The following is a 144179-nucleotide window of genomic DNA, read 5'->3' as shown; positions in this document are numbered from 1 at the left end:
GATATTGTTTGATGGTGAGGGGTTAAATATTGAATGAAAGTGAGGGCCCAAGTATTATTTGTGCGTGAGAGTGTAAATACTGTTTGAGGGTAAGTGTATTACTTGAAGGGGAGAGCGTAAATATTATCCCAATGTGAGGAAATTTTGTAAGGGTAAGGACGTCAATATTATTTGGGAGCAAGTGAATATGAGAGAATAATTGTTATGTGAAGGTGAGTAAATGTTTGGGAAAATGTCCGTCATGAGAATAAACTCCCAAAACTATATTTGTTTGAATATTTGCTGTTTAAGTTCCCAACAGAACCTTATAAAGCGTAGTAATCTAGGTTGAACATTTAGTCAAGGAATATTTCGATCGTAAGGTTCTCAGATGTCCAGTTTTCTTTTAAATGCAATTTCATTCCCATCTGGAGATGGGCTGGCTGCAGAAAGTAACGCCTTCTCATGTGTATTTATTTATTTGTACTTTGCGTTGGGAAAGGGGTAACAGAATGCATTCATTATTCGATTTTGGCTGTTTACAACCCAAAATTACAAAATACAAGGTAAAACCTAGGTAAATAATCAAAGAATTAAACGACAGTTATATTTGCATTGCCAATTTCGTTGATAATTCCTTAACATAGGTTTTACTTATATAATTTACTACATAGGAGGACAATAACTTTTGATTCTTCAAAATGTTAATTTCAGCATACCTTCTTACACTTAATAAAATTAACTTTTGGAAAAGTAAATAGAAAATGTGACTAAACCTGTTGTTTGATAATAATCTCTGCCACTTCTTACTAGCATCTGCTATGTTCTCTCTAAACAATTAGTGTCATCATCTCGGGGAGAAAAATGGAAAGTTAATTTAATCCCCTTCTTTTATGCTTGACACGCCCTCTATTAAATTGCATGAAAACTTCCTCGTATGGAAGAATTCTCTGAGTAACAAAAAAGGGGGAGAAACATTTCAAATGTCCCTCTAGAGTAAACTAAGGGAGAGGGCGCGGGTGAAACTGGCGCATAATTAATTTTCCTTTCTGTTACAAATTCTGTTTAAAAAAACTTGTAATCAGCAAAGTCACCAGAAACTTCTTAAACTTTGTATTCTCATTGTTATCCTGAAATATATGTAATCCAGTGTAACTTACGTGTTACGCTTGGTTACATATAAATAAGGGGTTTTATGTGCCTCAGTTTTTTCCACTTAATTATGCATTAGGTTAACAAAAGTTCGTAACATTAAGGAGTAGTTGGCGTTGTGACGAGCGCAATATACGTATAGTGTAGGTATGAGACATACGTGTGACAGTCTGAACGAGTAAATTCTGTCTTAGTTTAGAAGATACTAAAACGGAACCATAGTACATAAAATACGTCATGGTAGCGTTGCCAGTAGCAAATGGTGCACATTTCTATCAGAAAAAAAATTAAGAGCCATTAACCACAGTTTCGCATGTGCATATAATACAAAATTTCTTTATAAGGTGTATTTTACATTTGTATATAAGCAGAGCAAGTGGAAGATGAATGGCACAATTCACCCTGTGTCAGTTGAAAAAAAAATAAGAGTTTTTAAAATCATTATTGTTGTTCCTTTTTTATTTAATCACTTGTACTTAATTTTTTTAAAAATATAATTTAAATTATATTCTTTTTAAAGGTGGATCACCACCCGGAAGTCAGTACATATTTTAGCTCATTATCTTAACTACTGAGCAATCAAACATTACATATTATAAATATTGTACTATAAGATATAGTTATGTTTCAGTTACAACACAAGACACTTATTCATTTGATTGTGTCTTCTGATATCGAAAACGGTAACAAATAAAAGAAAATATTTCATTCGTTTTACAATGAGCACACAAGATGGCACTTATTGTTAGATCTCACTAGAACTGATCAGTTTTATGAAATGTTCATTTGTATGTGTAAAGTATTTTAAAGTAACTATCTTACTACGAAATAGATATATTGTTTGACCATTTTTCGTGTTATGTTTCACATTTTATTTAAATATTGATTTACGTTTAAGGAAATAGATTTTGATAAGAAACTTGCGCAGAACGCCATAATGCGTTGTTGCCAAATTTGTACGTTTACTGTAGTAATCACAATAAGAAAATTCCTGGATTCTAGCGTTGCAGTTCGAGAAGAGGAATCGCGGTAAGGGTCGAAAACTAATTTCTCTAGTAAATATCCAAGCAGAATTCCATGATTACTCCCTTTATTATTTGGCACCAGTAATCACTCGACACTACCAGGCAACGCCGCACTATTCAAGCAGCGTTTAGCATAGCACCGAGAACACCTAGTGATCCACCTTAACTGGTAAATACTGAGATCACAGGTTTCTTTTATTACATCATGCTTGAATAAAATAGAAATCGAGGATTTCCTGATATGTTAATTTTTTTCCAAGGTGTTTCTCATGCGTGATAGTATAGTCAATTATAGTACATTACTGTTCTCCCAACGTATAAGAGTGATCCTCAGGAATGAAATGAAATGAAATCTTTCAGTTCCATGACTATGTCTCTTCTTTTCAGGCTAAGGGATGTAGATAATTAAGGCAAGTGAATGATAATGGAAGAATTGGTGGAATGAGAATGTGGGAGGATAAGGAGTGCCCAACAAACCTTACCACCACGGTGTTGTCCATCACAAACTTACCTGGGCAGGGATCGAACCAGGAACCCACCACAACAGAGGTGCTCTACCACTAAGCCATCATACCCTTTTATAGTGATCCTGAGAATTCACTTTATAATAATTGAATGAAAGAAAGATAATTATGATAAACTTAGTACGTATATTTTTTAAGCGTCTTAGTAAATAAAGAATTAAAATAAAATAGGCACTTGTACAATATGCTACCATTTTGAAAACTGTAAAAATCCTTTCTTGCGTTGCAAAGCTACAGTATATATGTATGTCCTTTTGAAAAAGATTTATATATATATGAGGGGTGTATTATAATGATTTACACTTTCTTTTCTCGTTCCAGGTATAATGGACCACTGTAGTTGGAAAAGGAGTCACAGAGACCTAACAAGATTGTAAGATTTTCATCTACCAATTGGAAGCGACACTGGGAACGGGGACGACAGCATTGCCCTGTGCAGCCCACATCTTGAACCCCTGTGAATGTTACTAACTGACAACATGGAAATTGATTGTAGAGAACAACGCTGGAATTCGTAGTTACTGTGGAAAGGAGTGGTCGCTGCTGAAATCCATAGGCGATTTGTGGTAATGTGAGGAAGAACATGTATCGTCGTGGAAAACAGTGCACAACTGGGTAGAAGGTTGGAAAATGAGTAGCACCTCGGCGAAAAAGAGGAACAGTTCTGATAGGATAGTGACAGTGACCAGCCATCATTGCCGTTGTAGGAGGATTATTCAAGAGAACAAATGAAGGGTAAGGGGAAAAAAGAAAGAATGTCACAAAACTGCATTTTTGAGAAAACGGCGTTTTAATATTGAAAACCGCGTATAAAATGAGTAAGGTTAGTCAAATCTTTTGACTTTTTCCTTGTACATTTCTACATCTACGCATGTATGGTATATACAGTCAAATAGTACCAAGAGCCACCAACAGATAGGACAAAGAACCCGATAAAGTACACACATGGACATTCCTTGTTTTTTCCCCTTACCCTTCAAATGCATTACATTCTCTGAAATGGAGGCTGCCACAGGACTAAGCAGAAACTCTCTTCAGCGCATCGTACATCAGTTGGGGAAGATCAGCGCAAGATTATCTGCAGAGCGAAAACGAGGTAGTTGGATGTGGTTTGAAATATCCACTCAGATTCGTAGTAGAAACTTTAAAGATAATGAAAATATCCACTTAGATTCGTGGTAGAAACTTTAAAGATAATGGAAGTATCCACTCAGATTCGTGGTAGAAACTTCTAGAATAATGGAAATATCCATTCAGATTCGAAGTATAAACTTTAAGGACAATGGAAATATTCACTCAGATTCGTGGTAAAAACTTTAAGGATAATGGAAATATCCACTCAAACTCGTAGTGAAACTTTAAGGATAATGGAAATATCCACTCATATTCATGGTAGAAACTCTAAGGATAATTAAAATATCCACTCAGATTCGTAGTAGAATTTATAAAGATAATGGAAATAACTACCGGATTTCTCTTGGATTTCAATAGAATATGCGTGTCACAGATTAATATAGTACTTGAATGTACAAAAGTAACTCTGTGACTATACTGCAAAGAGTTCACAAATGTCTCACAGGATCCTACAGGGTGTCGCGTTCCCGGAGCATAAGCAAACATATAGATTTCTGCAGAACGTCCACTGGCTAAAATGAGACGTTCCGTAAACATTCCGATATCGCGAAACTGATATTCCTTGGACGTCCAAGTGACGCCTTGCTATTACATATATGAATAGATCCCGCCTCATATAGCCTCACAAGGGAACATCTTATATTGATAGTAGCGTTTATAGCCTCACAAGGGAACATCTTATATTGATAGTAGCGTTGCCCAATCAAATAATGTGCAATCGATAGAGGAGTGAAGAAAAGTGAGAAATAGAAAGTTTTACGGGCCGACACACAGAAACACAGGAGATACAGAGGAAAGAAGGATCTAGAACCATGTGAAGATAGCAACGCAAAAGATACATTGACACAGAAAGAACTTCAAAATGATTAAAGTAATCAAAATGACATTTACACAACAGCATAGTAAGCAAACATTGTACCTACAGACATGCTCAATAACATCATATGTAATGCAGTGTTGCCAACTGAGCACAAAATGAGTTGTTAAATGGCGCGGAACACAAATTATAACATGTAGGAAACCTAATTATGAGTAGAACCACACCTGTGAAGTCATGATGTACAGTGTTGCTAACATTTGAAGATAGGCATATATGAATGCCTACGTGAATCTCGGATGTAGAAGAGTACATATAGTATCAACACACTACGGAGCGCTTTATCAATAGCAACTCTGAAAAATTGACTACCAATAATGTGTGAAGTGATACAAAATTACGTGCATCAGAAAACTAAGCCTGCTAATCAATTGTCGATCCAAGAGCATGCATCATTTCAATTTTGTGTGTTGTGTTTGATACTATTCCGATTTTCCACTTGAGCAAACCTGCTTCAACACTGTGCTTCGTCCCTTATTTTTGTACTTCAGTGATTATATTCTTGTTTGTGGTCTCATATTTTGGTTTTAACTAGTCTGAATCGTGCACTGTATGTTCTCTTTTACATCCGAGATTCATATAGGCCTGTTTTCAAACGTTGGCTACACTGTGAATTATGACTTCACAGGTATGGTTCTAGTATCTAACAAAACTTCATTTTGTGCTCAGTTGGCAACACTGCATTACATATGATGTTATTGAGCATGTTTGTGGGTACAATGTTTGCTTACTATACTGTTGTGTAAATACCATTTTGATTACTTTAATCATTTTGAAGTTCTTTTTTTGTTAATGTATCTTTTGCATTGCTATCTTCACATGATTCTAGATTCTTCTTTCCTCTGTATCTTCTATGTTTTTGGGTATCGACCCGTAACACTCTGGATTTCTCGCTTTTCTTCACTCCTCTATCGATTGCACATTGTTTGATTGGACAATATAAGATGTTTCCTTGTCAGTGCTGACTCTCTAATCAACGAATGAAAACGGAAGTAGTAGATCAATGTTTTGATATGTACAAAGGTATTCTCACGTGTTCATCTAAATTTTGACAACCTTTCCTTACGTTTCTTTCTTTCTTTATTTCAGAAAGAAACTTGTTTAGATAATCCCCATTGATAATATATCATTCATTTGGAATGCCTCTTACTGTTAGTAATATTCGAAAGATTTATAACACAGAATTTTGCGTTTGATTGCTGTGTAAGCAAATCAATCTATATATATAAAAGAGAACGCACAAATCCTTTGTTCCCTCATCACGCTAATACGGCTGAACCAATTTCTTTCATTTTTGGGGGGTTATTAGGATTTGGACCCTAGATGGTTTTTATCATATCACTTTAATTTTTAATTACCAGTGTCTTGAGATAATTGACCATTCAAGTGTCCATAACGTACAAATCCTTTGTTAGTTCGCATGACCGTGTCACTCGGCGGGTTAACATAAATGACAGGCGATATAATGTTAACATTTACTGCAATCTTCTATGGTTTTTATCATATCACTTGAAAGCGAAAAAGTAAAAATTATCTAAGTAACAACGTTTATTGCGTTCCGGGGTGACCGCAGCGAAGCGGGGTGAACGCTGCTAGTTTTAAGATAATTATATTTTTTTAAAAAATGACTTGTAACGAAATGTATTACAAGATTTATATTCTTTTTTCCTTCGATGATAGTACAAGATATGAACCAACTAAACTAATGATATATACTGTATATATATATATATATATATATATATATATATATATATATATATATATATATATATATATAGTGTGTGTGTGTGTGTGTGTGAATTTGTTGAATGAATGATGCAACTTAAGTAGTTCGCTGTCCTCCTTAGTGAGATGTTATTGTTAGGATAATGGATTTGGGAGGAAACGGAGTGGAACGGAGAATGGGTGAGTAACTGGGCAGTTGGCTGGCGGGTTCATATCAATATTTCGTGAAGTAAAACCTGATATAACACTTAAAAAAAGAAATAAAAAACTTAAAACATGACACATACGAGAGAAAAGTTTATTGAGAAGATGTAATATCAAAAATGTTTCTTCAGGGTAGAAGGTGTCCTTAATTAATGATAAAAGTTGAATAAAGGATGGTCCATTTAGATACAATCGGTTTGAAAATACACTCACAGACACATACTACAGTAATAAGTATATCTTCTACTCTTTCTAGACTTCGAAACCATGCTATGCATAAGAGTCGGAAGTATTATAGAACGGCTTTGTCCGTCCGTCCGTCTGTCGACAGGTATCAGAGCGCAAAAGGGAAGAGATATCGAGATTTGTTTTTTTCCAATTGATTCAGCGTCTCAAGGATAGGTTCCATCTCCTTATTTAACTCGCTTTTCAAACCGGAAGTGGTTCAAATTAGTCACTTCTGGTTTCAACGTTTATTAACATAAAACGAAAACGTTAACCTATAGTGAGAATTTTTTTTTTTTTTTTTTTTTTTTTTTTGCAAACGATTCAGAGTCCAAAGGCAATATAACGTTACCATGACTATTCTGAACACTCTATCAAAACCGAAAGTGGTTCAAATTTAATATTATTTCTGGTTTCAATACTGATTTCCACATAGGAAAAACAAGAAACGATATCGATATGCGGTTTTCAATATGTAATGGATTCAGCGTCCAAAGAATAGGTTCTATCTTCTACATTAACCCCCTTTTCCAACCGGAAGTGGTACAAATGAACCATTTCGGGTTTCAAAATTTGTAGTGCATCGAGCCTTGAACGACGTTCTTCTTAACTCATCCCCTCGCAATTACGATACTTGTAAACACTGGCGTCTCTGGCATGTATAATTTGGGAGGGGGGACATCAAACAAAGTAATTTAAATGGTACTACCCAGCCCAACCTGTTTATTATCTTCTATTCCATTTACCTTTCTGCTTACCTTCACGGACCCCCTGAGGTATATCAAGAACTCTGTTATAATCATTTCACAGCCTGAATATTATATTCCAAATAAATACAATTTAATAATTATTATTTATTTGTTATTCTGTCGTTACTAAATAAATTAGAATAACATATTGAATATTTTGTACTTCAAAATATTGAGAGGACGAGTCCCCCCGCCAGAGACGCCCGTGCTTGAAAATACAATGATTTCTCTTATTGCGATGCTCGTATGTTTCACTTACGACAAGAAGAAAACGGGAAAGAAGGAAAGAAAAACGAAAAACTAGCTGCAGTAGTTTCATTTACGCGTTTATCATCATAGAACGAAAACAATAACATATATATATATATATATATATATATATATATATATATATATATATATATATATATATATATATATATATATATATGTTTTTTTTTTTTACAAACTATTCAGTGTGTCAACGCATTTTCCAGGGTGTTTTGAAAACAACACTGACAACGTTTGAGAGGTGATTCCTGACACCAAGATAAGACAAAAAGTATAGACTAACCTGGGCGCACAAATGCTTCCTTTCGGAGTTAGAGGCTGCCGAAAACACACACACACACACACACACACACACACACACACACACATATATATATATATATATATATATATATATATATATATATATATATATATATATATATATATATATATATATATATATATATATATAAAGAACTTTAAAGGTCCATAGTTCCAAAACTATGGAATCTACGGTAGTCGGATCAAGACTTCACTTAGGAACTAGTATGTGCCCTACCCAAATATCCAAGTTTCAGAATCCTGTGGTACTCCCGCAACAAGTTTTGTAGAGATAGTAGGAGAGTACTTCAAATTATATGCCCCCGTAGCAAAACTCCCTTTATAAAAGCTGTTGCTGAAGTGCCGCATGGATATTTGGGCAGGGCACATACTAGTTCCTAAGTAAAGTCTTGACCTGACTACGGTAAGTCCCGTAGTTTTGGAGCTATGGACCTTTAAAGTTCAGTTATTCATGTTTTCGGCAGCCTATAACTCCAAAAGGAAGCATTTGTGCGCCCCGGTTGGTCTATACTTTTTGTCTTATCTTGGTGTCAGGGAATACCTCCCAAACGTTGTCGATGTTGTTTTCAAACACCCTGTATAATCCTCCACACTCCTTAAATGTCCTCGCACAATAATGGACGAAATGGTTCTTAGGTTGATCCTTTACAATTTGGTCATAAATTTGCAACTCATAATACCGAGGCCTACTGCTGAATACGCATACGCCAGAGGGGGTTTGGAGTTTTACTCCTCCCTCTTCAGCAAGATATTATGGAAAAATAAACAGTTGCAATAATATTATATACAAAAATCACGCGTGGCATGAAAGGAGATCAGATTGAGTGCTTGAAACCCCCCACCTCAACGAAATTCTGCGTAAGATAGTAGATGAATAGTAGTAAGATTAATAATAAAGATGTTTAAGTGTGAACGAAAGGAACAGAAATCATGATAGACTGTAAACTAACAGCATCCGTTTATTCAAGCTCTACACCCTGAAATTTTTGATAAATTATTATACGTGTTATATCACTACGAGCAGCCCAAATTTTTAGCCTTGCGAAGTACCAAGATTTTTTTTTTTTTTTTTTACCGCGTATGGAAATTTCCAGTGTTAGTAACGCATTCCGTTACATTTCACGACCTCCTTTTAGCCGTTCACGGTATGCTTTTAAGAAAAAAAATGTGGTAAGAAAAAAAAGCTTGATGCTTATGGTGATAAGAAAACTTCTTTTTAACGTTCTTATCCGCTCTAGATGACCGATTTTAGTACTCTTAGCCGCTCTAGATGACCAATTTTAGTCTTCTTAGCAGCTTTAGATAACTTATCTTACTCTTCTTAGCCGCTCTAGATGGCAGATTTTAGTACTCTTAGCTGTTCTAGATTACCAATTTTAGTCTTCTTAGCATCTCTAAATGACTTTTATCTTAATCTTCTTAGCCGCTCTAGATGACCGATTTTAGTACTCTTAGCTGCTCTAGATTACCAATTTTAGTCTTCTTAGCAGCTCTAGATGACCGATTTTAGGCTTCTTAGTTGCTCTAGATTACCAATTTTAGTCTTCTTAGCATCTCTAAATGACTTTTATCTTAATCTTCTTAGCCACTCTAGATGATCGATTTTAGTACACTTAGCTGCTCTAGATTACCAATTTTAGTCTTCTTAGCAGCTCTATATGACCGATTTTAGGCTTCTTAGCTACTCTAGAGGACTATTTTTAGTCTTCTTAGCAGCTCTAGGTGACTTATCTTAATCTTCTTAGTCGCTCTAGATGACAGATTTTAGTACTCTTAGCTGCTCTAGATTACCAATTTTAGTCTTCTTAGTAGCTCTAGATGACCGATTTTAGGCTTCTTAGCTGCTCTAGAGGACTATTTTTAGTCTTCTTAGCAGCTCTAGGTGACTTATCTTAATCTTCTTAGCCGCTCTAGATGACAGATTTTAGTACTCTTAGCAGCTCTAGATGACCGATTTTAGTCTTCTTAGCAGCTCTAGATAACTTATCTTACTCTTCTTAGCCGCTCTAGATGACAGATTTTAGTACTCTTAGCTGTTCTAGATTACCAATTTTAGTCTTCTTAGCATCTCTAAATGACTTTTATCTTAATCTTCTTAGCCGCTCTAGATGACCGATTTTAGTACTCTTAGCTGCTCTAGATTACCAATTTTAGTCTTCTTAGCAGCTTTAGATAACTTATCTTACTCTTCTTAGCCGCTCTAGATGGCAGATTTTAGTACTCTTAGCTGTTCTAGATTACCAATTTTAGTCTTCTTAGCATCTCTAAATGACTTTTATCTTAATCTTCTTAGCCGCTCTAGATGACCGATTTTAGTACTCTTAGCTGCTCTAGATTACCAATTTTAGTCTTCTTAGCAGCTCTAGATGACCGATTTTAGGCTTCTTAGTTGCTCTAGATTACCAATTTTAGTCTTCTTAGCATCTCTAAATGACTTTTATCTTAATCTTCTTAGCCACTCTAGATGATCGATTTTAGTACACTTAGCTGCTCTAGATTACCAATTTTAGTCTTCTTAGCAGCTCTATATGACCGATTTTAGGCTTCTTAGCTACTCTAGAGGACTATTTTTAGTCTTCTTAGCAGCTCTAGGTGACTTATCTTAATCTTCTTAGTCGCTCTAGATGACCGATTTTAGTACTCTTATCCGCTCTAGATGACCGATTTTAGTACTCTTAGCCGCTCTAGATGACCAATTTTAGTCTTCTTAGCAGCTTTAGATAACTTATCTTACTCTTCTTAGCCGCTCTAGATGGCAGATTTTAGTACTCTTAGCTGTTCTAGATTACCAATTTTAGTCTTCTTAGCATCTCTAAATGACTTTTATCTTAATCTTCTTAGCCGCTCTAGATGACCGATTTTAGTACTCTTAGCTGCTCTAGATTACCAATTTTAGTCTTCTTAGCAGCTCTAGATGACCGATTTTAGGCTTCTTAGTTGCTCTAGATTACCAATTTTAGTCTTCTTAGCATCTCTAAATGACTTTTATCTTAATCTTCTTAGCCACTCTAGATGATCGATTTTAGTACACTTAGCTGCTCTAGATTACCAATTTTAGTCTTCTTAGCAGCTCTATATGACCGATTTTAGGCTTCTTAGCTACTCTAGAGGACTATTTTTAGTCTTCTTAGCAGCTCTAGGTGACTTATCTTAATCTTCTTAGTCGCTCTAGATGACAGATTTTAGTACTCTTAGCTGCTCTAGATTACCAATTTTAGTCTTCTTAGTAGCTCTAGATGACCGATTTTAGGCTTCTTAGCTGCTCTAGAGGACTATTTTTAGTCTTCTTAGCAGCTCTAGGTGACTTATCTTAATCTTCTTAGCCGCTCTAGATGACAGATTTTAGTACTCTTAGCAGCTCTAGATGACCGATTTTAGTCTTCTTAGCAGCTCTAGATAACTTATCTTACTCTTCTTAGCCGCTCTAGATGACAGATTTTAGTACTCTTAGCTGCTCTAGATTACCAATTTTAGTTTTCTTAGCATCTCTAAATGACTTTTATCTTAATCTTCTTAGCCGCTCTAGATGGCCGATTTTAATACTCTTAGCTGCTCTAGATTACCAATTTTAGTCTTCTTAGCAGTTCTAGATGACCGATTTTAGGCTTCTTAGCTGCTCTAGAGGACTATTTTTAGTCTTCTTAGCAGCTCTAGGTGACTTATCTTAATCTTCTTAGCCGCTCTAGATGACAGATTTTAGTACTCTTAACTGCTATAGATTGCCTATTTTAGTCTTCTCAGCTATTGTAGATGACCAATTTTAGACTTATTAACCGCTCTAGACGACTTATTTTAGGTTTCTTAACTGCTCTAGATGGCCGATTTTAGGCTTCTTAACTGCTCTAGATGACACCAATTTTGGGCTTCTCAACTGCACTAGATGACCGATTTTATTTTAGGTTTATTAACCACTATAGACGACCGACTTTAGTCTTCTCACAAAAGCTCCAGATAACCGATTTTAATGGACAATTTAGGCGCTCACCTTAAAGAGGTTTCACTGTAGCTAAAGCTTGGGAAATCTTAGTATTAGCGAAAGTGAAACACAGGCGAAAATCCAAGGAGAAAATAATTATATCATTCTTATCTCCGTGGAAACTGTATGTTAATAAATTTGAACTACGAATTTACGAACTTATCCTTTCCTGTTTTGTTTTTTTACTTTCCAGAACATTACGATCTGTTACATCACATTAACGCTAATCAACCATATAACATTTTTATAGATTAAACAGATAGTCGCTGTAAGACAGTTTCACAGTTGGTTATAACTTAAAATCAGAATAATCCTTTAACATTTAAAGTACACGATAATAAATAATATCCGTGCATACATAATAGTCCGTCCATTGAAAGTTATGAAAGTGAAATTTCATGCGTAAACGATGTTTACCAGTGGAAAATTGAACAATGAACGAAATGTAACGTAACATATGATGAATGCTTGGATCATTTCGTATGTGATAGTACGGTACAACACTTATATTCTGATCACATATGCGTTACACACACACACACACACACACACACACACACACGAAAGATTGTAGGTAATTATCGATGATACGGGTCAAGAATATTTCGTAGGCGTCTTCAATCCGCAGACACAACATAACCTTCCCTTCTGAGCGACTACATGTTTTATTTTTGTTAAATATCTCTCTATGGTATTATTTATCATGAAGAAAGTGGGTCATCAACATATCGCCTACATAGAGGTAAAAATTGTCTGGGGACGGTTTTTAGATTCAATGTTGCTCTGTATACATATACGCTTGTTTGTGTATTATACAATGCAATGCGTTGGAAGATTTCTTGATTTTTAATGAAGCAGGAAAAAACATTTGCTATTTTATTTCAAGGTACTTTACTTACCAATTAATAGGGACGTTGAATGATTTCTAATTATAATTGAACTTTGTACATGAAGTAATGGTCGAAAACTGAATGGCCCATGAAACGAAATATCTAGTTTAACGTTCTACGTTTATGCTCTTCGGACTAACGGAGACGAATGAATAACGAAAGTGATTGATTATGAAAGGAATTGGTGGAATGAGAAAGTAGAAGGAAATGGGTGAACCTCTAGAAAATACACGGACACAATGTTGTCCACTACAAACTCACATTGCCTGGAATCGAACTAGCGGCTCCTCCACCGGAGGTGACCTTTTTACCGCTGAGCAGGAGAGGAGAAAAAAAGAGATCAAAATAAACTGTGTCGATTTCTCTATTTTTGTTTTTAAGTGAATGATGTTACGCCAGGTCAACCACGTTGACCTCTTCACACAGGTTTCTTCAAATTCTGTTACACAAGGCCAAATATTTCTTTTAAAAAAGTTCCAAATAACCACGCTACTTAGCAATAACGAAGTGAAATTCGTCTAAAATATGACCAAAAATATGCTTTTTCTATAACTTCGAGACCAAATATGATCGAAAACATGCTTTTACCTAGGTATATCACTTTGAGATCAAATATGACCAAAAACATGCTTTTATATCACTTCGAGGCCAAATATGACCAAAAATATGCTTTTTTATCACTTCGAGACTAAATATGACTGAAAAGATGCTTTCATATCACTTTGAGACCAAATATAACCTAAAACATGCTTTTATATCACTTCAAGACAAAATATGACCAAAAATATGCTTATATATCACTTCGGAGTCAAAATATGACTTAACGCCAAAATAAGGTTCAAATATACTTTTATATGACCAAAAAAAAAAAAAATCAGTATTTTTGTGTTTATTAAAGTCAGACATGCATACATTTAATTAGATGCTCGGGGCGTAAAAAAGATGCTTGGATAAAAATAAGTTATGACACGACACAGAAATATGACCAAAAACATGCTTTTATATCACTTCGAGGCCAAATATGACCAAAAATATGCTTTTTTATCACTTCGAGACTAAATATGACTGAAAAGACGCTTTCATATCACTTTGAGACCAAATATAACCTAAAACATGCTTTTATATCACTTCAAGACAAAATATGACCAAAAATATGCTTATATATCACTTCGGACTCAAAATATGACTTAACGCCAAAATAAGGTTCAAATATACTTTTATATGACCAAAAAAAAAAATCAGTATTTTTGTGTTTATTAAAGTCAGACATATGCATACATTTAATTAGATGCTCGGGGCGTAAAAAAGATGCTTGGATAAAAATAAGTTATGACACGACACAGAAATCTAATCTTTAGTGACCAGTGTTGAGATCGAATTTCCATCGCTTCTGGTTTGAATAAAGGGATAAAAAGATCCAAACGAAATTTATTCCTGAGACACTGAATCCATATCAGGAAGCTATTTGCCGCTACCTTTCATCGTTTTTGCTGTATGGCGATCAATATTTAAATCGGAAGAGGTAATGGATTTCTACAACTTCTAGCTTTAGTACAGAGATGAGGATGAAGATGTAATCTATTGTAATATTCGGTAGAGTACATGAGTAATATTCAGTACATGGACTTTACCCCTCACCTTCTTTTTATTATGAAAGTTTCTATACAGTTTGTACACTAGTTTAGAAATAAGTAATTTTGTAATAGTTACCTTTTCCTCTACAAGTTGGGCCTCCTGCCCTTAGCAGCTCGGAGGTTTAGAGTTTGTTCGTTAGAAACACCCCTTCCCGTTGGAGCTGGGTCTAAAGGAATTTCTTGCCCGATGCACCTCAGAGGTAGGATAATATCTCTAGCCCGATGCAGCTCGGAGATAGGTGAGGATACCTCTTGTCTGATGAAGCTCAGAGGTAAGGTTAGAGGAGTCTCTCCCGCCTAGTGAAGCTTGGAGAGATAGGTAGGATGTGACCAGTTGATAACTGATGTCTTCTGCTTCGATGTATCCTCTTTTATAGTCAGTTTTGGAGGCGGAGTCTGGGGAGGGATTGAAGGGGTCCTCTTCGTGTCTCTTCGTGTTCCTTCGGAGAAGACGTCCATCGGCTGCTTGTTGGTGCTTCTGCCGAAGCATGTGGTGTCGTTTACTTACATGAGGGGATATTGCACTGTTCCTGCGACGTTGAAACCATTCCAATTAAATCTGATACCTGTTGACAGACGGAGAACAAAGTATAAAACTTCCTATACTTACACATAGCACACTATGGAAGTCTAATAATATATTCGTTGGTCAATATATACCGAGTATATCAAAAGTATGGGGCCATAGGCCAACTCTGTTATGAGTAAAGATACGAAAAAAAAAAAAAAAAACGGAAAATTGTTTGAAATAAGTTATTTTCAATCTAAAATTATGTAACTTTTATCAGCTATTTGGGCTCCACACTGGTAAGGCTCCCTATGTTAAATTTTAAAAAAAAATGATGATAATGTTGCCAGTTCAGTAGGCTGTTCCCTTGGGCGGTCACCATATGAGCAATACAGCATTCTTGGAAAATGGACGTGAGATTCTCCTAAGACATAATAGTGTGCATGTTCTCCGTGTCATTTTTGCGTGTGCCGTTTTCGAACAGCCTACTGAACTGGCAGCGTTGCTTTTTCATTTAACATAAATCGCCTTACCAATGTGGAGCCTAAACGACTGGCGCAAATGGAAAAGTTACATAATTTTAGATTGAAAACCATTTATTTCCAGCAATTTCCCTTTTTTCGTATCTGTACTCATAACAGAATTGGCCTATGGCCCCATTTGTACACTAACCTTATCTCTGAGCTGCAACAGGCAAAAGGTATCCTCAACCTATTCCACGATGCATCGGGCAGGAGATATTATCCTATCTCTGAGCTGCATCGGGCAAGAGGTTCCTTTAGACCCAGCTGCAACGGGCAGGATCGTTCCTAACCAACAAACTTTAAATCTCCGAGCTGCTATGGGCAGGAGGTCCAATTTATAGAGGAAGATTACTATTAGGGAATTACTTATTTGCAATCTAGTGTACAAACTCTATTATTTTGAAATGAAAATGAACTCTTTGAGTTTTACGTCCCACAGTTGTGTCGTGTAGGCTAAAGATGGTGATGATGAGAAACGAATGAAATGATGCAATGAAGAACGTGGTAGAAAACTGGAGAACCCTCGAAAAAATCCATGGACATGGTGTTTGTCCACCACAAAGCCCACTTGGCGCGAATTGGGATCGAACCAGGGACCTCGCAGCCGTACTTTTGATTCACATAGGCCTTATATATTCCTAAGAAAACTAAACTCAACGAAACACTCCAATATTCAAAAATCAGAATTTTTCTGAATCTCATTGATGAAAGTATTTTCAACGGAAAAAACAGGTAGAGACATGTTAGATGTAAGGACATATTTAGGGTTTTGTGCATAAGGAGAAACTAAATACCTCCCAAAAACTTGCAAAATAAACTCAATTTAAAACAAATAAAAATTCATTCTCATTACTAAAAAGTTACTGAAAACTCTTCCAGACAGCATATTTTTCTGTATGATTGCCATGGTTGACATCTTTGGACCTGTTTGTAATCGATCTTTTGCAAAAACAAATCTGGCAGAAAAATATAAATAAGAGTGTTTCCAATGTAAAACCAGGTAATTTGTGTATTCGTATGTAAAATCATTATTTGTGTACATAGGTGGATCATTTTACTGTATACGTATGTTTCAATGTTCTTAAGCTTAATAAATGTGAATCTTGAAATTCTTTAACATCCCAGCATAGACGGAATACTAGAGGTGAGCAAGAGCGCCCATGTTGTGGTTTCCAAGGGGGCAAATATAAGCGAGGTTTCAAATATAGTTTCAAATTTTGCTATAACTAATGTAAAAATTCTATTGGGCTTTCGATATTCCCAAGTACAATTTTCTCTTAGGGAGGCGAGGGCCCCACCTTGCTTCTCCCCCCCCTGATGTGCGCCCTTGGAGGTGAGCCCTTTAAAATTTGCTCCCTGGGGGTGACAATAATGTGGTCACTTTATTGTGATTATATTTATGTTTCCGTTATGTGTATTTAATAGTGACCCTACCTCGTTCCCCTTTCTGCCTATTTTGTTTCCTGCATATACCCTATGACTTTGAAACTTGGGTATCGTAAAGTCGCTGATACACTGTAATAGGGGTATGTATTGATTCTCAAATTTGTCCATTTTAAGTCCGGAGATTAAACCTTAAAATAGCAAGGAAGCGACTCCCAGTAAGTTACCAGGCATTGTATATACAAGAAATAAGAATTAGCAATTAGATTTCTGGGCTTTCTGCATCTATGGCCATATTAATCCGCCATTGTTGAGGGAAGACGTCCCTACAATCCCGCAACCGGAGGGGGGCTAGGGGGCCTGGGCCCCCTAAACTTTTCGTGGCCCCTCCAGACCTTAACACAAAATGTTATTATTAATACAAAAAAATACAATTTAGCCATTTGTAAGAGAATTTTTAATGACTTAGCCGCCCCTAACATATTCATGGCCCTCGAAACCTCTGTGGCTGGTTGCGGGCCTGCGTCCCTATGCAACAGAGACGCACGACGGGGGGTCCACCGGCACCGAACCCTCCCCAAAACTTCCTAACTCAACATACATTTGTACATTTTCTTAATAAAACTATACTTGTTGAAGACGGAAATGATTGATGTAGCATGAACATTTATTCCTGCACCATCTGTACCCTTTCTCTTATACAAACAATCTAGTTCTACATTTTTTTTTCTGAAAGTATGGGTGGAAGAATTAATAATAAAAGTAAATGATTATAAGAGAAATGGTGGAAGGAAAATGTAGGAGGAAACCTAGGAACACAATGTTGTTCACCAGGTATCTAGAACTGAACCAAAGACCTCTCACATTAGATATGATCACTCTAGCACGAAGTCACCATATGTTCATTACTTACGACACAATACAACCAGTGGTACTATTCAGATGTGGTTGTTAAAATATTTCGAGTTCGCAGAACCGTTGTTATACCCAGACATAAACACACACACACACCATGACAGAACTAAGAGTGAAAGCACTCCTGCACTTCATCTGTACTGTTGCCCACGAGATGAGAGGAGGCAAACTTTCGTGGCAAGACACGAGATGAAACAGACCTCTTTCAATAGAAATAGTTACATTTTTCGAGAGAAGACAGTTCCTTCCTGACTAGGGCCCACGTATTTCTAGACTTAAGAACTGGGACACTCTATGAACATTTTCAGTATAGTCATAATTATGTACCTATTCCTTCCTGAAACATGAGAATTAACTGAATAATAGTTCAACACTCACCAAAGATGAGTAAGAGACAGCAAATTATTCATACGAGTATCAGTTACTACACTGAGAAAAAAAAACGTATGTGCCATACATAAAAACGTAGCTTACATGCGTAAATTCTGTAGTTTTTGGACCTAACATACAATCATATACGTATAACTGAAAACGTATTTTTATTCGTACTTTCAGCATAAGTGTTCTCTATATTCGTACTTTTCGTACAAAAGAAATAACTGTATGTATGTCAGTTAGGATCTCACACAGATGGACATATAGTCTATAATATATAGCTGACGTATGGTAACATACGTATACGTATGTAATATACGGAAGAACGTTAGATGTCAGACATCTGCAGCGGTATGATGTAACATCTAAGTGGGATAAAGGCAGTACCTGTGTAGTATATCGATAATGTATGGAGCTCATTCGTAGCTAAGTGGTTACCGTACGCGCCTTCGACGTGGGAGACCCGGGTTCGATTTCCGGCGAGAGCTCATGTGGTTCAGATTCCACGTTAATCAGTAGGTGCACGTCTCATATAGCCTCGTTGCTCAAAGGGACGATATACTAAAATCAACTCAACTCGATAACGTATGATCCGTAGTAAAAATATGGATTCCGCACATTGTACAATATACCACTCTTCCGGATAACGGATTTTTCTCAGTGTAATAAAAACGGATTCTTTTTAAAAATACACGAATTCCATTAACTTATGTTTTGGGAGAAATCTGGGATATTTGGAGTCTCGAACAGGTCCTTCGAAACAAGTGAGACATAGATGATTAAATTCGGGTCTCTTTAAGCGACTAAATATCCTTAAATCTTGTCTTGTTGGCAATAGAATTCAAAATTTGCTTAAAAACGAGAACAAACATTATTATTACAATATCTTCTGAAAGGTACTTTCAATTCTGAAGTAAAGGGCCAGTACCCCCACCCATACCCCCATACCGTGGCAAAATCTTCTAATTAAATCAAATGTCTCCCGGTTATGGTCTTCAGGCTAAAGCAGACGAATTAATAATAAAGGTAAATGCTTATAAGAGAATTGTTGGAAGTAGAATGTAGGAGGAAACCTAGGAACACAATGTTGTTCACTAGGTACCTAGGATTGAACCAAAGACCTCTCACATTGGATATGCTCACTCTAGCACGAAGCCACCATATGTTCATTACTTACGACAGAATACAACCAGTGGTACTATTCAGCCGGTTCGCACCGGTTCGCTAGAACCGGTTGTTAAAGTATTTCGAGTTCGCAGAACCGTTTGTTATACCCAGACATAAATGCACACACGTATGAGATAACCGAGAGTGAAAGAAAGAAGCCAAACAAAATTGTGAAAATACATTTCTAGTTTTCCCGCTCGCTTGTATTGTTGTGAAAACTAACAACTTTCAATTGTTTCAATTCAATGGGCAGACAGAAATTTGAATGGGCAGATAGAAACTTAAATATGAATTCCGGGATTTTGCCCGGGATACTGGGATCTGTGAATGTAATGAATGTGATACGCATCTAAGGGGTCGTCTACATATTACTTAACGCGGCAAAGGGGGAGAGGAGGTTCGGCCTTGCGTTACAAAGTATAACACGAGGAAGAAGGGGGTTAACGTCTTCGTTACGTAACATGTTTTTTCTGTAATCTTTATTTTTATTCTCAGGTTTATATGCAATCTTTTAAACAAATAGTTTTATTAAATTCTTTTCATTTTTATAAATAAATATTTATATTGTTTTGGAAAATTGAGAACATACAGGCTGTATAAATTGATTCATGCAGAAGGAATTTGAAGATGCTATTAGCATGACTGGTAACACTGCGTGTATTACAATACATTAAAGCTCTCTGTTGTGGCTATCGCCGCAATGCATTTATGGTACACGCTTTTCTGGAGTTAGTTGTTAGCGATCGTAACTACTGTTTGAAAATGCCCACGCGCTCCCACTCGTAACGCTATTTCTGAGAATAGATTCAAAATTTTTGATTTAAAACACTCTATTCTTCCAAGGGGTGTCGAATGTAAAACAAAAGAAACTCTTTTTCGTGAAATAATATTTTCAGCGACAGAACGATCCAAGCAAAATAAGATATTAAAAACGGAATTCGTCGGATATTCATCCCATACTAAATTTTTTATCTTTAGATTTGAATTTTCCAAGGGAAATCGAGTTTATTTGCATTCTGGCACTGATTTAGGACAAGAAGAATTTGAAAAGGGATAAACTGAAGTCCAAAAGAAGATAGTTGAAAGCTTGTTCACAAAAGAAATGTCCCTGCTCCTTCACATGTGCAGCCACGTCGAATCTGTGATCTGCGGGGAAGAGAACTTCTTTGTATCGTCGAGACTGGGAAACTTCAAATACAGGAAGCATCCTGGATTCCAGAGAAAGGACGTCAATGTCAATTCTCTTGATCCTGTTTCACCTGCGTCTTCCTGCAGCACTTCCTCTTTGCCAATCATCGGTGACCTAAGAGGTTGGGTGCGATCTCCTTGGGAAAGCGACAGTATGGAATTTCGAAGAATTAAGACTGGCTAATTAAACAACCTTATGGGATTAAAATATTATTACGGTACTACAATTTTCTAATACTTTGATTTGTTGCGGAAAAAACACTACAAATATATTTAAAATACAAGCATTTTGTAATGAAAAGTTCTGCCATTAAAATTATTTTTTTTATTGTGATAACCCCCAAAATAAGCAAAATTGGTGAAAAAACAGAAATCAAAAAGCATTACGTAACAAAGGGGGAGGGGATTGAGCCTTGCACTACGAAGTGTGACAAGGGAGAGGAGGGGGTAAAATTGATCAAAAACAGTGTTACGTAATATATGAATGGCCCCTAATGCCCGTTATGTGTACTACCTATCTGCAACCAGTTTTTGAATGACTCCAATGTCTTCATTAGTTCTCGTACCTTCGAAGCAATGTGTACAAAATAAAGTGGTCTTTTCATCGATATCTCGATCGATTGCTTGTCATGACCACTACTATCATTCCTAAAAATATAACACTTTACTGGTGGGACACCCTATATAGAAGAGAAGCACCACTGAATACAACAGAATTTCCTTTCATTACCACCATTACATGTTTGTAATTACCAGACTATTTTACAACTTTACCACAAGATTTTTGATGTTGTTTCAGAGTTACACTTACTCTTTTAAAATGCCTTGGAAACATGGACATTCAGAAGTATGGTAAAGGATGGTAGTGGAGGAAGAGATTGTTAACTGTCTCTTAACTCTTCCACCAAATACTGTAAAAAGTACATATAGTCTATTTAAATAAATGTATTATGGAAGTAAGATTTTATCATATTCTATATTTTTTTTTTAAAAAAAAAGGAAGGTAAGGAAGAAGCAAGCAAAATTACATAAATCATTCGTTGCCTTGTTCTTTTCAACTAAGTAGGTGGCAATATACGATGAATTCACATTTTTTATTTTTTTTTTATTTTGCCATTTCTGTTATACCAAAGAGCCACGGATAAAGCTATAGAGAGAAAGCAAAGAGAATTTATGACCTGGAATATCTGCCACACCCCACTGAAGGACAAACACATCGAGTGGGACAAATGGATTACCACACTTCAGATATACATCATTGAAAGGTTTTTACTCTTAATTTCTTTTTTCTTACAAAAACCTCTTCATTTAGTTTGTAAAGAATAAAAAGGAAGATATTTAAATTTTGAATGTTTAAAGCAGGAATTTTATAAACCTTCTGCAGTTTAAGGCGCACCAAAATTCTAAATTAATAAACTGGAGCACCGATCATACGAGGCGCATCCAGAAAGTAAGTTTCTAAAATGTCCAACTTGGTACGACTGCTCAGAACGGAACGCGTTTGATAAGGAGCAGAAGAAGAACGCATAACCATAACCTGGCGCATGTGTGGAATCGGTGATGAGAGAACTGTGTTGCAGTAAACTTCGCTGCGCGCACACAGTATCGCGACCAGTACGAAATACACGCGGTGATCATCAGATTTCTACATGCTAAGGAGCAGTTGGCATCAGATATCCATCACCAGTTGTGTGAAGTGTGTGGACCGAATGTCATGAGTGAAAGTATGATCAAAAGATGGTGCAACAATTCACAGCAGGTCGCACCAAAGTGCACGAGCACCGCAGTGGACAACCTTCATAGTGGCGGCGGAATTAATGCAACGAATTTTGCAGAACCAGCACGGTTCACAACGTCTGAACCTTAATATAAGTTTCCGTGTTCCCTACTACATGAGGTCGTCATCCAGCGACTGCAATTTGGCAAGTTGTGTTCACGTTAGGTTCTCAAACTAACGACGATTGAGCACGAGAGGAAATGCCTAGTGTCCGCTTTGACCTACCTTTGGCGTTACCACGAGAAAGATAACCAATTCCTCCATCATTCCGCCACCGGGAACGAAATATGAGTGTCCTACGTGACCTCACGCCCAGTGACTTTTCAGATATTTATGCTCTATTGAATGGAGGGCTCAAAATTGAAAAAAAAAAAAATCGTAAATAACAGACATACGGACACACACACACACACACACACACACACATATATATATATATATATATATATATATATATATATATATATATATATATATATATATATATATATATATATATATATTTCCAACGTTTCATTCCATTATCCCGATTTTCCCTATTGTTTCTGGCAAGTTCTCTCATTCAGGGTTGGAGGACATCCTGTATTTATTTACATGTAGCAACTCAGGTCTTTTTCGAATATAATTTCGCTTCCTCTGAAGATAGTGAAAAAAAATTGTAAAAGGTCATGACTAGTGCTGTTTTTTTTTTTTTTTGTGTGACAATTTCGGTTTTCGGTTTTTAAGACCGAAACCGCAAAAACGGTTTTCAAAACCGACATCTGCTGTCCCGAGTTCGATTTCCCCTTCACTCGACCGATTTTTTTTTTTTTAAGCTGAGCGACTGTTTTCTTAGGTTTTCCTCATTCATATCAGATAAACTCCGGGATGGTACCCAGGGTTGTTTTGTTTAAAACAAATGATTAAAACTTGTTTTAAATAATTGATTTTGTTTAACACAAATTTTGTATACGTTTTAAGCATTTTGTTTTAAACACGTGTATTTTTTAAGACTTGTTTTAAACATATGTTTATTTTTATTTTACTTTTGCAAAAAATCTGTCAGAGAAAGAAAATTGTCAAAAAGTGCTCCCCATTCAGAAGACTATTTTCTTCCCATGTGAATGTTTTGATTTCTCGTTGCTACAGCAGGACAAAGTGGTGATCTACAATTTATTTTGTCTCTTTCCCCCCTTGTTTTTAACGTTTATTGTATTGTTTTAATGCTTCTCAGTTAACTTGAGAGAAAGTGTCGTAGTCGAAGGTTGGAGTACTTGTAGAACTTATATTATAAAATACATAAAATAATTATCATGGAAACAAATTTTTGTGTTCTATTCAGAAAACGAACAAAAGGTTATTTGGTAAATTGCGGTTCTGAAATTAAAATATCGCAGGCATTCGTTGATAAAATACATGTTGGTTCTCAGTCTCCGTAAAACTTGGAAACGTTTAACATGAGTTTTACGGGAAGAGAAAAGGACACCATTTGGAGCAAATTTATTAAAGTAACTCAAACTCCATCAGGTAAGAAAATGACCATACGAGTTCGTGGCAAAACATGTAAGAAAGAAATGTTGGTTTAGTTTAAAGAATGAAGAATCATTATGAAAAATGCAACGTTGTGAAAAAATTGGAAACCCAAACAAATGGTAATAGTGTTGAACAGAAAATTGCTTCTGATGATTCTAACGTCAGTGATGTGGTTGACATGCAACTGGGAACTTCAGGTAAGAATGAATTTTGTATCAACAATATCTTTTTCATTATATTATGAAAATTTTATTTCGTCCCTCTTCCCCACCTCAGTTCTAAATTTTCTTTGAAACTTTACACCTTGGCATAGCTTTTATGAAGGGATCAGGCAAGAAAGCGCAAGGTATGGCAGATGCCCGCGTAACTAACTATTAAAGCGTGATACTTATTGTAACATCAGTGCCGAATGTCAGTGTCTGGGACAATTTGATCTCAATTTGATCGTCAGTCTGCATGTATGCACTGTGCTACAGGGCGCAATTTTCGGTCTTTTAACATTAAATTTTGAGGCACGAGACGTCGGAATTTGTTGTATAGATTTTGACTGCGATCCGACGTAAAATTTCAAAATTAGTGGTTCGGATCCCACTTTAAAGAAAAAGCCCTGTCTCATATAGCCTTGCTACTGATACAAGACTATAATCAATCAAACTTTAAAAATCTAATTTTATGCGTTTCGAACAAACTCGGGTTGTAGGATAAATTTGACTCCAACTCAGTTTTCATAAAATATTTTTAGATATGGAGCATTCCAAGCACAGGGGATCCAAGTCCATTTTCAGAAAGGCTACTTTTGTTCAGTATACGTAGTATCTTTGTAGCCAAGGGTACGAAATAAATGAAACAAAAACCACGTGAAAAGGTGTGGACTAGAGTTTCATAGGACAACCGCTAGACAAGGACGTTGATGGTGGTGGAGGAGGGCTAATTTCCCCCCTCCTTGCTCATAAATTTAAGATATTAACATTATATTGTGTACGCTGCAGCGTGGGAATGATTAACAAGTCAAGTTCCGAATGCCACAGTCAACGATGCATAATTACGTTAAATAAATGCAGTGTATGTCTAAAAGAATACATCGACGGAAAATGTCATATTTTCACAACTACGAATCCGAGATTAAAGATAGAAAAAAACTACATGACAAGATGCAACCTAAAATTTTATATGATTACCGCTACAGAAGAGCGTTCGTTTAGAGGTCATCCACCTCTTACTCTGAATTTCAGATTTTGGGGACAGTAATGCAGATTTAGAAATCTGCTGAGAAAGTCCAACATAAAAAAATGAAGTCTTTACACCGAATACATACGTCTTTTGATAAGTTATAATCAATTTCCATTGGCCGTAAGGAGCTATAGGCCTATATTGCTCTCTTGTATATTTTTTTGCGCAAGGATTCCAAAGGTGGCTTTACTTTCGAGTTTCGGGCCTGCTTAAAATTCTGAAAATTGGGCCTAAGCAACTTTCCAGTTTTAATCATCTGTGTGTTCTCCGTATTTGTTCGGTGTAAGGACCTCAAGCTTGTTTTGTTGGATTTTGCTTATCAAAAGATTTCTAAAACTGCCTTACTGCCCCACAATCTGAAATTCAGAGTGGAGATGGGGACAGTTGCTCTTCTGTCCCACTGATGACCCTGTCTAGCGGCTGTCATATTAAACTATCCCACGTCCTTTCGCATGCTTTTAGATACATTTGTTTTGGACTCTTGGCTGCGGAGATATTACGTTTTGAAACAGAATTCATTTGCTGAGCAAAACTTTATTGAAAATGGACTTGAACCCATTAAGCTCTGAACGCCCCAAATATTACTTTTCTTCAACAAATTATTGACTCAAGAAACAACCAATTACATAGGCTTACAGAAAATATTCTAAAGTTAGCACAATATGAAGTATGCTTCAAACTTACTTTTCGAAAATTTGTTATTTTAAAATAATTTTATTAGCATCGGTGTTCTGAAATAGTAATCAAATTTTGCAACAAAAATCTCACCCGCCTCCACGAAACGCGAGCTTAGCCCTTAAAGGCTTAACTTTCAGAAGCGGTAACTCCGAAATGACTGGCTTTAGGGCTAAAATAACCGCACAAGCTTATTTCTGGTAAAATTTTAGCCTTAAAACATGTAACATGACTCCCTTTGCATTTAAAATTTCGAATACCAAGCAAAGATATATATGCCATGATGCTTGATATGATATGAAATGGCATATAACACCATCTCATCCGTCAGACTACTTCCAAGTTCCATCATTCTCCCTCAACCCGTTCTCAACACACAAGGAAGACTTTTGTTTCACCATATATGTTGATAGATTGTGTGAAATCTTCATAGTAGGTAGATTTTAAAATCTACCTAAAAAGCTTATTACAACGAAAAAAGTACTTAAGAGACTCACTGGCAAGAGGGTGTAATAAAAGGGGTCACGATATAAAACAAGTTGAGAATTACTAATCTATACTGAAATATTCTGTACCCAACACACTGTAGTCTTAACCAGGATAAAATAAATGAAAAGATCGGATCGGTTGCAAGAGCAAAAATGTCTGAATAAATATGTTATTACACGATTTCGAAATATGTTTAAAATCATGTTTTAAACTGTTCAAAATGTTTAAAACATGTTTGTGTGTGTGTGTGTGTGTTTTAAAACTGTTTAAAACATTTTGAACACCTTTTTCATGTTTTAAACACACTTTATTTATTTATTTATTTTTTTTTGAAAAAAAAATATTTTTACCAACCCTGATGGTACCTAACATAGAAGTCCTAGGTGGAATCCTTCTTTTCCGCTTCCTCGGATAGTGTGCTTCCAAGGAACGTCATCTCTCATACGTGGCGGGCTTAAGATAATAGATGTAGATAGTCCACAGAAATATGAGTATGTATAAATAAATATATAAACTTTTTTTTAAAAAAAACATAAAGTTTGGCACTCACTTATCAAAACCTATAGGGTACTTACTGTAGATATGGAAACTTGAAGTGTAAGGTTTGTCATACAAGTAAAACAAAGAGAAAAAATCCGAAAACTGAAAATTTCCTCCCTCCGAGAGGGACGTTAGGAGGCAACAGGAAAAAAAAATATTATACAGGGTGATTCAAAACAACAACAAGAACGTTTGGGAGGTGATTCCTGACACCAAGATAAGACAAAAAAGTATTGACCAACCTGGGTACACAAGTGCTTCCTTTTGGAGTTATAGGCTGTCGAAAACATGAAAAAAAAATTAAAGGTCCATAGATCCAATATTATGAGATCTATTATAGTTGGGTCAAAACTTCACTTAGGACCGGAACTGGTATGTGCCCTATCCAAATATCCGTGTTTCAGAATCCTGCAGTACTTCTGCAACAAGTTTTATAGAGGTAGTTGGTGAGTATTTCAAATTATATTACCGTAGCCAAACTCTATCTATAAAAATTTGTTGCGTGAGTACCTGAATTTTTGGAAAGCGCATATATTAGTTCCAAAGTGAAGTGTTGACCCGACTACAATAAGTTCCATAGTATTTGAGCAATGGACCTTCAAAGTTAAGTTTTTTTCATGTATTCGGCAGCCTATAATGCCGAAATGATGGTTTTTTGCACCCAGGTTAGTCTATACTTTTTGTCTTATCTTGGTGTCAGGAATCACCTCCCAAACGTTGTCGGTGTTGTTTTGAAACACTCTGTATTTAGGTACGCAGGTACGTTACTTGATTCAAATGCTATAGAGTACTTCCTGTAGACATGAATTATTGAAATTTTGAGCACATGTAGTATTTGTGATACAAGTAAAAGGAAAAAAAAACGAAAATGTGAATCAAAAATAAATACGAGCTGAAAATTTTAGATGTAAAATCCTACTTTTTACGCAATTTAACACTAGATTGCTCTGTAATAATACAGCAGTATCAAACGGGAATACTTCCATCCGCCAAAAGAAGAAAAAAAAAACGCACTAACGTGATTGGTTTCACGACCAAAAGATTTGTTTTTCTATCTTTTGACCCAACATTTTGTAAAGAAGGAAAAACCGTGCTACGCACTGGCGATTAATAAATTTATTTTATGCAATTTCACCATGAATTTTGCCTTCCTTTCAGATGCAGTCTTTTCTTATCTGCAATATTTTTTTCTTTCCCAAATTCATTACGTATTTTTTGTTTTAAGTGACCCAGAACGATAACCGTAAAGTTGTGCAAGCTTAAATTGTTTTTGGGAAAATTTCTTTCTTTCCTTCCAGATGGTGCAAAAGTAAGTATTATACACAACAATTCACAAAAATTGCAGTGTCATCAATCTCGTCATCATCAGCTGTTCTACAATACATTAAAAAAAAAAAAAAAAAGAATTGTAATGAATGCATCTGTATGTCGGAGACGCGCAGACTCATTTGAACAGCTGTTTATTTATTTTCCTCTCTTAAGCTTGAGAGTATGAAACGAGTGCTATCGCGTGCTGCATATGTGAATGTTTAGGAACAACTTCAAAGTTGTTGCACAAAACCATATCGCCACGTGCAGAGAAGTTCACCCGAGTTGGATGACTCGGAAAACAAAACAACATCCTATAATTCATCATGCTTTTTGTGTGTGTGTGTGTGTGTGTTGCCGATAACGGTTTCTTCAAAGTTTTTACTAATTGCATCATTTAAAAAACATTATTACGAAGTTTTAATGATACTTATTATGATGTCTTTAGTATACAATTAAGTCTTTTTTTTACAGCGCCATGCTCTATAATGCTTGGCCCGTGGGCCGGATGAGGGACAGTGTTCTCTCTTCAAGCGAATGCCAGCGAGTATGCATAAAGAAATCGTAAATTTTGTATCTAAGCTGTATTGAAACCTGTATTGCACAAATGGTACCAGTGATGTAGTGGGGCGTATATAGCGTATACCCACCCCATATTTTTATAGTTCAGCGTATATTTACCCAGTACGCACACAGAATACTGAGACAGGGTGAATTGAGTTGATTTTGAGTTTAACGTCCCTTTCAGTAGCGAGGCTATATGAGACATGACCTTCTGATTAGCATGGAATTCGAACCACATGAGCTCCGGCTGGGAATCGAACCCGGGTCTCTCACGCCAAAGGTGTGTACGCTAACCGCTGAGCCACGAAGGAGCTCGGGTGTGTAACTTGAGTTCATTTTATATTTACACATAGGTATATACACCGTGTTGCAAAAGTCCGGTACCAACCCTTTTCTTAATTTATTACACAAAAACTAGAAGTGATATAGTTGTCTTGTATGTCATATGAAAAAGTATCTCATTTTTTTTTAATGTATAAGTACACAATGTCTCGATATGGGAACCATTTGTAACACGACATATGTTTAGATTGTGATCAAATTCTTGCCATACTTCTTGGAGCATATCCTGAGAGACAGTGGTAGCAACTTCTTCAATCCTGCACTTGAGTTGTTCTACATTTTCCTGCTTGTTGCTTCTTTCTTATACCTTGTCCTAAACTTCCGTTGCACATCTGTAACACTCTTGTTTTTATCGAACACCAACACACAGAAAACACACTCTGCACCAAAAGTCGCCATGTTTACAGCACACCGACGCCAACGCCAATTGTGGTGAATGTGGGAACTACGAGCATTGCCTGAAAAAAAAAAATTAAGATACTCTTTCATATGACATATACCGACAACTATTGTAGTTTTTGTGTAATAAATTAAGAAAAGAGTTACCGGACTTTTGGGACACGGTGTATATACCAACACCAGTGATCTGCGGCAATGTTTTCAATCGAGGAAAGGGTCACGAATAGTAATATACCCTTTGGCATTGTAAAACACAAGGAAATATTAACATGCATTTAACATGGAAAGCATTATGTTCATGAGATTTCTCGGACTTCTCCCGTTTCCTCTTACATTATCATTCCATGAATTATTTCATAACCATCTGTCTTCTTTAGCCTCAATGACGTGGGACACTAGAGATTTAATTTTATTTTTAAACATGCTCGATCGATTTCCAGTAACATAAGAATCATGGAAATCATTTTTCCACCCGTAACAGTGTACGCCAGCTATTTTTTAAAGTAATATTGGGACAAAAGGAAAAACTGAAAATTCCATGCCTTATTTCGTTAAACATTTCCTCTGATACAGAGCTTCTTAGGTCGTTTTGTATTCTATTAGAGTTCTAGCCAGGGCGGATCCAGGAAAGGGGGCGATCGCTCCCCCAGAAGAGGAAACTTTCTTATTTTATATATATAAATAAAACCTATCCCAAAGTTTGGAGCCCTTTAAAGTAGCAGTATGACAACCCACCGCCTCCCTTCCCCAGAAGTCGGTCCTGGATACGCCCCTGGTTCTAGCAAACGTTTAACAAATGGTTTGCAACTTTCTGATCACATCTTACAATCAAATTTAGCAGTTTAATGTTCATAATTGCCCTTGTTCATTGACTTGCCACCCTCTCTATGTCTTCAATAATACAATCCCTGCTTTCACTAACAAAGAAAAAAAGACCTTTGCCACTAACCAGACATTTTCTTATTCTGTTTGCTTTTACACTTTTATTACAAGGTAACCAAAACAGTTCTTGCCTTTTTAGACGTCCCATTAATCATACGCTCACAGACAAGAAACGAAATGACGAACTTGTGTGTCAAGCGATCGGCTGACTATCGAGGCATATTATGCACATACAGCAGTCATATGGCTCATCCAATGTCGAAGACAAATGGAGGTATTAAAACAGCTTGTTCACGTGTGTTTGTTGTATGACTTTAAATTAGCCTGTCATCTGCCGCATCAAGTCGATGCATATGCCAAGTATTTGGAGAGAATGTCGTGAACGAATGCACCGTCAGGCATTGATTCCAGAAATTCCGTTCGTGAGATGTGAACCTTTCGGGTGAACCACGTAGTGGACGACCATATGTGTTGGATGACGAAGGCCTGAAAGCAACCGTCTGAAAGTTGTCTATAAAGTGCGTTAGGAAAGAAAATAGTGGTCTAACGTGTAATAACCTTTCAGAAAGGTTCCATGTTTCTGCTGAAACAGTCAGACTGCACCTGTATAGATTAAGAAAGTCATACAAGTTAAGTAAATGGGAACCTACCCCACACATTATGGGTAACCAACAAGGAACAACGAATGACAGTCTGTCCTTGCTCACTCGGCACACCCATCTTTGATGTTTGCACACTGGTGACGAAAAGTGGGCCCTCTATAACATTTCCAAGTGTACAAGAGATCAAGAGAATGGTTGTGGCCACATGACCTTGTTCCTCACACCTCAAGACCACCTCTGTACCCTCTGCACTCACCAAAGGTTGTGCTATCTGTATGGTGGAATTTTTGGCAACTGGTATATTACGAGCGCCTTCCACTTGGTCAGACAATCACTACTGACCTCCACTCTCAGCAGTTGCAAAGGGTGCACCGTGCATTGCGGCAGGAGGAGCCGGTATTGGTAAATCGCAAGGGTGTACTGTTCCTGCACGACAATGCCAAGTCCCATGTGGCAAAGAGATCTCGAGAGACACTTCAGCAATTTGGCTGAGAGACACTGTGCCATGCACCATATTCCCCGGACTTTGTCAACAGATTACACCTGTTCATTCCCTCAATAATCACCTCCGTGAAGATTTTTTTTTTTTTTGGCAAATGATTGACAAATATTTTTAAATATCTCAGAGATATATTGATAGTCTACGTCCGAACTCAACTTCTGGTTTTAATAGAGAATTAAGTAAGGAGATAACGCCTATTCCTGTAATGCTGGATTGATTCCAGAAAAAAGCTTCTAGATACCTTTTACAATTGTTGCTGTGATACCAGTGACGACGCTAGCTTTAATTTCTTGGGAAGGCAAACGGAGTGGCAGAAATATTTTGGGGATAGGTACTTTTCTTGTATATCGAAATAGATAGTTTCATATTACTTCGCCTATATTACAATTCAATATGTCTGGAAGGGCAGAAGTAGCCATTAGGGCTCCTTTGCCCCCGTCTCTGACATTGTCATTGTCTGATACGCGTCTAAGATCAGGGATGACACCAGTTCTATTTTCCTTGGGAGGGCAAGGGGGAGGGGCAGACAATTTTGGGGGACAGGTATTTTTTGGGACAACTTAAGCAATGGGGACCAGTTGTCGACTCGGATGTGATGGGTATCATTCGATCCGTATTGACAAGTAAATCAATAATTGGTATGCCATTCTCCCGAAAATTCAATTTTTACCTGGGTAGTTAATACAATTCGGAATTTTGTAAAATGGGTACCAGTTGCCGACTGGGACGTCATGGGTATCATTGCATTCGTATTGACAAGTAGGTCAATAATTGGTATCACATTTTCCCCGAAAATTCAATTTTTACCCCGGAAATTAATGAAAATTCGGGATTTTGGGGAATGGGGATCAGTTGCCGACTGAGATATTCCTACTGACAAGTACGCTAGATCAATAATTGGTATGATATGTTGCCGAAAATTCAATTTTTTCCCAGGAAATTAATAAAAATTCCGGATTTTGGGCAGTGCGCACCAGTTGCCGACTAGGCGTCATGAGTATCATTCGTTTCCCGGATAAAAGTTGAATTTTCGGGAAAATATCATACCAGTTATAGATCTAGTTGCCAATACGGATCGAATGATACCCATCACGTCCCAGTCAGCACTTTGTCCCCAGTGCCCAAGTCGTACCTTTTTTTTTTCTATTTTTGTATGTCGAAAATTTTAATTTTGTATTATTTGCAATATAGCATATTTAAGATGCTGCCGGCGCGGCGGGGACCCGCCTCCCTTGCTCCCCTTCTCGCGTCATCACTGCGGCAGATGGGTGGAAGAACCGACGCGGTCTAAAATAAAAAAAGAATAACTTTTGTAACTTCACCACTTTGTTACCAGATGACCTTAGTGTCATCCATGACAACCATACCAAAATGCCTTCCTTTTACAACATGCCCTTGTTACGCTCATGATCTTGTATTTAAAAGAAAGAAAGAAAGAAAGAAAAAGAATTCGGAAAGAAACGAAATAAAAAGATTTCACCTTTCACACCTAACTGTATCTTTATAAAGACTGCTATGAGGAGTTTTAACAGCAAATAAACATTACGTTAGCTTATACAAGCTGACCGAGCGACCTTCGCTCCAGGGATTATTCTGTAGAACTTTTTTTCTGAACTCTAAAAGGGTGGAGAAATTCCATTGGTAACCAAAGTGATCCACATTGACCTATAGTTTTGTAATTTTTTTTTCTCTTTTAAAAATTTTCCCATAATCCTTTTCATCTCGTTCTTTCTTCCTATCCGTTCATTGATTCATTCTTTTTCTTTCTTTTTTTTTCCCGTAGCAAATGATTGAAGAAGAATGAATCGAAAAATAATAAAAAAAATAAATATTTTTATGATGTAAGTTAGGAGGTCAACTAATTTCCGCGGGCCATCTTTTGCCTATAAAACCGATTCAATAGACATAATAACACAAAAGGACCTTGTGTTGTTATGATGAGAAGTTATCAGTTCTCCTTCCATGAGAGAAACACAACAGCATCTTTTGTTTAGGTGAAAACCGGAACAATGCTCCTTTCGATAATATCGTCGTTTTGATTTGACACATCGATTAAAAGCAAGAAAAAGAAAAAAAGTTGGTCTACAATGTGTACAATATATGTATTATACAGTGACGACACAACTACCGGACGGAATGTGGCGACTGGCGGCAATTGTCTACTCATACAATGTGTTAGAAGCCACTATGTCCTTTTTTTTATTATTATTATTTCAACTATGCTATGCTTAAGAATGAAAGTCTGACAGAACAGGTATCTAAGCCAGTGGTGTGTCACGAAATGTTAGAATTTAATGAGCCAATTAGTTAAAATCAATTTTGAGACAGATTGTACGTACCAGTCAATGCCACCAATAGCAACAACAATCCCCACTACTACATAGGATCAAGCACATAACCAGCCCAAAACTGTAACGGAGGGTCCGGTAGAAGTCAGGGGCGGATCCAGGACAGATTTCTGGGGGGAGGGGCAGTGGGTTGTAAGAGCTCCAAATTCTGGGATGGGCTTTATTTATATATAAAATAAGAAAGTTTCCTCTTCTGGGGTGGCGATCGCTCCGATCGTCTTCGCTATATCCGTCCCTGGTAGAAGTTGGAGGGGGGCGAACCAACCACATTATAGTTCATTTCCAAGCCTACTGTGAAAATTTTAGGGGGTCAGTAAAAATCTAGACGGGCCCGGCCCCCCTAGACCCCCGTGGATACGGGCCTGCATAGGATCACTACTTTATAGAGATGTATAGTTTTACAATAGTATCAGTAGTTTACACATGGGACTTCGGGGATTTAATCCCATTAAAACAAGGCGTCATGGAAAAATAAACTATGTATGAAGGTCTATGTTATGTTTTACCATAACTCTGAATTGCCTGGAGTATTTTTAACCAAATTTTGTACATATATTATTTGGAGTCTGGAAAAGTGTACTGTTGGGGTAAGACTTCTAGGGAAGGGAAGTGGAGACATATAAAAATGATCGAAAACGACCGATATTAGTGTCAAATCCATAGTTTTCGGAATGGGGGAAACGTCTGACCCGTCTGAAATGAAAATAATTAGAGTACCCACTTCAATCTGGGTGTTTTAACCATATCAATTTGGTTAAAGACCTATTCCGTAGGAGTATAGTGTCTTAAGAGTCTTCATCCCGGCGAAATTAAAAAGCGCTAATTTTACAGTAATTATGTGATATCTTCAAATAGATAAAAGGTAATCGAAATGTGGAACAAGAGCGCCCAAGACAATATTATTTTACATCAGAAACCGTTATCACGACTCACTTATCTGCTTTCGATTTCGAGACATTTTGAAAATCGGCATTTATTTGCGCGTTTCTAAACAGCTGAAAACGAAAAGCCACTAGGTGACTTGTGATAACGGTACCTCACGCAAAATAATATTGTCTAGGGCGCTTTTGTTCCATATTTCAATTATCTTTTATCTATTTGAAGATATCACATAATTACTGTAAAATTAACGGTATTTTAATTTCGCCGGGATGAAGACTCTTAATATTTATTCCAACCATAAAATATCTTCTGTATTTTTATCATTTCACTTTCATTGAAATAAATATTCTAAAGAAAAAGAAGCTTCAAATATTTACCGTAAACCTATTTTCCTTGTGCTAAGGTTTTTGTATATATATATATATATAAAAAAATCACGCGTGTCCTGAAAGGATATGAGAATGGCCGCTTGGATTCCCCTTGATGAAACACTACGTAGACCAGTGGTTCCCAACCTTTTTCTACTAACGACATATTTTAGTGAATGCCTACAACCTCGCGACACATTCCTTTGACATTATGTTAATTATAACATAAATTAATAGTGTAAAAGTACATGTTTCAGTAAAGTAATGACTCCATGTAGTACTGAGTATTATCGCTGGACCTGAAGGCGTTGGCTGGCGCACTCTTTGAAAATTAATTTGAAGAAAAAAATGCTTCATAATTTTTTTAAATTCTAGAATTTTGCGTCACACCTTATGGGACTAAGGGACACACCCGTTACGATGTCGTACAAAAAAGTGTGTCGTCAATCAAAAAAAGGTTGGGTACCACTTGTTTAAGGTAGAAATGTAAAAGAAAGCCGGTTCTTTTGAGGGGGGGAGGGAGATGGAGATTTTTTGCACAAAAGTTGGATTTTTTTGGGGGGGAAGCAGAAATTTATCCTTTTTTGATATTTTATAATTTTCTTATTCAAGATTATCATCTTTGTTTTCCTGTAGTGGATTCTAGAATTTAAAAAAGTACTTGCGACTCCTTAGTTTCTTTATTATTTGTTTTTAACGCCTTTTTACTTATAACTTAAACCCAGAACAGTCGAAGCAAATTAATCCATAAACTAGAATGTTATACTTGATCAATGCAGAGGTGTATACCTACTTTGGGGCCACCCTGTATTTACTCTGGGTTCGTTATCGTGATTGGGTTTCAAACTGGCACTGCATGATTGCTAGCAAGTAGGTGTGAGTTATGCAATTCAGTATTTCACAAGTTCCGATGTAGTTGCCTAACCACCTTACCAAGTACCTGAAAGTTATGAATCTTCTCATATGTGTTGTACGGAATATACGACAGTTGCTATTATGTGAAAACCAGAGACAATTGCGATCACTTCATTTTAAGGTCATTTGAAAAATATGAGTGGTCACAACTGCTACCACATTCTTAATTATTTTATGTTTTTTTGTTAAATGAAATTTAGGATTAATACATGATACTGAAACTAAAAAAAATAGGCTAGGACCACTGAATAAGAAAATTACTCACATAAAGGTAGTACCAGCAGGTGGTACGGTGTCTTCCTGTTTCGCCTATTCCTGTTCCACCTACTAGCCTAACAGCAATATCTATCAAGATTTCTACGTTATCAAGATTGTAGGCGAAACAGGAATTTCTGCTTTGCATATTCCTGTTTCGCCTATTGTTAAGATGAAGGGATATTTTTAAGTTTGGGATTTCTCTTGGGATTTTTGTTTTTAATGTGAGTTCAGTTATTTCGTAAAATAATTTTATATTAACGAAAAATGCATCAATAGACGCTACGAGGGGGGATCCAAAAGAAACCGGACTGAAAGAGCGCTGCCGTTCCTAGGCGTAGTAGAGAGTTTTCCTGCTAGGTGGGTCTAGTAGAGACCTTCCCAGATCAGTTGGCCAAGTGGCGTCTGCGTAGGAGGTTAACGTTTGATCGTATTATTGCTTTTCTCAACTGTTCTCGTTTGCCGCCTGCGAAATCGTTATGGCAGATTCAAAGGAACAAGGAGTGTGTTTGTTTCCTACTTGGAAAATCGGAAACGAAAACTTACCAAATGCTTCAACAGGCTTTCAAGAAGGATACTATGAACCGCACACAATTTTTTGAGTGGTTTGGGCGCTTTAAGTTATTTAAACAATCTATAACAACTGTAGATTCTTGTAACCTTACGTTATATATTGTTTTTTTTTTTTTTTTTTTTTTTCACAATGAGGCCTGAAGTTGAACTCAGAGGCTGCTAAATCTCCCTGGCTACTCCCTACCTACAGGTTTGTTATTCAGTTTATTATTTTCTTCACTTCTTCGAAAAATAAATAAAGACCAACAATATACTACAAAATTTAATGCATAACCTAAAATCTCTCTTTAAGACCAAGCAATAGTTATTTGTTACTTTACGTTAATAATCTAACTAGGACGTATTTCCTGCCCTCCCCCCTCGTAAAGTACACTATTATGTAGGTTGGGTCATATCGTTTATTACAATTACGACCTGTGAGTATGTTTACAAATTTAAATAAACAAAAAAAGGGCAGGGTTCTTAATCTAAAAAAAAAAAAAAAAAGAAAAGCTATACAGTTATAACTTCTGTTCTTTCCTTCAGAAAATGCTCACTGAATTTACATTTCATGCAAAAAATTAAGCTACTGGAACCTTTGTTTTTACATTTTCCTTATTGCCATGAAGATGCATTTTATACATAGAGCCAACTCGTCTTTTTTTTTTTTAAAGGGTCAAATTGCGATTTTTACTTAAATTGCTTAAATTGCACTTGCCAACACTTTTCTTAAGATAACCGTGTTACTGAAAGGACACAAGGACAATGACAAAACAGATAGTCAAAATGACAAACTTCTTTTATTTTCATTCTACTCTTTCGGTTATTATTATTATTATTATTATTATTATTATTATTATTATTATTATTATTATTATTATTATTATTATTATTGGCTATTTCCACGCGTGACGCACTCTACAAGGGAACATACTCGTATATTTTAAACCTTAACTATGGTAATGAATGTATCGATTTTTAAATACAAACCACTAAATATGATTATAGAAAGGACATATTAAAATTTCCACATATTGGTATTTTTGTATTTAATTATTAAAATACCAGGTTATATTTATACACTAAAACGTGACTCACACTACAGAAAGGGAAGTAAAATTTTACTCATATTTTGAATTTAGGAAATCTTCCTCCGTATGACTTTACAAAATGTATTTTGTACATAAACATTTTCCAGAAGGAATGCAGTGTTCTCACAACCACCGTTTCATTCGCACTTCACTGTAGTAAACATATGCCAATGGAATTTCTCTGTGACGCACACTACAGTTCACTTGTGACGCACACTACACTTCCTTCAATGACAACACTTAAATTTTCCTATTGTTTGGAATCTTATTGATTGTTTGAATTTGTTATTCATCGTACCTCGTATAACTGTGGAATGTATTTCCAAAACATACTACTGAGGTAGCTCTATTGGTACAGCGTTGGTTCGCAGTCGGGAGGTTGTGGGTTCGATACCGCTGCCGACCATTATGACGGGTTTATCTGCTTTTCCCTCAGTCCTACCAGGCAAATGCCGGGATTGTACCCACCAAATCCTTTCCTTAGTGTAAAATGGCCTCTGAGTCGTATCTGGAGTTCGTTAAATAAATAAACGCATTTTGGTGATTCAATAAGCATATTGTTTCTTTTATTTTTTCAAATGCCTATCGATACCTGCAGTAGTTTCGTTTCAATAATGTTTGTTAGAAACCAAAACGCACTTTAAAAAAAAAAAAATAGGGAACTGAGGTATATGTCGAAAGGTACTCGAGAATTGAAAGAGCAAACTCAACTATACTTATTGAGCGACCAGAAAAGCATTTAGCATGTTTCGGAAATGTGTAGTTTTCACTAAAATTTATTTGTATGATTATTGTGTTTTCCGGTACATTTTCTTTCAAGGAACCCCTGCTTGGCCTAGTGGCTAGCACGCTTGATTTCGGATAGCCTGGTCCCGGGTTCGATTCTCGGTGAGGATACAGTTGAAGGACCAAAGTGGTTAGAATTCCACCATAATCAATAGGTCCACGTCGTCTTTAGCCTAGCAGGCATAAGCGTGGGACGTTAAACTAAATCAACCCTTTTTTTCAGGATTTTAAAATAATTTGCCTAGTGACGCAGTATAAATGCATGCTATAAAAAACGGGTAGTTTATTCTATAGTTTTTTCATCACTTCCTTTAATGTTCCTGACATTTTCTCTTTCGGCACTTTGCCAGTCTCATCAGTAGTCTATTGTTGATAGGTGATTTCCATATGCGTGTCCATTGGTTGAGTAGAGTTGAGAAGCGAAACGAACTTTGGTAATTCACCACATTCTTGTGAAGTATGAAACATACATGTGTCAGATTCATAGTCGCACACTACGAGACGAAATCAGATCATTTATGCTGTTTGACAGAAATGAACATGAATTTAACAGTAATATAACATTCTCGTGATTGATACACAGAAAGACTTGGTGGCGTTCGCGTTCAGCAGACGTGTTTCGGGCGAAGTTCACAGAATTTACATCTTCCAATCTCTATATCAGGATTCTGTTTCTTGAACTGTTTCACCGAGTGTTAGGAACGAGTACCGTTTTCGAACTTTTTGTTGGCCGAATGAATCTCTGATGATCAAACAATCTCCAAGTCCTAGTGCCTGGTAAAATATAGCATAAAACTGAATAACTACTTCTTCAGTTGCCGTTTTCGATGAACTTTGATCTAGTATCTTGGCTGTTTTTTTTTATTATTATTATTATTGTCGGATGCAAACTGTTCAAACAATTGTTTAACAACAACCTTACGCTTATTGGAACTATGAGGTACGCTTCTTTTAACTTTATCCATAGCTTTCCCATATGAACACCGAGATGAAAACACCTTGTTAGGTGAAGATGCACTGGTACTTGTTTATTTAACATAGCATCAATAGCTGTGCTTAATTTCTTCTTCTGACGATATCGTCTAATTTCTTCCCTTTTCTTCTTTCGCATATGCTCCTTCTCTTCAATTGTAATATTTTTTTCTTTTTCCTCTCACGTCTAATTCTCTGTTTTTGAGTCTCTTCTTCGAAATTCGGCATTATTTCCGGACGTACGGAACCTTTCCGTGCTCTGCTTTACGCTGTGCAGCAGTTTCCGCCATGCTTGAACGTGACACACACTACCCGTGACGCACACTACATACACTTCAGTAATTGTAAGTCTGTGTTTATTTGAGTTTCCAAATCAATATCACGGCAAATAGTTGCTCTATCTATCAAGAAGGAAAATTTAAAGTATTAAACCGTTACATGCAATAACTAACTTTCAGCAGGAAAAAATGTGTTTTTTTCGTGACGCACACTACAGCACAAGACCAGTTTTCTAATATGAAATACCACTTAAACAGCTGAAAGTAGACAACATTCGCATATGTAGTGATACACAATACGGTCCTCTGCACTCAAAATTGTAAACACCTTTTTCTTCTCTTCTCAATAAAATGAATGATCGACAATTAAATGTCAGTCGATATGCCCTTCAGTTTGTCCCACAGAGCGGCCATATTGGATCAGCACTGTTGTCAGTTCAGCACTTTACAAACTGCAGCAAATTATATAGCATTCATAATTTTAGACCTCAATCGAAGATATGGGTGACAAAAATAAGCGAAACACAAAAGTTTAGAAAATACACTTTTGGTGTACATTCCCGTGGAATTACCCTATTATTATTATTATTATTATTATTATTATTATTATTATTATTATTATTATTATTATTATTATTATTATTATTATTATTAAGATTAAAACTAGAATACGCATTGGTGACTTGAAACAACCTAACAAATACTCTTATGAACAAACTTGAAATGGTCTAAAAGTGTTTTCCCTAAATACTTTGTTTTAAGTTAGGACTGAACTATTACTATAGCACGTATGGATATTGGAAAACAATTTAAATTGGAACCACTGGCTAACAGGAGAAAACTGATTGACTCTGTATTTGTAGAAAAGTTACTCGACGACAAATGTACTTCGAACTATATATATATATATATATATATATTTAAAAAGTGTACATTTTAAAGTTCCAACATATGTTATCATGCTAAAAAAAATATTGCAACCACATTAATAGGGAACACAGTTTAATCTCTATGATTTTAACAAGCTATAATGAAGGAATATCCTAAAATATGACTTTATCTTAGAATTTTTTAATATAATTTAGTACTTTTTATTTTAATTTTTAATTTTTGACGTCTCATTGTTTTTAGGAATTGACATAAGACTACACTGTTATTGTTTTTATTAATAATAATTGTTATTAAAGAAGTAATCTTAATTTATCACTTGTACTATATTATAGTGCTAAAATAATGTAGAATAAGACAAAGTGCTGTATTTTAGCTGTTCTCAGCACATAAAGATAGAGTTTATTATTATCTACTGTTTTTCAGGCATTTTTGTTACAAAAACAAGAGAATATAATCTGGTTTCGTTTAAGAACCATCTTATTGTTGATTTCTTTATCTAACAGCACGTGGGGGACCTGGGTTCGATCTCCGTGAGAGCTTATGTGGTTTGGATCCTACGTTAAGCTATAGGTTGACGTTGTATGTGCCCTCGTTGCTGTAAGAAAACGGAGACTAAATTCCAATCTAACTAACAACCAATCATGATGAATTGTTTTCAATTTAACATTTTTTTTAAAGAATAAAAATATAAATTTATAGGTATGTAATTCAATGTAAGATCCAGGACGAATGTCTCAATCCCCAAGCCATCAGAGAAGTAGTTCCATCAGGAAAAGTAACTCATAAACTTGAACATTACAATATTGTACCACTTTAACGACCATTGGTACCATTTTAATGAGCATTCTAGAACCGGACCTAAGTGATATTCCTAGACTGTCCAGATGAGAAAGAACACAGAAGATGCTACCAAAGGCGCCGATCCTGGGGGGCATGGGGTCCAAAGCTCATGTGGGCCCCCTATTGTATTTATGAATATACAATGTTTCCCATAATTTGAATGCAATTTGTCTTAAAATCCTCATATTTATACCTTCTGCATCTGAATGCCCCCCTTCCCCCAAAATTTACTGAGAAATCGGCACCCTTGGATGCTACAACACATTTGGAGACGCTGACACAAAGATTACTCTAATCAGCTTGAACAACGAAAAAAGTGAACTTCCCAACCGAATTTGAAGCTAGGAATGGTGGTCATTCTGAAAGAAGAAAACATTCCTCCTCAAGTGTGGAAAATCGGTGTTATACAAAATGTTCACCCAGTGATGGAAGTGATAGTTTAGTGAGAGTAATTTCTGTTAAAACAAAGACAGGATTATTGAAACGAACAATTAAGAAAGTTATTCCTCTTCCTCTCAGTCAGAGGACTAAATAACATTTGATTGAAACTGTGCCCAAATTCAACTGGTTTAGAATTTGAGTCTTGTTCTATTTTATAGTTTGCAACATTTATATGTTTCGTATATTGTTATTCTTTTGTTTTTAATTCACTGTGGAGTTTGGTAAGGGAATCATGACAATGATAGACATTTACACATCAATTTTCAAGATTTGTCTGAGTTAGTGACATGAATGGTGTATCTTCAACACATGTACAAGAAACATAAGTCCTTTGTGCTTTGATGGAAACAGTTGCAGTATAGAATTGGTTTATATAGCAGGTAACATTCGTAAAGAATCAGTGTATGGTAAATACATTTCGTACCAGAGAAAGTAAAGACAAGTTGTTATGTTCAGTGTTTGGTTTAGCATTCAAAAGCATAATCAATATCCTATTGAAGAAAATGGCATGATAGAGGGTAAAATATGACACATAGTTTTCAGACCTCAAAATTCCATCTTCTGGAGGAAGTAAGATATCACCGAGTAGTCATATTCTGGAGAAACAAGTCCAAAATTCCAATCACCCGCATATTGCGGCTTCTTGACACAGCAAACCCAAGCAAGACGCCAACTCTATAAAATTCCAAGAATGCAATAGAAGCCAGAAGCACCGATAAGCCATATTAGGGACACGTGACAACTACGATCCTTTTAGACCAACTACAGTCGCACAAAAACAAATACACCCTAACAACACCAATGAAAGGCAAGAGCACAATCCCAGTACTTCAGTACAAAAGAAACTGTCAAACTGAAAGATTATATTTTTACGAGAGACCCGGATTTAATTCCTCCTGGATGCTTATATAATACGGACCTTGTGTTAATTACAAGACGATAAAATATCTTACCTCGTCTCAAAAACACGAGGAGAAGCTTTTTATATTCGAGATGAGAGGAGAAATTTCTCAATCTCATGGGCAAACACCCTCAGACATAAAACACTGTCTCAGTATTAGATGATAGTATAAACAACTATAAAATGATAAAGTGATTGCAACGAACACAATGTTGTACATTCATCTATCGACGCTTAAAGATACTTAAGACATTACCAATATACTCCAATAATAAATATAGATTGAATGTTATTTCATCACAACTTATCGTGGACCTCATGTGACACGGAATGATCCGATAGCTTCTACAGCAATTAAGAAACAAAAAAAGAGCATAAATTGCTCATGTGGTTCGGAATCCACATTGAACTATAGATCTATGTTTCAAATAGCCTCGCTGCTGAACAGGATGCTAAACCCATCTCTACCAACCAATCAGAGCATACATTTTGTACATAAATTTAGAAGACGAGATGAGACGAGAAGAAAAAGGATTACTGAAGACTCGAGACGAGACGAGACAAGACTTGTACACAATTTACGAGACGAGGTTGGCAACACTATTCGGATCCCAGATTTAAGCTTCTACGCAAATTGTAAGTTTAAATATCTCCCCAGCCACTTAGTCCTAACTACAGCATTAGTTAAAATGTGTTGTTCTCATGTTAAGTTATGCCTTTGTATACATTTTCTTACTTTCTCATTAGCATTCGCCGCAAAATTTCATGACTCATTTTGCGTCATAACAACATTTATGTGTACTCCTGAGTATTAAAGCTTGGATCACAACCAACATGATGTAGGCTAGACCAATAAAACGAAGACTGTGACGCGACGTTGTCATGTGGTAAAAAGGTTGCTGCTAAGGAAATGCACCACAGCGCGAGCAGACGACAGAAGACGTGGCAACACCGCAGCTCTCTCATTTGCTAACAGAAGACTCTGAGCCCCGCCTTCAAATGCCATAAACGCTGTCCCTTAGCATAGGTAGATTCACAAAAGAGTAAATTAAGCAAACTGGCAAAATGCTTTTTAAAGGATTCCCTACATACGCGATCGGGGCTACTAAGTAAATAACACTATGAGTTGCTCAGTGAACAAAAATTCAAGCCCACTTTTGGTCACTTTGGACATATTTTACATTTTAGATCTCTAAATGATTCCCCTACCAATGTTTAAAGGGTTAAAAAAAAAAAAAAAGGTTCACTTTTCCATCTATTTAAACGGAGCGCACAAAATTTTTGTATAAGAAAACGCTCCATAGAAATACATAAAACTATACATAAAAATAGCTTTTTGTATCTGAAAATAAATAAATCAAGTGATTGAATCCCAGAATATTGAGTGAAATCTGAAGCAACCAGACTTATAAAATAAATAAAATAGCAAATTTTCGTTATTTTTTAAGTAAGAAAATGTGGTTCATGAAAATAATTATCGTACAATAAACTTATAAAATAATTACAAATGTTAAAAAAAAGTGTATTATAAAAAGAGAATGTGTTTCCTCTTTCAATCAGTCATTCTTTGCTAGAATTACCTGTTTCCTGAATGCACATGCGCTTAGTTCCACATTCCAAAGAACTGGTTACGTTGTATGTAATCTCTTGTCGCTCCTAAGGCTCCCGGTTGTATACACTTGATGAGCAGATACAAGAGCGACCTTGTTGATGCATTTCTGTATACCGCCTGCCTCAGTCCTTACTCCATTGCGGTGCTCATTTTATGTAGGGCTTACGACCAGAGAGAGAGCAGAATGAAATTTAAATGTGTATGGGAGTGATGCGAGGAGCTCACCCTTTCTGATCATGAACTTTTTAATTGTAACTTGTATCTCATTTCATGTATTGACTATTTGATTATTTTTTCTAGGAAAGAGAAGTGGGGGCATTATAGTAGTGATAATGATCTAGGCCTGACACACTTCTCGAAGTTGCGGGGCCGCGGTGGCTCAGTGGTAGAGCATTCACCTCTGGGGCTTGAGGTCCCGGGTTCAAACCCTGCTCCGCCAAATAAACTTTGTGGTGGACAAACACTGTGTGAGTGGGTTTTCTCGGGATTCTCCCGTTTCCTTCCCATTTTCTTTATTCCACCATTCCATTCATATCTCATCATCACAGTCTCCTTTACCCTAGCCGGCATAACCGTGGGACGTAAAACTAAAAAATTTCAATAACATTTCATTTCTCGAAGTTGCCGTGGTGCTTATGTAGTAGAGCGCTCCTCTCTAGCGTAAGTCTATCCCAAGTCATGTAAGAGTGTTGTAAACAACATCGTATCGGTGGGTTTTCTCATTTCTGACATTTCCTCCTACACTCTCATTTCACCAATACTTTCATAATCCTTCACTTTTCATTAACCATGCTTAACCCTTATGTACTATCTGGAGATCCTTTTGGAACCCCAGAGATATTTAATGTAATATACAAGGGTGTTTCAAAACAACACCGACAACATTTGGGAGGTGATTTCTGACACCAAGATAAGGCAAAAAAGTATAGACCAACCTGGGTGCACAAATGTTTTCTTTCGGAGTTATTGGCTGCCGAAAACATGAAAAAAAAAGAACTTTAAAGGTCCAAGCTCCAAAATTATGGGACCTACCTAAGTCGGGTCAAGACTTCACATACGAACTAGTATGTGCCCTACCCAAATATTCAAGTTTCACAATCTTACAGTACTTCCACAACATTTTTATAGTTAGTTGGTGAGTACTTCAAATTAGGCCCGTAGACAAACTCCCTCTATAAAAATTGTTGCGTGAGTACCTTAGGATTCTGAAACATGTATTTTTGTATAGCGCATATATTAGTTCCTAACCGAAGTCTTGACCCGATTACGGTAGGTCCCATAGTGTTGGATCTATGGACCTTTAAAGTTCATTTTTCCATGTTTTGGGCAACCTATAACTCCCAAATGACGAATTTCTACACCCAGATTGGTCCATACTTTTTGCCTTATCTTGGTATTAGGAATCACCTAACAAACGTTGTCGGTGTTGTTGTGAAACACCCTGTATATCTTAAAGGAACATAGGTATCCAAAAGTATGTTCTTGTATTTTCTTCCTAGTGTGTGTGTTGTATATATTGAACGCTTTGAAAAAAAAAAAAAAGATTGTTTACCACTGGGCTCGAAAAAGGACCCCAAGATAATATCTATTTAAATAATCAATTATTTATTTATTTTCTTGTTTCTTACCAAACGAGCAAAATTGGTAGTTTACATAATGCTCAAGAAATTATTATGTTGTTCCCGAAAATTATTCCATTATTGACATAATAAAGTAAGTTCAGTATGAAGAAGTAGTTTTCTTGCATTATACTACGTTGTTTGTACCTTTCTTCCTCAGGTTACAGTTTGAAGCAATATATATATATATATATATATATATATATATATATATATATATATATATATATATATATATATATCTTGAAACCTTATTATATTTTTAACAGTTTATGAATAAAAAAGTGACTGGTTTCAAAGGGCTAAAGCCCGTTACTTCATGCAACACTCCCAAGAAGATGACATGTCTGGACTGTTCTGGGTTTTAGTTGCATCTGTTATCTAATGAAGTACTTCTTTTCTATTCTGGATGACGATGATGCCAGTGATGTCAGAGCTGACAATCTGAGTTGGAGTGCAATTCAATAAAGTATTGTTTTGAAATGCATCTGTATAAAATTTCTACACGGAACACCAGTGATTACTTATTTTTAATTGGTGTCTCTAAAGGACCCCACAGTATATCCTATGCTATATTTCTCACGGTAATTCACAAGGGTTAAAGAACACAATCTTTGGACTTTAAACTGGAATTTTTATTTCTTTTTCTTGTTCACTCTTTCTACATTTTGGTTTATTGGGATCTGGTAAGAGGTAGCCTCACCTAGGATTAAATTCAAATAGAGATAAAGCTACATGGAGAACCACGAATCCTAATAGTCTACGGTTGCTACCACGTCAAAATTGATAAGACCAGATGAGGCAAACAATGTACAGTCGACATTATGCCTAGAACCTTATCTTATCTCTAGTCTAAGATTATGCTTCCTCCCCAATTGTTCTCTTTTATATCATATAGATATAAGAATTACTGTGACGGACCTGGGCACGAATACCGGTACCCAGGATCAGCGAAAAAAGTAAAATGTGGGTATAGAGAATAATGAGGAAGTAGTCCATTTTAAACCATTATTTCTATTGTATCCTCCCATAAACAAAGAGCAAGGTTAGCAACTTACCTTGCTCCCAGCCACCAGAAAAGCGTTGAAAGTATTACGATAGATCGATATTAAAAATATCAGTTTCAACAAACAACTGTACTCATGACATGAGAAAAGTAATTAGATCAGTGACGACTCTTGAAGGAAAATTACGTAAAAATTAAGAAAGCCCACCACATAATGTCCTAATTCTTGTGTAGAGCTCTCTGAAGTTATATGAACCTTTCTTCCCTTAGCTTCTAGCGAGAAAATTTTAATTTTTATCTCTACAAACTAAGGAAAGAAAGCCCATATAATGTCCTAATTCTTGTGTAGAGGTCTCTGAAGTTATATGAACCTTTCTTCCCTTAGCTTCTAGCGAGAAAATGTTAATTTTTATCTCTACAAACTAAGGAAAGAAAGCCCACATAATGTCCTAATTCTTGTGTAGAGGTCTCTGAAGTTATATGAACCTTTCTTCCCTTAGCTTGTAGCGAGAAAATGTTAATTTTTATCTCTACAAACTAAGGAAAGAAAGCCCACATAATGTCCTAATTCCTGTATAGAGCTCTCTGAAGTTATATGAACCTTTCTTCCCTTAGCTTCTAGCGAGAAAATGTTAATTTTTATCTCTACAAACTAAGGAAAGAAAGCCCACATAATGTCCTAATTCCTGTATAGAGCTCTCTGAAGTTATATGAACCTTTCTTCCCTTAGCTTGTAGCGAGAAAATGTTAATTTTTATCTCTACAAACTAAGGAAAGAAAGCCCACATAATGTCCTAATTCCTGTATAGAACTCTCTGAAGTTATATGAACCTTTCTTCTCTTAGCTTGTAGCGAGAAAATGTTAATTTTTATCTCTACAAACTAAGGAAAGAAAGCCCACATAATGTCCTAATTCCTGTATAGAGCTCTCTGAAGTTATATGAACCTTTCTTCCCTTAGCTTCTAGCGAGAAAATGTTAATTTTTATCTCTACAAACTAAGGAAAGAAAGCCCACATAATGTCCTAATTCTTGTGTAGAGGTCTCTGAAGTTATATGAACCTTTCTTCCCTTAGCTTGTAGCGAGAATATGTTAATTTTTATCTCTACAAACTAAGGAAAGAAAGTCCACATAATGTCCTAATTCTTGTGTGGAGCTCTCTGAAGTTATATGAACCTTTCCTTCCCTTAGCTTCTAGCGAGAATATGTTAATTTTTATCTCTACAAACTAAGGAAAGAAAGCCCACATAATGTTCTAATTCCTGTATAGAGCTCTCTGAAGTTATATGAACCTTTCTTCCCTTAGCTTCTAGCGAGAAAATGTTAATTTTTATCGGTATGACTTCTTTCAAAAACAGCCATTGAGCTACATGTTTAAAAATGTCAATATTTGAATTAGGTTTGGATAGGCCAATAAAGTTTATAAATTTTCAATTGTTTTAATACGTCACAGTTTCAATATATGAATCATACTTTCGTATTCTCCCTATTTCGAATATTTAACATTCTAATTCTGACATTGCACAGCTTCAGCCCCGCCCATAACGAAGAGAATGACCTGCTCATTGATAAATGCTCTTAATTATGATCATGCGACCATTTTATCAAGCTATAGTTTTTATACTATGAGTCATGTAACACTTAAAACGTTGCGTGATATCTAGGAGTTGGGTGAAGTAGACTAATAAAATTCCTCGTCTCTTTTCTAAAACGAACGAGAATTGTCACATTTCCCTCACAAGACTAATAAAATTTCTCGTCTCTTTTCTAAAACGAACGAGAATTGTCACATTTCCCTCACAAGACTAATAAAATTTTCTCGTCTCTTTTCTAAAACGAACGAGAATTGCCACATTTTCCTCACAAAACTAATAAAATTCCTTGTCTCTTTTCTAAAACGAACGAGAATTGTCACATTTCCCTCACAAGACTAATAAAATTTTCTCGTCTCTTCTAAAACGAACGAGAATTGTCACATTTCCCTCACAAGACTAATAAAATTCCTTGTCTCTTTTCTAAAACGAACGAGAATTGTCACATTTCCCTCACAAGACTAATAAAATTCCTTGTCTCTTTTCTAAAACGAACGAGAATTGTCACATTTCCCTCACAAGACTAATAAAATTCCTTGTCTCTTTTCTAAAACGAACGAGAATTGTCACATTTCCCTCACAAGACTAATAAAATTTTCTCGTCTCTTCTAAAACGAACGAGAATTGTCACATTTCCCTCACAAGACTAATAAAATTCCTTGTCTCTTTTCTAAAACGAACGAGAATTGTCACATTTCCCTCACAAGACTAATAAAATTCCTTGTCTCTTTTCTAAAACGAACGAGAATTGTCACATTTCCCTCACAAGACTAATAAAATTTTCTCGTCTCTTTTCTAAAACGAACGAGAATTGTCACATTTCCCTCACAAGACTAATAAAATTCGTCGTCTCTTTTCTAAAACGAACGAGAATTGTCACATTTCCCTCACAAGACTAATAAAATTCCTTGTCTCTTTTCTAAAACGAACAAGAATTGTCACATTTCCCTCACAAGACTAATAAAATTCCTTGTCTCTTTTCTAAAACGAACGAGAATTGTCACATTTCCCTCACAAGACTAATAAAATTCCTTGTCTCTTTTCTAAAACGAACGAGAATTGTCACATTTCCCTCACAAGACTAATAAAATTCCTTGTCTCTTTTCTAAAACGAACGAGAATTGTCACATTTCCCTCACAAGACTAATAAAATTCCTTGTCTCTTTTCTAAAACGAACGAGAATTGTCACATTTCCCTCACAAGACTAATAAAATTCCTTGTCTCTTTTCTAAAACGAACGAGAATTGTCACATTTCCCTCACAAGACTAATAAAATTCCTTGTCTCTTTTCTAAAACGAACGAGAATTGTCACATTTCCCTCACAAGACTAATAAAATTTTCTCGTCTCTTTTCTAAAACGAACGAGAATTGTCACATTTCCCTCACAAGACTAATAAAATTTTCTCGTCTCTTTTCTAAAACGAACGAGAATTGTCACATTTCCCTCACAAGACTAATAAAATTCGTCGTCTCTTTTCTAAAACGAACGAGAATTGTCAAATTTCCCTCACAAGACTAATAAAATTCCTTGTCTCTTTTCTAAAACGAACGAGAATTGTCACATTTCCCTCACAAGACTAATAAAATTCGTCGTCTCTTTTCTAAAACGAACGAGAATTGTCACATTTCCCTCACAAGACTAATAAAATTCCTCGTCTCTTTTCTAAAACGAACGAGAATTGTCACATTTCCCTCACAAGAATAATAAAATTCCTTGTCTCTTTTCTAAAACGAACGAGAATTGTCACATTTCCCTCACAAGAATAATAAAATTCCTCGTCTCTTTTCTAAAACGAACGAGAATTGTCACATTTCCCTCACAAGACTAATAAAATTTTCTCGTCTCTTTTCTAAAACGAACGAGAATTGTCACATTTCCCATCTGCTCGTCTGAAATTTTAAACGATATTTTTGGTGTAGACTCTTGTCTGGTTTTCGAGACGAGGCCATCGCCCCGTGGACAACACTAGCGGAGATGCCCATAAATGAGCCAGACACTTGATGAAAAGACTTATGATTCATTTATTATATAGTAATTACTGCATTATCCATTCTTTATTGAAAAAATGTTCTCGCCAACAACTAAACACTGTTATATCTTAATTAGCAAACCTGTGTTCTAATATATATATATATATATTACAGCACATGTTTGCTAACTAAAATTGCATGCAAGTTCCTGTTCTTAGCCTGACAAGATTTACAATACTAGCTTCTGCAGGAGCTACAATGCCAGCAAGATCCATTAATTATACTTAACTTTCAGTACATCCGTAATAAATGAAAACCGCTTATAGGAATTTTCTTGTTGTTGTATTGGCGAGGCACTAGGGCGGCGTCCATGTTCTTGGTGACCTAAATGACCCTCTCTCACCCTCTCAAAACGTAACAACAAAACCCGGAAGTTTTGTGTTATTTATCCCGTAAGCTAAGCAAGAAAACTTAAAATAAAAAAAAGATGGTTAGATAGATTCTTCTTTCTTCATTGGTTCAGGAAAAGGTGATGTTGAGGTCCAAGTTTCTTTGTCGCTTTCCAGGCAAAGCGTCTGACCTGGAGGTCAACTTGCCTCACAGCTACCAATGTTTGGTACGTCGTCGTCGTTTTTTATTGTTGATCTTTTCTTTTCACGTTTTCTCCATATTTATTTCGTTCTCTTTTTATTCAGTAGACAAGGGCACACATCTATCAAAAGTTGCCAATTCAGAGCTTGTACCAAAAACGTGTGTTACCTTAGAAGGTCAGGATATATGTGTATATCTTCCATGTTTTCCCATAATTTTTATTTTGTTATTTTTTGTTTCTTTTAAATTCTACAATTTTATGAGTATTCTGTGTGCCTATACACTGTTAGGAAAAGTCAAAGAATAGATACAACTGGTATTTAACAGTGTAAACTTTTTACACATACAATCTGCTATTTAACAGTATATGCTTTTTACACATACAATCTGCTATTTAACAGCGTACACTTTTTACATATACAGTCTGCTATTTAACAGTGTATACCTTTTACACATACAATCTGCTATTTAACAGTGTATACTTTATACATGTACAATTTGGTATTTAACACTGCATACTTTTTACACATACAATCTGCCATTTAACAGTGTGCTTTTTACACATACAATCTCCTATTTAACAATGTATACTTTTTACACATACAATCTGCTATTTAAGCCTGTTACAATGAGTGAATACAATAAGGGTGACAAAACAGAGCCCTGTGGTACACTAGAGAGGAGAAAAATAGGATGAAGTAAACAGTCATGAATTGAAATGTATGCTAGTAGAATGATGAAATTGTATATGAGTAGAATGTATACTATGGACAATTGAAGTTGCAGTTCATGCATAAACCCAGTATCCCAGATCTTATCGAAGGCTTTTTCTAAGTCAAAGAGGATTAAACGAAAAGGTTTGTTTGAATTACAGTGTTCAGTGATGAGAGTTTTGACTTGGTGAATTGATCATTTATGGAGAAGGATGGTGTAAAACCTGCTCGTGAGAAAGAAACGATATTGTGGTCTTTCATATGAATATGTAAGCATTTGACTAGAATATAATCAGAATATAATCAAAGTTCTTACTAAGTGTAGAGGTTAATTGTGTAAGTCTTTAGGAATCCTGTGGAGACTTCTTAGATGTAGGGACATTAACGTTTTGGAAGGAGCTCCTTCGTGGCTAAGCGGTTAGCGTACGCGCCTTTGACGTTAGAGACCCGGGTTCGATTCCCGGCGGGAGCTCATGTGGTTCGGATTCCACGTTAATCAGTAGGTCCACGTCTCATGTAGCCTCGATGCCGAAAGGGAAGTTAAACTCAAAACTCAACTCATTAACGTTTTGGGGATTTTCCAGGGCAAACAATAGTACAATAAAGCCATAGATTGTAGCTAATAATAGTAGTAATGTTATAGGAGATTCCCTAATATGACAGTAGGTTATAGTACCGAGACTAGGAGCTGTGTTGCGTTTTTATGAGTTACTTGATTGATGCGAATGATGATGGAAGCCAGTATGGGTATATCTTGTGGTAATATATAGTGAAGATTTGATTGAAGGTGCAGCGGTGATAGGTTGAATGTATCTACAGCGTGAGGTGCGTTTCTTAGCTCATTAGGAGTAAACGTCTGTTATCAGTGCTTAGCAAAGGTGTCATTATTGCATGTCTGTGGAGACAGCGCTGTTGGAGACTAAAATTGGATATGGAGTTTTGGAGAATTTGGTGCAAAACGTGTTCAAGTAAGTTCAATATTTACTATGGTGCAATATGTCGGAAAGAATATTGCATGTTTTCACTCAACAGTAATTTATAGACTTCAATATGAGTTTTGACAACACGTTGAAGTTTCTTGCGGTGTATAAGTGCTTCTGGATTTTGAGTTGAGTTGATTTTGAGTTTAATGTCCCGTTCAGCAGCGAGGCTATATAGAGATGTGGACCTACAGATTAACGTGGAATCCGAACCACAAGAGCTCCCGCCGGGATAGAGGTCTGCAGCGGCTCGGGTAGAGCTCGCGGACTGGACGCGGGCCTACAAAGCATATATCACTTCGGGCCCGGGCTCGGACAGTAAATTTTTTAAACATACAACCTTATTTCTCGGGCCTTTTCGAGCCTTACTTTGTAAATGTACTATACAACGATATTTATTGGACCGTTCTTTCTGGAGAACTTTTAAAGCATAATTACGAAATTAAACCTCTAGTTGCTGTAAATAGAAATACAATTTTGAGTTACTTATTAAGTTTCTGTAATTCTGGGTTATTTGATTATCACACGAGCTTTAATCATTGTCTCCCTTAGCTCAAAGAGCGTAATCGTGGGACGTTAAACTGAAAGATTCCTTTGAATTTCTTGAATTTTACTCACAAATATATATATTGTTTTTGAAAGTTTGTTTTTTTCTCATAATACCTTGTAGTATATAACTTGATAACACTTTCTTCGCGTACGCAACTTGTTAGAACCATTCAATAATACTTCTTTGCAGCCCTGAAACCAGAGGGGGACTAGGGGGGCCTGGCCCCCCTAAGCTTTTCGTGGCCCCACCAGGCCTTAACACAAAGTACTATTAATACAAAAAACACACAATTTAGTTATTTATAAGAGAATTTTTAATGACTTGGCCCTCCCTAACATATTCATGGCCCTCCCAATCCTCTGTGGCTGGTTGCGGGCCTGCTTCTTTATTGTAATCTTTTAATTTCCTGACTGAGTATCCTAAATCAAAAATGACGAAAAATTTGTAACAAGAGGGCCCTTTCATATTAAAAAAAAAAATCAGATGTAGATACTTTTTGAGCTAGATTATGTTTCAAATTACGTAAATAATTTCATACAAAGAGGGCACCACCTTGTTGCCCCCCTTTTTTTTTCTGGTTGATGCCAGAATAAATTAGAAAAAAAATAAACATCTGAGAGAACCGTTATTATAATCCTCTCACAAAACGTCTATAATAATTAGCAGGTCTTGAATTGCGGTAATTTAAAACAGCTTGCAGAACATTCTTTTCTTGGTCGGCCCAGCTTTCGTAGTAGTGCAAGGGTCAAGTAAAAGATCACAGAAAGATATGCATACGTACGGTGAATGGTGAATGATTATGTATCACGAAGCGCCATTGGCGTATTTTCGTAACAAATTATGCGGACGATGAATCTGTGAAATCAGTCAACGCGTTGTGTGATGGTCTTTGCTAAATAACAACATCCGGTAGCTTAGATACCGTATTTTACGCTTACGGTGGTGTTGTAGGAAAACTGGATTTAGTTTGAAAATGTTTTGGTATTTTTTTCTTTTTTTTCTTGTTCTCTGTAGAAAAAATAGAACGTAGTTAATTGCTATAGATACTTACGTAATAGTTAGTGTATCAAATAATTTGATTATAGAATAAAAGAAGTTACAGTTCTTAATTCCCATAACCTCATTCAATAGTATTCTTTAGTTTCGAGTTTTAGCATCAAAACTAGATGAAACGTGTTTGGCGTATTACTCAAAAGATGAGACGAGACATGAACTAACGTTTTTCTTGTCTCGTCTCAAAAATTCTCGTTTCCCTTCGTAAATTTATGTTCACAATTTAGGTCCTGTTTTTGTTATTGTTTCTTTTTGCTTAATTTATTGTAGAAATTATCAGATTTTCTCCATGTCACTAGAGAACCACGAAGAGTGTTGTCTTAATCCACGAAGGATGTTTTTCATTCGGGTATATTGTGTAATAACTTGCAAATCTAAACTAGAGACTTGGCCACATTTTTTCGAAAAATACATTTTCGAAAAATGAATTTTTCGAAAACGAAAAAATTTTTCGAAAAACGAAAATATTTCGAAAAAACGAAAAACAATTTTTTTTGAAAAACGAAAAATTTTTCGAAAAAACGAAAAACGAAAAACTTTTCGGAAAAGCGAAAAACGAAAAATGAAATTTCCGAAAATCGAAAAATAGATTTTTCGAAAAAGGCCATCCCTAATCTAAACGTTAATAAATGCTCTTCAGTATGTTAGTAGGGGGGCACGTTGGCTCAGTGGTAGACCGCTGACCTCTAATGCGTAGGGTCCCTGGTTTGATCCCCAGCTAAGTAAGTTTGTTGGTGGATAATATTGTGCCTGTGAGTTTTCTTCAAGTACTCCCACTTTCTCATTCCACCAATTGTTCCATCATCATTCACTTGCTTTAATAATCGCCCCCCTTAGCCTAAAGAGCACAATCGTAGGACGTTAAACCTAAATATTTCGTTTCATTCTTCATTGTGTTAGTACAACCACTTTTATCAATTTGTAGTATTTGTACTATATGCACGGTGTAACACTAAAACAGCGTCTGAGATTTAAAACTTGGGTGAACTAGAGTTTCCAGGAAAATCGTGAAACAAAACTTCAGATTACATTTTCTCCTCAGCCAATAATGTATTGATGTCAAGAGTTGGTTATATACATGATTTGTTTGATTGAGTTTATCGTCCCTTTTCAGCACCAAGGCGATATGAGACTTGAATCTACATTTTAAGGGTGGAATCCGAATCACTAAAACACTTTCAAATTTTAAGATTCTCCCATCGGGAATCAGATCCCGGATCCTGCGCATGCAAAAGTGCGCGTGTTTGTTGCTAGTCTAAAGGGAAACGCAAATTACCGATTATTCGATGGACTGTTATATGGAGGTTGGTACCCTGCCAAGTATTGTTTCTAAGTTTTTGTAAGTCAGAAATTAATTACTGTCTGTGTATGGGAAACTCAATAGCATGTTCATGGGAACTGTTCGGCGTCCAAGTGAATCAAGTCCACTTTTGGCCATTTTGGGAATATTTTATCTTTAATATCTCTCCATCTGAAGCTCCTTTGAATGCTTAAAACATTAATATCCATGTATTGTAAACAACTCTTATAATGTAAAAAAAAAAAAAAAAAAAATAGTGTTAACTTTTTACATGTACTTAAACGTACCGTACAAACTTCATGTCTCTTCTTCCATGTACTTAAGTGTACCGTACAAACTTCATGTCTCTTCTTCCATATACTTAAGTGCACCGTACAAAGTTTGTCTCCTTTTCCATGTACTTAAACGTACCGTACACACTTTATCTCTTGTTCCATGTACTTAAGTGTACCGTACAAACTTCATGTCTCTTCTTCCATGTACTTAAGTGTACCGTACAAACTTCATGTCTCTTCTTCCATGTACTTAAGTGTACCGTACAAACTTCATGTCTCTTCTTCCATATACTTAAGTGTACCGTACAAACTTTGTGTCTCTTCTTCCATGTACTTAAGTGTACCGTACAAACTTCATGTCTCTTCTTCCATGTACTTAAGTGTACCGTACAAACTTCATGTCTCTTCTTCCATGTACTTAAGTGTACCGTACAAACTTCATGTCTCTTCTTCCATGTACTTAAGTGTACCGTACAAACTTTGTGTCTCTTCTTCCATGTATTTAAGTGTACCGTACAAACTTTGTGTCTCTTCTTCCATGTACTTAAGTGTACCGTACAAACTTCACGTCTCTTCTTCCATGTACTTAAGTGTACCGTACAAACTTTGTGTCTCTTCTTCCATGTACTTAAACGTACCGTACACACTTTATCTCTTGTTCCATGTATTTAAGTGTACCGTACAAACTTCATGTCTCTTCTTCCATGTACTTAAGTGTACCGTACAAACTTCATGTCTCTTCTTCCATGTACTTAAGTGTACCGTACAAACTTTGTGTCTCTTCTTCCATGTACTTAAGTGTACCGTACAAACTTTGTGTCTCTTCTTCCATGTACTTAAGTGTACCGTACAAACTTCATGTCTCTTCTTCCATGTACTTAAGTGTACCGTACAAACTTCATGTCTCTTCTTCCATGTACTTAAGTGTACCGTACAAACTTTGTGTCTCTTCTTCCATGTATTTAAGTGTACCGTACAAACTTTGTGTCTCTTCTTCCATGTACTTAAGTGTACCGTACATACTTTGTGTCTCTTCTTCCATGTACTTAAGTGTACCGTACAAACTTCATGTCTCTTCTTCCATGTACTTAAGTGTACCGTACAAACTTTGTGTCTCTTCTTCCATGTATTTAAGTGTACCGTACAAACTTCATGTCTCTTCTTCCATATACTTAAGTGCACCGTACAAAGTTTATGTCTCCTTTTCCATGTACTTAAACGTACCGTACACACTTTATCTCTTGTTCCATGTACTTAAGTGTACCGTACAAACTTCATGTCTCTTCTTCCATGTACTTAAGTGTACCGTACAAACTTCATGTCTCTTCTTCCATATACTTAAGTGTACCGTACAAACTTTGTGTCTCTTCTTCCATGTACTTAAGTGTACCGTACAAACTTCATGTCTCTTCTTCCATGTACTTAAGTGTACCGAACAAACTTCATGTCTCTTCTTCCATGTACTTAAGTGTACCGTACAAACTTCATGTCTCTTCTTCCATGTACTTAAGTGTACCGTACAAACTTTGTGTCTCTTCTTCCATGTATTTAAGTGTACCGTACAAACTTTGTGTCTCTTCTTCCATGTACTTAAGTGTACCGTACAAACTTCACGTCTCTTCTTCCATGTACTTAAGTGTACCGTACAAACTTTGTGTCTCTTCTTCCATGTACTTAAACGTACCGTACACACTTTATCTCTTGTTCCATGTATTTAAGTGTACCGTACAAACTTCATGTCTCTTCTTCCATGTACTTAAGTGTACCGTACAAACTTCATGTCTCTTCTTCCATGTACTTAAGTGTACCGTACAAACTTTGTGTCTCTTCTTCCATGTACTTAAGTGTACCGTACAAACTTTGTGTCTCTTCTTCCATGTACTTAAGTGTACCGTACAAACTTCATGTCTCTTCTTCCATGTACTTAAGTGTACCGTACAAACTTCATGTCTCTTCTTCCATGTACTTAAGTGTACCGTACAAACTTTGTGTCTCTTCTTCCATGTATTTAAGTGTACCGTACAAACTTTGTGTCTCTTCTTCCATGTACTTAAGTGTACCGTACATACTTTGTGTCTCTTCTTCCATGTACTTAAGTGTACGGTACAAACTTCATGTCTCTTCTTCCATGTACTTAAGTGTACCGTACAAACTTTGTGTCTCTTCTTCCATGTATTTAAGTGTACCGTACGAACTTTGTGTCTCTTCTTCCATGTACTTAAGTGTACCGTACATACTTTGTGTCTCTTCTTCCATGTACTTAAGTGTACCGTACAAACTTTGTGTCTCTTCTTCCATGTACTTAAGTGTACCGTAAAAACTTTATGTCTCTTTTTCCATGTACTTAGGCGTACCGTGCAAACTTTATCTCTTTTTCCATGTACTTAGGCGTACCGTGCAAACTTTATATCTCTTTTTCAATGTATTTAAGCGTACCGTACCAACTTTATGTCCCTTTTTCGCACAACTTTGGAAACTGAACTTGATTTCCTTGTGCTCTGAGCGTCCCATATCCAGTAACGTAAATAAGTAAACAATCCATTACAGAAGGATAAATATAGTTGCAACAAACAGCATACTTTATTGGCGCCTTAAAGCAAGTTCATTTTTCTCGAAAACTACGCATGATAATTTAACCTGAGACATTTTATTTAACTCGTTGTCACTTATTGATTGATATACGGTATGTGTTATCTCTGGACAATATTCTAACTAAACAAAAATGTAACTTTCAGAGTTAATGAAAATTGGGGATGGTATCTCATTAACCACGATCTGTACTGTAGTCTTGTTGGCGTCATAAAAAAAAAGCTTTATTAACCCTTTGGGGATCCTATGGTACAATTTGTACCATACGCGTTTTTCATGGTACATTGCGTTATTTCTCTTCTATTTGAGCTTTTTCGTCCGGTTTTTTTTTTGTTTTCCAAGTCCAGAGGTCTTGTAGAAGACATTACGTATGGTTTCAGATCGTCTTACGTCCAGATATAGGAGGTGATGACGTCATAAGTCAACAATTTCTTTTCTCATTTTCTAAACCTATGTTCAATATTTTTTGGCGGGCTTATTTTTCTACGTTGAAGATTGAAATTTTGCACAAATATTCAGTCCACCGAGTAGTATTTACCAGATTTTTTGTTCCGATGTCAGTGCTAAAACATGGGGGAAACCAGAGGGGCAAAAGGGTAAAAAAATGGATTTTTTACCCCCAAAATCCCGTTTTTCGTCATTTTCTCGCCTTACATACATGATAGGACCACGTGAGTCATACCGTCTGAAAGGCAGTTCCATTCTGAAGAGAACGACGGTCGAATTATTATCCTAGGGCAATTAGGGATGTCTCAGGGAATTTTTTAAAAATATACTTCTATATAGGGAAAAATGGGGCATTGTCGGTATATATATTTTTTGGCGGGCTTATTTTTGAACGTAGAAGATTGAAATTTTGCCCAAACATTCAGTCCACCGAGTAGTATTTACCAGATTTTTTGTTCCGATGTCAGTGTTAAAACAGGGGGGGGACCAGAGGGGCAAAGGTTTAAAAAAGGGATTTTTTAACCCCAAAAATCCCGTTTTCGTCATTTTCCCGCCTCACATACATGATAGGACCACGTGAGTCATACCGTCTGAAAGGCAGTTCCATTCTGAAGAGAACGACGGTCGAATTATTATTCTAGGGTAATTAGGGCCGTCTCAGTGAATTTTTATCCAAATATACTTCTGTATAGGGTAAAAGTGGGGCATGGTAGGGAAATTTTTTCTGGCGGGCCTATTTTTTCACGTAGAAGATTGAAATTTTGCACAAACATTCAGTCCACCGAGTAGTATTTACCAGAAGTTTTTTTCCGATTTCTGCGTAAAAACAGGGGGGTCAAGAGGGGCAAAAGTTGAAAAAAGGGAAATTTTGCCCCAAAAATCCCCTTTTTCAGGAATTTCCCGCCTTAGATACATGATGGAGACATGTGAATGGTACCGCCTGAAAGACAGTTCTATTCTGAAGAGAATGATTGGTGGATTATAGTCCTAGGGTAATTAGGGATGTCTCAGGAATTTTTTCCCTGAGATCATAGTGTTTTATGGTAATTTGGGGCATTGTGGGAATTTTTGATAAAAATTCTCCCGCCCTTACTATTCAAGATAGAAACTTGAAATTTGGCACACACATTCAGTATACCAAGTACTATTTATCAGATTTTCTTTAGATGGCTACGATCACACACGGGGGTCCAGGGGGGGGCAAAGTTCGAGAAAAATTTTTTTCCCTCCGAAATTTTCACTTTGACATTTTTTCCCGCTTCTGGTATATGGTATGAGCATGCAAGTGGTACCATTTGAAAGCTAGCTCTATTCTGAAGAGAATGAGGTATGAACCATGATCCTAGGATAAATAGTGACGATACAGTAGCTGCTTGACTCAAAGTCTAAAAAATAGCCCAAAAAGCCAGGATCCTTTAAGGGTTAAGGGTCTTCAGTACAGCGAAATTAAAACTAACGCTAATTTTAGAGTTTTTCTGTAATATCTTCAAAACAAATAAAAAAAGATTCCAAAAGCAGAAACGTAGTGAACTAGACAATACGATATTGCATGTGATAAATTTACTATAATTCATCTATCTGCTTTTGGTATGCCGCTATTTACAGAACCCGCAAAAAAAAATTCTAAATCTATCTACAGTTGCAAATCGAAAGCAGATAGATGAGTTGTGATAACGGCATCACGTGCAAAATCGTATTGTCTAGTTCATTGCGTTTCAACAGTGATGCCAACCTAAAACGTTAATAAATCCCATTTCGAGGAGCAGAAATTCCCATTTTGCCTTTGAATTTCCCATGTTATTACAAATATGATATGTAAAACGAAAAATAATACTTTTGTGAATTAGTCATTTTTTTTTACAAGATCTAAATGAATTTATCCATCGATCTATATTTATAAACTAGTTTATTAATAAATGTTACCATAATTGAAAACAAATATATTTTGTTGGCAGAAGTTCAGTGTCTATGTTCCAGTAGCCTCTATTGGCCGTAGTCATAGTGGGAAAATCTTCGTTCTCCCCATAGTTTGTGAGGAATATCATGAAAGTTGATTGTTTCTCGTTGGTATTTTACTTTCGTCTTTCATTCTTTTGTATTATTTTCTCTTTGTTCCCTTAAGTCCCCGAGCACAAACTGCTCTTTGGTGCTTGTTTTTGAACCCTTGCGTACAATGGCGCCGATCCTAGGGGCTCCCCAAAGCTCAAGTGGGCCCCCTATTGTATTTAGAGTGTACAATATTTGGCATAATTTGAGTGCATTTTGTCTTAAAAATCTTCATATATATAGGAAAAATTTCGTGCAAAGACTGCGAATTTGACGCTCAATTTAGTTTACAAATGAAATCTTTCAGTTTAACGCCCCACGTTCTGCGTTTTACAATGCTCAATTCATTTCTCATTTATTGCTGACTCATTCAGCCTTATGCACAGTCGATTTGACGTATGATTAGTGTCATACTAAACGTCTGACTACTGCAAGAAACATATGTTAGTCGAATCCTTTAGTATGTCACCAATCATGCGTCAGAACGACTCTGCATAAGGCCCATTATGTCTACTTTCCACCCATACAATATTTTGTTAACGTGGATTTTAGATGGATTTTGTATATCTTATGCCTACATAAAAATTCCCATATAGGCCTTTTGTTGTCCTTTATCTCTTTTCAAAATATTAAGTCTTCATCCCGGCGAAATTAAAATACCGCTAATTTTACAGTAATTATGTGATATCTGAAAATAGATAAAAGATAATCGAAATGTGGAACAAGAGCGCCCTAGACAATATTATTTTACCTGAGAATCCGTTATCACGACTCACTTATCTGCTTTCGATTTCGAGCCATTTTGAAAATCGGCATTTATTTTCGCGTTTCTAAACAGCTGTAAATGGAAAGCCACTAGGTGACTTGTGATAACGGTACCTCACGCAAAATAATATTGTCTAGGGCGCTCTTGTTCCATATTTCAATTATCTTTTATCTATTTGAAGATATCACATAATTACTGTAAAATTAGCGGTATTTTAATTTCGCCGGGATGAAGACTCTTAACGTAAAACAAAATCCCACGAAATGGGATTTATCCCACAGGTTGGCATCCCTCACCAACTACAATACATTCTCATATTCTAATGCTATAGCACATAAGAATCAGATTTAGGAACGAATTCTTCTACACTTTGTGAGCATCTATTGGTAAATAAATTAAAGTAGTATATATATATATATATATATATATATATATATATATATATATATATATATATATAACAACGAAAATCCAGGGAATGAACGTATATTCACTCAGGAATGCACATAAGTTTATGCGATACAACAACTTGTCTAACTCTACAATCAAAGGTCATGATATTCCATCCAGTGTGGAGATCATAGCTAAGTGTTTAACATAATGCGTGGGCACCTTTTTTTTTCGTTGACACAAGGGACATCTTTAGTCAATAAATAACATGCGGAGAAAACCGTTTCTTCACATGTGTCTCTCAAGAATTTCTCAACGCACGTTCCTCTATTGGAAAAGATTGTAAATAATTTTCTGGTGTTTTGCGAATTGTTCCGTATTGAATAGAAGATACGACTTAGCTTGAAATATTTTTTTAAAAATAAATTTTGATTCGTTTTTTTCTTTTATGTATTTATGGAAGAAGTATTCTACCCACGTAAGAAGTGAAAGTGGTTCCGATTCTTATCTTCAATAGATTCGACTCATTTTTCTTTTTTCAGTTCTTCGGTCTTTTTTTTTATGCATACCTAAATACAGGGTGTTCCACTGTGGCCGTGGTTAGTTGTAACTCCTTATATTAAAAAAATATACTGGAATGACTTTCATTTTTCCCCTCGATCTTACCCTATCTCTTCGTTCCAGCTAGTCACAATAACCCGCCTCAGCCTAGCCTCTGCCGCACCTGGGAAACGACAGCTTCCTAGACATGAGCGCCGTAAGCTAGTGTTGATGAATGTGTAACACAGAAGAAAAAAATATTTATTATTCATTTTGATTTTAATTAAAACTAAGCAAAAGGATACTAGGCCTACACACAAGTAAAAATATTACATATACATAAACTACAACCCTTAAATTTTTACGTGCATGCACGGATCGAGGTTACTACTTAAAGTTCTACTATGTGAGTTTGAAACTGTAGGTGGCCGTATGTACGATTATCACGTATTTTTTATAGTTATCACAAATTTAAAATTGTCCTTAGCAGTATGGATGAAGGCGACGGCGCAATCTATTAGTTTATTTGCTCGATGAGGGCCCTGAGAGAGGTTAACTCTTTTGATTGTACTCAAGAATGATGTTGATACCTTGTTCATTTGAGAATGCACACAACTTGACACAATTTATGGAATATAACATAAAAGAGTAGATTTTAAGATTTTGCTTACTTTACATAGAATATAAAATAAAGCTTGTATTGGCACCGACTTTACAGGTCTGGCTCTTATTTACACCAGCGCGCGGATTAACTTAGAACGGCACACCCTAACTTATGTTCAGGACGGCCTACAGAGCAATGATCAACACGGATTGTGCATTGACGCGAGCAGAAACACCACTGGAGGGTTGTTTTTTTTTTTTTTTTTTTTTAGCTAACTATGGTTTGTATATGATTAGCTGGGAAAATCCCGATTTTTACTTGTAACTTTGGGACCAGAATAATAGCTAAAAATATTGATGAGTTTTCCTTGTGGAACGAACGTTGAGCGATTTTTTTTTAACCATGTAAGGGAGTTTTGAGAGATTTGGTTGAGGGCAAGAGTACTAATGCATAGACAAACTTGCGAGGGAAGGCTTTGAGACTTCTTTTTATATACGAGGTGTAGTTAAGTTTGAAATTAACGCTGTTTTCTTTTCCTTTGATTTAAATGCGATACCGGTACTGGGTAAATGTGTCAGCAACTATGGAGACTACTGCTCCCTACCCCCGACAAAATCTGAAATGACGCTATAAGTATGAAGGTGCTATATATTTGCATATATCATTACAAGTAAGGAAATTATTATCATTTTATTTGTTCTAATAATACTGACACTGTAAGCCTTTATATTTGCCATTTGATGCTGGTCTTTTAGGTAGTTGAAACCAGTCAGAAATCTCGTTTCTTGGAAGGCTATACTATAAGTAGTCCAAGTACCTTATATCGGAGAAATATTACTAACCTTTAATTAAAGTGTATAAAAATATTATTCTAAATGAAGAATTTTTGGTGTGTACACCTAATTAGGATAATACGTAGAGACTATTTCTATATACAAAATAAACTTTAAAAACTAATGTATACAGCTAAAAGAAACATGATACTTGGAGACTATTCTAAAATAGAAAATGAATTTTAAAAAACTGAACTCCTGAAGCAACAGTTCTCAAGTGGTCAGGCCTACCGGGAGGCTTGTTGCACTCATGCCTTTGGGTTTGTTTGAGTTCGGGTTTAGGATCCCATTCAGCAGCGAGGCTATATAAGACGTGGACCCACTGATTAACGTGGAATCCGAACCACATGCGCTCCCGCCGGAAATCGAACCCCGATCTCTCAGGCCAAAGGCGCGTTCGCTAACTGCTTAGCCACGAAGGAACTCTATACAGCATTAATATAGAACAAAAGGCAATCTTGTAGCTGCCTTAGCTACCTGAGATTCGTTCACACCCTTTGCCTCCATTGGCGTCGTGACTTTCAGGGATATGCTTACCCCGCTGAGTCAGAGTTGTAATGTACCATTACAGTCGGGGTAATGAATTTTTTGTTTGGAGGGGTCCAATATTTTTTGAACGTACTATATACTATAGATTTTTCAATATATATTCTTCGGTCTATGTAGTATATTTATTTGTTCCTTATTCAAAACAAAATTAATGTGGAAGCTTTGAATAACCCAGTAGGAATTATATTTCGGGGAATAATATCTTTATTTATACATTATTTTATTGTAAATCCTATATATGGGCATTTCAAATTGATAAGTATTGACATTATACAATTTGGTGCTATACGAAAACATAGGCCCGCAATTGGACAGAAATTCTTGAAATTATCCACCAATCTGATATTTGGCAGAATAATTTAGACCCCCCTCGTCCCTCTGAGATGCCCATATCCTCCTTTAAAAAAATCCGGTTTCATCCAGTTTTTACTATTTTCAATTCGCTTTATATTTTCTGCCGCCAAAACTCTTTGTTCTGATTGGGACTATTTCCAATGCTTGAGTATTAAGGCGCGATTCTTGTCATTATCTACTTGGGAAAGACGTCATGCAAGACGTCAGTTTGCTCCGGATATATACCTGTATATAGGGATTTTGCTACGAGAATACAGTATTACAAGGTAAAAGTAGTTTCAATTAAGCAATAAATCCGTTGGGAGCAGACAGAGTCCCAAGAATATTGGATTTTCATTTTTAAAATAGACAGAAAACAGTAAAATAGAAAGTGTAAATCAGGAACGCCATGTTCGTAAATGATAATGATGATTAACAGGATTCATCGTAGTGTGATATTTAAAAAAAAAAAAAAAAAAAAACAGTTTTGAAGATTAGTGTTTCTCCTGAATACTCCCGTTACCCCTAAAAAATTTCCTGTTAGGTTACGATAGGCCTGTCCTAGCATAGCTTTTGTTTGTGTATGTAGTAACTGTGATTCTTTAAAATTAATTAACATGTCGGTATTCGTAGGTTTCTTTATCGTTAAATTAATTTTCATGATGTCAGATTAAGTTAGCACAGGGACTCTCACTTATTCCTAAATTAAACAAAGCTCCAACGGAAATGAGTTGAACGATTTTTTGTCAGGGCTTTTTTCCCATCAGGAAAGAGACCTATCTTTCTTTTCATTAATAGTAATTGGAAAACATGATTTAATTAATAGTAGGGCCATTGGGCTTTGTTTATTCCGTTTCTTTCCATAGTGCATAGAGCCAATTGTTAATATGGTGAAATCTAGTGATTGTTTGATTTACGTATAATCGAGTGGTGTGATAACATGATTTAACGTGTGTAGTGATATGTATTAGTATTTGCTTTCTTAGTTCATGTGTGATGTAGCATGCATATGTGTAATTTAGTGTGTTGTGTGTGAGCATGTATAACTAATTTACTTACAAACAGTGTATTGTTGAATTATTCATCTCTTTCGGACTCTAATAAGTCAATTAGTCCGCAATGCAGTTTTATAGTAATTCCGTACTATAGTATTTCGTGATATACAGTGTATAGTTAACTTTCCATATAGCATAGTACAAAAGTGTATTTAGTATTACAAAGCTTGTTTTCATACTACTAACTCCATCTCGTGTCGGGCTAAGAACTATTCGCCGCTACGCTTTTGTTACTCTGATACTTAGTAAATTGGTCAACACGAAAATGACCCTTCTTTTGCAATAAATGATGAGTAAATATTATTTCTGGCCCAAATGAATAGGCATTTAGACGAATTACATTATAAATGAACGTTCCTGAAAAACACAATCATATATATAGTCCAGTAATCAAATTATTAATAATAGTAAACATTGCTTTTTTTTCCCTTAACTTGAAGTTTGTCTATATGGCATTTTCTGTTGTCAGGCTGCACTTTCAAATTCTCTCTCTCCGTTTCTTACTGTGAAGGATCGCATTGTTGGCATTTTCCGAAATATAATTGCATGTAGTTAACGATATTGAATTTTCGTTACATACAAAATAATTCGAAGCCGTAAAGTGAAATATACTATGATATGTTTTCTTCTTCTCTTTCTTCTCAGTCTTTTTTTTTCTTTCTAATAAAATTGAAGAGGGGTCGTGACTGGGAGTTGTCGCTATAGACACGGTCATTAAATTCTTTTGATGTTTCTCTCGGAAGTCCGACATGAATTAGTTGATCTTAAAACATATGTATGAAGCAAAATTCATCCAAAATTCATTTTTTTTTAAATTTCATATTTGGCTAAATGATCATAATTACAAGATTTCAGTTTTAAAATAAGGCGGCGACTAACTTTCCCAATCACGATGAACTATTTCAGAATGCATTTATAAGCTCCACAAAATTACCTTTCTTAAATGTCTGTCCCGATGTATCTAAACACGTATAGTCTAATTCCTGCCTTCATTTCCAAAACAACGCGAGTTTTGTTGGCACATGGATTTCACAAACACTCATTAGAAGAAATCAAAAAATCTAAGGTCACATGACCTTATCGGCCACTTTGGTAAAGTTGCAGTTTACTTTTAAACAATGTGTTCGTATTGTGAGGACAATACGATGACATTGTTTAGATATAAACTGCTCCATGTTTGGGGGCCGCGGTGGCTCAGTGGTAGAGCGTTCACCTCTGGTGTATGGGGTCCCTGGTTCGATCCCAGCTCGCACTAAGTGAGCTTTGTGGTAGACAAACACTGTGTGCCTCGGTTCTCGGGGTTCTCTCGTTTCCTCCCAGTTTCTTCATTCCACCGTCTCATTCATTTCTCATCATCACCGTCTCCTTTAGCGTAGCCGGCATAAGCGTGGGATGTAAAACTTAAAGATTTCATTTTATTTTGCTCCATGACTGAAAACCAAACCCAGCGAGTCAAAACAATTGAAGTTACAATGCACTAATCGGAGTGACAATAGATAATAAGAAAGGTAAGAACAGGTCCACCAACTCCAAAGCAACAACAAAATCACTCGATTCAACTTCGACGTTCTATACGGAACTCCCTGTATATTACTTTAATTAAATTCACTCCTAAATAATTAAATCTGATACATAAATTATAACTTTTACAAACAGACTTGAAGAAAGAAGCAGTTAAATCAAAGAAAAAAAAAGAACATCTTAATATAAATTAGTGAAAATTCAAAAAAGGATGGCACTTCCACTCAACAGTTGTAGCATAACAAACATTACAAAGATATCCCACTTTCTTAATCATGTTAGGTCACTAGTAATATTTTGATGGCAAATTTAAACTGTATACAAATAAAAGAGAAAGATATAGTAAACAAGACACACGTATATATACTATTTTTAATTGTTTGGATATGTTAATTTGTTCTTGTTTCTGTTTATGTTTTGTATGTTTACACTTGTTATTTTTCATTAACGCTTCTTTTGGGGCCACAAATAAAAGTAACGAGTAATGCTTGTTATTACGTCGATTGTTATGCTCAGTAATTCACAAGAAAGCGTTATATTATGAAGTAACAAAATTAATGAATATAAGAACCATCTTTTGTACAAAATAATAACTACGTAACTAGGCTAACGCAAGAACAATAAACATTCAGTAATTTTTTTTAATGTCATTACCCGTATTAGAGTGCCACCAATACAGTTTGATGAAATGCTTAGAATTATGGCGGATCAATTTGATGCCAGATTTGTAGTAACCAGGGTACCGACAGAAGTAATCTTCAACTTTAAGCTTAATTGTCAACAGATGGCACTGGTCGTTTGCGATTATTTTTACATGTACTGAAATTTGTCCTCATTTGTAATTCGGGAGGTCATTTGTAATAAGACTGCATAACAATATTTTCATAGTAATGTTGAAAAGAAAAATTAAACCTTTGCCTACTCTCTATTTTCCTTAACATTGTTCTCACAATATCCTAGAAAAATATATTAGATATTGTTATTATATTTTTTCTAAAAATTCGTATAGCTCAAATCCACGAAGACCTGGAGCTACCACTTCTCAGTGAAACAAGAGGCATACTATCCAGACGGATTCTGGCAAGCAGTAGAACAGCACGACAACCAGCTAGTGGCAAACAGGCACTGGAGACCCGCGACGACGAGTCTACAGAATGCCGCGCCCGCCGTAAAACAACAAAACTAATAAGAAAAGAGAGCCAGCGACAGTTGCGGTTCTTCAAAGATAATACGAGTGAAATCAAAAGTCAATAAAAACAATTCAAAACAGATGGAAGGCAAGGGCATATGCCCGGAACTTCGTTCACTCAAAACCGCCACTACAAACAAACGAACAATTAAGTTAACCAGAATACATATGTTTTTCAGTTCTTAGCCCCTTCTCAGAAAAGACTGATTGTAAGAAGTTCTTATTCTGCCATTGCTGTTTCACTAATGCCATCCACAATATGATACGAGATTCCTTGGGGGACATACATCCTATCTTGCTCTATGTAGATTTCCAATAGTTTATTAACACTACTTTCCACCCCCTTCCCAGTGTATTGAAATCCCCCTCCCCCGGAAAAAATCTTCTGAAATCATCACTGACCATCTGTATGTGACCCAACAATTGTATGAAACATTTAGCTAAGGCTGCTCATCACGTATCTGAGTTACCTGTGATTGGGAGAAGAAAGGGAGTGAATTGGGCATCTTGGTCACTTGGGCAGAACTTCCTCGGGCTATACAGTTCGCGTGGGTATCTTTGGTGGGGTAGACCTGGGTTCGATGGCCGGTGGGAGCTCCAATTGGTCAGCTGATTTCAATTCTCATAGATAGACTGTCCCATATGAAAAATGTTGAAATGTAAGGTATATGTTGTAAAAATTCATAATCTTCATCATTCTTGAGTTTAAAGATGAAATGTTAACCCAAGCCTTAACTACCAAGGGTGTGAGGTTACCAGGTGCGCAATTAGAATTTTGGGGCGGTGGTGCCCAAGGTTTGGGGGTTCCAATAATACAAGACACTATGTTTATGTCTCAGGAAAAATGATAAAATTAGATTGTTTTTATCAGAAAAGAAATATGGAAGTACAGATGATGAGCAAGGTCAAATCTGTTTCTGTGCTAAACAAGTATACTTTTATTTTTAAAAAGTGTATAAAAAATGTATGTCGAGTTACGATGTTTCGGAAGGGGGCACGGAGCCGGTAGACCCCCCCTCCGTGTGTGCGCCTCTGGAGGTTACCATTCTTACATTGTTATTGTTACGAAACAAAGAATGCTAAACTCCAGTTTTTAAAAAAAAGGTAATACTTAAATTTTAAAATGCCACCACGAGATATCTTTGAACAATTACACACTAGTTAATGCAAACAATTTCATTTTTTTTTTAAAAAAAATAATACTTAAAACAAACTAATTACGTCAGAAACTTAAAAATGTCGTGATTTGTCCATTTAGGTCAATGAAAAATGTTTCCTTGAAATGTCCTTTCTTAAGTGGTTAATGAAGTTGATGGAAGTTAAAAAAAAGAATGAAAAAAATATTCAAAAAATTAAAAAAAAAAGATTTAAAAAAAATTCGAAAGCAAATCAAACATGTTTAACTTTAAAGGACTATAATAGATTTCAAAAGTTTTTGTATGTAATTCAATATATCTTTGATTAAGATTACGAAACCACTTGAATACTATAGGTGAGTCTCTGCACGTCTTTAACATTCCAAGAAAGAAACACAAAACTAAAGAAAAAAGTCATAAAGTGTCTTTTACTTTAATAAAAGTATTAATCTGTCACGATTTTTAAAAGCCAAATGATTGTTTCTTTTTCATGATATTTATTTGTAGGAAAAAAAAAACGAAATAAAAAAAATCCTGGAGTTGGTGACAGTATATACGGACGTACTTTATTTAAAATATAAATATTTAGCTAAGTAGAAGACAAACCCGTGATAATTACAAGACTCAAATTACATGATATTTACGTATAAAAAAAAAGCATCCGGCATGATGAATTTGAAGTGTGAAATCGGTGTGGTTAGGGACATACGCCCAGTGTGGTTCTTGATGGTACGCCGAAATCCTGGCTTTTCTGTAATTCTAAAAGTAATTTTCTGTAAATTTAGTCTAATTTTAGGAGTGATTTTTATAAATTTTAATGTAATTTATTCTGATATTGAATTTGGACCATCCCTAAAAGCTTGGACAATAAGTTCGTGGGTACGTGCCTGGGTATGGCCACTGATCAAAGGGATATTAAACCAGTGGTTTACAACCTTGTTTGATTGACGTCACATTTTACTGAACTTCCACAATATCACGACACATTTGTTTTATGTTTTTATTATTAATACTATAAAGTATAACAGTGTAAGTATAAAAGTTTCCTGTCCCGATTAGTTATGAGCGCAAGACCACTTGGTCTTGCAGTTTGTGCAAGAATCTTGCATGCAAGACCAAGACAGAGATCAGGATTCCCAATGTAAGACCAAGACCAAGACAACGGGCTGCAAGACCAAAACCAAGACCATACATGCATGATCAATACCAAGACTTTTGCACAAGAGTCTTGCACAAGTACCAGTACTACTTGATTTTAAAAAAAATATAGATTGTAAAAAGGAAGGGGGAAAAATCATTACATATTTTACTTGAATTTCTTGGCTTCAGTAAAAATGTTGCTGGAGTGAATGTGTTTCTAGTAGTTTATGCAATCCGTGAGTCGATCTGTCCCTGTAGCATATAGCTACAGCAGGGAATTAAATAAGCAACAAAATTTTACTAGCTCAAGAAAAAAAAGCTACTAGCCCACATACCACAATAGAAATCATTTACTTACCTTTGGTATGATATTAAATTTTAGCCCGCACCGCCGACTGGTTATTTGCATCCCTAGGAAATTATACTTCGGAAGATCGAAAACCCAATAGATTTTTAGAATAGTTACCACAAAATTTAAGACTACATTTGAAATGTCGCTTATAGTTGCCCCCCTTGGAAACCACATGGGCGCCCTTGCCTACAGTATATCGTTTTCTGAATCGGTTCGCTTTCTCTGTAGTTATTACTCATTTTCAAGCGACACGGGTGTCATCTTGCGCCATCAGAGCTTTTTTGGTGGACAAACGCCGTGTTCGTAAGTTTTCCCAGGTTTTTCCCGTTTCCTCCTACTTTCTTTATTCCACCATTTCATTCATTTCTCATAATCACCGTCTCCCTTAGCCCTGGTGCATAATCGTGGGACGTTAAATTAGATATTTCATTTCATTTCAAAACATATTAGTAGTGTTCTTCTTCCAAAACTGTTGGAAATAGAAATGGGCTGAAAGTGTTCACAAATATGAGAATGTCCGATATGTAGTTACTGAAGAAAGTCTGTGCAAATAAGAGACAGAATAACTATGGTTGTATAAGTTGATATGAATTATTATGAAAATATTTTGTATATTAAATATGTAATAGCTGTGGAATGATAAAGATAAGTTATGATAAGTAAAGAGTGCACGGGGCACAGAGTAATAATAAAGATGTATTGATGAACTCAAGTATTTATTGTATATACAATAAGATAGGACATAATAGCTAAGAAGATTGGACATATATATATTGCTCTATTCTTTGGATTAGTTATAACACTTGGAGTAGTGAATACATTTTTTTTTTTTTTTTTTTTTAGTACTAACAAAAACTAAAGAGAAATGTAGTATAGAACATCGGTAATTCCGTACACCATAGATGCCGACTACATGGGTATGCCCTACGCTCCAAGGCTCAAATTTTTAAGGGTTGCAAATTTTTAATGTGTGCTTATAAAATTAATATCGAAATAACATTTTCATGACATTGACAGAAACTTAGTACATGTGACCGCAAGTTTGATTTCATGAGCGGATGCTTATACGTTGAATAATTGTTTATCAATATAACTTTTAGCCTCCTTAGGTATACGGCACATCGAGGATTGAGCGATGTAACATTATACAACAATAAATAATCCATATTCATAAGTGAGAGTGATTTTGTACAGTTATTTCAAATAACTTGAAGGTTTATACCGTTATTTTGTACTTCTAATATAGGTTCAAAGTATTTGTATAAACTGAGTTTACACAAAAGACATAGAGTTGAGTTGTTTTCAGTTTTCACTCAAATTATTCTAAAATATGAAGACGTTTTATTATAACGATCATTATTTTATTTTTTCTCTCTTTTTTGGTCAATATTGCTAAACATCATCATCATCATCATAGCTATTCTGCCATTATTGGCAGGTCACTTGCTGTTACTGAGAAGCTTTGATGTACGGTAGTCTTCAGCTAGTCTCTTCGTCTTGACCAGAGCTGGATTTAGGTTTGGTGGGGCCCTGAGCTACTGAAGATAATGGGGCCCTTTATGTGTCCAGATGAACGTAGGACCCTATATACAGAAATGAGGAAACCAGTGATATTTTAGGAACATGCTAGCAGAAGGTGCCCCATTACTTACATCATAGGGGCCTATACAAACGAAGTACTGTTGCTATATGTAGATGTTACTTTATTTATTGTTTTTCTTATATTTTGGAATTTGCAACCTTTCTGAAATATAAGAAAAACATATTTATTGTTTTTCTTATATGCACATTCAATTTTTTCCTTGAATTTTTGGAGCTCCCAAGGGCCCTAAGCTATAGCTCGTTTATCTTATACGTAAATCAGGCACTGGTCTTGACATAGCAATTTTCTGTTTTAATACCTTCGTTCAACTACAGTCTCCTTTTCCCCGTCCCTCTCTTTCCTTCCACCATACCTTTTACCACGTCCCTCATAATACAGTTTCTCCTCAGCCAAAGTCCCAACCAGTTCCTCTTTCTCCTCTTAATTACATCTAATTTTTTTTCTCCCATACTGCTACTATTTCTAACACCTTCTCATTCGTTTTCCGTTCAACCCAGCCATGCCCACGTTCCGAAAGCCGCCATTTTTCATTGCTTTTGCGTAATGTCCATGTTTCTACCCCATAGAGTACATATTGGAACCAGTAAAACAAAATCTGTATATTTAGTTGGAAGTTTGTTCAATACAAAGATTAGCTAATCGTTATTGAAAAGAAAGAAATCTGACGCCTTTAGATAATTTTGCAATACATGGTATTTCACTAATCTGTGCCATCTTGATTTTCTTTCATGCGTCTTAGGGATAGCCTCCCCAGTTTGGGAAACAGTGTGGAGTATTGGATCTGTTAAAAAATATTTAAAAAAAAATACGAAACGTTGCGATTTATCTTATAAGTAGTGAAGCGTGGGCACCCATTGAGAGGAAAATAAAGGTCATGGCCTATGTTGAACACCATCATCATACCCACACGAAAGTAAACTATATTGCATTTAGAAACATACATTGTATTTCCGTTACTATTCTTGCATTGTAGAATGTACTTGTTATCCCTCATATCCAGAGTAAAATTTACCTATGAAATGCATAAAATTTCTTAAAAGCAAGACTTGCAAGGCTCTTGCATTTGCTCACCACTAGTTCCGATTAAACCTCAATCAATAAACAAAATTTTCTTGTCCCTATTAAACCTCATTCAATCAATATAAGTTTCATGTTTCCATTAAACCTCAATCAATCAATATAAGTTTCTGTCCCCATTACACCTCAATCAATTAATATAAGTTTCCTGTCCGTATTAAACCTCAGCCAATCAATATAAGTTTCCTGTCCCCATTAAACATCAATCAATCGATATAAGTTTCCTGTCCCCATTAAACCTTAATCAATCAATATAAGTTTCATGTCCCCATTAAACCTTAATCAATCAATATGTTTTATATTCCCATTAAACCTTAATCAATCAATATAAGTCTCCTGTTCCCATTAAATCTCAATCAATCAATATAAGTTTCCTGTCCTCATTAAGTGTCAATTAATATAAGTTTCATGTCCCAATTAAACCTCAATCTGAATAAATTTTCGAAAATTTAAGTATCAGTGAAACTGCTCACATGATCTTCCTCCAAATACAATACACAGAATTCATTGAAACCGAAGTTTGTCTCCGTAACTTCAGGGATTCGTGAGATACTCTAATCTTCCTCCTCTTGGCACTAGCTTAGGATACGTCGCCTGGCACTGTGTGCAACACTCTCCTGTTGGAAAGTGGACTGTCCCGAAACTATATAAGTGATATCAAACCTCAACATCTCAGCAATAATAGTAACTGGCCCTATTAAATCATAGAAAATGATATAAAACAATTCAAATCTTATCTAATACCCGGTGCAGAACTAGTAGAATATATATATATGTCACACCTAGTTTGTCACATCTTGCAGCCAGAAAAGATGCAACTATTATGGTATTGCAGACAAAATAGGGGTTTGGGAGGAGGTCATGATATTCGTCTCCATGCAGATCGTTCTTGGCACCACTGTAGCTGCAATGCTAATAGAGTGCTTTACTAATGATCCTGATTCTTACTCGGGTGTTCGTGATGTGACGGTATGGTCATGTAGCTGCCTCTTTTTCGTCGGTGTTGAGACGGAAAATTAAGACTCTTGATACCGGTGATATACATATTCCTCTTCCGATCAAGGTTCTAAATTCGCATCACTGTACCTGTATTTCATCCAACGCGGGTATAGGGGGCGCGGTGACTCAGTGGTAGAGCGTTCACCTCTGGTACTTGGGTTATCCGGGTTTGATCCCAGCCCCCGCCAAGTGAACTTTGTGGTGGACAAACACCGTGTGCGTGGGTTCTCCCGTTTCCTCCCACTTTCTTTATCCCAGCATTTCATTCATTTCCCATAATCACCGTCTCCTTTAGCCTAACCGGCATAAGCGTGAGACGTAAAACTCAAAGATTTCATTTTTTCCAACACGGATATAATTTCGTGGAGGGCTAATCCAAAGTCTGGACATACCAAACTTCTCTTGCAATCAAAAGTAGAAAACCTGCTGACCTGGCTACCATAATCACCGCTGAGGAATTCTTCAGTCGTCAGCGCACAATAACGTCAAGCAAATATATTTCCACTACCTGACTGAGGATTTCAGCCATTCCCTCCTTACTGCTAGTAGGTGGTTTGGCTGGAGCACGTGAAGTGCGGTGGGGTTCCACCCGTGCCGTGGCATATTCTTTAAATGTCTGGTTTATCGAATGACTCCTCACATTGGTGTAATTTTAATGGGCCAAAATGTAGATTGGATAGACCTTATCTACCTTGTACAGGGTTAGCATAAATGATTCATTCATTTTGAAAAGGCTATGTTTTCTAAAGTATTACACGTACGCACATGAAAGATGTATGAAAAGAACCAAAACTCATCAAGTTTATTACACCCTCTACAAATGTTCAATATGTGCTCCTAGGTTGACACGACACATGTGCAGACGATACTATAGCTCATTCCACACGTCTTGTAGCATAGTCCTGTCAACTGTCTGCACTGCAACACTGATGCGTTCTTTAAGCGTGACTAAGGATTGCGGTAGTGGGGGTACGTAAACAAGGTTCTTAATATACCCCCACAGGAAGAAGTCGCAGGGCGTTAAATTGGGAGATTTGGGAGGCCAAGGGAACAAAGCTAGGTCATTCTCACCAATACGACAGATCCAGCGATGCGGGATGTGCCAATGAGGGAGTGTCCCGTCTTGTGCCCGCCTCGTGCTGCCACCTGGAATACACAATACAAACTTGGTGAGTTTGTGGTACTATCTTCCACATCCCAAGGAAGAAGTCACAGGGCGTCAAATCATCAGGAGATTTGGGAGGCCAAGGGAACAAAGCTAGGTCATTCTCACCAATACGACAAATCCAGCGATGCGGGATGTGCCAATGAGGGGGTGTTCCGTCTTGTGCCCCCCTGTACTGCTGCCACCTGTAATACACAATACAAGCTTGGTGAGTTTGTGGTTGTTTTCATATATATCTTTCATGTATGTACCTGTAATACTTTTGGAAATATAGAAATTTCAAAACTAATGAATCATTTGTGCTAACCCTATATTTTTATTACTATATCTTATTTTCTTCTTCTTCTTCTTTTTTTTAAGACTGCAAAGCTTAATGAATAGGAGAACAAACGAAACAACTATAACTTGCAGAAGAATATAAAGAAATCTTGAGCAAAATAAAATAACGAAAGCACTGCGTTTTAGTCCCTCAGCAATTTCCAGCAGTTACAATTTGCGCAGGTAGAAAGGTCTACGACCTCTCATCTTCTTAATGCCATTATCAAAGAGCAGATACATATCTATGCAAACAAACATGAAGAGGATGAATAATTAATAGAAATACTCGTGAAGTTAAAATGTTAATGCGAAAATGTTCGGCGGCGGAAGTTTTAAGTTGAATATTTGATGGTGTCATACAATACGTTTGCAGTTTCCTTTTGGGCATGGCATTTCTCAATCTAATATTCTAGCCAATCAAAGGTTAACTTTGGTTACGGTTCTTCTGTCCTGGGTATTAATTATTAGCTGATATCTTTACACAGCTGCTGACGAATTTCATGCCTCATCAGACATAGAAGAATATTTATTTTCCGTTCCCCGAAGGTAAATTGCAATTTCTTCCATCCATCTTAATGTTTTGTGTACAACTCTGAATCATGTGTAAATCAATTAAACTACTGTAATATTATATACAGTGTAATAACATTCACAGCTATATAGTACTTAGTAATAACGAAATATATTACGCAATAAGAAAAATTATTGTGTATTTGATATACCTGTAAGCATATGCGTAAACTGATCTATCTATCTACCTATAGGGTTTCAAAACCCGACAACGTTTGGGAGGTGATTTCTCACACTAAGAATAAGACAAGGTATAGACCAACATGGGTGCCGCAACCCGTCATTTCGGAAAATGATATCTTTAAGTTTTACGTCCCACGGTTATGCCGGTTGGACTAAAGGAGACGGTGATGATGACAAGTGAATTAAATGGTGGAATGAAGAAAGTGGAAGGAAATAGAACAACCCCAAGAAAACCCATGCACACGGTGTTTGTCCACCACAAAGTTCACTTGGCGCGAGCTGGGATCGAACCAGGAACCCAAACACCAGAAGTGAATGCTCTACCGCTGAGCCATCGCGGCACCCGTCATTTCGGAGTTATAGGCTGCCGAAAACATGAAAAAATGAAGTTTAAAGGTTCATAGCTCCAAAACTATGGAACCTACCGTAGTCGGGTTAAGACCTCACTTAAGGAACTAAAATGTGCCCTATCCAAATATCCATGTTTCAGAATCCTGCGGTAATTCTGAAACAATTTTTATAGAGGTAGTTGGTGAATACTTCAAATTATATGCTCGTAACCAAACTCCCTCTATTTAAAAAAATTGTTGCGTGAGTACCTTAGGATTCTGAAACAAGTATTTTTGGATAGCGCATATATTAGTTCCTAAGTAAAGTGTTGACCCGAGTACAGTAGGTCCCATAGTTTTGGAGCTATGGATCCTTAAGTTCATTTTTTAAATTTTCGGCAGCCTATAACTCCGATAGGAAGCATTTGTGCACCCAGGTTGGTCTATACATTTTGTCTTATCTTGGTGTCAGGAATTACCTCCCAAACGTTATCGGTGTTGTTTTGAAACACCCTGTATATATTATTAAAGACCAACAATGTCCTTTCCCTGTGTGTTACTGTGGATACTGGGCAATACTTCGCATCTTTCCTTCTGCAATTCATCTGAATTGGAGTTCGATTCCAGGTGGAAACATTCGATCGGAAACGTATAAAAGTCTTTACAGGCCAGTTACCCAGAGTGAGGTTTTCCTGGATTTTCCTCATTCATACCAGGCAAATGCCTAACGTAAAGGTCCTAGGCCGTTTCCTTTCTTTCCCACTTCCCCAGATAGTGTGGTTGCGTGGGACATCATCTGTCTTACGATGCGAAGTTAGAAATGCCATAGATGCCAAATGACCAGACATAGACCCTATAATTTCTAATGCTAATAATGAACTTCAGGTCTCGTATGAAATTCGAACGCCTTGTATGAGCATCTGAGTGTACCATTCCCACATCAATTTCTTTTATTTTAGGTCAAATATCTTAAAACGATTAAACACGTTCTGAGTTATTTAAAATGAAAAGTCCAAGTACCAATTTTCATGCCTCTAATCTTAATAAATGCCGAGATTTGGACATCTTACCGTAATGACTAGCTGAAATACCCATTCTTCTCATGGGTGAGATAAAATATCTATGTAAACAAACTGAATAACGAAAGCAAAAAGTATCGGTCATTTTCTACTACTTTTACATATCCCGGTAAACGTTTCCTGGGACCCCCTGGTCCGATTTTTTTTTTTTAAAAAATGCCTCTGGCCCCCAGCCAATGGGGGTTGTATTTGGAAGTCAACGTATGTAGGAGTGTCACCATTCATCTCAGCGACCGCGAAAACTTTGGATTTGACACTAATATCGGTCATTTTGGATAATTTTTACATGTCTCGGTATCCTTCTCCGGTAACCCCCGGCTCGCAGCCGAACGGGGTGAATTTGGAAGTTAATGCGATCGGAGTTTCACCATTGATCTCAACAACTGCGAAACGTATGAATTCGACACTAATATCGGTCATTTTCTACTACTTTTAAATGCCCCGGTAAACGCCTCCTTAGACCCCCTTGTTCGAATTTAAAACAACCGCTTTGTCTTAGTCTGGGGCCTGGACCAAGGTACACGTGACCAAAATTTGGCAACTCTCGGTCCACTCCTCTAGTCCCCAGGCCGCACACAGACAGACAGGCGAACAAACACCACAAACAAACTCTTTATTTTATTTATATTTGGGAGACCTCGGTTCGATTCCTGGCGGGAGCTCATGTGGTTCGGATTCCACGTTAATGAGTAGGTCCACGTCTCATATAGCCTCGCTGCTGAACGGGACGTAAAACTCATAATCAACTCATGACAATTCTACAGTTTTTCTTCCCTTTTACGACCTCTTCTAGGAGTATGGGCTCAGTAGTGGAATGCTTATCCGTAGAAATAGATTGCCACTAAGGGCAGTATTTAGCATACAAAAAAAGAAAGAAAGAAAGAAAGTTTGGGTACTGGTACTTTATACTTATTTTCATATTTGACAGTTTACATGGTTGCCAAATTTCACAATCATTAACTTGCCAACTGAGAAGAAACTACACAAATGCGAACTTACGCTTTCCACGTGGTCTAGTTATTAACGCACGTCCCTTTGGAAGACGGTATCCCGGGTTCGATTTCCGGTGGAGGAGCATTGAACGCATCACGGTGGTTCGAATTCCACGTGCATGAAATATTGCATAAGAACTTCTTGCATTTCATATACTCGTATATAATGTGCCTTGCATACACAAATTCAGTACATTACATTAAGCACTCTACATTTTCTAAATGTTCAGGGTAATACAATTAAACTCAAATATAAAACATATTTCTGTCAAAAAAAAAAAAAAAAAAAAAAACGAATGTTACCAATACAAAATTAGTAAAGTCAGTGTATTGTTCCAGCACTAAATAATTATTATAATATTTACGCTATACTTTCATCCCTATAACAATGCCATTAAGGCATATCGTCACTATACGACACTGATAAGGTAATGATAAGTAATAAATGAAATGGTGGAATGAAGAAAATGGGAGGAAACGGAAGAACCCCGAGAAAACCCACGCACACGGTGTATGTCCACCACGAAGCTCACTTGTTGCGAGCTGGGGACTAACCTAGAACCCTATTCACCAGAGGTGAACGCTCTACCACTGAGCACCCGCGGCTCCTGCTTTGGGGGAGGAGAATTTTCCCCTTAATATACCTGGATAAAGTACTCCGACAAACCCACGTACACGATGTTTTCCACTACAAACTTACGTATTCTGAGATTGATCAGGGACCCTTGGCATCAGAGATGAGGGCTCTACCCCTTAGCTACCGTGCCCTGTTTTCTTTCTCATATTTTTCACATCAAAATAATTCGACTCCCTGAGATAAAGATTTGAACCCCAATACAAAATAACCTTTACCTGACTTTCAGTTGAGAATGTACCTAAACAATATCGTATCTGTTGCTACCAATTCCTAGAAATTAAGAGCATAGATCTTTCCCTATTACCAGACGCCTCTGCAACAGATAACTGTGTGAGTGTTTATAGAAGATTTTAACGACGTCAATGTTATTAATTGATAGGACACGTACTGTTACGTTGTTGCTCGAGGCTTGCCATTTTGCCATTTGGAGAGAACTCTTCACAGAAGAAGACAACAACACAAATTACTTGTTTAGATTAAGAGAAGAAGAGCGTGGGAAGATAGGTTATCTGGTATTCTGTTAATTGTAGTCTTATGAAGCATTCCGGGTTTATCGGAAAGTAAGTTTCCTCTAATTCAGATTTCTAGGAAGGGAAGCCAGTATAGATTAATGCAGTGTTTCCCAAACGGTGTGTCGTACAGTCCTATAGGGTGTGTTGTGAAATTTCAGAAGTTAAAAATCATAAAGCATTTTATAATAATCAGTCAAAATCAATTTTGAGACAGAGTATACTAGTCAGCGCCTCTAGCAATTTTAATTAGTGCTACTTACGTTAGAGTCACTACTTTATGGAAATTTCATGCTTACACTATTATAATTTATATGATTATTAATTAAAAAATGAAACAAATGGGACATGTTACCCTGAATATTCAGTAAAATGTGACGCCAGTCAAACAAGATTGGGAACCACTGGTTAATGTACTTTGATCAGTCACCATATTCAGACACGTACACATGAACTTCTTACGGTAGTGATCCAAAGCTTTTAGCGGACGGGGGGAGGGGGATCAAATTTAATATAAGGATAAATTATATTAAAATTTATAAAATCATCCCTAAAATTAGTCTACATTTACAGAAAAATAATTTTAAAAAGTACGTAGAGACGTCGAGTAAAGTGTATCGTCTGTCAAAAAAAGGTTGGGAACCGCTGATTTAATGTACTAGTAATGGATAACATAGTCAATACATATAATAATGTTAATAATAATTTATTTCCATGAAATGCAGGAAGTTCTTATGCAAATTTTCATGTACCGATGGAAATTTCAATTATCAAAATACCTGGATATTATCTAATGTTTATTGAAGTTTAACCTTCCTTTTCAGTACCAAGACCATATGAGGCATGAACTTATAGTTTAAAGTGGAATTCGAACCACCGTGATGCGTTCAATGCTCTTCCACCGGAATTCGAACCCGGGATACCGTGTTGCAAAGGGACGTGCGTTAATGACTAGACCATGTGGAAAGCGTACCTTTGCATTTGTATAGTTTCTTCTCAGTTGGCTAGTTAGTGATTGTGAAATTTGGCAACCATATAGACTGTCAAGTATGAAAATAAGTATAAAGTATCAGTACCCAAACTTTTATTTATTTATTTATTTTATTTTATTTTATTATTTTATTTTATCTTTTTGCTAAATGCTGCCGTTAGTGTCAATCTATTTCTACAGTACTCAACTAATATTCTTCCATCAAATGTCATTTCACGACGTAAGCATTTACAGCTTAACTCACTAATCCCCAGGGTATCACAGGTGTCACATTAATTTGCTGTTCACCTTATAAAGTTAGTTTCAAAAGTTTTACACAAATAACCATTGTACTTTACAAATCACACATAAACCTTAGTAGCAGGCTTTGTTTCTTTCCTTTTCTTCAGATTTTTATCACTTTTATTACCTTTCCTTATCAGTATGTGCATGTGGCTCATTAAGGGCTCGAGCGGCTTTCAGCTTCCGGATATGTTTTATTTATTCTTATGATATGTAAGTATTTAAATCCCTAATAATTTATTTTTCCTGTATCTAGAAGGATCAGTAATTACTCTGGTAAAATAGTAATTGTTCATGTACTAAATTAAGATTATAAACTACGTTTGTTTCTCGCTGTGTCACAGGTGTCCCATTTGGTTTTCAATTATTCGAAAACATTTTTTTTAGACATTTCTGTTATCTAAGACACTCAGTTAGTGAACCATAAAAATTTTGTTCAAAAATTCGTACTTGAACTATGTTTGGGTTTTTGTGGGTTAAAGAACCATTTGTATAATGCAGTGCTATTCAACCGGTAGTACGCGTACCCCTGGGGGTATGCGAAGACGTTTCTGGAGGTACATAATCCTAAAATAACCATATTTCCAATATTTATTGAATGATCATCCTTAAAGAAGAAAATTTTGAAATTTCCATTGTTAATTTTTTTCAGATGTGCAGTTTATCCTCCTGTAAGAAGTCTTTTATTGGGTTTTATCCCCTCTTTTTTTTAACCAACAGGACATGTATATTAAGTTAATTAAGTTCATTTCGATTTAATTTCTTTTTAACAGCTTCAGGGGTATACAATTGGATAGAGAACTATGTCCAGGGGTACGCGAGGAAAAAAGATTGAATAGCAGTGGTATAATGTATAGGGGTCAAAGTGGCTCAAGTGGTAGAGCACTTCCACTAGTTATTCCATTATTATTCACTTGCCTTAATCATCCGTCTCCCTTAGCCTAAAGGGCTTACTCGTGGGATGTTAAATTGAAGAATTTCTATTTCATTTCATTTTGTATAGTGTAAAATAATCCTTGATTCGGAAAGAATCTACGTAAATTACATCCTTGTTAAGTACAAGTGTGTTAATATTGAAGTTTTTCTATTTTAATTATAAGAGCAATACGTCTGTATAATCTTTGAGTTTAACGTCCCGGGGTTATGCCGTTACACGAAGGGAGACAATGATTAAGCAAGTGAATGATGACTTAAGAATCAAAACCTGTGACAAACATCTTGGCATTTCAGCTAAGCGAATAAAACGCAAGCTCTGACGCGACGTTGCCAAGTGGTAAAGGGGTGTGGCTATGGCTTGGCTAAGCAGACGAACTACAGCGCGATCAGATGGCAGGAATAGACTGAAGTGAATGTGTACAAAATTAATGTGGCAATACCGCAGGCCTCTCGTTTGCTAGCAGTATTTAAAGGGAACTTGGAGCGCCGCCTTCAAATGCCAAGATGTTTGTCACGCCGTTTAGTGGAATGAGAAAGTGGGAAGAAACGGGAATACCCCGAGAATAGCCATGAGCACAATGTTGCCCACCACAAACTTACTTAGCCGGAGATCGAACTAGGAACTCCACGTACCAGAGGCAAGCGCTCAACCACTGAGCCACTGTGCACCCTAACAATATGTCCAAATCAGTCGAATTAGAAATAAATTACAACTGGTATGCCTGTCTTAGACAGGTCAGTACTTCAGCCTAGCCTAAGAGATTAGTTTTTATTCTTTTTTCAACTAGTATGATTGTTGGCATCTTAATACCGGTATGTCATACCAGCCCAATTCGACCGCTGTACGCACATGCGTATGCGATTATTGAACTACGTAATCTGCCATGCAAACTGAAAGCTACGTTGGATGATTTGGCAAAGCTCGAATGGTTAATGGAACTTAAATGTTTACGCTTCGCCACTACAAATTTATTTATCAAGTATTGCCCCCCTTTTTTTAGAGAGAAAGCGAGAGATAGGGAGGGTGGAGGGGGCCAGAGTTATTCAAATGCAGAGTAGAGGTCTGCACGGGTCGGGAATTTTTAGCCCGGGCCCGGCTAGGCCCATAAATTTATGATGTAAGGCCCGACCCGAGTCCAAAATATGTTTTGGCATTTAGGCCCGAGTCCGGCCCGAGTTCGTATGATAATCAAATGAGCCCGAAATAAGCCCGAATTACAGAAACTTAACAATTAACGTAAAATTGTATTTTTTTATTTACAGCAATTAGAGGTGTAATTTTGCAGTTGTGTTTTAAAAGTTCTCCAGAAAGTTCTCAAATATATATATATCTTAGAAACGGTTTGTTTTTGAAGGTTGATGAATGAGACTAGACGTAAAGTCTATTGGATTTATTACTTATTTAGTGCAACAGAGAATTAGGATACATGGTAATTGTGAGTGTTAGTTTTTAGAAGATAAATTGAGTTTAGAGTTAGCGTTGCTGACTTGCCTAACATTGCATTGTAAGTCTACATTCTCATTCCACCAATTCTTCCACAATAATTTATTTTTCACTAACTATTCATCTCTTTTATCCTATGGGACATAAACGTAGGACGTAGTGGTCTCGCGTAGCGTAGCCGCTAACGCTCTCATCTTCGGTGCGAGGGTCCTGGGTTCGATTCCTAGCGGAAACACTCGGTCGAAAGAGTGTAAAAGCTTTTTCAGGCTCCTGTGTGAGGTTTTCCTCATTTGCACCAGGCAAATACCGGGATGGTATCTAATATATAGGTCCCAAGGTGCTTCCTTCATTCCCCAATCCTTTCTTCCTTCCTTTTCCTTGGATAGTGTGACCGGGAGACGTCGTCCCTTATACGTCGTGACGGGCTAACATGGCCATAGATGCCGAAAGCCCAGAAATCTAATTCCTAAGTGTAAAACTACAATTTTCATTCCATTTTCTAAAAGTTAGGATTGTCTTTATCTTCTCAAAAGAGTTTTATTTATAGACAAAACTTTCTTATATTATTTGTCCTGATAGTAGACTACTTTCAGAGGCAGTGCTGACGACGAGACTACACAAGACAGAATTTTCCCGACAAAATAACGCAACAAGACAGAGTTTTCCTGACAAAATAACGCAAAAACAGTGTTTTCCTGCCAAAATAACGGAACAAGACAGAATGTTCCTGACAAAATAACGCAACAAGGCAGAATGTTCCTGACAAAATAACGCAACAAGACAGAATGTTTCTGACAAAATAATGCAACAAGACAGAATGTTCCTGACAAAATAACGCAAGAAGACAGTGTTTTCCTGACAAAATAACGCAAGAAGACAGTGTTTTCCTGACAAAATAACGGAACAAGATAGAATGTTCCTGACAAAATAACGCAACAAGAAAGAATGCTCCTGACAAAATAACGCAACAAGAAAGAGTTTTTCTGACAAAATAACACAACAAGACAGTGCTTTCAAATAGAGATAGATATACTTTTCGAAATGATTCCAGTTGCACATTTTTCGAGATGAGACAATCCCAATAAATGAAAATATGTGAACAAAAAATATATACTAAATTAACACTTTTAAGAGAAATTAAAAACAAAGAAAAAAAGTCAATTAGAAACAACAAACATTAACGAAGAAAAACAAAGAAGAGAAAGAAGAAAAGAAGATTACAAATTGAGGTTATGTAACTCAATAAAATAAAATTTTCTTAAATAATACTTAAAAAGAGGAAAAAGAAAAATCAACATAAGATGTAATGGTATTTATGCACGTGTTCAAAATGAGGATATTTGTTTCCTCTTTTGGCAATCTTCTCTCTCAAAAACACTAGAAAACATGAACTGAAAACATGTAGTTACGAGCGAATTAAAGCTAATGAAATTCAGGCTTCGAGGCAGACAGGTACATGCAAACTGTATGAAGATGAAGGAAGAAAAAAATGCATTGGATGGATATTCAAGAGTATTTCTCTCACAATATAACGTAGAAAGCTATATAGGTGGAGAAGGGGAATTTTTCTTCAAATATATATACAAGATTCTTGAGATGTGAAAACGTAAAATACTTGTTCTTTAAAAGAAAATAATAAAGAAGAAGCAAAATAGAAATTGAATTGAAGTTACAAAGAAGCAGGTATGTAGGGTTGCCAGCTCTTCAGAAGGAAATGCACTAAATGTCAGATAGTCGATATCATAAAAATACAGAGCCAGACTTACACGGAATGTACTTGAACCTGAACCCACAAAGTACTTTTTAGTTTTTGTTTTGTTTTGTTTTGTTTTTACATCTGTCTCACCGTTTCAGATTAATGGGAGTGGCAATAGATTTTTTTTTTTTTCATCAAGAGTCGAGACGAACATAAGCTTTCATACGATACTCAATTTGAACGCCTTCCTATTTCAACATTTTGAGTTTGATCCCGTCTGGGACCCTTTGACAATTTATTTTACTTTCATACGTTATACTTTTGAAATGATGATAGGTATCTTTTTCTGTTTTCATATCTGTCTCAACGTTTCAGATTTTTTGGGGTTACAACGGACTTCAAGACACGCTTAAAGGTGTTAATAAAAATGACTAACGTGCTGCCCTCAAGCGAAATGCTTGAGACCTCCCCAATTTTGGTAACCGGTTTTGATCTTACCTTGACCCAAGCTTTCAGGAAATATATACATCACCCCCACTTTGTGGGTTCAGGTTCAAGTACATTCCGTGTTAGAGGAGCGGGCCAAAATTGGGAAGTACGTTACTTGACTACAAATTCCCAGTTAACAGATAAAAAAAACTATGTAGCCTACGCAAAACCGTAGGTTACATTCGTAAATCCTGTACTTTTTTTGAATTTAACGTACGACTGACTATCGGTATATGTAACATCCGGGGCAAACGTATAACTAAAAATGTATATTTCATAATCATTTCCGTATAAGTGTTCCATATATACGTACTTTCCGTATGAAAGAACTGTATACAGACAGTAAGGATCTCACATACAGATGGACGTATACAACATATAGCTGTAGTATGTAACGTACGTATACGTATGTAATACGGAAGACTGCTAGATCTCAGACAACTAGCACTGGCATTAGTGATATCTAAGCGGGGAAAAGGCAGTTATGTATGTAGCATATGGATAACGTATACTCGGTATAGCTTTCCGCAGTAATCATATGGATTCCTTATATTTGTACAATTTACCGCTGTACGAATAACAGGTTTCTCTCTCTATCAATATATATATATATATATATATATATATATATATATATATATATATATATATATATATATATCAATATATATATATATATATATATTCAACCGGTCTAAATGTAACGAAAACGTTACATAGAGACCTCTCAGGAAATCTAGTCTGGGGTCGAGCGGTCTCTTTGTAACGAAAGAGGTTTCTTTGTAACGGAAGAGTGGGTTCTTTGTAACATCGATAATAATAACCAGATTCTGTGCACCACGAATGGTCTCTTCGTAACATTCAGTGCTACCACCTCACCTAAAATCATAACTTGTAATTCCTCATAGATAGATAGATAGATAGATAGATATAGGGCCAGGATCCAGGATTCTCTGGGGGGGGTGCACCAATAACTACCAGTACATTTGAATTAAATTTGAGTATTTTAAAAGCCTTTAGGCATCTGTGATGTGAATGAGGAATTCCTTTGGAAATGCTCAATGTCTGCTCTCGATGAATTCTTTTCCTTCAACCTTTAGAAAATTGATTAAAACTATTGATTTTGCAAAACTCACTGCTAGCTTCTCACTTTAGGTAGTGTATATTAACAACGTTGGGGGGGGGGGGAGTTGCACGTGTACCTTTGCACCCCCTAAATCCGGCCCTGTATATATATATATATATATATATATATATATATATATATATATATATATATATATATATATATATATATATATATATATATATATGTGTGTGTGTGTGTGCGTGTGTGTGTGTGTCTGTGTTATAGTATCGAATGCAATCAAAATGTACCCTGCAACCAGAAACTATAGGCGCAAAATTGAAATGATAAATCAAAATTCCCAAAATACTTAGTTTCCAAAGAAACATCATATATCCAAAATTTGAAACATTTCCAATCTTTAATTAAACAACTAAACATTGTATTCATTTACAGCAAAAGAAAAGTTCGCTTACTCTGCCGCCTTCTATACAAAATTTTAAACAAAAAATCCAAGTGTCGAAATTACTTGATCTTCTGAAATATAAAGTTCCCAACGTCAGACGTCCAAAAGCTCGTCTGTTTCACTGCAGAACATTCAAATCCAATATAATGAAAAACCCACCTATTTTGAGCATGTGTGATCACTACAACAAACTTTGTGTGACTGATCCAAGTATTGATATATTCAGAAAGTCCTTCACTGAAATTTAAGAAAAGTAGTAAATTCTTTAAGTAAGTGACTGGTTTCGATGATTAACCAGTTTTTAATATTATATTTGGTATATTTATCCTACTGTTATATGTTAATCTGCTTTTGTGCATGCTATAAATCGGTATCTTTACCTGGAATATTCATCTTTCTATAAATAAATAAATAAATAAATTGTAAAAAATACCATATGTAGATGGAAAATTCCCAAGAAGAACGGGAATGGGAAATGGCGGAAACTTCATAACGAGGAATTGCATAATTTATACCGTTAACCAAATATTGTTAGGATCATCAAGTCTAGGAGGTTTAGGTGGGCAGGTCATGTGGCCAGAATGGAAGAAAGTAGAAACGCTTTCAAAGTCTTGACTGGAAGACCAATCGGAAAACGACCATTAGGAAGACCTAGGCGCAGATGGGAGGACAATATTAAGATGGATCTCGCAGAGATAGGGATACAAAGTAGAAACTGGATGGAGTTAGCTAAGGATGGAAGTCAGTGGAGAGCTTTTGTGAACGCGGCATTGAACCTCCAGGTTTCATAGGCCATAGAGTTAGTTAATTAGTTAGATGGAAATTTACTGCACTGGCAACCCTAATTGGCAAGGTCTATGTTGGAGCAACATGAAAGAAAAATTCTCTCAATCTCTCTCTTTCTTGAGTCTTTTAGTCTTTACACACGCCTTTATGTAAATTCGGCCGCCGAGGTTCTCATAGTAAATCATAATGGAAAACTGGGTCACATTGTCTCTCGATCTGTCGACAGCGCCCTCGTTTTTATGACGCAAAACTGTCCGTTGGTCACGGGGAAATGATTCTTCCTTTCCTTTTGTTTAATAAAAGGAGGGAGGATATAGGAACTTTTCTTGTGACGTAACGGATGTGAGAATCGGGACGCCCACTTCTTTTGGTAAATTCGTTCAAGATTCCTTCTGGTTCTTTACTCCTTCTCACTCATAATGCACTCTCTCTCTCTCTGGCTCGCTCGTTGTCTGTGAGGATGTCATGGAAAACTCATTACACTTAAGATTTGAAATGGAGTTTCCAGACGAATTATCTTCTTCTTCTTCTTCTTCTCCTATTTGTAACTGTTTTAAGATACAAAGGAATGTGAACGCCTTGTGTTATGTAACTTGCACCCATCACCATGACACACGGGTGCATTTGTTAATTATATATATATATATATAATAATTAACTATATATATATATTAACTCTATGGCCTATGGAACCCGGAGGTTCAATGCCGCGTTCACAAAAGCTCTCCACTGACTTCTATCCTTAGCTAACTGCATCCAGTTTCTACTTTGTATTCCAATCTCTGCGAGATCCATCTTAATATTGTCCTCCCATCTGCGCCTAGGTCTTCCTAATGGTCGTTTTCCGATTGGTCCTCCAGTCAAGACATTGAAAGCGTTTCTACTTTCTTCCATTCTAGTTACATGACCCGCCCACCTAAGCCTCCTAGACTTGACGACCCTAACAATGTTGGGTAGACCATATAAATTATGTAGTTCCTCGTTATGAAGTTTCCGCCATTCCCCATTCCCGTTCCTCTTGGGTCCGAATATTCGTCTCAGGATCTTGTTCTCAAAAACTTTCAGTCTATGTTCTTCCCTCAGAGTAAGTGATCATGTTTCTCAACCATACAGAACAACAGGCATAATTATCGTTTTGTATATATATATAGGGTGTTACAAAATTTTAGGAACAGTTTCCTTACATCAAAATAAGAAAAAAGTTCGTATGGACCTGTACTCAAAAGTAGATAGTTTCCTAATTATAGAGTGCCGAAAACGTGAAATAAGTGAACTTTAAAATTTCATAGCTGAAATTTCGGCTATTCCGATCAATTTCGGTTTAAGACATCATTGAGGAACTAGTACATGTACTATCCAAATATTCATGTTTAAGAATGCTTCAGTACTAGCACACTAATTTTTAGTTTAGAGAGGTAGGTGGAGAGTGATCAAGTACTCCCAAACAGCCTCTCTAAGAAATGACAGTGCAAGTAAGTACCAGAGGTTCTGAAAGATGGATCATATTTGGATAGTTCACGTACTAGTTCCTCAGTGATGTCTTGACCCCGACTACGATCGGTCCTATAATAGTGGAACTATTGGCCTTTAAAGTTAAGTTTCTCAGATTTTCAGCACCCTCTAACTGTGAAACTATGTAACATCCGACCACAGATCCATATGAACTTTTTTTTTTCTTATTTTGATGTGAGGAATTTATTCTCAACAAATTGTCCACAAATTTTTGTAACACCCTGTACAAATAGAATTTAATCTCCGCGTAAAGAATAATAATTCTATAATATTACCAATCTTGAACGAAAAATAGAACTTCTACAAAGATAAGACATACACCGTATACTCATCTGTATATCTCATCAAGCGGGACCAAATGGTGTAGATTGGTGAAAATCTTCATGCGTAGTTTCCGAGAAAATCGACAAAAAACTAATAATTTCCTTGTAAACCTAATAATTGATGCGGTACGATAACCACGCCCTCTATTGAAATGAAACAGATACTGAAGTACAAGTGCCATCTAACGGCGAGAAATATAATTTCTACTACCTTTGTTTCAATAGTAGAAAATAGGATATGGATAGCTATCATTACAGTCACCGTTATGCGTGAAGATGTTAACGCATTGACTTTATTAACGAACTCAGCCGATTAATAACCGTTACCCGTGAAATTGTTAACGGATTGACTCCATTAACGAACTCAACCGAGATAAATAGTCGTTACCCGTGAAATTGTTAACGGAATGACTCCATTAATGGACTCGGTCGAGATAATCACTCAAGCTACTTATCTCGAAAAATTGGAATTCAAATATTCACTTCCACAAGAGTTATCGTGTCAGCTAACGGATGGACGTATCACCATTACCCGTTAGGATGTTAACGGATTGACTCCGTGATTGAACTCGGCTGAGATAATCGCTCTAGCTATTTATTGAAAGAAAAAGGAATTCGCTTCTGTTCAAGAGTGATTTTGTGGAGTAATGGATTCCAAATAGGGGCTCATGTGGTTCGAATCCCAAGTTAAACTACAGGTTCACCTCTCGTATAGCCTCGCTGTTAAGAAGGACGTTAAAAATCAATCAATCAATAAAGTAACGGACGTACAGGCAGACATACTAACTTTACGTCATTCTAAATTTACGTCCCATTTGCATCATTCGTATAACTAAACTAAAAATAAATAGAAAATAAGGAAATAAAATCGAATAATGAAAAGGCGTACAGGAAAGAAAATTATAAACTTTGATAAACAGTAAAATAAATCAGACACTAGAAGTTTAAATGTTGTCTGGTAGATGTCATCCATTGGAAAATGTTTGCTGCGATCTATTGGTGAGATATGTAATTTCTACTATTTTTGTTTCAAGAGTACAAAAATGGAATATGGAGAGCTATTGTTAAAGTCACTGGGGTCTTCGCGACTCGTGAAGGTGACTCGTGAAGATGTTAAGAGATTAAGCAGCATTCGTGTAGCACTAACGGTTCAAACATTTTGCTCTGTTCAATAGTTATTTTTAAAAAGTGTCTGACCTAAGTTTTTTTTTTTTTTAGATATTTTCAATTTAACGTCCCACAAATATGCTTTTTATGCTAAGGGAGACGATGATTAAGGCAAGTGAATGACGATGAAAGAATTGGTGGAATGAGAAAGTAGAGGAAGACAGAAGTACCCCGAAAAAACCCACGGACACAATGTTATCCATCACAAACTCACTTGACCTGGAATCGAACCAGGGACCGCATGTTCGAGAGGTAAGCGCTCTAGATTCTAAATTAACATCAAGCCAAATTCGCCACTTTAATTTGTTAATAACTTTTCATACATAGTAACAGGCTTGGCTCCTGTAACACTGACACTAGCCAGAAAATAACCTAATATCAATAGATGTTACTGGACAATATTTATAGAGCGGAACAAGTTTTGAATCTATATTTTCTAGCAAGTTGAAATTTAACTCTTGAAGATATTTTTCCATGTCTTCAATTGTTTTGTAGTTGTAGTTTGTGGCCAGGGCCGGATTTCCCAATAGGCCCGGGCCTATGGGCGCAAGCTCCCAGGGGGCGCACGACCGAGAGAAAAAAATAAAAAAAATATATGTAGAAATAAAAATAAATAGCCATAACTTAACAATTTTTTTGAGTTGATTAAAAAATTAGGCTAATAAAGCATTCTGATTTTGAAGTTCATTGGAACAAATAATTGTTCGTAAAGTTAAACTATTTTTCAACATTATGCATCAACTTCGTTACAACATTGATCTCAAACACGGGAGAACTGGATGTAGGGATATCGTTGAGCGGTACGCATCGTATTGCCACTGCCACTAGGTTGGCTCAGCGCTACTGGCCGGAGTGATTAGGGGCGCATGCGCCATGTGGGTGCCAATGTTCAAATCACTACTCCACGAGTACTGTCACATCTCCACGAGTACCGTCAACGGTATTTTGTTAAGCCCAGAACCAAGTAAATTCCTCAAAAAACTTGCAATGATAAAATTGCATCGTGGAGTGGTGTTTAAGCAATTAACATATAGGCCTGATATAATTTTTTAATAAAGGTTTTTAGGAAAGTCACTTTAACCAGAGTAGGGGGCGGAAAAAAATATTGGGCCTAGGGGCGCTAAAATGCTAAATCCGTCCCTGTTTGTGGCCCGTCAAATTTCTTTTCCACAGAGCGCCAGAATTTACCAGGAACTGATTAAGCTGCCGATCGGTGCCGATCTTTATCAACTAGAGCTAAGCATTCACTGAGAAATATTCGTCGTGTCTCTTGTTTCTGAATTGATGTCGACACGATGTCTTTATCATTGGCAATTGTAAGTGTATTTACTCTGCCGATTGGTTGCTAACCATATTGGTTCTCAATGAATTGGGCATTCTTCCATCCTTTTATGCAAACAAACAAACAAACAAACAAAAAATCTGTTGCATAGACATGTAAATGCATTCAAAATACAAACTAAAATTGGATTTATTCCATACAAAATAAGCATACATCTGAAACGGAAACTTGCAGAGTATGTTGGTTATGCTCTTAAGCACTAATATATGCTCTAAAACTCCAAATTCGAGCTGTTATTATTATTGTTAGAAACCTCTACAAAATTTATATGCATATAAGCAAACAAAATATGTATTTGCATAAAAAAATCTGATGTCTATTCATCAGTAATTCTGAAAATTACTCCATAATCTATAAGGGAATGATTTCTTAAACTTTTAGGGCAAAGTTATAATTTATAGTAATTGAAGAAGGAACAAAGAAAAAGACTTCATAAAAGATTTATTGATTATCTTTTCGTAAATCATTTACGAAGAAAGAATGAAAGCTCGGAACCGGAAGTAGGTTGCATCCAGTGGTGCCCTCTATTAACCGCGCTGACAGTTTACCGTTAAATCTTAAAAGGTTTGTCGCACGATTTGCGATCCTTATGGAGCTTGGATAGAGGTCATCTTATTTCCATGGGTTACAGAACGCGAAACGAAACGAGTGATCTTCAAAGCAATCATTTATAACAAGAACCAAAGGTCAAATACTGTTTTCTTTTCAAATGGCAATAATTCCTGCAACTCATTCGTCGTTTTTAACTCGATACTTTCTTAGAGAGAAAAAGAAAGGGATTAGAGAGCCACATAACATAACTGTAAACTAATACACGTGCCTCCTAACGGAACAGTTCCATATTATGTGGTTTAATAATACATATTTCAAATCGAAATTACTATAGTTGCATTAATAGGTTTCCGTTTTTGTTAGTTGGTTGCCATATTTTCTCACCTCAAGCCTAAAATAGTGTAATTTCTTTATCACATTCTCAAATAATTATTATAATCACGCTATCATCATTATCATAGGCATTATGCTACTATTGGCAGGTCACTTGCTGCAGCTGAGAAGCTTCCATGCTCCACGGTCTTCCGCTAACCTCTTCACCTACAAGTACGATTTCTCTGTTTTGATATCGTCCATTAATTGTAATCCCCTTCGCACCCTCCCTCTCTTTCCTGCCACCATAACTTTTAGCACGTCTCTCATGATACAATTTTTCTTCTTACTCAATGTCCCAACCAGTTTTCTCTTCCTCTTCTTAGTAATATCTAAAAATGTTTTTTTTTTTCATAATTTCTAACACCCTCTCATTCGTTTTCCGCTCTACCCAGCTAATTTTCTCCATTCTTTTCCACACCCACATTTCAAAACCTTCCAGCCGTTTTTCATTATTTTTGCGTAGTGTTTATGTTTCTGACCCATACAACACAATACTCCACACGAAGCATTTTATGCGTCTTTTTCTCAACTCTTTACTCAAGATCTGACAAGACAGACTTTTCTTCTTCCTAAAGGCTTCTTTTGTCATTCCTCTTCTTCATTTTTATTTCACGTTCACACTTTATATCATCACTAATAATACTATTCAGAAATCGAAAACTAGTCACATGTTGTATTTTCTTTCCTTCTACTTCTATATTTGACACCGACCGCTTCGTTCCAATCACTATGCCTTGTGTCTTTCTAACATTTATTTTCATCCCATATTTTTCACAGCCCTTCCTTAAGTTTACTAACGTCTTATTGATTTTCCCTTCAGATTCTGCAACAAGCGCCATATCATCTGCAAACCGAATACACCTAATCATTCTACCTCCCACTGAAAAGCCTTTTCATTTTGTAGGCTCTTTTTCACTATCGCTTCTATATAGATATTAAATAATGTAGGCGAGAGACAGTATCCCTGTCCAACTCCCCTTTCAATTGCATACCTTTTGGTTTGTTAGGATTTAGCGTTCAGCAGCGATGCTATATGAAACATGGACCTACTGCTTAACGAGGAATCCGAACTACGTAAATTCAAGACGGAAATTGCATCCGGGTCTTCAGCTAATCATATATGTATAACAATGAGGGAACTTATTAGATTGTATCAATCCGTTACTCCACACAATAAATGTTGAACGAATCCGATTTATTTATTTATTTATTTATTTATTTATTTATTTTTGCTATTGGTAGCTAGAGCGATTATCTCGGCACTGTTATCGTTAATGGTCGTTATCCATTAACGTCTTTATATGTAACAGCGATTTTAACGTACTGTATCGTATAAAATTTATGACATTCCCTAGCTTCTATGCAGCCTGTACAGCAGCAAAGCATTGTTGATTGCCTATGATATAGTGAGTTGATTTTGATTGATTGATTGATTTTAGTTTAGCGTCCCTTTCAGCAGCTAGGCTATATGAGACGTGGACCTACTGATTAACGTGGAATCCGAACCACATGAGCTCCCGCCGAGAGTTGATTTTGAGTTTTAACGTCCCTTTTAGCAGCGAATCTACATGAAACGTGGACCTACTGATTAACGTGAAATCCGCACCACGTGAGTTCCCGCCGGGAATCGAACCAGGGTCTCCCACGCCAGAGGCGCCGACGCTAACCGCTTAGCCACAAAGCAGCTCGCCTATGATAAAGTTATTGAGATGCTGCAGAAAATTAAAGCGTCAAGTCTCAATTGCAGTAGGTCTATGTCTTAATTGTCTTAAAAGCTAGAAAGGATAAAATGTACATTGGAAAAATGTTTCTTATAAATACTGGATCTAGAAGTTGAGAGACAATTTTATAAACCGATTCCTGAAACCCGAAATTTTAACAAGCGTTTCGGGTGAACCTGTGCAAACTGACTGAATGACGTTTCTCATTATAGTAGAACAGGCACTAAGACGGAACAAGAAACACACAAGTGCCTGTTGAGTTGAGTGTTATAACCAGTAGTGGGCACAAAAACAGTTTTTTTGGGTTTCGGTTGTTATAACTAGTGGTGGGCACAAAAACAGTTTTTTTGGATTTCGATTATAACAAGTGGTGAGCATAAAAACAGGTTTTTGGATTTCGATTGTTATAATTAGTGGTGGGATCGAGTTTTTATTTATTTATTTATTTCGGCTGTTATGACTAGTAGTGGGTGTAAAAACAGATGTTTGGATTTCGGTTGTTGTAACTAGTGGTGGACACAATAATAGTTTTTTTGGAGGGGGGGATTTCGGTGGTTAAAATAAGTGGTAAACAGGTTTTTGAGAACTGTAAAAACAATAATGGTTTTTCAAAACCAGATTGGTTTTCTATCAAACCTAGTTTTGATTTTAAAACAAGTTAGATTTTCTATATAAAGCATTTTGGCTTACTCCTTGAATTGTTTGAAAATGAGTACTAGAAAAACTGGTTTCGGCAAAAATCGCACTGGATATAAAACATTTTTGCCATCCTTAATTATAACATTTTTTTCAACATTTCTGGGTTCAATGCCGTACCAAAAATACACGCTGCATACGTCTGTGCAAGAAAATATCTTCCTTAATCCACCCTAGTTACGTGTGTTCCTTGAATCAAGAATCCATCAGAACAGAAGCGTTAATTTGGATCAAGGACGATTCCCTTTGTGAATGCAACTGTCTTCGTCGGAAATAGAAGAAACAAATACACATAGGTCTACATTCAGAGATCCAAATAGAAACAGTTGTATTTGACGTCATCCAACATATTGTCAACTCATTTTCGTGATGCACATTGTCTCATGGTAAACAAATTAATCCAGATGCTTCTTGTCACTGTTTTGCACGTGATTGCAATTACATAAAAGTTCATGTGACACAAAAAAAGATTTTTTTATAGCTATAGTCTGCATAGGTGATATTACAAATAAAATCCTCTCAAGATAGGATTTCCTTTCCTTTATCTCCTATGACATATTAATCCGCACAAAACCAAGAAAATATGCACTTGATATCGCTTCTAAAGTACTAAGAAGCGAGTTTTGTTTCGCAGTGTGAAACAACGGTAGAATTTCCGAACTATAGAAATTCAATATTCAAACTTGAATTAGTACATTCATAACTACTTGAGTTGAGTTTGAGTTTAACGTCCCTTTTCAGCAGCGAGGCTATATGAGACGTGGACCTACTGATTAAAATGGAATCCGAACCACATGAGCTCCCGCCGGGAATCGAACTCGGGTCTTCCCCGCCAAAGGTGCGTACGAAGTGATAATGCTTTGTAGGCCCGAGTCCGGCCAACGGGCCGGGTCGGGCTTAAGCCCACGGGCTCGGCCCGAGCCCATGCAGACCTCTACTGCAGCTCTTCTACAAAAATGAGTATTGAATCGGAAGTACTAGTAAATTTCAACCATTTTGAGATTTGATAGAGTGTTGCAGGTGCCAGTGGTGATATGTTCTCTGAAGATTTAAGATATAAGATTTGAGTGGACTAGTGTTGCCCACGTTACTTGTGAAATTTTTAATTTCTAATCTCGAATTAGAACATGTACTGTACAACGACTCACCAAAGGTAGCCGTTAACCCTGGTCCAGTTAATATAAGTATATCTCTAGTGGCAATACTCATTTATACCTTAAAAATATCTTCTGATGTTATATTCACTAAGATGATCACCTTTTAACGAAATTACAAGTTCATGATAAATATTAAATAATTTATTCTTTGATTACCTTTTAACGTATATTCACACAAACTGTCTTGCAATCAAACATGTTAAGTAAATATATATAAACAACGACATAGCAACCAACAAGACAATAATATATATTTCTTATATTAAAAACATTCTTCTTCTATTATTTTAATTAACGTTATAATATGTATAGTGCTTGTGTAAAAGCACTTTCTGCCCGAAAGATAAACAATTATGAATCATACAATTATGAATCGATACAAAGTATCTCGTTATATAAAATGTCGCTCGATAAAGGGACTAAATATAAAAGTTACATGGAAGCTTGACTTTTATATTTAAGAACCACTGGCCCGTTTATAATAATAACATGATAATAGTTGTGTTCTTTACATTTTGATCGTCCTTCATATATATAACTTCGTTCAGTTACCTCATATAAATACATTTATAATAAAACTTTCATTCCACTATTATTTATCTTTTATCATTAAAAAAGTCGTCGCTTACTAATACAATTAACGAAAGATGCGAAATCAAAAGCATAAGAGATAATTACATCCTAAAACATAAATTACAATGATCAATAGTTTCATGCATTATTAAAAACGGTCATGTTAAAAATGGTTAATCTTTACAGAGCGAATTATATAATAATTACGTTAGATGACATTTTAAAGTATGTATCATATCAATAAGGTGTCAGGATACAAAAGAATCTTATCCGAGTATCATATAAGGTGACGCATGGGTACAGTCGTCGGATAATTAGCTTAATAGAATGAGCCCCATACTGAATACAATCTTTGACAACAAAGCTTCAACACAAATCAACATAATATAAATAACCCTTGTTTTTAAAATCATTTGGAAATTAATACTCGTTAAGGAGAATCAAAGAAAATTAAATTAAGTAAAAAAAATAAAATGTAATCTATGCTCGGGCGAGCGAAAAGAAGGAATTAAATTTATTTTCACACAAACAGAAGTCTTAGTTTCCTTCATTCTTATTTATTTGAGCAAGAATGTCAGGTGCAACTAACCTTTTTACCAGCTGCATCCATTTTTCTCTTGTATACTGGGTAGGCCTCCAAACCTTCAACTCATCTATATTACGAAGTCCAATTGACGTACCTGTTTTAGCGTTCAACAATTCAAAAACTTTAGGGTTTATTTCCTTGAAACATAAATAAGGACCTGAGAAAACGTCACAAAATTTATAAATCTTCTTTAACAACGCATTACTTTGTGGGTGTTGTTTAACAAAAACTAAGTCATTGATCTTGATTCGATATTTTCCTTCTTGTAGAGACTCTAATTGAGAATTACGCTTCAAAAATTTGTTGTGTCTTCGAATTTTTACCTAAATATTCATAAGAATCAATAGCTGATATGGGTTTAGCCCCTACCACATCAGCTGCAGTCAGTTTAAATTCGTACTCGTGTATGGTTCCAATAAAGTACATGTATTGCACAATCCTGATTATGTTCCGCATTATTATTTTGTACAGGAATTGCGTGATTGTTTTGATTATGATACGAAGTGCCATCTCTTAAATTAAAGTTACGTCTATCAATACGGTTTACAGTATTTCCAGAATTACGCCATACATTTCGTCTGTTTTGGAACCTACTTCGGTTAAATGGTCTGACATAATTATTATCACAATTAGTTAGGTTAGGTGGATTTACATCATATCTTTGCCTATTCTGATTATTTAAATTTACTCTATTCAGGTTATGTTCCGTATTGTTTACATTACGAATATTTACATTCCGGACAGGTACTGACCTAAGGTTATCTGAATTATTTTTAATTTTACCTACTCCAGTTTGATTATTCTGTGCCTGGTATTGACTTTCGTAATATTGAACAAGCATTAGCAGATGATTGAAACTTATGCACTGTGTAGAAAGCAGAATTTGTTGCAATTTAAAAGGTAGTAGATTTCGGACAGATGCAATCACTCTGGATTCAGATTGTAGTGGATTTACAACTTTTAATTCATTGTAAGTGTTCACAACAAAATCAACAATAGATTTGTGTAGGCGAGGATGAAAAGGTTGGTTTCTAATCATAGCGTCTCTGTTAGCAAGTAAAAAGTCGTTCTCATAATTTGCGATCAACGCTGCTTTGAATTCCTCATATGTTTTGACGTGTTCCCGTACTGCTTTAAACCATAAAGAACACGGTGGGAGTAATAAATGAGGGATTAGTTTCATATATTGAGATTTATCTATACACATTATACTGCATTCATCCTGAAATTTTTCCAGGAAAGAAGTAGCATTTTCATTGCAGCTGCTACCACTAAACTTACTCATAGCTCGTATTTCGCTCATTTTTACACTTAACTTTATATTTCTTTCACCATTTCGTGTTAAATGGAAATTTCTACCTACTGTGTTATGCGTGATTCCACAATCTCTTTTCCGCGTGTTATGCGTGGTTCCACCATCTCTTTTCCGCCCATCTATATTCCTTTGTTGAATTCTTTCCAAAATAATATCCTCATCGGATGGGTTACTTGAAGAAGTAACGCAAGGTCCACGTCGATCTGCTTCGGGTGAATGCGAGGGCATCTCTTGTGAATGAGGGAATTCCAAACGATCAGTAACAACGTCGTTGTTATATGCATTATCTTTAATCTGTAACGCCCTAATTTCCTCCTGTATGGTAGATATCAATTGTGTATTTGCACGTATTTGGTTAGAATTATCTGTCACCTGAATCTTTTGCTGACGAACAGAAGATTCTATTACTTCAAAATCTTTTTTTACAATATTGACTTCTTGGATTACATGATTGTAGTTATCCAGGGCAGAGCAGAGCAGAGCAGAGATTTCTTGGCGGTTTTTGTGGTTGATTTAAGTACCGGGCTTGGGCCCTTGCCTTCCATTTGTGTTGTTGACTGTCGTTTGTTTTGCGTGCGTATTTGTTGTGAGAGAGGACGCAACTGTCGCGCTCCTCTTTTGCTGTTCCTATGTCAGTTTAGTGGTTGTGCGTTTTAGGGGTGCGGCATCTTGTAAGTTCGTCTTCTTGGGTTGGCCGTTCCTATGGTGGCTATGTGTTGGTGTGGCGAGGCTCTGATTGTCCTCCAGAAGTTGGCTGATCTGTGAATTCTGTAGTCATGTAGAAATGGGAGTTCCAAATCTTCATGTATTTGCTCGAGGCGAGTGTCTCTCGAGTGCCCAGTGATAGCCCTGGCTACTCTGTTCTGGATGACTTGTAGTTGGCTGAGGTGCGTTTTTGCTGCGTGTTGCCATGCAGGGTGGGCATACATCAGGATGGGACGAATGCTCATCTGATATATATGGCGTTTGGTTTTCAGGGTGAGGGATGGGGAGAGCAGTAGCGGTAGCAAGGCTTGATGGTGTTGACTGGCTTTCTTGGCGATGGAATGTATGTGGTGAGCAAATGTAAGTTTCCTGTCCAGTATTATTCCGAGGTATTTGGCATCATCTCGGTTCTGGAGGGGTGTTCCAGCCATGGTGATCCTGACGTGAACCTTTCTTCTGTTTCTTGTGAAGTTTACTACTGAGGTCTTCTGTTCGCTGACTTTGATCTTCCACTCTTCAGACCATCGGTGGAGAAGTTCGGCATGTCGTCTGAGGTATAGTTCAGCGTATCTGATGTTTCCATGGCTGGCAAAGATTGCCGTGTCGTCTGCGAATGTTGCTACCGCTGTGTTGGGGGTTGTGGGAATGTCCGCCGTGTACATGGCGTAGAGGGTTGGGGATAGGCAGGATCCTTGGGGAACTCCTGCTAGGATAGGTCTGGAGGGTGTTAGATGTCCTGCATGGGCAACACGAAAGGTTCTTCCTTGAAGAAAGGATTTGATGATTCTCAGAAGGTAGTGCGGAGTGCCCTGGAGCATCATCTTGTGAAAGAGGCCTTCGTGCCACACCTTGTCGAATGCTTTTTCTATGTCGAGAAAAAGCCCCAAGGTGTGGCCTCCCTCGTTGAATCTGTCACATATCTTCTCTACCACCCGTACCAGCTGCTGATCCGCGCAGTGTCCTTTCCTGAAGCCGAACTGGTGGTCCGGGATGATGTCATGATCTTCTATGAATTGCTGAAGTCTGCTCTGCAGTACTCTTTCAAACACCTTGCTGGTATGCGAGAGCAGGCTGATAGGGCGGTAGTTGGCCGGGTTTGATCTTTTCTTTCCTGGTTTGGCCAGCATTATGACTTTTGCTTCTTTCCAGGCTTCTGGGTAGTGTCCAGTTCTCATAATGGCGTTGCACAACTTACAGAGTAGGACCAGGGCCTTTCTCGGGAGGTGCTTCAGTGCTTGCGGCGTCACTCGGTCTTGACCTGGAGCCCGGTGTGCATTGATCTTCTTGATGATTGCTTGTATCTCCCGCGGTGTTGTGAGGGGTTCTGGAGGAGGTGGGTCTTCTATTCGGGAGAGGTGGTAGGATCTATGTACTGCTGCAGTGGTGGTTGCTGGCGTGTTGGTAGCGTTGATCTGGAAGGTGGTTTCCAGGGTCTGGGCGAAAAGTTCTGCCTGTTCTTCCGGTTCGTGTATTGTTCCTTGTGGAGTTTGAAGTGTGAGTGTTCTGGAGTTTGCTTCTGGTCTTGTGATGTTTTTCACTAACTTCCAGAATTGCCTGCTGGGTGCATCTAGCTCCTGGAGGTGGAGGTTCCAGTTTCTGATTTTGATTCGAAGGAGCCTTTTCCTGACTCTGGATACTAGGTGGTTCCAAAGTGTTTTGAACTGGGGAATTCTGGTACGTTGCCACTGCTTCCGGGCCCAACGCTTCAAGTGGATCAAGGCTGAGGTGCGTCGTTCTTCTGGAGTGGTCTGGTGTGATGGATGAGTCGTTGTTGAGGTGGTTGAGGCGATGGCTATGGCTGAGTTGATGGCTGCGGTCAGGGACGCAGTGGTGGCCTCTATGTCTTCCGTTGTTTCAATTATCCGGCGTGGATCTAACATGTCGCTGAGCAAGGATCTGTAGTGGTCCCAGTCTGTTGTGCGCAGAGTTGGAAGGGTTCGAGTTGTGAAGTGGTAGCTGATTGCGATCGTTTGTAGAACGGGTAGATGATCCGAGTCGAGGCCGTGGATAACCTGAGGTACACCTAGGATTGCCAGGTTCGCTGTCAGTACCATGTCCAGTACATCAGGCATCACGCCGTTTCTTGGATAATGCGTGGGTTCCGTTGGAGCCGTGGGAGTGAAGTTTATGGTGGTGAGAGCGTGGTGGAGGATCCTTCCGTTTGCGTTTGACACATTGGAGTTCCACGCCGGATGTTTACTGTTGAGGTCTCCCCCTAGTAGAATCCGGTGTCCTAGCTGTCGCAGGGCTTGCAGATCTGTTGCGTTGAGGTTGTTGTTGTGAGGCTTGTAGGCTGCTATTATTATTATCGGTCCATTAGCTGAGTGGAGGGTGATCCCTGTAGCTTCCAGGGATTGTAGAGGTGGTAGAGGGAGAGGGTCGTACGGGATACTGTCTTTGATTAGAATTGCTGTTCCTCCAAGGGGTCGGTCGGGACGGTCGGTACGGATGGTGGAGTAGTTGCGGATTTTTAGGGTAAGGTGTGGTTTTAGGTGGGTCTCTGACAATAGGGCTATGTCCCCTTCTTCTCTGCGGAGAAAGTCCTCCAGGTTGTTCTTCTTCTTTTGGATTCCTTCTGCGTTCCAGTGCAGCACTTTGACTTGTCTGTTGATTCTTCTTTTAGTCGGTGCCATCGTCAAGGATGGACGCGACTACCTCAAACATGATGGTGATTTTGCTTAGTGGGTCTGTCGTTTCTTTCACCTTCCGGAGTCCTACTCGCAGCTTTTCTAGCATTGAACGGAGATTGAGGCCCGAGAAGAGTTCTCGGATCTCTTTGAATGTGTCTGCCAATGATGGTTCAGTGCGTTTGTCCTCGGTGTCTTCTTCTCTGGATTGGGAGTTGTCCTGGGTTGTTTGATTTTGTTTTGTTTCTTGGTTGGGGGGCCTCCTGGGTTTCTGGTTGGTGTTGTTCTTTTCTTCCGGCGTGACTGCTCCTGCGTAAGATGTAGCGTTGTTTCTTCTGCGGCTGGTGTCAGATTTTGAGGGAGGGTCCGACTTAGCTGGTGGTTGGGTTGGCTGTTTCCTCTTGGCTTTGGCCGCCTTGAGCGTGGGACAGCCCATGTAGTTGGCGGGGTGTTCGCCTCCGCAGTTACAACATTTTGCCGGAGTGTCCCTCGTTTTCTTCGGACATTCAGTGGAGAGATGGGATTCTTCGCATTTGATGCAGCGAGGGGTCGCCCTGCATGTTTGCGTGGTGTGCCCTACTCGTTGGCATCGGTAGCATTGGAGAATTGACTGACCCTTGTAGGGTTCCACTGCCACTCTGTAACTAAGAAGGTACTTGAGATCGTAAATCTTGTTGTTCGTTGGGTCCTTGGGTAAAGTAACAAGGAATAGCGGAAACAGGGGCCTGTTGCCAGACGGGTCACTGCGTCCCCTCATCTGGACCACATTGGTTGGGGTGAACCCCTGGTCCTTCAAGTCCTGTAGTATGTCAGCCGTTGGGGTGTCGAGTGGCATCTTCCGGATGACTACTTTGATTGGGCGTGTTTGTTTCGGAAGTTCTGTGGCAAATGATTGTCCGGTCTGGATGCAGAAGGCTTCCATCATTTCAAAGTCGCGCCAGGTGGTGCAGTGGATTTTTATGTATGCACTCGGTTGCAGAATTTTGTAGGGATCCTTGCAGTTTGCGGTTAGCGTTTTTATGAAAGTATGTCTTTTCTCGACGTCATATATGAAGAGGGGGGGTATCTTCCTGCTGCGGACGGTGTCCTCCGGATTTTCTTCTTCATATTCGGTGGGTGTTTGACCACCCCCAGCGTTGGATGGGTCGTTGGTGGTGTCCAGCGCCGAGAAAGAGTTCCTGAATTCAACAAGTGGCGTAATGCTACTTTCTGGTCTTCTTTTCGCTTTCTTCTTGGGGTGTTGGAACTCTCCTGCGCTATCGGTAGGGTCGTATTCTTCATCACTGGACCCTGCCATCTCAATGGACTGATCTTGGATCTGGGGGGCATCCGCGTGGACGGTTGCACTGTCAGCTGTTTCGTTCATGTGAGGGGTAGAAGTGGTTTGAGCTGTGAGGGCGTGGAGTTCCTCGAGACTCATAGGAACCAATTTAGCCTGACGGGTTGTTCTGCGGCGTTGAACAGAGCCTAAGTTACTAAAACTCATAGCTTTTAGTTGTTTCGCAAGGCTTGTTTCCGGTCCTGCGGGTGGTTTCCTGACGGGAGGCACTTGGTTGGTATGTGGATCACTGCTTCTTGGGGGGGGGGGGGCGACCTGAGTGTTTTGCTTCATTTCTTGGCTGACGTCTAAACGCTGTCTAGGAACGTATTGGACGAGCTCCTAGCGGCCAGTTTTTCTTTTAGCCGTATTGCTGGGATCTTTTATTATTTATGGGAACAGGACCTAATTTTTTATTTTTCCCCAGCCTATGAGCCGGGCTCCAGCTCCAGCGGGCAACTGAGCTAGTTGACGATGGTCCTGCTCTTTTATGTGTGCTGCTAGCGAATGCTGGCTTCTGATTGGCTCTCGCACCTGCGTCTCTCCGACCAATCAGAAGCAGGTTCTTGGTTTCTCCTTGCAATCTTCAGATAACTTTTTAACTTCTCATCAAATTGTAGCGTGATGTCTCTCACAGCTTGGGTTACAGATTGATCTATTTGTTCTAATCGTCTACTCAATTCTTCATACTGTCTACTAGATTCTTCAGATTTTTGCTGTACCGTTTGTTTTAATTCTTCAGACATTTGAGCTAAATTTTGTTCCTGTCGCTGTAATGCTATTAGAATTCTGTCCTCTAGTGTCGACATTCCAGGTGTAATGGGAGCTATATTCTGCTCATTGTTAACACCGTCAACAGTTTCATTCTCTACTGTCTCACCAATCATGACTTTTCTTATGATTACTCTGCTACTTCTAAGAATGGTTGAGTTAGTATTCATGAACCTTCTTATTAAGGTAAATTCACCCTTACTTTAAACTTCGGGATATGAATTTACAAGATTCCCGGGTGAGGTAAACCAAAAATTTTACAACGACTCACCAAAGGTAGCCGTTAACCCTGGTCCAGTTAATATAAGTATATCTCTAGTGGCAATACTCATTTATACCTTAAAAATATCTTCTGATGTTATATTCACTAAGATGATCACCTTTTAACGAAATTACAAGTTCATGATAAATATTAAATAATTTATTCTTTGATTACCTTTTAACGTATATTCACACAAACTGTCTTGCAATCAAACATGTTAAGTAAATATGTATAAACAACGACATAGCAACCAACAAGACAATAATATATATTTCTTATATTAAAAACATTCTTCTTCTATTATTTTAATTAACGTTATAATATGTATAGTGCTTGTGTAAAAGCACTTTCTGCCCGAAAGATAAACAATTATGAATCATACAATTATGAATCGATACAAAGTATCTCGTTATAACTGCTCGTCTCAATTTGGAGACAAGAATCGAGATCAACACCAAACATTGCTTAGGTAGTTACAAATCAATCCTTAGATAAGAACTATGAAATTTCTGCACGAGTTTCCATAGGAGATGGATTTTTTTTTTTTTTTTTTTTACTTCTCTTGTAATACAGTACATAAAAACGATATTCTAGTATTTAAAAGAGAAATGTAACACTTTGCGGAAAGGGGGACAGGCTTTTGAGTTGTTTAGTGGTGATTCAAGAAGATTCCCCCTACTCTGGGATTTAAATACATTTAGGGTGAGAAATAATACTATGAAAACACTGGTAATACACATTAAGTATGAGTGGAGATCCGTAGCTCCGCTCTCTGGTGGAATTAGTAGCTCCGCACTGGGGAAATTGGTAGCTCCACTCTGAGGAAATTCGTAGCTCCGCTCTGGGAAAAATTCGTAGCTCTGCTCTGCGGGAATTCATAGTTCGGCTTTGGGGGGAATTCTTAGCTCCGCTCTGGGAAAATTCGTAGCTCCGCTCTGGAGAAATTCATAGTTCCGTTCTGAGGGAATGCTGTTGCTCCGCTCTTGGGAAATTCGTAGCTCCTCTCTGGAGGAATTGGTAGCTCCGCTTTGGGAAAATTCGTTGCTCTGCTCTGAAGGGAATTCTTAGCTCGGCTCTGGGGGAATTCTTAGCTCCGCTCTGGGGAAATTTGTAGCTCGTCTCTGGAGGAATTCGTAGCTCCGGTCTGGGGAAATTCATAGCTCAGCTCTGAGGAAATTTGTAGCTCCAATCTGGAGGAATTTGTAGCTCCGCTCTAGTAGAGTTTGTAACTCTGGGGATATTTCCTTTTTGGTCACCTTCTTAAATCATAATTGCTCCCTTGTCACTCCATGAATATAGCACTGGACCGGGGTCCGCTACTATGGTTGGTGGTTACCTACGATAATTATTTTAGAGTTTTTCGTTGAATGCTCATGCAGACAAAAGGAGACAAATAATTAATGAAAGTGACTAATTATGAAAGAATTTGATGGGATGAGAATGTGGGAGGAAACTAACGGACACCACAAGCTCATTTGGCCCGGAATCGAACTAGGTACCCCTCAAACCAGAGGTGAGCACTCTATCACCGAGCCACCGTGCTTAGGTTGCTTTTTACAAGGCTGTCTCGTCTCGAAAAAACATCGTGAAAGAGGTCTTATCCCGAAAAGTCTCAAAAAAATCTCGAAAAATTCTGTCCCATTTCGTTTCGCGGGCAACCATATGTGCCACTGCGTCAAGAAGATACGACTAAGATCCCCTGTTGCTCGTGAAGTAGAGAGCCCAATGCCCTTTAAGTATCACTGAGACAAACAAAATAATCTACAAGTGTCCTTTATTTTCTTACAAGCAAAATTTATGGCTTCCCTTGATTAGACTATTACACCAAATGGCATGGGGAGTGAATCCTTGGGTCATGCTCAGTAGTTACGCACAACAGAGTGCTGCAAGGTAAAATGTTAATGAAAATCATATTATTTGATACCCACACGATTCCACTGTCAAGGCTTTATAATATTACACTTACACGCATACAACAGGAACATTGGAGAAAGCAACATGAACACAAGTCGCAAATTATTGTAAATTGAAGCGAAGTGGTTAGAGGACGCTGCTGCCCTCTCTTGTCAAAGTGAAGTGGCCCAATTTACGACGTAAGGAGGTCAATGGCAGGCATGAGACGCTTGTTTGCTTTGGTTGTTCCTTCTTTGTTTCCTACGCCTATTGCTTTACATTTTGTAAAGAGTGTTTGTGTCTCTTCTTCACAAGGTCGTTTTACGTAATGTAATGATGCTATTATCTGGCGAGCTGGAAGCGGAAGATTCCGATACCATTTTATATGCGTAACATTAAACTAACTGTACAGAGCGCGTCAGTGTTCATACTACAGAGACAGGGCGAATTCTGGACATTTTTTTAAGTGTAAGCAAACAATATTTCGGCGCTCCCACCTAAATAATAAGAGAGCATAAAGTTGTAATGGACAAAAATTCTTCAACTAATTGCTACAATTTCAAATTTCTTCAATATCTGTAGTCTCCCTGTGGATATTAACGAAAATAGCGAAATTATAATTAGTTGACTATTGATGAATAACGAACAAAGTTCCAATCTTACTCATTAACATTTTTTAATTAAATAAGACATAATCAAGATATGTACCTAAGATGTATTTTGATAAGTACAATTGAAACGTAACAATCGAAACTGAATAAAACTCGTGAACTTCAGGTCTAACATTAACATAGGTTTGATTTTGAGAAAGAGGTATACTCTCATCCTTCATTAAAAGCATATTTACGTAGTATTTTCTAGAAGTTTGTGTATTTGCCTAGAAATTGTGCTAATTTTCTTAAAAGTTAAAAAGTTTTCGTAGATCCAGACTCTCAAACCACTTCCGTCGGTGCATCCCTGAACACAAGTAACTAGTATTCAAAACTCTACTTTGCATTAGGTCTATTACCAAATGTTTTAAAAATATTGCTCCATCTAAATTTAATACGAAAAAATTGATTAATAACACTAGCCTGCGATGGAAAAAGTGTTTAGAAACTAATAAGTGATTCTTATAGATTTCGGAGTGTTGGTTTCAACGGAATAATCGGAAAAGCTCTATCACGTAAGTTTTTTTTTTTTTTTTTTTTTTTTTTTTCACAGACGCACTTCTTTCTATACGCCTTGTCTCTCTGTGAACGCTGTGTAGAAAGCACATTAAATAGATTCTCGCTAGATGGAAGGACAACTATTGGTAATGTACTTTCAAATTTACGAGGTAAACATACAGGAAACAAATATAATATGTTCCTACTAGTTAAATTTAATTTGGTATGCAAAATTCAGGCACATCTGTTTATTAAATTAAATTTTGTGCAATTCCAATGGCAAAGAATGTCATCTCTCATTGTGGGATTGTTAGGTAATTTGTTTGTAAGTGTACCTATGCCACAGGTGAATTATTGGTTTTGAATGTGAACGTCGTTGTCGTTTCTTGTGAAGTGTAAATGGCTCCAAGGGGTTTTAGGAATTCACCAGTTGCGTTTTGTTACATTTGTGGAGAATACGCAATGAAGAAATGTCAGCAGAACATGACCAACTTCGTCAAATAAAAAAGTGTGCTTCGCTTATTTTGGTGTAAAACTAGGTGACCAAGATAAATTGTGCGCTCCCCACAAAGTGTGTTATACATGCGTAGCAGAGCTTCGAAAGTGGTGGAAGGGCACAAAACAGTCTTTTCGCTTTGGTGTACCTATGATCTGGAGAGAACCCCGAAATCATGCCGATGATTGTTATTTTTGTTCCTGCAGCATACAAGGATTCAACAAGAAAAATAAGAAGCACATTGTTTATCCAAATCTACCTTCAGCAAGACGCCCCGTTTTGCATTGCTCAGAAGTACCTATTACAACCCATCCAGAAACATTAGGGGATAGCAGCTTAAGTTCTGGCGAAGATGATCAGGATACAGGTGAGTTTGAAGCAGTTGCAGGAAACAGTGAACCTGAACTATCTTCGCAGGCAGAACTTAACGATTTAGTTAGGGATTTGGGTCTTACAAAGAAATGTGCAGAGCTACTGGGTTCTCGGCTGAAGGGGAAAAAAATCTTCTGGCACCAGATACTTCTTTTTATTGGTTTAGAAAAACAAAAAGAGATTTCATTCCTTACTTTGGTGAAGAAGAAAACCTAGTATATTGTTGCAATATCGCTGAATTTGATGGAGAAATTGAACATACTATACTAGGTTAAAGACTGGAGACTGTTCATCGACTCATGGCAGTAGATACGCCTCAGTTCCAGTTGCTCACTCTGTGTTTCTAAAAGAAAGCTACGAAAATCTGTCTGTAATACTCACAAAACTTAAATACAATGAATATGTAGTGATTTCAAGATTACTTCTATGATTCTAGGACAACAGGCAGGTCACACTAAGTATCCATGCTTCCTCTGCGAATGGGATAGTAGGGATAGAACTCATTATTTGACCCAGAAAGTCTGGCCATCTCGAACATCCCTACAGCCTGGAGGTAAAAAATAAAATACGGGAAAGCTTAGTTGTTCCTAGCAGAATCCTGCTCCCGCCACTTCATATTAAACTCGGCATCTTGAAACAGTTCGTAAAAGCTGTCAAAAGAGGAAATGTGTTTTCGATACTTGACTGAAAAGTTTCCAGGGCTTTCAGAAGCTAAATTGAAAGATGGTGTATTTATTGGTCCAGACATCAGAAAACTAATGAAAGATAAGGAGTTTGATGATACGATGGCAGTACCTGAGCAAGAGGCTTGGAATGCATTTAAAGAAGTTGTTCACAAATTTCTTAATAACTTTAAGAATCCTAACTACAAGCTCATTGTAGAAAACATGTTAGTAAAGTTCAAAAATTTGGGATGCTCAATGAGTTTAAAACTGCACTTCCTTAATTCACATTTAGACTACTTCCCAGAGAATCTAGGTGCAGTAAGTGACGAGCAGGGAGAGCAGTTTCATCAAAGTATGAAGGATATGGAGCGAAGATACCAGGCAGATGGAGCGTCAACATGCTAGCAGATTATTGTTGGATGCTGCAGAGAGGCCTTCCGCAATCATCCCACAAACGAAAATCTCGAAGGCGCAGTTTTCAAGCAAAAAGGCAGCATGAGGACCTGTAAACATATGTCTTCGAGTTTTATGTAAAAACTGAAAAGTAAACTGTTTATAAAGTAAGAATATAAGCTATTTTTCCTTGAAGCTATGACTCTTTTATGCAGAAACCTTACGTGATACAGAGATATGAGTGTTATTTTTGGAATTAGCGTACTAAAATACATAAAGATCAACAATTATATTTTAAACCCTTTTTCGTGACCTTAATTTTGCAGGCTAGTGTAGTGATTGTTATACTGTTATAATTCAATGAGCATATGTATACGCTGCCTTAATTGACAGAGTTTGAAAATAAAAGTGATTCTTATAATCCTAATGACCTTTCGATTACAGTTTCAATTTTGATTACAGTTATCCTTTCGTGTCATATACGCATATACTGAGTGGAAACTAATTATACAGAAACAACTTTTGGAGTATGTTTAGTACAAGGGGTCCAGAAGTACGTAAAAAACAAAATTTACAGAAGAAATGAATGATGCAAGTATTTAGACGTAACATAACGTAACCAAATGTAACCTAACCTAACATAAACTAACTTAAGCTAACCTAAACCAACCTAATATTAGTAGAAATAAGCGAAATTCTATCATTTTTTTGGAAAATTATGCGGGACACCTACACTAATATAACATAAACTAACCTAACCTAAACTAACCTAACCTACCCTAAACTAACCGAATCTGAACAGAAATTACCAAAATTGTAACATTTTTGAGAGAAAAGAGCTGGACCCCTTCTGCTAAACATATGCCCAACTTTTGAAATACATTAAATTTAACTCAGACCTGTAGCCGAAGAGGCCATATTCATTTTATTTTAATATAATAATTAAAATTGCTGCAACCAATTTCAAATCAATCAGTTTCAAAAATTGGTCTACTTGCATATGATTCGTTAATAGTAACTAGTATTGACAACTCCCCTACCTCAACATTTGTATAATTATTACTTCTGAAATTTTATCCAGAAGTCAAAAGAAACTTTTTTTTAGAACATTCGCTTACTCTCATCTTCTTCTTTCAAGTTTCGTAGCTTTCTCTCTCAATAAAAATGCTCACTTTTCTATCGTTGTCCGATGATTACGGTAAGTGAATGATGATGGAAGAATTTGTGGAATGTGAAAGTAAGATTAAACGGGAGAACCTCGAAAAAACCCACGGACACGATGTTGTCCACCACAAAGTTACTTGGCCAGGGGGTGGAACCAGAGACTCCGTGCACCAGAAACAAGCACTCTACCACTGACCACTGAGCCACAGAATCCTCCATTAGAAAAAAAAAAAACAATTTCTTCCAACAAAATGAGAATAGCAAATTATTATTTGTAGTGAATGACAAACATATTTATTTTTTTGTTTGTTTCCTTCGATTTTCGCAGGAACTGTTTAGCAGAGTTTTACCCACAAGTACGTTATTTCGTTTACCTCAATCTGATCTATTGACTGATACCTGTCTTATATTTACAAAAACTACGCGTATTTTTAGTTAAACACAAATTAAAAAATTAAGAGGTAAATTGTAAATTTAGGCTATATCTTATTACCCGTATGGGAGGTCGGGGCTGGTTGGCGAACTTTTCATTCTTTATTTATTTATTTTTTTTTAAAGAGCAGATGGTGCACTGTGTTGCAATGTAATAGATGTGTACGGACAGACCAATGTTTCCTCTAATAAATTCAATTTTTGTTTTTGTTTTGTTGCTTACAGTTTTTGAGAAATAATTTTTTCTTTCTTTTAAAATGAAGTATGCCAACCGACCCCTAGTAAGGGGCTGGTTGGCTGTTATTGTGGGGCTAGTTGACATACTTTTTAAATATAGAAAAACACAAACAAAAATTGGATTTATTAGTAATAAGCGTAATTTTTCTAAATTCTATTATATACAGTATATTGCAATGAAGTTCGCTATTTGAAGTTTGAATTGACTTCTATTCACATCATTTAAAAGAATCAGCATTATGAAGCATGGAAACTTCTTTCTTTCATTCTAGCTTGGTTGTCATGACATTGTAAGCTACAAGATTATCAAACGACATCAGTTTTAATAGGATTTGATGTAGGATAATTCTTCATATTATTCAAAATGTAATTAAAATAACTGAACTATCAAGAAACGCAGTTTATTTCCTGCTGTTCACAAAGTAGCTAAGAGAAACTAAGATATGTTTTAACTGAATAATCGAGAAAATAAGTTTATTTCCTACTTCTTACAAAGAAAGAAAAAGCAATAGCTAGTCCTATATTTTTGTAACAAAAGAGCACATACAAAATATTCTTGACTTTGAGAATTAGGCCTATTCAGAAAATTCAGAGTCAAACATCCAGTCTTATCTCGATTTCTAAATTTTGACAGTAATCCAATATGTATATGCTATTCTATAACATTGAAGTAAAAGATTGATAGAACTGTAAACAACATAACAATAAAAACAAACAATGTAACAATAAAAGTAAAATAAAATAAAATTCCACATGGGGTTGGTAGGCACACTTGTCAACCAACTCCAAATGCTATACGCCAACTAACCCCAAGCCCATGTTGTGCAACAGAGTCGTAATTACTCAGCAATTGTTTGGCATTTACGTTTTATTGTTTGAATATCTATAAAAACAAAGTTCAGATCTAACTAATGCTATATTACTTACCTCTATACTCCAAGTAGTGACGAGTCTGTGATGTTGTAACGGAGAACTGAAAAAAAAAAAAAAAAACATCAGGCTGGCAAAAACACTCCTTATCTAATAGATGTAATTATCCGCAAGTTACAAATTCCATATGAAGGTGGCAGCTACATCCATCGGTTGCTCTTTTATGACAGCAGGAACAGCTCATTATGTTAATTAACGAAGGAGTTATATGCAGTTCGTCAACCAGCCCCTGCTGCCAACCAGCCCCGGTCTCCCCTACTATGTGCTGTCATCTTGTAAGCATCATACTGGAAAGTTTAATAAAGCTATATAAAATGTTAGGATCAGTTTCATTTTAGTAGGTCGCATGGTTCTCTACAAAATTAATAATTAGGTTGAGAAATTAATTGTGCAGAGGCGGGTCTAGCCCGGGGCCGGGAGCTTGCATCCTCCAATTTTTCGAGTGATAAGAATAATTTAAGCTATTATTTATATATTTTAAAAATTGTATAGAAACTCATGACATACTTATCATAGTCTGTGCTCTGGCTGCCCTCCCCCTCCCCCAGTTTTCAAGTTCTAGATCCGCCACTGTTGTTTTCTCTCAATTTTCTTGAAAATACGCTTGAAGTTTTATACTCGTACATCATTTTGATAATATAAGCTCAATATATTCTATTGAGTGGTATATGTTTCCAGGCACATATTTGTCTCAAGATTTTATCCTTAAATACTTTCAGTTTGCATTCTTCCCTCAGAGTGAGCGACCATGTTCCGCAACCTTACAGTACAACAGAGTGATTATCGTTTTATATGGTATATCCTAAGCTTCAAATTCCTGGACGGAATTCGTGATGAGCAAAAATTTTGAACTGAATTATAACACGAATTCCCTACTTTTAGTCCACATTTAAGTTCTTCAGTAATAATAATAATAATAATAATAATAATAATAATAATAATAATAATAATAATAATAATAATAATAATAGACATGAAACGTCTCAGTCTGTGCGTTACGATATTTGTAATAATAAACAGTGGGCAACAGATGTCACTACCTGTATTATCGAGTGTTAAACTGTGCAGGCAATTTACCAATTTTAAAACTATTGTGATAATTTAGTTCCAAGTTAAAACTCGTACATATAGTTTCAATAAAATTATAGAAAAATAAGACAAGGGCCGCAATTATATTTAGATTTGGGCATTACTATTAGCTATCTAATTGCATATATTTGGCATAGACGTGCTTTAGTTACTTCAACCACTATAATTTTATTTATAGACTCAGGATTTTGATATGTCGCTCTTTGGTGATGCCGTGGACCAGGCTTCGGCGAAAATAATAGTAATAATATAAGTGCTATTATTGTTGAATACGAATATATTATGATCATCTTACATCTATAAATCCAAGAAAATGTCCTTCCTTTGACATCTACAGTAGCTATCAACTGGATGTCCTCTCTCATGTCTAAAATACTCATGGACATCAGAAGGCGTTATGAATAGGTTGCTGCAATCTTTCACAGATTATTATTAAATCGATCAAGGTCCATTTTGACAGTGAATGTCATGAATTCATACATTTCCTCCTTTATCTAAATCGGGGACGCTCTTACCTTAATTTTAGTTTTAAAATTTAACCCATCATAGTGTACATAGAGTTTCATCAGAGTAGGTGGGTGGCGGAAGGATTTAAGCACTCAAAATCATATCGTTTCAGGACATTGTCATTTTTATCTTAATATATAAATGTTTATTTTTTCCATAATAACGTGTTGGGAAGGGATTAAAACTAGTGGTGGGCATAAAAACAGGTTTTTGAAAATTTTCAGAAAACCGGTTGTCGGCAAAATTAATAAAAGGATCGTAACTTAAACCGTCAGTAACCGAATTCTATCCACTTATTACTAGACAAATAAAGATTGTTTTATGAAAATTTTAGACTTCTCAAATGTGTCATTTAAGGTTGAATATAGCTAATTTTCGAAACAATCACAAACTACCGGTTAATCGACGTATCACCTGGTCATCACCTGGTGTCGCTGGGACGAAACTCTACTTATTAGCCTGTTCACTAATCACTGAAAATAAAATGAAATCTTTGAGTTTTACGTCCAACGGTTATGCCGGTTAGGCTAAAGGAGACGGTGATGATGAATAATGAATGAAATGGTGGAATGAAGAAAGTGGGAGGAAACGGGAGAACCCTGAGAAAACACACATAGTTCATTTGGCGGGGGCTGGGATCGAACCCGGGACCCCAAGCACCAGAGGTGAACGCTCTACCACTGAGCCACCGCGGCCCCTCACTGAAAATAGCTCGAGAGGAATTGTCACGGATTTGCATTGGGATGAAACACTACTGGGAAGAAATGCTACAGATTTTGCCTTGGGATGAAACGCTAGTGGTACGACACGGGGAAATTTATGGTTGAACATAAAAATTTATCTCACATGACTTTCCCCTCTCCAAAATATTAACTTTTTATTTCGGACATTTTTTTCGTCCGATACTCTTATTTCTTCAGATGTTTTTGCAGTTTCAAGTTTCAAATTATATATATTTATACACTTTTGGCACACCACATTTTGAAAAATTTACAGGTAAAATTTAGTACTCTGCATGAAAAGACATATTTATAAGAAACAAATTTCTACAGGCGACACAATTAAATACAAAGTAATACAGCTTATATTTTAGGTTTGCAAGTGTAGGATCACAAGCGTAAAATCATTTCAAGTGCTTTACGGCGGATAAAATAAGTTAGTGCATCTGAAAAATGACTGTATTACATGTTATTTTCCATCGGCGATGTATTTCTGCATAGTGTACTCCGGCGGTGTATTCTGCATTTTATGTTTACATGTGGAGCGTTCCTAGCATGAAACCATGACAAAGGTTATTGAAACTCGTATCATTGCCGAAAACTGCTTCCTTTCACTATCTTCGCTTACTCACATACCCATCGTTGCTGACGCGCCTGTCCCCCACCAGCTTCGCTCTGTTCTGACTTGGTTAGATAGCATTCATGCTTTTTAGTGCCACCTAGCACTGGTTGGTTTGTGTTTTTTGCACAGTAGTTTTTATGCCAAACATTCGGACGCCGTATTTATACGGAAATCGTAAAAGAATTGTGATTTTTCAACAATTACTTTTGCTGATCCCTTTGAACTTTATCCACGCCAATTGATGTATTTTCATGTTACCCAGCACAAATTATTTAGAAGACAATAAGAAGGAAATTAGTGAAAGAACTATATTTTTTCAACAATTGTTTCGACTGGTATGCCAAAAAGTAAACCTGCACGTTGAAAACTTACTACTAAGCCCCCTCCCCCATTTGCCTGTACATGGAAACATTGCAGTTTTACTCCACCTAGAAAACTCACAAGTAAAACATTGTTGTTATCTTCACTGGTCTGAAATTAATTATAAACTATATTTGTATATTATTTTTACGAGTGATTTCGTTCCTCTTCAACAAACATTTTAACACGTTTTAGAGAACATCTTCACGCCTGAACAGTTTATTGCTCCTCTTCATCACTGCACAAGATAATTATAATGTTTATTATTACGTATAACCCCAGTTTCACAAAAGCTTAAGAAGCATCATCAGGCATCCGCCCCACCCCTTTTGCAAACTCACTTGACTGTAAAACGTTAACTTTGTGGAACTCCCTGCCATCAACAACCATTTTGGCAAGAAAACTTTTTGATTTAGTTCAATTGCCTTTCCAGTCAGTTGAATTTTCCGCCGTGCTCTCTGCGGGTTGTTGCTTATGACACGGAAGAAATAGTGGAATTAACCAGCCAAGAGTGGAGGGACTGGTCTATAATTATTTATACACCATCACTTTTCATTGTCGTCTACGCTCTGGTTTAAAAGAGACATAAAAAAAAAGATAATAAAAGTAAGATTATCTTCTGGAAAGAATGATAGTTTGACCTTGAAAGGAAGTTGTGTGATATTTCAAATTTTATATATTGAAAAAAAAAAAGTGTATTTCGGATTTAATTAAGTGGGATATACGTATTCATGTATGATTTTGCCCACTGTAAAAATACGACCGTGAACCTTAAGTGTCATTTTATCCCGCTAGTACACCAAAATCATAAATTATAACACTTATTATTATTTTGTAATCTATCAGATTATAAAAGAGTAAAACGAAGTCACTCATCAACACTGGCGCAAATCCCTGGGGAATGAAGAGGATATGTCCCCCCAATAATCCGATTTGAAATTTATTTTTGGGGGGAGGGGGAGAAATATGATGATTTGGGTCCGACTACCACTTCACCTACATCGTCTGATATACAGTATAATATAGAACAGGTTCACTTCAAAAATCAGATTCATCTACCGTAATATGAGTCTCATCTCCCCCCCTCAGAATAAGCTCCAAATCTGCCCGCATCCCAATGTTGAAGACAACTTTACCCCCCCCCTGATCCTCTTCAGCATTGTTCTTCAATTTCATAAATATTTTGAAGATTGCTTTAAAAAAATGAGAACAATCTTGCTCTCCTCCCTCAGGGGGCGCGGTGGCTCCCTGGTAGAGCGTTCACCTCCGGTGCTTGGGGTCCCTGGTTCGATCCCAGCTTGCGCCGTGTGGACTTTGTGGTGGACAAACACCGTGCTCGTGGGTTTTCTCGGGGTTCTCCCGTTTCCTCCCACTTTCTTCATTCCACCATTTCTCTCATCTCTCATTATCACCGTCTCCTTTAGCCTAACCGGCATAACCGTGGGACGTAAAACTTACATATTTTATTTCATTTTTCTCCTCCCTCAATGTGAAGACAGATCTGTAGTGATGCTCAGCAACAACGAGATTTCTAAGTTTAAACTTCTCCTAATTTCAGATTCAATGCATAAAATTACCAAAATGTTCAAATGCTCTTGCTGAATTGATTATCTTAACTTTGCTTTGATCAATTTGGAAAAACTCCTTTCTCCTGATGCTACAGTCACTGGGATTGTTAAGAAGCTTAAACATTGAAATATATATGTTGTGTGTGTGTGTGACCACCGAGAGCAGAATACCGAGTGTGTGTTTGGGCACTCTAGCGCGGGACCCAATTAGAAGCTATTAGCCCAACCGGCTTATGCCAGTCAGGCTCTGGTTATCTGGTCAATGTGCAGCTAGCCTAAGAGTGGAAACAGTCGTTTCAGAGCCCTCGGTACACACTCAGTCGTGGCAGAAATAACATGAAATGAAACATTTACGGCTATACCTTTTAGACTAAGGGAAACGGGCGATTAATGAAAGTGAATGATTATGAAATATTAATTAGTGGAACGAGAATGTTGAAGGAAACGGCAGGACCTATGAACACGATGTTGTCCACTTTAAGTCATTGATCTGGGATCGAACTAGGAAGCAGGCCCGTAGCCAGCCCAAAAAATGTAGGGGGGCGGTAGAAGTAGGGGCCCCAATCCAGCCATGTTACAGGGTGTTTCAAAACAACACCGACAAAGTTTGGGAGGTGATTCCTGACACCAAGATAAAACAAAAAGTATAGACCAACCTGGGTGCACAAATGCTTCCTTTCTGAGTTATAGGCTGCCAAATGAAGTTTAAAGGTCTATAGCTCCAATACTATAGGACCTACCGTAGTCGGGTCAAGACTTCACTTAGGAACTAGTACGTGTCCTATTCAAATATCCATGCTTCAGAATCCTGCGGTATTTCCGCAACATTTTATTATAGAGGTAGTTGGTTAGTACTTCAAGTTATATGCCCGTAGCCAAACTTCCTCTGTAAAAATTGCTGTGGGAGTACCTTAGGATTCTGCAACATGTTTTTTTAGATAGTTCGCATATTAGTTCCTAAGTGAAGTCTTGATCCGACTACGATAGGTCCTATAGTTTTGGAGCTATAGACCTTTAAAATTCATTTTTTTATGTTTTGGCAGCCTATAACTCCGAAAGGAAGCATTTGTGCACCCAAGTTGGTCTATACTTTCTGTCTTATCTTGGTGTCAGGAATCACTTCCCAAACGGTTTTGAAACACCCTGTATAATTCATTTACAATCCTAATGTAAAATTTTTGGGGCCCAGTAAAAATTTAGGGGGTCCAGCCCCTGTGCCCCCCATAGATATGGGCCTGTCAGGAACCTTTTGTACTAGAGGTGAAGACTCCACCAGTCTGATACCGTGTCCTCTTCAGTCGTGGCAGGATGATGTAATCGGGATTTTGTGATGATGGTGATTATGCTAAGGGTCGCTCGCAGAATTTCGAAAACTTTTTTCCTACACACATTTTAAATATTTGTAGTTCTATGGTTGTCTTCATTTGGGTCTGAAAAATGTTAGGACCTATTTGTTGGTGAGACACAGGACATATGGCCATTTTACTTATACAGTGTATATGACCTAACTACGAGGAAATATTTAGAAAAGTTGTGGATGCTACTAAATAACTATTGTTGATTCGATTATGGGTGTAAAAATTACATACGCTTCCGTATGCAGAGTAAAAGTATTCGGTTGCAATGTGACCTTTGTTTACTACTTAAATACCTTCATAGCATCAAGAACTTAAGTACTTATTGTCTTTGGTACAAGATATTGTTGTCCATAGAACTTCCAAAGATGTAGATGGCCTTTCTTTCTTTATTCGCATAGCGAAATACCAAATTGCATCTGCAGCTCCTAACCACAAGTAACTGTTTCATTTTCTCTTTTTAACCTTTGTTCTCTGATGAGAATCAAAGGGGAGGGCAAAAAAAAGACGTTTATATTCTTAATTTTGTCGGTTATTCGTTTTGTATACCAATCACAGGCGCCAGTCCTTATGATACGACTAGTACCGCTATGCTGGTGCAAAAGAAAACACTAGTATAATGACTCCTGTGGCAATGGGGGAACAATGCTTTTTAATTCGATACTATCCGAGCCTTTGGTCTATACGTTTTAAACAGTGTTGCTAAGTCCAAAAGAACAAATGTGCTGTGCTTGTTACTAGAAAAAAAAAATTCCATCAAAGGCTTTGCTTTGAAACAAATGAAATGCAATCTTTAACCCCGTCCACTACGATTTATTTTCTGAATTCTGATAGTTGAAGTATAAGTTATAAAAATGTATTATAGATTGTCAAAACATCAATATAGTAACCCTACGTCATGCTACAATTGTTTAAATTTTATGATTATCATTGTTATTGTGCGATTTGGTACCGGGAGGCCATGGCGAGCTAGACTCGTCATTTCAGTGCAAGGGTTGAGTTTTACGTCCCATAGTTACACCGGCTAGTCTAAAGGAGATCATAATGAAAAGAAATGAATGAAATGATGGAATGAAGAAAGGGGGGAAATGGGAGAACCCCGAGAAAACCCACATGCACGGTGTTTGTCCACCATAAAGCTCATGGCTCGAGCTGGGATCGAACCAAGGACATCATGCACCAGAGATGAACGCTCTATCACTGAGCCACCGCGGCTCCCTTGCTTTCAAATGTGTATGACAAAAGAGAAGTTCGAGATCGGAGAAAATTAGTTCAAACTGGGAAACTTGTTATTCGTATATATATTTATTATTTATTATTGTTGTTATATATTCTCATATATCTTTTCTCTCTTCTTTTCAGTTTTTATTTCTATTTTCCAGCAAATATTTTGTTTCTTATGTTTTAATATGTTCGTTTATAAACGTATAGTCCGTGTTTGGGCAGTCGTGTTGATTGTGCCTCAATGCTGACGTCCTCTTTAAACCTCAATCAAAAAATGTACATAAATAATACCGGTATTGCCCACAAGATGAGAACTTACGTCCCTTTTAAGCCTCAATCAAACAATGTACATAAATAGTATTGCCCACGAGATGGGAACTTACGTCCCCTTTAAGCCTCAATCAAACAATTTACATAAATAGTATTGCCCACGAGATGAGAACTTACGTCCCCTTTAAACCTCAATCAAACAATTTGCATAAATAGTATTGCCCACGAGATGAGAACTTTTTCGTCTCGTCTCGAGATATTTTTCGAGTGAACACTAGTTTACGTAAGTCTTAGGTCTCACAAGGAGGGTGTCCGAAGTGTGAATCTCAGATTTCAAAAATGCTTGTGCAGATCGTTAGGGAGGCTCATGGAATAAAGATCGGCACAACAAATTTCGGCGGAACCCCATATTTGGGTGGGGCAGTGCCCCTTTTCGATTTTCGGCTTTTGTAGTAAAAATCGGCCTTTTGATTTGAAAATTGACTTATTGTTATCGACAATCGTTATCATTCGTATATATTTGCGTAAAGATACTTCAATTGTGGGTCAAGGATTCCTGTGTGTGGGGGGTTCCCAGTGGCGGATTTAGAAGGTAAAAACTGGGTGAGGTCGACCCCAGGCTATGATACTATATCATGAGTTTACTATAAACTTTCAGAATATATAAATAATAGCTTCAATTATTTTTGGCACTAAAAAGCTGGGGGCTGCCCTCAGCCCCGGGCTAGATCCGCCACTTGGGTCACCCTCACAGGTGTGATACATGTTGCTCCTTCATTTTGACTAGCTGAATTCAAATATGTCATGAAAAAGTTTTTGAGGAGCACATGTGCGGCACAGGTCTCTACCTAGTTTCTGGGATGCCGAATCACAAGTTGAAAGGCTCGAAATAGAACTGAAGGGCTGAAGTTTGGCAGAATTCGTGCTTACTTTATGTATTGTATGTTTTACAGAAATGAAACTGCTCGAAAAAAAGTGTTCCGCGCAAATACTTTTGCAGCACCAACTACATTTCAGGAGTGTTATATCTTCGCACTCATCATATACCATAGTGTATAGAGCTCTTTCGTGGCTAAGCGGTTACCGTACGCGCCTTTGGCGTGGGAGACACGGGTTCGATTCTCAGCGGGAGTTCATGTGGTTCGGATTCCACGTTAATCAGTAGGTCCACGTCTCATATAGCCTTGCTGCTGAACGGGACGTTAAACTCAAAATCAACTCAAAATCATGATAGTGTCGTTTAAGGAAAATGAGAAACTCACTGGATTAACAAATTCTGGCGGCCTCGCATCTACATATCCGGATTTATACCAACTAAATTTCAACACATCATGGTACCTTGGCGATGATAGTTGTTCATAAACTAGCGATTGCAGTTTTATAATGTTGTTACGTTGTGAAGTTGTATATCAATTTGATGTAAAATTACGAAATTTCTCATTTTCCTTACAAAATTCTTCCATATTCTAAAGCCCCAAATATCCAGTGGTTGTACAGCCCAAGTTGCTCCAGGTTTAATCTGTTTACATAACGTTTTTTCGTCCGGAATGTGTTGCTGCGTCTCTTTCTCGTTAAAAGATGATCATGAATCTACGAGCAAGACACTTTTGTCCCCTATGTTCGGAACTAAAACGTCACGGATTCACTCCTCCAAATGCAGCTTACCCATCTTTCCAGATTTTGATACAGAAGCCTTAACATTTGGGGGCTGGAATAAAGTTTTCTTCACCTGTGCTCCAAAATTTTCCTGTCGGCTCTGGGAATACAATCCATATGGCCCAACTAATTTTCCACTGGCAGACATAAGGGGTATTAATGTATAGCTATGAGATAAGGCATTTTTGGATTGTAGAGAAGTTTCTACTTTTTTTTCCCACCTTGTATGCCTAACATACGATTTTAGTGCAGTTCCATTGCAATCGCGACACGAATTTTTTTGCTTCTCGCTACACAATATTATGTTTCCGTTTAAAACTGGTGGATCAACTTTTGGGATCCTTAAAGTTTTCGCGATTAATTTCTTTCGCTTTTTCAGTTGCCCATTTCCGAACATTCATATCATGTACAGGCATGAAATCTCTTTTGGCTTCAATCCATACAGTAACCACTGATTCTGCCAAACTTCTATTTCAAGCCCTTCAGTTCTCTTTCAACTTGTGATTCAGCATCCCAGAAACTAGGTAGAGACCTGTGCCGCACATGTGCTCCACATGGAACTTTTAATTACATACTTGAATTCAGTTCGTCAAAATTAAGCAGGAACATGTATCACATTTGTGAGGCGGACCCCCCCCCACACACACACACATAGGGATCCCTGACCCACAATTGTAATATCTTTATGTAGTATCTTTATACAAATGAAGACGGATGATAACGATTGTCGACATCAATAAGTCAAATTTCAAATCAAAAGGCCGATTTTTACTACGAAAGCCGAAAATCGCAAATGGGGCACTGCCCCACCCAAATATGGGGTTCCGCCGAAATTTGTTGTGCCGATCTTTATTCTATGAGCCTCCCTAACGATCTGCACAAACATTTTTTAATTCTGAGATTTACACTTCGGACACCCTCCTTGTCAGTCACAGTTTTAGCGTTTCATGATTCATAGTATATAGCAGCTATAAATTGATAAAACGATAGTAGGAACAAAAGGAAGAACATTTATCATCGTTTAAAGATACGCCCAAGTCATTATAGTACAAAATACTTCAAAGATAATTATGGTTCAAATGTTGTACCCTTCATGGACCTCTTGCGTTGCGAAATGATTCTCATAACTTCTAGATGAAATAAAGAAAAAAATCAGGGTGTAAATTTGGTGAATAAGACGAGTAAAGCTTTCGGAAAATCGAGACGAGACGAGAAAACCTTATTTCTCGTCTGATCTTGTGGGAACATAAGTTCTAATCATGAGTTACCTAGCCAACGAATAAGAGGAGGTAGAATTTTCGTGACGAAAACGAGACGAGACAGAGTTCTCACAATAGAAATGGATACAATACGAGACGAGACAGTTATTGTTACAATAGAGATAGTTAGGCTACACTTGCCGAGACGAGCCAGCTTCAACTCCTAGCTCGTAGACAAAACTAGCGATATTTGGGGTTGGAGGTGAGTGAGATCAAGGGCGTAAATATTATTTGGGGGTAACACTGAGTAAGATATTTTGATTTGAGAGCAACGGCATGAATATTTACTTGACAACGTGAGGAAGTGAAAATGAAAACGAACTGAAATCTTTACGTCCCACGCTTATGCGTGTGGGCTAGAGGAGTGGTGATGATGAGAAGTGAACGAAATGATGAAGGAATAATGTGGAAGGAAACGGCAGAACCCATAGGAAACCAATGCACACAGTGTTTGTCCATCACAAAGCTCAGTTGACGCAAACTGCAATCAAACCAGGGTCCCCACACACCAGAGGGGAACGCTCTACCATTGAGCCACCGCGGCTCCGTATGAGCCAGTGAGTGTGAGTATGAGGGAGTTACATTAGTGAGTGCGTTAAGAGAAATGACCATCCGTGATTTGGAAACACGTATTGAAGTCCCGAGTTTTTGAGACCCCTCCTGAAATATTTGTATTTACTCAATCTTTGATTAACATCCCTATGAAGATTTTGGGTTGGCCATCTTTGACTTCCAATGCTTCGAACTGTCCAATATTTTTTCTTTTCTTTAGAGCAATAGGCTTCTGGTAAGCAACACTGATTGACAACCGTTAGAAAAAGGAATTGACGGAATGCCTGAATGGCCATGACCAACGTTGACCTATGGCCTCTGTTAAAGACAGCTTTTGGTTAACATAATAGATATGTATTTATCACATGAAGTACATATAACTGCTCCGTCTGTTTTCTTATTTCTCTTTTATTTATTTCTTTCCAAAACAACGGCATTCTTTCAGTTTTCATTTCGTAAACCTCTCCCGCCTTCATCTGCTTACTCTGTGAATAGAACAGTTCGTTCGTCTCCACCTTTTGAACCTGAAGAAAGAAGGTCATGTTTAAGTTTCCGGAAAAGATTCCACTCCCAAGAGCAGAGAAATCAATCGATGAAGTACGTATCACATTGGTCGCAGAGTTCTCACTGTCTTCAGAATATGATAAGTATTTCCCAGGTGTTTGAACATAGGAAAACGTAAATGAAATCCAAACATCTAGTAGTTATACCCAAGAGTGGATTGGCCTCTTCAGGCAACTGGAGAAATGTCTTATGCGCTCTCTCAAAAATGTGCTTACTAAAATAAATTAAAATTAATACGTGTTACTGAAATAGATCTATTTGCATTATTTTTCAGAAATAATAAAATAATTCACGTATTTTGTGATTTTTTTAAAATTGGTAATAACCTTTCAAGACGACTCTTTTCTGTAATCGAGCGTCAAACTAAAACAACAATTTTGATTGAAGGATCTTTATTTCAAAATTGTCTTATGTTATAGATTTTTAAATCTATTTTCCCTTTTTTTTTTTCAAGTACAATTTCAATAGGGTGTAACGATATCTTTGTATTTTCAGCGTAATTCTAAATATCTTTTATTATATTTCTGGGCAATGTGTAATTTTAAAATATGTACGAACTAGTTAGAAGAAGAAGAAGAAGAAAGTACGAAAAAGAGATAGAATCAAAAATTGATTCTAATATGTGGATTGGATGAATTTTTCAAGGATGTTATCAATAGAGGATCTGCCCATATGTATCTTCATCCTATTAAATCGGTGAAGCCAAAAAACAACCGAGCATCTGCACGTCTGATTGGCTACTCTCGTTTCTACTATCATCTGATTGGCTACTTTCGTTTCCGCCATGATTGTTGGCTCAAAACATTGCAATCCTATTGGGCGGAGTGGGCAGAGTAGGGGTGGTGAAACTGTGACGTATGGCTTCAAGAGTTTGTTGTAAGGGCAGATCCTCTATTTTATAAGATTCTTGGAATTTTTATTCTTAGGGTTGCTATGACGATGAATAATCAATAAATTATTATCCCAGAACCATCTTTAGAAGGGAATACAGACACAATCTTTTGAGGTGTAGTTATTTTAGTGGTTATGTGCCAAAATAAAAAGGTAATGTTCAAAAGCAATAAACAAAAATATTTTATGTGATTATCGTTACCTTATCGTTATAAAAATTTTGGTGGGCCTTCTTCGCAGGATCATTTATCGTTATAAGGGCGGAGAAAAGGTGTTGTTAAAATAAACCAAATTAAATATCATTACATATTAGGCACGCACCCAGAATTTTTTGTCGGGAGCGGGACAAGCTTTGGGAAAGAAGGTCGAATACTACAAGCCACTATGTCTCTGCAGTATTGAACGGGTATTTTTATGTACCCGAAAAGACGATATAATTGTAAAATATTTCCATCTGTATTTTGAGAAAAAAAAACCGATAGAACTAGATTGTTTCTATAAGATAAAGAGTATAGATGAAGTGTAAGATCAAATTTTCATGCTACATCAATCATTTCCTTGTTAAAACAAATATAGTTTTATTGAGAAAATGAACAAATATACGTTGAGTTATTATCCCATCAGGATTCTGCCGCCTAGAGTCGGACAATTTGTCCATGCCGACCAGATGCCGCGGTCGGATTGCCGGCACCGAACATCGGCGTTTCTCCGAGCGATTTTCGACCGTGACGAATAGTTGCCTTACCGAGCAGTCGGCAAACAACCGGAAATGAGCATTAAATGCGCCGCCGTCGAAAAGAGGCCGGCATAAGAAGTAGCCAGAGGGTCGGAAAGAGGCCTTTCAGACTGTTTTGCCGACTCTGATGGTCGGCAACAGTCGGCAAAGGGCATTTTATTTTACGATTTTCGACCGCTTGCCGTTTCGGCGAAAGGTCGGCAACTTTGAACAAGTAGCTCGTCGTGCTACCGCGGATGGGTAGCGGCTGCCTCCGGTGGCCTGCCGGAGGGGAAGTGTCTGACCCGGTGAATCCCCCGTGGATGCGCCGCTGTTACATATATATGACATATATATATACACCAAAATAGTGTTTAAGGGTAACTCTCTCACATTTTGATTTTTCAGCTCTCTCTCTCAACCCCCTGAGCAAAATATTCTGAAAGAAGTACGTGGATATAAACAAAAATGAGACGTCTTTAGCAGCAGATATCTATAGTTGACAAAATAACTCTCTCTCTCCGACGAATTAATGTGACGCCCTCCCAATATCTGTATAACTACCCTTTTCATGGCGCCCTTCCAATAGCTGTACCGTAGTCCTTGTTCATGAAGCCAGTTCATCCCTTGTCATAGTTCTAGGTTTAAAGAAAATCCTACAGTTCAACGTACCAGGATTATGCATTTTAGAGTGAGAGAGACAGATAATTACGGCAAGTGACTAATGATGAAATAATTAGTAGAATGAAAATGTGGAAGGAAACGGAAGTAATCTGAGAAAACCCACGGACACGGATAAGAAAAACAGGGTCGGATCCAGGATTTTCTGAGGGGGTACAGCATAACTAACAAAATAACCAATCTTATTGAACTCTTCAAAGGGACATGTGTCAAGATTATTTACAACTCACAATGCTGATAGGCCTATATAGAACATAGGGGGGAGGGGATATTTTAAAGAGAGTCGCAAGTGACGTGCAGGAAAGAATATTCTTCTCTGTTCCTGGTTACTGTTTTCTTCCCTACTTGATAAATATTATATTGTCTTACATGGTAAATCCTTTTCCTTCAATCTTCAGGAAATCGACGTAAACTATTGCTTTTGCAAAACTCTGCTTCCTTTTAAGCCCTAGACGGAAACATGACAGCAGAAAGTTTCGAAAAGTGTTCCTATTTTCATTACTAGCTTCTCATTTTCGATAGTGTATATTTACAACGAAGGGGGCGTGCACGTGCACCGGTGCACCTCCCTTAAATCCGGCCCTGGACACGATGTCGTCAGGGGCGGATCCAGGAGGTGATCGGGGCGATCACCCCCCAGAAGGGGAAACTTTCTTATTTTTAAATATAAATAAAACCCATCCCAAAGTTTGGAGCTCTTAAAAGTAGCTCTAAGTAGCAGTATTACAACCCACCGCCCCCCCTAGTAGTCCACTCTGGATCCGCCCCTGGATGTCGTTCACCACAAACTTGCTTAGACCGGGATTGAACCATCACCAGAGGTAAGCGCTGTAACACTAAAAAAAGCAGAATATACTTAAGTCAGGAACAGAAGCTACTGTGAACTAATACAAGCAGAACTGCAAATTAGTGGGAATTTCGATATCTCCTTTAAGGATTTTGCAAAAATTTAAAAAAAGGATATAGGACTGTTAAAAGATGCAAAATATTTATTAAAATATAATTGAACGGTAACACAGTTTTATGTAATATACTTTATTGGTTGGATTTAAGTTTAGCGTTCCTTTCACCACCGAGGCTATGTGGGACAAGGACCTACAACTTAACGTGAAATCCGAACCACATAAGCTCCCACCGGGAATTGCAATATACTTCTTTGTGTTTTATGTGTTGTGATTATTTTTAAACGGAACAGTCCCAATTTCCAATTAAAATTAGTCTACTTTAATATGTGAAACCATATAAGTGTGTGTGTTATATAGGGTGTTTCAAAACAACACCGACAAAATTTGGGTGATTCCTGACACTAAGATAAGACAAAAAAGTATAGACCAATCTGGGTGTACAAATAATTCATTTCGGAGTTATAGGCTGCCGAATATATATTATGGGACCTACCGTAGTCGGGTCAAAACTTCATTTAGGATAGTATGTGCCTTACCCAAATATCCATGTTTCAGAATCCTGCTGTACTTCCACAACAATTTTTATAGAGGTAGTTGGTGAGTACTTCAAATTATATGCTCGTAGCCAAACTCCCTCTATAAAAATTGTTGCGTGAATACCACAGGATTCTAAAACATGCACTTTTGGATAGCGCATATATTAGTTCCTAAGTGAAGTCTTAACCCGACTACGGTAGGTTCCATACTATTGGAGCTATGGACTTTTAAAGTTCATTTTTTCTTGTTTTCGGCAGCCTATAATCTGAAATGACTCATTTCTGCACCCAGGTAGGTCTATACTTTTTGTCTTATCTTGGTGTCAGAAATCACCTCCCAAACGTTGTCGGTGTTGTTTTGAAACACCCTGTCTTTGTTATATATACAGTCTGAACATCACATATCTTCCTTTTTCTTCCACTAAAAAATCTTGAAGTCTGCCTTTACCTTATTGAGTATACAAACACCAAACCCAGAGTTAAATTTTCGCATAGTTCTTTTCGAATTTGTGCAATTCACAATATTAAAATTATTATTTTTATCTAGTACAAACCAAGTCATTGTTAAGTATTATGTACGCGGAAGTGTTCGTTTAATAAAAATTTACTAAGCTACTATTATTTAAAAAAAAAACGAACAATGGTTTCCGTTACACTGGTTTAACATTCACTGAAGCATAAATTTCTGAAAAGTAGTTTTGAGGCAACAAAATTAAATATTATGTAAACTTAATAATATTTTTCCGAGCAAGAAAGAAGGAAATAAACCCAGAAAGAAAGAAAGAAAAAAAAAACGTAATAAACAATTACTGCTATAAACCAACACTCGCGTGGCGAACTTATTCATGTGCTCAATTAGACCAGAATGTGACAAATATTTTTGTTAATAACTGTGTATAATAATACGTATCTTTGTATGTTTATTATAAGGTAGAGCACACGCACCGGATATGTATAATTAGTTAAATTTTATTGCTTCCAGGCAATAGTGGTTACGTGTGTGTGTCTGTGTGTGATGCATCCGTGCAGTGGATGTCAGAAAATACATCAGATATGAAGAGGAAAGAAAAAGAAGAAGAGGAAGAGAAAGATGAGGATGTAAGACGAAGTAGATCAGAAGCTGAGTAGCAAATCGTTTTTCGGAGAAGGTGGTCTACTTCTGGTCATGGATAGCTGTTGTGGATTTGTTGTTTGTTCGTGATCTTTTACGAGGAAGACGTAACATTGTTTAGTAACTACGCTTGATCACACGATCACATTCTCCCAAGCAGACAGACATGCATAACCTAGCTTTCTTCACCTTTCTTTCTACTCATTTCCCTCCCCCCCTTTTCCTCCAGCCGTCTCCACTGTTTTTTTTTTTTTTATTCCAGCTTTTCCAGTTCCTACTCACGCATCACATCGTAGGTCACCTCAATAGCCGCGACAATGAATAAAAGCAAAATTTTGTGCATATATACGTGTTTCTTTTCGATTTTAAACTAAAAGCGAGTATTTTTGTTGTTTTGTATGTTTCTGTTTAATTACAGTTAAATTAAGACCAAAATAATGTATTTCCTCATAATTTTATAACATTCCTTTCTATTTAAATAAAAAAAATCTTATATGCTCCTTTTTATTTCAAGCAAATTTTTGTATGTTTCATTTTAATTAAATTAATTTTTCTAAAAAAATGTACATTTGTGTTTCTTTTTAAGTAAATTTCAATTTCAATTTCAATTTTGTGTGATTTTGCTTTTAATTAAAAACATTTTATTTTAACTGGGTGCGGTGGCTCAGTGGTCAGTTGGTGGGTGTAGCCGATCTGAGGCGTTAGGCTGACGATTGTGAGGTGAAACCCATTGGGGGTTCGAGTCCCTGTGCAGAGCAAGGATGGAATTTTAACTGTCCTCGATGTCCCTGTGTTCGTGTCCCTATCGAATCTAATGGTCCTGAAAAGTGGTGAAAGTAGAAAATAAGTCGGGAAGTTTAAAAATGTGGTAGATCGCTCACCTCTGGTGCATGGAATTCTTGATTCGATCCCAGCTCGTGCCAAGTGAGCTTAATGGTGGACCAACACCATGTGCGTGGGTCTTCTCGGGGTTCTCCCATTTCCTCTCACTTTCTTCATGCCACCATTTTTCCTTCATTTCTCATCATCACAGTCTCTTTTAGCCTATACGCCATAACGGTGGAAAGTAAAATTTAAAGATTTCATATCATTTTTCATTTTTTGAAAAAAATTAAATTAAAAATAAAATCTTAAGAGTGTTCTTTTTTATTTACATTAAAATCGAAACTTTGGGCATACTTTTTAATTAAAAGCAAAAATGTTATACGTTTTTCTTTTAAATTAAAATCAATTTAATTTTGCTTCTTTTTAATTAAATGAAAAGCAAATTTGTATATATTTCTTCTTAATACGAGTAAAATAAAAGGCAAAATTTTATATGATTGTATGCATATATGTGTGCAACTTTCCTTTTAGTTAAACAAACGAAATTGCGTGTGTGTATTTTTAAGATCAAATCAGAAGTAAAAACTTTGTATTCATTTATCAGTTGGTGTTCCTTGTTTAATTAAATTTAACTAAAAAGTTTGTGTCTCTCATATTTCGATTCAGAGTTAATGGGCTATAAGAAAGTAAGCTAAGAGGAGCTAATTGTTGTCAGTATTTTATCTCAAATTTCACTAAAAAATAATGTTGTTCCTCACATTCCAATTCGGAGTAAATATTTTCTCATTCCAAATGAGAGTTAATATTGTCTCTCATTCCAAATCAGAGTTAATATTGTCTCTCATATTCCAACTCAGAGTTAATACTATCTCTCATTCCAAATCAGAGTTAATATTGTCTCTCATATTAAATTCAGATTTATTAATAATATGTCTCTCACATTCTTATTCAGAGTTAATATTATCTCTCATATAGTTTTTAAATTCTGCTTCTAAATTGCTTTTATCTAATCTTTTATTTTGAGTTCTTAAATAATACTCCAATTTATGTTTGCTTCTGCTCTAACCTACGACTAAATACACATTCAACGATCTTCAATAAAATTCCTTGACCCGGAAACATTTCTGACTAGCGAGAGAAGGCTTAACTTGCTAAAACTCCTTATTTATTTATTTATTTTAGAAATCAAATCTGTTTGAAACACTTTATAGCTTGAATAATCCAATTTTTCCTCTCATATTCTGATTCAGAGTTGTATGTCGATTTTATCTTCTGGTCTAGAGTTGGTTTGGTTTCCGATATTTCGATTTGGGGTTCTTTGTTTCTCTTATAGTTTACTTATAGTTTTATACAAAGAATATAAATAGTTTTCAATACTAAATTATTATTAATATCAATTTATGTTCAGAAACAATGTTTAGTTTTCTTTAGGGTACATACTATGAATATACCTTTGCTTCCCCCCACTATAGTGGTGTGTGAGAAAATTAAGGGAATAATATTGAAGAATTTTTTTTAAAAAAAGAGAACTTCTGAAGAGAACTATTTATTAAGCCTATTATTTCTGACAGGCTCAGCGATGCCAACCTAATACTCTACAAAAACAGGGGCGGATCCAGGGGAGAACAATCGCCCCAATCCCCCCCAGAAGAGGAAACTTTCTTATTTTATATATATAAATAAAACCCATCCCAAAGTTTGGAGTCCTTAAAGTAGCAGTATGACAACCCGCCCACCCCTCCCAGAAGTCGGTCCTGGATCCGCCCCTGCTACAAAATTTTATTTTCGGTGGCAGAAATTCCATTTTTCTCTTGAATTTCCCACGTTACTCTAATTACAAATAAATGAATAAATAAATAAAATTAAAATTATGAAACATGAAGCTACTCTGACACTAATTTTCTTCAATGTATGAGTTTTTATTCGTAATCTTCTATCTCCTACATTTAGGAATATGAAAATAAGTACATCACGTCTTTGACCCATCATCTTCTACTTACCGTAATTATAATAGAAAAACTTTATTCTCAATTGAAGAGTCTGCAGTCATTTCATATCGTCGCATGAGAACAAGAGGAACATAACTCCATTTTCGTAGGTTTACAGGCGAGAGGACAAAAATATTATTTTCTTAGAAAGACGTGTTTTTAATAAGATGGTAATTGAGCTACATTACAACAGATGATTGACAAGGAGAATATATGGCGTTACGTTCCATTTACACCAAGTGGGGCTTTCAAAATTATGTCCAAATATGAAGAAAACATAAACCACATTTTTGGAGTTACGTTCAGGGCCGGATTTACCAATAGGCCCGGACCTATGGGCGCAAGCTCCCAGGGGGCGCACGGCCGAGAGAAAAAAATAAAAAAAAATATGTAGAAATAAAAATAAATAGCCATAACTTAACATATTTTTTGAATTGATTAAAAAAGTTTTACAGAGTTTTTTTTATTTATTTGCCCAAATGACTAAATTGAACAAAACCAAAGTTATTCACCAATCTTTTGTTAATACACTAACGGTATTTTGTTAAGCCCAGAACCAAGTAAATTCCTCAAAAAAACTTGCAATGACAAAATTGCATCGTGGAGTGGTGTTTAAGCAATTAACATATATGCCTGATATAATTTTTTAATAAAGGTTTTTAGGAAAATAACTTTAACCAGACTAGGGGGCGGAAACATTATTGGGCCTAGGGGCGCCAAAATGTTAAATCCGGCCCTGGTTCCGTTCCTCGGGTTCTCATGCGACGATATGATACATTTCCGAAGTTGGTTGTTTCTCATTGTTCTTTTATTTTTTTTCAGTTAACTATTTACTTATTTATTCTTTTTTTAAAACAAAAAACAGAGCACATTTTTTTAAAGGATACCAACTCGTACAAAACCACTTCCGTACTAGCATGCATTTTTTTTTTTTTTTTTTGATTAACAAAAATTCACAATTTAAGACTGTCAAGCTTATTAAACACACAGTTTACTTATCGACCATAGGGAAATTTGTTGATCTTGGTGAAGTATGAAAAAATTCCCACACATGCTGGCAATTTTGAGGAAAATTCACATTATACAATTTTGAGAAATTAACGTTTAAAAAATACCTCCAAAGTGGGATTTTTCTAGGGTTGGTATCTCTGGGTAGGTTCAATAGTGCCAACCTGCAATCTTATAAAAATCCCATCTCGAAAGACAAAAAAAAATCGCATTTTGCTATTAAATTTCCCATACGCTATACTAATTACAAAATTTTTCAAAATTTATAAAATATGAAAATTGAAACTTACTTTCTTCAATAATTTGAGTGACTTATTCATAAATCCCGATCTTCTAAACTCCTAATCAATATTTTTATTAGTTAGAAGAGTCTATTGAAATTGTTGATGAAAACAAACACATTTTCTTATTAAAATTTAGTATTTCCATCACGTTTTTGTGCCATTATCACTACTGAATGCAGTGAAACTAAAACAAACTTCATTCTCCAGTTATTTCGTGTAGAATCTTTTAGAACTTTTTAGAAATTAGCTGTTTGTGATTTGATAATTTACTTCCTTCCGTTCATGATTTATATAAAGTTTCAGAGTACAATTTACGTTCCTTGGTGCTTATATTTTGAGATTCACAAGTTCCTATATAAATAAATCACTTTCAAACTAACATGCACTTTTCAATAACAAAATTTTGACAATTAGCACTAATTTTATGTTTATTCAAGCGTGTTCAGCGTATTTTCCGCTTATTTAGGGAATTTTATTGGTTTCGAAAAAAAATATTTAAAAAAAATTCCACATATGCTGACAATTTTGACGAAAATACCATTTATCCTTATTTGAAAACTTAATTGCAAAAAATCAGACAAAATGGGATTTTTCACACGGATTGGCATCAGTGATTGCTTTTGATTTGTGCAGAAATCAGACCCGAAAGAAAGAGCTATGTACCAAAATTAGAGCACTGCTCTTATCTAATGAAATTGAAGGTTTGGAAAGCAGAATAGTGAGGGAGAAAGTAAGTATTTGTACATATATATTAAAATAAAAGCAATTTTTCATATCTTGACCTTCCATTATTACAATTTTCTTTTTAAAATTCTTCTTTTAATTTATTGACTTGAATGACCGATAAAAGCTTATGTCTACAAGTTGTGTGTATTTCACCAAAAGCAATTTGCCTGCCATCTAAAATTCACTTTTAAAAAGACGTACTACCAACTACAATTACGAAATCTGTAAAATGTCTGCTGTATTATATTTCAATCGACATTCAGTTTATGAGTGTTTTGTCCACTCAAACTTTGGTATTTATTGGGTATTTCGTATCTGTTCATTGGCATTTAACAAGGTCATAAATGTTGACATCGTTAAAGGATTTTTATGGTTATTTGAATCTTTGTTGAATGTCGTTTGATCTGGAAGAATTGGTTTTAAAAGAATGTCAATAATTTACTTAAAACTGTTATCGTCGTATTTCTTAATATTTGACATGTGTTTCAGTGTAGAATGGAAAGAAAAGGGGATGGAGGTGGTTCAATGAGATGCCCACACGAAGAAGTTCGAATTTTGTCGAACTCTTCGAGTTCAGAAGAATTGTATAGCTATTTGCCTACCTTACGAAAGGTGCTGAACGATGAATGAAAAGTGTTGCTCCGCAGTAACAACTCACGAGGGTAGCTGCTATTTTAGTGGTTCCCAACCCTTTCTGACTGACGCTACACTTTACTGGACACACATGACCTCACGATACGCTTGTTTGTTTTTATTAGTATTATACTTGCACCGCTGTTAATCCTGGCTTGACCCACCCACTTCTGTACCTTCGCTGACATGAAAGCGCGTGGAGGTAATGCTGTGTTGCAATTTAGAGCACACCTGAAAGTAAGTGGAGTTAATGCTATGTTGCAATTTAGCGCACACCTGGTACCTCGTGGAGTTAATGCTGTGTTGAAATTTAGCATACACCTGAAAATACGTGGAGTTAATGCTGTGTTGCAATTTAGCACACGCCTGAAAAAACGTGGAGTTAATGCTGTGTTGCAATTTAGCGCACACTTGGAAGCATGTGGAGTTAATGCTGTGTTGCAATTTAGCGCACACCTGAAAGTACGTGGAGTTAATGCTGTGTTTAGCGCATAGCCCTAAACTTCCTCAATCAGTTATGCTGTACGGCTTTTGCCTACTGACATGACGTTATATAACAACCGAGTGCTTTCAAGGACATGAAATCAACAGTAGCCAACGATAAGCACGCTGTTTCCTGCTTTAGGCGATTGTGCTACGTGATTGGAGGAAGGTTCGTAGAGCGGTGTACTTTAATAATAATGTAAGCCTGTATGTTCAATTAAAATAATGATTCTATGTAGTACTAAGCATTGTTAATGCCGCTGGAGATGTTGACTGGTGCTGTTTGTTTCAAAACTAATTTTAACTAATTAACCTATTAAGTGCTACATGATTTTTAAATTCGCGGCACACCCTATGAGACTGCGCGATACACTAGTTGGGAACCCTTGTGCTTGTTAAATCAATATTGTTAAATATCGAAATATCAATATCCAAAAGCGATATAACTAACTAACTAACTCTACGGCCTATGGAATCCGGAGAATCAATGCCGCGTTCACAAAAGCTCTCCCTTGACTTCTCTAGTTAGCCAACTGGATCCAGTTTCTATTTTGTATTCCTATTTCTGCGAGATCCATCTTAATATTGTCCTCCCATCTGCGCCTAGGTCTTCCTAATGGTCGTTTTCCGATTGTATTTCCAGTTAAAACTTTGAAAGCGTTCCTACTTTTTTCCATCCCGGCTGCATGATCTGCCCATCTGAGCCTCCTAGATGTGATAACCCTAACAAGGTTTGGTAATCCGTATAAATTATGTAATTCTTCGTTATGAAGTTTCCGCTATTCCCCATACCCGTTCCTCTTGGGTCTGAATATTCGTCTCAGGATTTTTTTTCTCAAATACTTCCAGTCTATGTTTTTCCCTCAGAGTAAGCGACCATGTTTCGTAACCATACAGAACAACAGGCATGATTATAGTTTTATATATTTTAAGCTTCAAATTCCTCGATAGAATTCGCGACGACAAAAGATTTTGAACTGAATAAGAACACAAATTACCTGCTTTTAATCGAGATAGATATAATGATTCAAGTACAAATAAGGATCGATCTAGTGTCCTACGGTTCTCATCTGACCCTACTTCAGATTCACCGTAAATCTTATGTGCAACTAATGAACTTAACAAGGATATCACCAAACTGTAACTTCTAAGTAACGGAACATTTTTTTCAACGAGTATAGAATTGAGAAAGCATATGTGGATTCCTGTTACATCAAATTCCTAAGCTCTGCCTGCTCGTGTAGTTTGCTTTAGTAGTCAATAAACGCCTATATGATAGTGCATAACAGTATAAGAAAGAGAAGAATGTATATATATATATAAAAAAAAAAAAAGTGGCAAGTAGCCACAGCGACCACGAAGAATCATGTGAAATGACGCGGCAACGCAAGGACGTGCAGCGACCTTGCCAACCAGAAATTCAAAAGCTTTCTTCAAGAACTGTCTGTCGTCCGTTCGCTGGCTTGGGTTGTTCCACTTTCAAACCAATCTTCTTATCTTATTATTTATTCTCTCTCTCTCTCTCTCTCTTGCTTCTTGCTAGAAAAGTGTTACTTCATACCGACACGCACAGCTGGCTCACATAATAACGAAAAAAAAAAAAAAAAAAATCTTTCAAATCTGTAACTTTAATTCCTTTTTCTTGTGTGTGTGATTTCTTTCCTTTCAGATCATGATTGATCGTTGTTATGTAGTACTTGTATGTTGTATATCCTCTTCATACTCCTCCCCCCCCCCCCGCCGAAAAAAATCTTTGACCAAATTTAGAATTTAATGATACATGTTAACAACATAAACTTTTCCTAATTGCTTCGACTATTTTTGTATTAATAATTGTTCTTTTTCTCGTTCTATTCTACTGATGGGAAATTCCATAGAATCGTGGCCATATTTTTGTCTACTGCGTTGTGAAGTGCAAACATTTCATTTTTAAGTCGCGAATTACGTAAACAAGCCAAAAGAAGATTATGGGCAAAACCACTTCCAGTGCAAAAAGACATTAAGAATTCGTGGCCATGGTAGTACACTCAGCTATTCAGTGTTTTTTTTTTCTTTTTCTTTTTATGCATCCTTGAAGCATCAAATCAGAGTTGTGTATGTCATCTTTCGGCCACTAAAAGACCTTCACACTGCACTTAGCTGAAGATAAAAATTTAGTCTAACAATCTTTAATTCAAAAAAATAATACAGAATTTGGACATGTCTTGTTTTTGTACTGTTTTTCTTGAGAATTCAATGCATTGGAGAGCCTACGATAAAAGAGTAGATTGGCGGCGCATATCCTTATACAGGGTGTCTGGAAAGTTTTTATGTATTGAAAATAACATCATTTTAAAATGATCCGCACAATTTCTTTTTAAAAAAGGGACTTCTTTGGACGTATGTTTTAGAAATATGGACATCACGCAAAAATGATGAAAAATTGCTTAAAACTTTTGAAATGTGAGTGTGGAGAAGAATTGAGAGAATTGGCTGGGTCAACCGGAAAACGAATGTGAGCGTATTAGAAATGGTGGAAGAGAAAAGAATAATTTTAGATATTATTAAGAAGACGAAGGGAAACTGGTTGGGACATTGGCTAAAAAGAAACTGTATCATGAGGGACGTGCTAGAGGGTATGGTGGCAGGTAAAAGAGGGAGGGAGCAAAGGAGACTACAAGTAATGGACAATATCAAAACAAAAAAAAGTCGTACGTGAAGGCGAAGAGGTTAGCAGAGGACCGTGGAAAATGGAATCTTCTCAGCTGCGATACGTCACCTGCTCATAATGGCAGAATGTCTATGATTATTATGATGATTGGACATACAAATATGTCTACATACACTTCACGTTAGTATACGTTAGTGTACCGAAGATTTTCCTCATGATTCGTAAGAACGTGAGTTTAAGATAGTACAATACGTTATGAGCGTGAACTATCAACGTAAGTTTACGTAAGTACGTTAAGAGGCCTCATCACTGCGAAATTAAAATACCGCTAATTTTACAGTAATTATGTGATATCTTCAAATAGATAAAAGATAATCGAAAAGTGGATCAAGACCTCTCTAGATGTTATTTTGCTTGACGTACCGTTTCACGAGTCACTTTTAAGTACTAAAGTAGTGTCTTTATTATTCGATTGTAATAGAACCAATAAAGCTTTTTACTTCGATTTTTTTTGTTTTGTTTTTTCAACTTCTAGAGACATTGTAGAACACGTTTCGTAGGTTTCACGCCTTTCTGCATTGAGACGTAGTGGGTGATGACGTCATAACTTTAAAAAACTGTAAGGTCTATTTTTATTATTTTTGGCGGGCTTACTTTTGCACCTAGAATGAAATTTTTCGTAAACATTCAGTCCACCGAGTAGTATTTATCAGATTTTTTACAACTCTGCGTTAAGACAGGAGAGTCCAGGGGGACAAAAGGGTAAAGAAAAGGGATATATATATATATATATATATATATATATATATATATATATATATATATATATATATATATATATATATATATATATATATATATATATATATCGGGTGTTGCAAAATAAGTGTTACAACTCTTGGGAGGTGACTCCTGTCACTGAGACAAGAAAAAAAGTTCTCTTCAATTTTCTGCTATCGGACATAGTTTCAGATCTACAAGGTGCCGAAAGCGTGGGAAAATGACTTTCGGACGCCAATAGTTCGGAAACTATCCAACATAAAGAGGGCGGGTAAAAAATTCACTGAAGAAGTCATATCTGGTCTATTAAATTTTGCATGTTTCACAAGCCTACCGTGCACGCGCAAGGGATTCCCCAAAGGAACGTAGGGAGTCCCGGATAATCTGCCAAATGAAACTTGGTTAAGTGGATATGAATTGATAGGCTTTCTACCAGGTAACAATAATTCGTTTGTCTTAAGTCGTTGTCTAGAACGAATACAAAATGGTGGACACCTTTATGCCCGTTGTGAGTGGTTGCATAATCGCCAGGAACGGATGCTGACCAACAGTGACGTTCTGAGTATTAATTGTAGCGAATTTGTACTCAAATGCTCTAGAAAGACATCTGGAGTGTCAGTAGAGCATAAGAGATGAAGCAGGGTGATTCACATGTGTGGAAACACTTAACGAAAAATGCCAAGAAATGCACTCATACTCAATAAACGTGAGTTCAAAGCGTCGGAAATGTAAGAATTAGCGTCAAGAACATGAAAACCATTGCCAATTCACCAATAATACACCTCAAACCAATGCAATATGATCTGCACGGTTGCATACCAATAAGGATACAACAACTGAGGCCAAGTTCAAATTGTGCAATGGACTCACAAAGAAACTAGGTAAACTAAAGGAATGTCACTAGTGGGATCGCATGATCGATATTGAAATGTGGCCAATGTGTGTGTTGATATCAACATGTAGCTAATGGACAAATGTCAACATGTCGCACTACTGTTGGGACACCATCTCACGTGCGAAAACTAGGAAAATAACGTTGTACATTCTGCTATTACATCTGGTGCACTTTTTGGTAGAACGTAACTAGAACACTATTGTATCAATGTCCCTCTTTGTTTGGGACATTGTCCCACAGTCGACACATATAGAAAGAAATCTCATAATGCATGGTTCAAATTCTGATAGAGCGTGAAAATAACAAACTTGTATCATGTCCCACGTCTTCTGAGACATATGACGTACTCGAAATATAGGAAAACACCTCCAGAAATTCGTCTTACACACAGTGCACATCCCAAGACAAAGACGAAAATGAACCGATTTGGCACATTTAACACTACAGCTGGAACACCATAGATATGGAAAATAAAACGACATGAGAAATAAAAAGAAACGTCTTAAAGCTCTGATTGTTTACAACTGTGCAGTAGAAGTAACAAAATGAAACACACAAGTATGTCGGGAGGCTGTACAAGAGGGCTTGCCAAAGTGGGTACTCTTCAAAGAAATGAATACAGAGAAAGTGAGGCTCCTTCGAACCTCAGGGCTAGAGCGCTCGCTTTTGCTCGCGTGGTCGCAGTTTCCAATCCTACTGGGAGCCCACGGCCTCAGATTCAAGACCCGAGTAGTTATTTTCCTATTTTTCGCACGTGGGACGATGTCCCGGCAGTAGTGCGACATGTTGGCATTTGTCCATTAGCTACATGTTGATATCAACACACACATTGGCCACATTTCAATATCGATCATGCGATCCCACTAGTGACATTCCTTTAGTTTACCCAGTTTCTTTGTGAGTCCATTGCACAATTTGAACTTGGCCTCATCCTTATTGGTATGCAGCCATGCACATCATATTGCATCGGTTTGAGGGAATATTATTGGTGAGTTGGCAATGGTTTTCATGTTCTTGACGCTAATCCTTACATTTCCGACGCTTTGAACTCACGTTTATTGAGTATGAGTGCATTTCTTGGCATTTTTCGTTAAGTGTTTCCACACATGTGAATCACCCTGCTTCATCTCTTATGCTCTACCGGCACTCCAGATGTCTTTCTAGAGCATTTGAGTAGAAATACGCTACAATTAATACTCAGAACGTCACTGTTGGCCAGCATCCGTTCCTGGCGATTATGCAACCACACACAACGGGCATAAAGGTGTCCGCCATTTTGTATTCGTTCCAGATAACGACTTAAGACAAACGAATTATTGTTACCTGGTAGAAAGCCTATCAATTCATATCCATTTAACCAAGTTTCATTTGGCAGATTATCCGGGACTCCCTACGTTCCTTTGGGGAATCCCTTGCGCGTGCACGGTAGGCTTGTGAAACATGCAAAATTTAATAGACCAGGTATGACTTCTTCAGTGAATTTTTTACCCGCCCCCTTTATGTTGGATAGTTTCCGAACTATTGGCGTCCGAAAGTCATTTTCCCACGCTTTCGGCACCTTGTAGATCTGAAACTATGTCCGATAGCAGAAAATTGAAGAGAACTTTTTTTCTTGTCTCAGTGACAGGAGTCACCTCCCAAGAGTTGTAACACTTATTTTGCAACACCCGATATATTACCACAAGTCCCTTTTTTCGTGATTTTTTGAAAGGATGTTCTATTCTGAAGTAAACGAGATACGAACTATGATCCTAGGATAAATAGGGACGTATCAGGAGATTTTTACCTGAGATCCTGGAAAAAATTTTTGGGGGTTGGCCTATTTTCATTATTTTCTGGTGGGCTTACTTTTGCACCTAGAAGATTGAAATTTTGCGTAGGCATTCAGTCCACCGAGTAGTATTTACCAATTTTTTTTTCAGATCTCTGCGTTAACACAGAGGGGGACCAAAGAGGAAAAAAAAGTCAAGAAAAGATCATTTTTAACCAAAAAATCCCTTTTTTCACGATTTTTCCTCTCAGATACATGATGGAGACATGTGAATTGTACCGTTTGAAAGTCTGCTCTATTCTGTAGAGAATGAGGTTCAAAACATAACCTTAGGATAAGTAGGGATGTTTTAGGAAATTTTATTTACCTGAGGTCAGGGTCTTTTGCGGTAATCTGGGTCACCATGAGGATCATTCGTAAATATTTTTGCCGCTCTTACTATTCAAAATAGAAGCTTGAAATTTTGTAAAAACATTTAGTACACTATTTAATATTTTTAGTTGATCTATGTGTTAACACTGGGGGTTCAGAGGGACTCAAAATTTTTTAAAAAGTCGAAGAAAAATCTCGTTTCCTCTCAAACTTTCCCGCCTCAAGGACATGATAGGAAAATGTCAATGGTACCATTTGAAAGGTTGCTCTATTGTGAAAAAAAACGAGGTATGAACCATGATTCTACGATAAATAGGAATGATGCTGTAGCCACTCGACAGAGTCCTTTAAAAAAATTAAAAAAACGGAATTTAAAAGGGCTAGAGGCCGAAAGTGCAGCCCATAAGCATCGGCAGATGATACTGCAGTTGTCCACCAGGCCATTTTGAATCCATACATTTCGTCCCAGACGGGCACATCGGCGCAGAAGAAGAAGACTTCGAATGCAGCCAAGTCCGAGAAATGAAACTTCTCCTCCGATGGTGGATTTTTGGACGCCCTTACCAGCGGAAGGAGCTCCAGCTAACCCTCTAGAAGATGTTCCCGACCAGCCCTGGGCCCTCGACGACCCCCTCGCACAATTGTTAGTGGACTTGGATTTGCAACCAGAAGATGTGTGGTGGCCGCCTGAGGATCCTCACATTCTTTTTCTTTACATCGCTCAAGAACGCAACATTGATGCTATCAACCAATTAGCAATTCGTGAGCCCTGGTTTTATCTCCCTGATGACTGGGACTTCTGGAGAGAAATTATTGAGCAGTTTAGTGGTGTCCCGCGACAAGACACTCCAGAAGCTAGTGACAATGAGGATAACGATAGTGTTAGTGACAGTGATAGTGAAACTTCTGTGGAATCGGTGCAACAAGGTGAGTCTAATATGGCCATGTGTGCTCCTTTACGTGTATACCCCTCCACTGTGCATT

General features: G+C 36.9%; 1 protein-coding gene across 1 annotated transcript; it reads left to right on the top strand.

The window, feature by feature from the left end:
- Positions 1 to 53090: 53090 nt before the first annotated feature.
- On the top strand, positions 53091 to 131221 carry LOC145671451 (uncharacterized). Its single transcript, XM_081740642.1, has 4 exons — positions 53091 to 53167; positions 55053 to 55131; positions 55993 to 56086; positions 130652 to 131221. Exons 1-4 carry the CDS (start codon positions 53091 to 53093, stop codon positions 130795 to 130797), a joined length of 396 nt encoding a protein of 131 aa, XP_081596768.1. The 3' UTR covers positions 130798 to 131221.
- The last annotated feature ends 12958 nt before the right edge of the window (positions 131222 to 144179 follow it).

Source organism: Thermobia domestica, chromosome 15 (genome assembly GCF_964235325.1).
Source record: "Thermobia domestica chromosome 15, izTheDome1.hap1.1, whole genome shotgun sequence".
Classification (NCBI taxonomy): domain Eukaryota; kingdom Metazoa; phylum Arthropoda; class Insecta; order Zygentoma; family Lepismatidae; genus Thermobia; species Thermobia domestica.
Note: the sequence above shows the minus strand (reverse complement) of the source record. Positions and strands in the feature narration are given on the sequence as shown.

What these genes read in the sequence shown, in the direction of transcription:
- LOC145671451 (XM_081740642.1), top strand. Translation starts at nt 53,091, where the DNA reads ATGTCTGTGGAGACAGCGCTGTTGGAGACTAAAATTGGATATGGAGTT. An exon ending in TTGGTGCAAAACGTGTTCAA is followed by an intron (nt 53,168 to 55,052) that starts GTAAGTTCAATA and finishes AATTTATTGTAG; the next exon opens with AAATTATCAGATTTTCTCCA. An exon ending in GAAGGATGTTTTTCATTCGG is followed by an intron (nt 55,132 to 55,992) that starts GTATATTGTGTA and finishes ATCGGGAATCAG; the next exon opens with ATCCCGGATCCTGCGCATGC.